The sequence below is a fragment of the Elgaria multicarinata genome, chromosome 16, assembly GCF_023053635.1.
Source record: "Elgaria multicarinata webbii isolate HBS135686 ecotype San Diego chromosome 16, rElgMul1.1.pri, whole genome shotgun sequence".
Lineage (NCBI taxonomy): Eukaryota > Metazoa > Chordata > Lepidosauria > Squamata > Anguidae > Elgaria > Elgaria multicarinata.
Genome location: NC_086186.1, coordinates 3,709,687 through 3,852,163, shown reverse-complemented (window position 1 = coordinate 3,852,163; position 142,477 = coordinate 3,709,687). Strand labels below are relative to the sequence as shown.

General features: G+C 44.7%; 6 protein-coding genes across 6 annotated transcripts; 3 read left to right on the top strand and 3 right to left on the bottom strand.

Moving 5' to 3' along the window:
- Positions 1-2,841: 2,841 nt before the first annotated feature.
- On the top strand, positions 2,842-8,493 carry SH2D7 (SH2 domain containing 7). The gene is made up of 4 exons (XM_063142610.1): positions 2,842-3,027; positions 4,379-4,603; positions 5,018-5,944; positions 8,443-8,493. The coding sequence occupies exons 1-4, from the start codon at positions 2,842-2,844 to the stop codon at positions 8,491-8,493; spliced, it is 1,389 nt and encodes a 462-aa protein (XP_062998680.1).
- Positions 8,494-21,018: 12,525 nt separating this feature from the next.
- CIB2 (calcium and integrin binding family member 2) lies at positions 21,019-49,691 on the bottom strand. The gene is made up of 6 exons (XM_063142609.1): positions 49,439-49,691; positions 43,193-43,227; positions 37,659-37,770; positions 32,786-32,933; positions 30,674-30,869; positions 21,019-21,040 (listed from the first exon to the last, which is right to left on the bottom strand). Exons 1-6 carry the CDS (start codon positions 49,487-49,489, stop codon positions 21,019-21,021), a joined length of 564 nt encoding a protein of 187 aa, XP_062998679.1. The 5' UTR covers positions 49,490-49,691.
- Positions 49,692-53,850: 4,159 nt separating this feature from the next.
- IDH3A (isocitrate dehydrogenase (NAD(+)) 3 catalytic subunit alpha) lies at positions 53,851-69,610 on the top strand. Its single transcript, XM_063142194.1, has 11 exons — positions 53,851-53,953; positions 56,645-56,707; positions 58,486-58,569; positions 60,725-60,839; positions 62,486-62,673; positions 62,916-63,049; positions 64,241-64,343; positions 64,434-64,498; positions 66,004-66,088; positions 66,749-66,901; positions 67,827-69,610. The coding sequence occupies exons 1-11, from the start codon at positions 53,927-53,929 to the stop codon at positions 67,908-67,910; spliced, it is 1,101 nt and encodes a 366-aa protein (XP_062998264.1). The 5' UTR covers positions 53,851-53,926; the 3' UTR covers positions 67,911-69,610.
- A 1,977-nt stretch (positions 69,611-71,587) lies between these two features.
- Positions 71,588-104,370, bottom strand: ACSBG1 (acyl-CoA synthetase bubblegum family member 1). Its single transcript, XM_063142616.1, has 14 exons — positions 104,290-104,370; positions 100,827-100,888; positions 97,638-97,855; positions 96,358-96,446; positions 95,806-95,926; positions 90,837-90,917; positions 87,714-87,863; positions 82,182-82,358; positions 80,340-80,521; positions 76,978-77,208; positions 76,011-76,228; positions 73,388-73,530; positions 72,652-72,898; positions 71,588-71,746 (listed from the first exon to the last, which is right to left on the bottom strand). The coding sequence occupies exons 1-14, from the start codon at positions 104,310-104,312 to the stop codon at positions 71,670-71,672; spliced, it is 2,019 nt and encodes a 672-aa protein (XP_062998686.1). The 5' UTR covers positions 104,313-104,370; the 3' UTR covers positions 71,588-71,669.
- Positions 104,371-109,939: 5,569 nt separating this feature from the next.
- On the top strand, positions 109,940-123,442 carry DNAJA4 (DnaJ heat shock protein family (Hsp40) member A4). Its single transcript, XM_063142618.1, has 8 exons — positions 109,940-110,006; positions 113,153-113,290; positions 115,230-115,410; positions 117,643-117,747; positions 119,240-119,467; positions 120,799-121,029; positions 121,758-121,858; positions 122,884-123,442. The coding sequence occupies exons 2-8, from the start codon at positions 113,159-113,161 to the stop codon at positions 123,097-123,099; spliced, it is 1,194 nt and encodes a 397-aa protein (XP_062998688.1). The 5' UTR covers positions 109,940-110,006; positions 113,153-113,158; the 3' UTR covers positions 123,100-123,442.
- Positions 123,443-130,701: 7,259 nt separating this feature from the next.
- Positions 130,702-139,902, bottom strand: SKIC8 (SKI8 subunit of superkiller complex). The gene is made up of 11 exons (XM_063142878.1): positions 139,820-139,902; positions 138,334-138,379; positions 138,215-138,242; positions 137,940-138,045; positions 136,923-137,095; positions 136,383-136,531; positions 134,862-134,955; positions 134,209-134,302; positions 132,274-132,366; positions 131,127-131,205; positions 130,702-131,030 (listed from the first exon to the last, which is right to left on the bottom strand). The coding sequence occupies exons 2-11, from the start codon at positions 138,343-138,345 to the stop codon at positions 130,941-130,943; spliced, it is 918 nt and encodes a 305-aa protein (XP_062998948.1). The 5' UTR covers positions 138,346-138,379; positions 139,820-139,902; the 3' UTR covers positions 130,702-130,940.
- Positions 139,903-142,477: the final 2,575 nt, after the last annotated feature.

The following is a 142,477-nucleotide window of genomic DNA, read 5'->3' as shown; positions in this document are numbered from 1 at the left end:
TGGAACAACTATTAGGTGGATTCACAGTTGGCTACAGAATCGGACTCAAAGAGTACTTATCAATGGAACCTTCTCAAACTGGGGAGAGGCAACGAGTGGGGTGCCGCAGGGCTCAGTCCTGGGCCCAGTGCTCTTCAACATTTTTATTAATGATTTGGACGAGGAGGTGCAGGGAACGCTGTTCAAATTTGCAGATGACACAAAATTGGGTGGGATAGCTAATACCCTGGAAGACAGAAACAAACTTCAAAGTGATCTTGATTGGCTGGAGTGCTGGGCTGAAAACAACAGAATGAAATTTATTAGGGATAAATGCCAAGTTCTACATTTAGGGAATAGAAACCAAATGCACAGTTACAAGATGGGGGACACTTGGCTCAGCAATACTACAAACGAGAAGGATCTTGGAATTGTTGTAGATCACAAGCTGAATATGAGCCAACAGTGCAATATGGCTGCAAGAAAGGCAAATGCTATTTTGGGCTGCATTAATAGAAGTATAGCTTCCAAATCACATGAGGTACTGGTTCCTCTCTTTTCGGCCCTGGTTAGGCCTCATCTAGAGTATTGTGTCCAGTTCTGGGCTCCACAATTCAAGAAGGATGCAGACAAGCTGGAGCGGGTTCAGAAGAGGGCAACCAGGATGATCAGGGGTCTAGAAACAAAGCCCTATGAAGAGAGACTGAAAGAACTGGGCATGTTTAGCCTGGAGAAGAGAAGATGGAGGGGAGACATGATAGCACACTTCAAATACTTAAAAGGTTGTCACACAGAGGAGGGCCAGGATCTCTTCTCGATCCTCCCTGAGTGCAGGACACGGAATAACGGGCTCAAGTTAAAGGAAGCCAGATTCCAGCTGGACATCAGGAAAAACTTCCTGACTGTTAGAGCAGTGCGACGGTGGAATCAGTTACCTAGGGAGGTTGTGGGCTCTCCCACACTAGAGGCATTCAAGAGGCAGCTGGACAACCATCTGTCGGGGATGCTTTAGGGTGGATTCCTGAATTGAGCAGGGTGTTGGACTCGATGGCCTTGTAGGCCCCTTCCAACTCTGCTATTCTATGATTCTATGATTCTATGTTATCAAAGGCTTCCAGACACTTGTCTGGGGGGAATAAGGATAGTTGGAAACTCCTGAACTGTACCTTGAACGATGAAAGAGAAACGTATGCAAAACCCTGGCTGGTTAATGTGTAGAAAGTCTTCAACGTGTCTCCGGGTGATGTTATTCTTATCAATGACGTTTGTTTGTGGTCAAAAGAAAAGGTTTATAATGTATGCAGTTCCTGGTGATGGCTTCTACCTCTTCTTTCTTTGTTCTCAATGCTACATGTCTGAATTCAATCCATCTACGGCAACTTGCCATGAACGCCGGACGCTGTTCATCCAAAAGGTTTGTATATTAACTAATGTTTCCAGTGCAGCTCTGTGTAAAAGAAGGAAATCAACAGCACAGGCTCTCTGGGAATTCTTCAGGAAGTTTTCTGGGACACCTTTTGGTGCTTTGGGGGCAGGCGACAGGTGTTCCTTTCATTTATTTCAAGAAGTAATGGTGGCCACCAATTTGGATGTCTTTAAAGGAGGAGTAGACAAATTCCTGGAAGAGAAGGCTATCAATGGCTGGCTGATGGTTATGTGCTACCTCCAGTATTCGAGGCAGTGTGCACCAGTTGCCAGGGAATATGGGTGGGAGAGTCCTGTTGCACTCAAGTCCTACGGGAAGCTGGTTGGCCACTCTGTGAACAGAATGCTGGACTAGATGGACCTTTGGTCTGATCCAGCACAGCTTTTCTTATGTTTTTTATTTGTACCTGTTACTTCCAGACTAGACTACTGCAATGTTCTGTATATCAGTCCGCCTTTAAAACAGTCTATTTTACTGTCATAATCAAGCTTATGCCTAGGAATATTTTAAGTAAGTAAATAAAACATTTCAGGAACTACAATTGGGCCAACATGACAGTGTGGACAGTTCTGGTTACTGCATCTCAAAAAGGATATTGTAGAGCTCAAAAGGTTACAGTTTTGGGGGCTGTTTGTTTTAGAAAACAGGAGAGTAAGGGAGGATATAATAGAAGTGTAATAAATAAATAAATAAATAAATAAATAAATAAATAAATAAATAAGTGCATAAAGTTATGCATGCTATGGGGAAAGTGGAGTGAGAAATGTTTTCTTCTTCTTCTCTCTTAATGCTAGAACCCAGTGGGATCATCCTATGAAGCTGAATGGTGGGAGACTCAGGACACTGGTTCTTTGCATACTTGCACTCCTGAACTTTGGCACCAACGTCATGCCCAAAAAACTTGATACAAACCTGTACACAACAGTCATATCAAAACTGCTTTTTTCCCCCTTTTTTGCAGTGTGGTATCAATGACCCACACATGTGTCTTGCTAATACAAATGAAATACAAATGAACAGAAGCAACTGAAAGTTATGGCAAACTACACATCCATAGCATTCCATTAAAAAAAAGGATTTAATTTTTTTAAGAATCACAGAGGATCCATCATGGATTGATTAAAAAAAAAAAGGCCAAGTAATTCAGAATCCTAAAATTGGGGATTCTGGGGAGGAATTTGTACAAGGAGAATTTTGGAAGCATCGCTATTCAAACCTTGCTCCCTATTCCTCACCATCTGGTCCTGCATTGAGCAGGGGGTTGGACTCGATGGCCTTGCAGGCCCCTTCCAACTCTGCTATTCTATGATTCTATGATTCTATGATACCTGAAGCAGCAGCCTCACTTGCATTCTGCTAAACGGAAGAGCTGGCCTTTTCTGGGTTGTTGCATGCCTAAATCTGTAGATCTCCTTCTCTGTGTAGTCCTGATCGAAATGCTTTTCTTCCATTGCAGAGGGAAAGACAGATGCCGACACTTTGTGATCAGTTGCCCCCGGAATGGGCAGTATGTCGTATCAGGGGACACCTGTACCCATCAAAGCCTCGCTGAACTCATAAGCTACTACCAGACAGCCGAAATTGAACCTTTTGGAGAGCATCTTACTACAGCCTGTTCAAAGGTGGGTCAAATATCAAACACCAGAGACTTCAATTTTTTAAAAAAAAAATCCACCATCATCAAAAATACAGCAATGGGGTCATCCCGTTGCATTTACGCAGAGCATAAGAATGTGATCTGCAAGTCAGTTCATCTAATGATGACGGTACCCAAAAACTGGCTAAGAACTACTTCATTTGCTCAAGCATTTCAGGATTTTTATAGTTGATTTATTTATTTATATTTATTTATTTATTTGTTACATTTATATACTGCCCCATAGCCGAAGCTCTCTGGGTGGTTCACAAAAGTTAAAAACAGTAAACATTAAGAGTTTACAAAATTTAAAACATAAGAACAACAGTATCCATTTAAAACAACAGTTCTGGGGGTCCATTAAAAAACCACCTTAGCATTGTTAAATGGTGTTAAATGCCTGGGAGAAGAGAAAAGTCTTGACTTTAGTTTGACAGTATTGTGCTGGCGTTTATTGGTATTCTAGAGGCTCTTTCTCTGCTTATCTTTTTGTGTAATGGGTTCTTTAGCGTAATCTTGTTATTGCTTGTACACTGCTGAAGGATGGCCTAGGAATTTTCTCAGTGAGACCTGTGAGAAAATGTTGCACTGTGGTCTGCACTCCATCCCATTCCTTCCCACTTCTGGCTTTCCGTCTATCCTTCCATCGAGATTCTTTACACACTGAGCATGCTCATTGAATCATAGAATAGTAGAGTTGGAAGGGACCTGTGAGGCCATCAAATCCAACCCCATGCAATACACACACATACACCTGCAAATCTTGGGGTCCTTCTAAGTTGCCAGTATCTTCCTCTGGACAATACCTTTCTCTTCCGGCAGGCGAATTTTAAGATGTCTGGCTGTTATTTTAATAACATATTTGTTTTATATGTTTTTAATCAGTTTTATGTATTTTATAATATTTTTGTGTTTGGTGTTGTTCTCCACTTCGATCTAGAGGGAGAGGCGGATAAGAAATAAATTAATATATTATTATTGTTATTCGTATTGGTGATGTTTTGGCTATGTAAGCAATGGCACTAACTGCCTGAAGATTGAAGATACAGGGAACTATGAACATAGGAAGCTGCTTTATTCTGAGTCAGACCCTTGAGGGCTGTCTTCACAGTGCTGAGTTGGCATTGCATTCACCCCCCAAACTCCATGGTTTCACTTACCTGGGGAGGGGAGGTGTTGGGTAATCCTGATGCCATAAAAGTTTGGGTAAGTCCCTGACTTCTTCAGTGCTCAGCTTCACAGAAAAGCCCTGCGGTGGCTGCTAATCTGCAGCTGCGTCATACAACGTTGATCTTTTTGTATTTCTTCTCCACACCCCTTTTCATCCATCTTATTAGCTGGAGGAAAAAAGCATATATGATGAAATCTCTTTGGATCAACAAACATCTTCAAAGCAAAGCTCTGCAGATACTGCCTTAATGCTGACCAGACAAGCATCCAGCAGCTCATCAAACATCAAGCCAGCAAAGGAGAACAACAGCAACCAACCCACAAATCCAAGGGGGAAACTTCAGGAACAACAGAAGTCCTTATCAAAGGAGAGGCAACATCTGAGCCAAGAGGTAGGTTTTGCAGAGGCAGAGGAAGGTCTAAGCCAGGCATCTTTCCTTCCTGGTGCCCTCCAGATGTGCTGAGGGAAGTGTGTGTGTGAATCGTGTATGTGAATCGTGTGTGTGTGTGTGTGTGTGTAAAAGTATAATACATTTAGGCACCATTATTCAGAGGCACTATGCCTCTAAGTAACAACTCCTGGAGATCAACAATAGAGGAGTACTCCCTCCTTCTGGGGGTACCATGGACATCTTGGTTGGCCCTATGACATGCAGGATGTTAGACGAGGTGGAACTTTGGTCTAGTCCAGCAGGGCTCTTATACCAGATCAATGTACTGCTTCACCTTGAAATCTTCATTCAAGAGCTGGCCATTACTCTCAGCAGCTCTCTTTCTTTCCTTCCTTCCTCTATCTACCACATCAGGACCCTGATGAAGCTCCACCAATACCAGATAGGAGCAGGTTGCTGACATCAGAGCAATCTGAGGAGGACACTGGTGATGAAGGAAACTTGGTTTATTCAGTACTTAAGAAACACCATTTAGACAACAGGAGTCTGGAGGTGCCAATACACATGAGCAAAGGTTATATGGACAACTCACAGAAAACTGAAGAGCTTGTCCAAGCTAGCTCATCTTCCAGCAAAACAAGGACAAGTGCAGTATTTGCATTAGCTAAGCAGTCTGAGAGATTATGCAGCAAAAAATTAAATCTGATAGAACCTCCTGTCCCTGAAACAATTTATTCTGAAATTAGCGTAGACCAAGGCAAAAGCCATCGGACACTCCCCGAGTCTCACAGTGGTCCATCCTCTTTTACTCCATCAAAGAAAGCAACTCTAAGCTCTCCTACTTCAACTCCTCCAAAGTTGTCTCCTAAATTACCTAATAAACCAAAGGCCTCGACAGAGCTCCAAGGCTCCCAGCTTCCAGTTACAATGTATGCAACCTCTCTTGTGGTTGTAGAAGAACATCGAAAACCAAACCAAACCAAGGCTTTGCCTGATTTGAAAAAGGGAACGAAATCCCATCCATCTACAGTGTCTGGCTGTGATGATACAACTTATGAACAGATTCCTTTTGGGTGGTTGAAGAGTATCACCCACAAGCATGATTCAGAAATGCTTTCCAAGTCATCACCAATGAAACCCAAAGAGACTTATGACCAAATCTCTACCAAAACGGGACGATCTTCCAAGACACAGGTCTATACTGAGAATCCATACGAAAAGATCCCTGATCATTTCTCCAAAGGGTCAGCATCAGCAAGGCATGTACCTACAGCAGAGAATACCTATGAGAAGATCAGCTTTGGCCTTGCAAAGGGAACAGAGGCAACGCCAAACCAAAAGGTATGGTAACGTTAATGCTCAACGCATATTAATAAACACATGGCATATGGATCATATTCTTAGAAGCAGTGCATAACACATACCACACTGGACAAAGAATTGGGTTGGGGATGAATGAGCCAATGGTTAAGCATTTTAAGCCCCATTTTTCCCCAACAGAACAGAGAAATTGATTGGCTTGCAAGTAGGTTATTGTTGGCTGGATCATGGCCAAAGATATTCATCTAAAAAAGAGAAATGGGGAGGGGGTGAGTCAAGGATCTACTCTTAATATCCGAATCTCAACTGAGGGTGTCCTCTTGCCCCTTGAACTATTGCCAGGGATATAATTCACAGTACAGTTGGCTGAGATGTTCTCCTGCACAGCTCCCTTTATTTATTTATTTATTTATTTATTTATTTATTAAACTTATATACCACTCCCATCTAGGCGGTTTACAGAAATTCTAAAATTGAGGTAAAAACAAGTATACAAAATTTAAAACTCTAAAACACAGAACATACACACATAAAGCATTAAAAACCGATTAAAAACTAAACATGTGGGTAATTAGGATATGCCGCCATATGCCTGGGCAAAGAGGAAAGTCGGAAAGATAGCAGCGTTGGCGCCAGGCGAGCCTCATCAGGGAGATCATTCCACAGTCTGGGGGCCACCACCGAAAAGTCCCTATCCCTTGTTGCCACACTCCGAGCCTCTCTCGGAGTAGGCATCCAGAGGAGGACCTTAGATGTTGAACGTAGTGACCGGGTATATTCACGTCGGGAGAGGCGTTCCATCAGGTATTGTGGTCCCAAGCCGTGTAAAGCTTTATAGGTCAAAACCCGCACCTTGAATTGGGCTCAGAAACATACAGGCAGCCAGTGCAAGCAGACCAGAGCAGGTGTTATATGGTCGAACCTTCTGGTTCCCGAAATCAATCTGGCTGCTGCATTTTGCACGAGCTGCAGCTTCCGAACCGTCTTCAAAGGCAGCCCTACGTAGAGCGCATTGCAGTAATCTAATGTGGAGGTTATCAGAGCATGGACAACTGAAGCCAGGTTATCCCTGTCTAGATAGGGGCGTAGCTGGGCCACCAACCGGAGTTTGTAGAAGGCACTCCGTGCCACTGAGGTCACCTGAGCCTCAAGTGACAATGATGGGTCTAAAACAACCCCCAAGCTATGAACCTGCTCCTTCAGGGTGAGTGCAATCCCATCCAGAACCAGTAGAACACCCCCCATCCTGTCAGCGGAATCACCTACTAACAGCATCTCAGTCTTGTCTGGATTGAGTCTCAGTTTATTAGCCCTCATCCAGTCCATTGTCGCAGCCAGGCACCGGTTCAACACATCCACAGCCTCTCCTGCTGAAGATGAAAAGGAGAAATAGAGCTGTGTGTCATCAGCATACCGATGACAGCGCACTCCAAAGCTCCGGATGACCGCACCCAGCGGCTTCATGTAAATGTTAAACAACATGGGGGACAAAACCGACCCCTGCGGGACCCCATACTTGAGAGTCCACGGGGCCGAGTAATGTTCCCCAAGCACCACCTTCTGTAACCGACCCGCCAAATAAGAGCAGAACCACTGCAGAGCAGTACCTCCCACTCCCAGCTCAGCGAGTCGTCCCAGAAGGATACCATGGTCAATGGTATCGAAAGCCGCTGAAAGCCATTGAACTAGATCAGAAATTAAATTTGCTTCCAGAAGTTCAGTAGGTGGCTTCAGGCAAGGCAAAATTTCAGCTCCCCATAGCAATATGTGTATATTGGATAAGACTGGAAAATAATGCCGTCACTCCCCTGCAGAATTGTTGTAAGGATCGCTAATGCATTTGAAGCACTTTTAGGACACGATCCTATGAATGTTTAGACAGACAGCTGAACCAGCCGTGAAGCATAGTCAGGAACTGAGATATCGAGCCCGGTGTAATTAGTTTTAAGGGAGTGACACTGGCTATTTAACCTTGGGCCTTATAATTGGAGTCAGCCCTTTTTTATACCTACACAGGAGCTCTGCTTATTTAGGGGTCACTGAAGAAGACGCCTCTGTCGAAACGCGTTTGACCTGTTTTTAACTATTTTGTTTTAAAATATTTGGTGTATACTTGCACGTCACTCATTAGTTTTTATGTGCTATTTCTGCATTTTCAATTTGTACCAATGTTCATTATAGCCATCAAGCATTGGTGATAGTATTTAGTAAATACAACCATTTTCCTTAACTCTTGTCTTGTCGATATTAGCCTGTTTTGTTAAGGACAATACCCTTTTTTCTATTCTATACTAGACAGACAAAAGGCCTACAACTCCCAGTATTCTCCAGCCAGCAGTGCTAGCTAAAGAATATTTCCAAGCCAGGAAAGTTCAGTGGCACCCAGTCATAACAATAATAGTAATGATCATAACAATAACTTCAACAAGACTTGTGCAGAACGCTCCAGTGGGTTGTCTGGGAATCCTTTCTCTCCCTTTCTTCAGAAATAAATCTTATTGTGATTTATTTCCCAACAGAGTGATAAACCTAGAAAGTTCCTCTTTGCGGAGAAGAAGACTAAATTCTGAGTGAGGCATTTTAAAGGTTGCTCTGAACTGAAGTCTGTCCTGAAGATCACCAAATGAGAACCCGACGCAAGAGAAATGTCTTCCTCTGTGTTACAAAACATCACATTCCCAAACAAAATCCACAGTTGGACAATACCTTCATTAGGTTCAACCAAAATGCCACCATCTTTTTATGGCAGTTTTGATTTCTGGATTTGTTTAATCATTGCTCTTCTTCTTCTTCTTCTTCTTCTTCTTCTTCTTCTTCTTCTTCTTCTTCTACTACTACTACTACTACTACTACTACTACTACTACTCCTACTACTACTATTACTACTACTACTACTATTACTACTACTACTACTACTACTACAGCCAGCACTTAATCTGCTAAGCCAAAGTGCTGGGTAAATTGCAGCTCTTTCTCCAGGAAGCATAGTTACCAGCCAACCACATTGCTGTAGGGGGTGGCAGCACCAACAGTGTCATGATCAGGGCTGGTGCCAAGACTAGGCATGCTTGGGTCCACAGCCCAGCAGGGGCCCACCTACAAATACCTCCTGGAGTTACTCTTGCTCTTCACCACTACAACCTGCTTTGTTACCTTCCTCTCACTCTGGCCCAGACAATGGTGGTGGTGAGGAGGAGGAGATGCCCTTGCCTTCTGGCTCTCTGACTGTCAAGCAAGCAATGGGTAATGAGGAGGAGGAGGAGGAGAGCAAGAGCACGTGGTGACAAGGATGATGGAAGAAGAACATTGAGTTATTGAGGGAGCGGGGCTCCTTGAAGGTGTCTTGCCCAAGTACCCTTCAAAACCTGAAGCCAGCACGGGCCATTTTCAGAAACTGCTGGGTGGTGCTTGTAACTAGGGCTGTGCATGGACCCCCCCCCCCCCCGATCTGCTCTGCAACCGATCTGCAAATTCTGGATCGGGCCCACTCCGCCCCCTGTCGATCTGCCTATGGTCCGCTCCACTGTGGAGCTCCGAATCAGAGCTCTGCGGCAGCGCCAGGTAAGGCCTCCTCCCTCCTCCCCCTTTACCTGCGTCCATCGCATTCCAGCAGCGGCTTCACCTGAGGCCGAGGCTCAAAGCAGAAGGGCGGGCCGCGGTTGCGGCCTGGTCTTCTGGTTTGAGTCCTCGGGCTCAGGTGAAGCCACTGCTGGAATGCAACGGACTCAGGTAAGACCATTCCCCCCTGCCGCCTTACCTGGCTCTGCCGCCATCGCCGCACGGACTGTGGTGGCGGTGCCAGGTAAGGCCCCCTCCCTCCTCTGCCCTTACTTGTATCCTTCGTGTTCCGGCAGCAGCTTCACCTGAGGCTCAAAGCAGAAGGGCAGGCTTCAGTTGTGACCTGGTCTTCCAGTTTGAGCCTCAGTCTCAGTTGAAGCCGCCGCCGGACCTGACAGAGGCAGGTAAGCCCCCCTCCCCTCTGCCCCCTTACCTGGCTCTGCCGCCATTTCCACACGAACTGCGTCAGCGCCAAGTAAGCCCCCACTTACCTTTTTTTTCGGAGCTCTGGATCGAGGCGAAGGATCCGCTTGGTCTTGATCCACTTCGCCTCAATCCACAGCCCCCCTGACCCACTTCATCTCCGTCTTTGTTGGAGGCGAATCAGGCTGCCTCACTATTGCTTCTACGCTCCAAAGCGAAGCGGAGCACAGCCCTACTTGTAACATCATTATCAGGCAATGCATCTCAAACTGTGTCATGACCCACAGGTCCACCCTCCTGACATGTTGCACCATGAAGGCTTTCTTTTTTTCCCCCCTCCTCATTTCCAGAGGGATTTTTTCCTTCACTAGGTCAAGAGTTCTATATTATTGTCGTGTAGCTGCTTTAGGAGGAAAACTCAGCCGTGTCCTCCCTCCCTCCCTGAATGTCACGCATAAATTCTATTCAAATATGTATTACCTGTTGATACATAATCTAAGTTAACATTAAGCATGAAAAATAAAGTGTGATAACTGTTGTTGTGATGTTCTAGTATTTTTGTGGTGGTTGTTGTAATTATAAAGAGGAATAGAAGGTTCAAAAGGTGGTGTTAGTTTATAGATGGGTCCCAAAAGCTGAATAGGTCTTCAGGCGGGTCACACTTCAAAACATTTGACAAGGGGCTTCTTTAAACGAGTGATTTATAGCACACTCATGACTGTCCACCCATGGGTCATTTTGACGATGACATCAGCCTCCTGCATGTCTCCCACGCCTTTGCTTGGTTGTTCCGTTTAAAAATAGACCTTGGAAAACGCAATTTTTCTGAAAGATGTTGGGATTTCCTACCGTGTGCAGTCGAAGTTGTGCTATAAAATGCCTGCTAGAGGGCACTGTCCTATTGAACTATATGGGCTGGGAGGTTTAAAATTTTAAAATTACAGGCCACATGATCTCTGCTGTCTTCCCGTGTAATTCAGTGCATTTGAAATGTGGAAGAGAAGCAGGAAGGAGAGAAACGGTAAGGAGACGCTTCAAGCACTCTAGTTTCAAGCACTCAGAAGAGCCAACCATAGACCTATCTAGTCCACCCGATGCCCCAATGGAAGCCCACAAGTATTGCACTTGGGTACAATAGCACCCTCCCTCTCATGTTCCCCAGCAAGCGCTATAGAGAGTCATGCCGCCGCTGGTGAGCATAGAGCCGTTGGTAGGCTGACCATAACCTCCGGAAAATTCCGGAAACCTCCGGGGGGGGCCTGGGGGTCCGGAGCAACTGGAGTTAGGGCCCAAAATACCGGGGTTGTGGTTACTGGGCCCGCAGCAACCACAACTCCAACTTACCGGGCCTAAATTTCTCCCGTGAGTGGCGGCGGCCATCTTGAATCTCGCCCGAACTCACGCGAGATCTCGGCAGCTGGCTAGGAACTCTGTGAGACCCAGCCAACAGCCGAGATCTCACATGAGTTTGGGCGAGATTCAAGATGGCCGCCTCGTGGGGTGGACGATGAGAGCAAGGTGAGGGGTTGGGGGCTGCGTGCAACAACGCAGCCTCCAGCACCCCACCCCCCAGCTCAGAAGAAGCAGAAGCAGCAGCAAGAAGAAGCAAGCAGGAGGAGGAGAAGATAGAGGAGGAGGCAAGACTGAGGTTTGTGTGAGAGAGAGAATGTGGGGGTGCATGGGGTCTTGGAGTGAATGCACGTGTGCATGCATGTGTGTTTTTGGAGTGAGTGATGCTGAGTGTGTGTATGTGTGTGCATGCACACGTGTGTTGACAGTGTGAGTGTATTGATGTCTGAATGGGATGCCTGGTTGTTTGACTGAATGAATGCATGTTTGTAGTGGGGGTGGCTGTAGTTTTCTGTGACTTGGGGGGATGATTTGGAGACAGAAAAAGTCCTACAGCTCCCAGCATGTCCCAGCCAGCATGTTTACTTCTGAGGAGACATGCATGGGGTTGCACAGGGCTCTTTTTAGGGTTAAGGTTAGAACTAGGTCTGAGAGAAGTCAGCTTGAGTTAGGGTGCAATCCTATAGACAGAAAAAGTCCTACAGCTCCCAGCATGTCCCAGCCAGCATAGATGGCTTGGGCATTCTGGAAGTTGTAGGACTTTTTTTCTGTCTGAACAGGCAGAGAATTGAGCCCAAGGATGGTAACAATATATCATAGAATCATAGACTAGCAGAGTTGGAAGGGGCCTACAAGGCCATCGAGTCCAACCCCCTGCTCAATGCAGGAATCCACCCTAAAGCATCCCCCACAGATGCTTGTCCAGCTGCCTCTTGAATGCCTCTAGTGTGTTAAGGTTCCTATGGACAAATAAAAGAGGATGTATTAAAAAATGGAAGAGTGGCATGAAGATTGCAACCCTAGTTGCTTTTTATATATGTATATAGCCTGTATAGGTTGGTCTCAAGGTGGCTTACGTCTGCACAAAAGCAAAACATAGAATATCAGAGTGGAATTGGCACTAAAGTTACCAAAAAAAGCACCAAAATACAGAGTCCAGTCAGGGGATAAAGTCTCATTGAAATTGGTTGGGCTTTCTTCTGAGGAAGCAGGTGTAGGATCACTCTATAAGTCTTTGCAGTGCAATCCTGGAGTTGTCCAGTAATCATTGATTTCAGTGAGACTTAATCCCAGGTAAATGCGTATAGGGTGTTCCATGTTGCCATCATGACTAGTAGCTGTTCACAGATTCCTTCTCTTCCATAACTATATTGAATTCCTTTTTAAAGCCATCTAAGCTACTGTACTTATCACTCACTCCCAATATCTAACTATTTTTGCCTTTTTCATACTCTTTCTCTTCGTCGTCATCTTTCACTTAACCCCCCCCACCTAAATAATTAACCAGTTGTGGGGGGGATGACCCATCAGTTGAAGATGAGTGGAGGCAAAGGACTGAGCAATTTAAAATTATTTTAAAATAAATTTAGCTGTTTTAAGTTTTGTGCTTCTTATTTTTTCTACAAAACAACTGTTCTTAAAAATCGAAGTGGGCAGTTTTGGGTGTGTGTGTGTGCAAGTAGCTCACCTTGCCTAGGGCGCAAAATAGTCTGGCACCAGCCCTGCAGCAGTTCATTGATTGCACTATGGTGCTGATTCTCTAATGGTGTATTTTTGCTGAATGAAAATATTAGCTCAGTGTTGAACTCTTCTTTATTTTTACTGTTTCGGTGAGCAAGGATGGTGTAATGCTTTAAATCTGGCCTCCAGTATACATTTAGTGGCCTCTGCTATTGGTTGACTGGCAGACTACAGGAGTAACCTTAGCCTGCATGCATAAGGCCTGTCAATTGTTGTCACATCGGGTGTCAGTGGCAGCTTGTCTGATGCTGGCTTGCTTTACGCCTTGATGTCTCCACCCATTAGATATGGTCAGCTCCACTTTTGGATGTGTGTGCATGCATGTTTATTTGTCATTAGAGGTGCTTCTTTCATTGGTAGAAGTTGAGAATTGGATATGTTAGGGCGTATCTACATCAGCAGGTGTGTGCTTCTTGGTGGGATGCCACATTAACATTGGGTACAGTGTATTGATGTCTGAATGGGGTGCATGGAGTATTTGAATGAATGGATGTGTGCATGCGTGTATTTTTGGAGTCGGTGATCTGAGTGTGTGGGTGGGAGTGCACGTGTGGGGGGTGCTGGCAGTGTGTGTATTGATGTCTGAATGGGGTGCATGGGGTGTTTGAATGCATGTGCATGTTTGCAGTGTGTGGTGGAGGAGGGCTGTAGTTTTCTGTGTGTGAGTTGCGGGGGATGAGCTGGAGGTGATATTCCTATTAAATAATGCATTTTGACTCATAGACCTTCCTCTCCAATTTGTTTGCTATAATTGGCATGACGTATATTTTGTAACAATGGCTGTTAATTGTTCATCCTTCTTTAAAATCTTTTTTTAAAAGTTACAGGGTAACCATTACTATTATTATCATCATCATCTATCTCTCTTTTCTTGCTCGTGGTGGTTTTTCTAGATGAGCATGATGGGCTTCGCCAAGTCATGCTGTCTTTTATTGATTCAGAAATTTCCTGACTATTGAACATGTTTCAAGTAAGATTGCTTTCTGGATGTTGGTGTGCATGTAGGTTTTCTCTAAAAATAATAATAATGAAGTGATGCTGGTGAGTGATGTGATTAATGAAATAATTGTAATTTTTTCCTCTTGCCAAAGTTCTTTAACTTCCATAGCCAGTGGTGTATATTTTCCTCTCTTTTCCTCTTCCCTTTCTGCAACATTTTTATCATTAGGTATTGCTATGTCAATGAGGTAGGTGTGTTTTTCTTGGTTGTTTTTGACTGTTATGTCTGGTTGAAGCTGAAACAAGCTAAGAGATGCTAGCCTTTAGTCCATTTTGTTCCATGGCTAATGTTTGCAGGGTAATAGTAGTTTATACTATTTCTGAATGCTTCGTTGCTTGTTCGTTGTACTAGATTTTTCTGTACTTGTCAACTACTTCATTTGTCCAGTGGTAGCAGTATGCTGAATGTTTGACAATGGATATGAGAAAGGTGATGGGGAAAGAGTGTTAGATGTTAGGAAAGGTTAGACTATGGTCATCCAGTGAAGGACTTGCAGTCAGAAAAGATATTTGAGGGAAGAGGAGACTGTATCACACAGAGTACAGCACCATGTACATTGATGGTGCTATATAAATAAATAAATAAATAAATAAATAAATAATAATAATAATACAAAAGTAGAAATGAGTGAAGTTAATTTCAGATATGTTGAATGTCTCACTTGTTCTTTATTCCAGTGATTTTAGCATTAAGATGTTATGTAGAACAGGTTTGTTTTAATTGTGCGATGTGAAATCAGACCTGTGACAAAGGCCATGTTTGTGTGGGCACGCCCCCTTGGAGGCTGGGCATGTTGGTGAGCACGCCCCTTTGGGGGCTGGACATGTTGGTGGGCACGCCCCCTTGGGGCGGCCATGTTGTCCTCCTTTTTGGTTTCCAAAATATGGTCACCCTAGATTTGCTGCCTATGTAAATGGTTATGGGGGAGAGAAATGCAAGAGAAGCAGGGCTCTGTGCTTGCATTTACATGCATATATGCATCAATCCAGAGTCACACCACTCCACTTCTAATAAAAAAACAGGGGTTGTGGGGTGAAGGCAGAAGTAATCTCATGCAATCTTGTATGTACACACTAACTTTTATTTAAAATAATAATAATAATAATAACAACAACAACAACTACCTCTCCCCAGAAGACCAAAATAGAGACAGTGATTTATCAGGTATGGAATGCAAGGTTAGATAGACAAATGTTTAGACCCAGTATCAGGGAGCTTCCTGTCGTTAGGAACAGTTTGGATCTATGGCTTAAAGAACAATCCTATTGGGAGGAGGAGGAATACGAAAGAAAATTATTTGCTTTGAAAAGAAAATTATATAGAAACGTCATGAAAAATCATTATCAGGCAGTAAGGTCTTCCCACCCACTGGCTTTGAAACCTCTAATTTTTGTTTAACTCCTGAGACTGACTGTCTCAGCAGTCCTGGAGGTGATTAGAGGTCCTCTGAGGAGCCACAATAAATCTAAGGATGCCTGTTTGAAGTTTGTCCTTGACTCGGTTCTGCCCTGGCCAATTTATCCTCACACACCCCTCCCATGTGACTTGAAATAGAGATTCATTTGAAACAAAACAAAACAAAAACCCAATCAGGAAGAGTCACTTATGGGGTGTTTTTTTTTTCTTTTCCATAAAGATTGTATTCATTTCCTCAGCTTCAGGAGCTAATTCAGAAATTCTGGTCTTGCTGCTGTTGTGAAATCCTCCATCGCTTGGTGCAAGGCTGACGTTCTAAGCATCATACCTGAAAGCATGCCTAAATTGGCCAATTTACCCCCCAAGTAAATGCCTTTAGGTCTGGGCTACTAATTTGCAGCCAATATCCCCACCAATGGGAACCAAGTAACTCATTGGGAAGCCCCATTCCTGTATCATGAGAGCATGAAACCTAAATCTTCCAGGATCAGAATATTAGAGAGGGAGCAATGTGTCTGTTTTTGTTTTCTCCAACATTCATTTTTTCTTTTAAACTCAAGTTCTTTCTGTCCTATTGATGAAGAAATCTGGAAATGTCAGGAAGTTCTTATCAAACAAACAACTTAGCAAAATTCCCACCCATCTATACTGACCAAATTCAATAGGTACAGCTTTTCTCAGCACGTAGAGAACCATGTTGTTCCTGTAGGTAATATGTGAGTAGTGTGATGAGCGCGCGGACAGGAGTTGCGATAAACAGTCTCTTAAGACATATGGTCAAGGTAAAAAAGAAAATAATAATAGCTTTATTCTAAGATATAGGATATAGATTGTCACTTCTACTACTAGAGATAAAAATGCACAAAACTTCATTGCAGAAAGAGATAAGAAAAGGGCGGAGCAGAAAGCCAGAGTAGAAGGGGAGTGGTCAAGATATAGGAGCAGAAGGAAGGGCAGAACCAATTAAGCTAATTAAGCCAAATAAAGGAAGATTAATTAAGTAAACCCTTTCCAAACAACCAACAGGCGTTGTTGGCCATTTCTAACAGCCTGCCATACAGCTGTTAAAGATCATAGAATCATAGACTAGCAGAGTTGGAAGGGGCCTATAAGGCCATTGAGTCCACCCTCTGCTCAATGCAGGAATCCACATTTAAAGCATCCCTGGCAGATGGTTGTCCAGCTGCCTCTTGAAGGTCTCTAGGGTGGGAGAGCCCACAACCTCCCTAGGTAACTGGGGAGAAGCCTATCAGGAAAAAAGGAGGTGGCCACCCCAATTCTGCACTGCATGGTTGCGTACACAGGGCTTCAAGTGTAGATTTTTAAAAGCTGTGTGCTCAAAGCCTTCAACCTGGGCAGGATCTACACTACTGCTTTAAAACGGTTTATAACAGTAGTGACAACTGTTGAGGCCCAGGACACACACCATATACAGTTGTCAAAACATTTTCAAAGTGTCATAGCCTGCTTGGTGTAGATCTGGCCCTGGTGCCTCCACCTTCAGAGGTGGCAAAATGTGTTGCCTGTTGTGGCAACCAGGCTTCTGAACACCATCTCCAGCTATGTTCTTCAGCTGCCTCCATCAGCAATATGAGAAGATCCCTGGAGGATCAGACACTTTTAATTCCTGGGCCAGCTCTACACCAAGCAGGATATAACACTTTGAAAGCAGTTTGAAAATGGTATATGGAACATGTCAATGGCCCCAACAGTTGTCAATGCTGTTATAAACTGTTATAAAGGCCTAGTGTAGATCCTGCCCAGACTTCACAGATAGGTAGCCAGTTGTGGCCATTGATCTTCACAAACGCTGGCCACTCACATAGTGGGAACTGAATTCAGACAGCAGAAAAGCAAGCCTTTGCTTAGTCTCACTCTGCCCTTCACGTCTGCCCCAGCCACACATTTCGGAGGACAACAACCAGCTACCTTTGCATTGTAATGCTTTTCTCACCTCGTTCTCAACTTTAATTTCCCCCCATCTGCCGTGGGCTGACTGTACTCAGAGGCTCCTAGTTCTATGATCCTGCTGATTTCTGCGCAATTGATTCATGGCAGTTTCCCTAAATCTGACGAGTTCAATCGCTCAATTCCGCTGATAAAGCTGTTATCACCCCTCCACTTTCCTTTGTACTCTGGCCACAGGATGCCGAGTGGGAACAAATTCTGCTCAGTTGTGGCCTTGCATTGCTGGTTTCTTTAGTTCTTGCACCTGATTGCCTCGCTCTTATCAGGTACTGCGGCGATTCAAACTCTTACCAAAATCACTTCAGGAGCCACAATAAGGATGCGCTTAGACCAGGGGGCGCAGAAACTAAGGTTCCAGGTCCAGAATTAATTTTAATAATTATCCTCGTTAAACCAGAATTTGGAGGAACCCCCAGGACTTGACAGAGAATGGAACTACACAACTTGGGACCAAGCTACCTAGCAGACCGCCTTCCCTTATATATTCCCGGATGATATTTACGATCCTCAGAGGAGGCCTTAGTGGCCATTCCAAGACGAACAGAATGCCGCCATGAAGAACCTCAGTGGCAGGGCCTTCTCTGTGGCAGCCCCCACCCTCTGGAGGACCCTCCCACGTGCAGTTCAGGAGGCGGAAAATGCCTCCTGAAGACATACCTCTTTGCATGGGTTTTCCCTGGTCTTTAATGTAGCTGGTTTTATATTGCATTTTAAACTTTTAATGTTTTAAATTTATACTTGTATTTTATCGTTTTTAATTGTGCACTGCCCAGAGAGCTTCGGCTGATGGGCAGTATAAGACTGTAACAAATAAATTAAAAAATAAGATATGTGGCTGCCACTGAAAACAGCAGCCCTGCGTCTCCCCTCTTTCTCCCTCCCTTGCTTGTTTCATGATACACACAGCCTTTTAAAAACATACATCTGGCTTTAGCATCATTCCCACAGCGCTCCCGAATTCTCATCTAGAGTATTGTGTCCAGTTCTGGGCTCCACAGTTCAAGAAGACACAGACAAGCTGGAGCGTGTTCAGAGGAGGGCAACCAGGATGATCAGGGGGTCTGGAAACAAAACCCTGTAAGGAGAGACTAAAAGAACTGGGCATGTTTAGCCTGGATAAAAAAAGACTGAGGGGAGACATGATAGCACTCTTCAAATACTTAAAAGGTCGTCACACAGAGGAGGGCCAGGATCTCTTCCCGATCCTCCCAGAGTGCAGGACACGGAATGACGGGCTCAAGTTAAAGGAAGCCAGATTTCAGCTGGACATCAGGAAAAACTTCCTGACTGTTAGAGCAGTACGACAATGGAACCAGTTCCCTAGGGAGGTTGTGGGCTCTCCCACACTAGAGGACTTCAAGAGGCAGCTGGATAACCATCTGTCAGGGATGCTTTAGGGTGGATTCCTGCATTGAGCAGGGGGTTGGACTCGATGGCCTTGTAGGCCCCTTCCAACTCTGCTATTCTATGATTCTTTACCTGCAGAATGGATCCATCCTGTACACAAGTGCCCTCCTCTGGCCAAAGCAGGGAACTGCAGCTAGAACAGGGAAGGTGAGTCTCCTTGAACCAATCAGCCAGATCTGGACCAATGATACTCCTCCTCCCAGACCTTTACAAAAACTTCCAGGACAGGGTTGTTTCCTGGTCAGACACCGAGGGGATGCGTTCTGGCTGGCTGAAGACCTCCCTTGCTCTCCCACCTTTGCCTCCACTATCAACTACATTGGAGCAGAGCCTAGCAGGCACAAACCCACTCATTTCAATTACGTTTAATAGCAGTTCAACAGATCAGATATTTGAACAGATCCAATATCCCTTGCCCTCTCAACCCCAATAAAGGCATTAGATTATAATATATCTGTCAAAGACAAAAGGCTCTTCGTGCACTGGTTTCAACTGAGGCCAAAAATCCAACACACATAATAAACAAGTGCTCCCAACTAGACTGCAGCAAGACACTTTATGTGGGGCTGCCCTTGAAGAGTGTTTGGAAACTACAGCTGGTGCAAAATGCTGTTACCTGCAGTACATTATATGGACCACGTTAAACCATTCTTACAAGTGCTACACTGGCTTCCAATTAGTTTCTGGAATCAATAAAGCCCTAGCTGGCTTGGGGTCAGGATAACTCTAGGACCACCATCTTCCATATGAGCCTGCCTGCACTTTGTATTCAACATTTTTATATTCAACATAAATGAGGTTAGGGTGGTTGGAACACAGGACAGGGCCTTTTCTGTGGCTGCACCCCTCCGAGGAGCTCTCCTGCCAGAAGTGAATGTGTTCTTATTTGGATTAGCTTTCCATGACTGCTAGGATCCGCGCTTTATAGCTCTGCCCTATTTACTGTATCGCTCTGCAGTGTGTGACTCTGTGTGTGTGTGTGCGTGTGTGCGCGCACCCTGGTTTAAAATTGTGTACATTTTTAATTGTATTTAGTATTTTAAACTTTTGTATTGTATACCGCCTTGAGAATCTATTGACTGAAAGTTGATATAGAAATATTTTAATTAATAAATAGATAGATAAAATCAGTGGAAGTTTTAATCATGGAAGTCTTGGATACAGAAGCCACAAATACATGTATCAGAGCCCTTCTATAAGTCTGTTCAAGAACAGTTGTGGTACATGTGTGATTGTCATCATGCTCCAGTTTTCAGCCAAGACTGGACTTAAAGAGAAATGCATAATGAAGCTGGTTTTTGAGAGAGGGGCTGCGGGAACAAAGGGAGGGCCTGGGAGTCACTTGCCATGCGTTCGATGAGGAAAATTGCATCGCTGGCTCTGGGATAAAAGCAGGATGCATCCTTTTTGTTGGTGATGTGCTTCCTGGATTTCTTCATGGGTGCATCCTTGGTTTGGTCTTTTGTTTTTGCTTTTTTGCAATCTGTCAGAATAATTGAATCAGGATATGAGAAAAAGCAAAACCCTGGAATGCCAAAGACACCGCTCAAAAGAGTCCGCTTGGAGAAGAGATGAATCGCCGATGCAAAGGATGTCTTTAGAAAAGGAAAATGGTTTCAAGTTTCATCATGGATGCGAGCATTTGTCTGACACCGGCCACTTAAGCACCTAAACCAGCCCAATGGCACATCCAGTGCACACGTCGCCATCCTCCACCCTACAGACATGGCGATGACTGCAGCCGTCCATCAATGTCAGGTGACTCCTCTGAACAGGCCTTCAGCTCTGCTATGCAACAGCGGAGATGGCTCCTTCTAAGGCCAGTGCTTATTTAGCTTTAATCCATCAACATCCAGGAGAATCAGCATCTTTTCTCGATTGCTCTTTGTTTTTGCTTGGAGGGACCAGTATATCAAATCTTTACAAATATAAAAATCACAGGGAGACACACCAAACAGCCTTCTGTCAGGATAAAAAGAAAAGAAACCCGACAACTTTACACCTACAACATTGCTGCCCAACTGTGATTATACAACCACAACCACCCCACCTCCATGGGTATTCCACAGATCTTGGGAAACAGCGGTACTTCTTCACTGTGATGGTGCAGGATTATTTTAGTCCTTTTGTGGCAGAATTCAGAGGAGAGCAACAAAAGCGCCCCCATCTTGCCTGAGAATCTGAGAGGCAGGGCAGGTGTCAAATGATTTCCAATGGCTCCACCCAGCATTTTTCAGATTCGTACATGGAAAGTGCTGCAGAGACAAGAAAAGAGACGTTAGAGGAGAAGCAGAGCCAGGCGAGACACAACAGAAGGTCCATCTAGGCTGGTCGTAGGGTTCCATTCTGTTCCACATGAGTTTCAGCCAATGCAAAAGCCCCATAAATGGCATCTTTCTATGGAAAAACAAGAAATCTCTCTTACTTTGACCAATGTTCCTGACCTTTTTAAATTAAAAAAAATATCCATTGTATCCTATCCCTTATACCAGACCTCCCCAACCTTGGTCTCTCTAGATGTTTTCAACTACAATTCACATCAACCCTGACCATTGCCAATGCTGGCTGGGGTTGATATAAGTTGTAGACTAAAACATATAGAGGCACTGAGGTTGGGGGAGGCTGCATTAAATGGGGAGACAAAGGGCCATGATCCTCAGCTTAGCTGCTGCTCCCAGACAATGTTAGTCCTCTTTAGAGCAGACCCATTGAAATGAATGAGACGTAAGTTAGTCACAACTCACTGATGTCCCCTTCATTTCAATGGATCTACTCTAAGTAGGACTAACATTGGATACTGCCTGGACACAAAACTGCAAAGTATATGCAATACGTTGATATCTACCCTCCAGTACAGAGGTAGTCATTAACTGAAATCTGAACATGGTCAAGGCTCTCCCTCAATGGAATTTAATCCATTTTGCTCAAGTTATCTTCCAGTTCATGTTTCTTTCTATTTGATCATGCCGTATCAAGGAGCAATCTTAATTCTGCTCAAGGATGCCCAATTGCATCAGGAAAGACACACTCATCTCTGAGGCTGGCTCATGATTATTCTGCCAAAGCAGGCTGGTAAAGCGTAGGACCCAGGCAGCAGAATGCACCCAGCACCCACTTGCGGAGGCTTGTGGGGGTGCAATAATCCTCATCTTTTAGCTACCTGCCTGGGGTGGGGAAAATGGAGTTGACAAACCACATATATGGCAGGGAGCTATTAAAGAGGAGGCCTTTTTGGTGGTGTCACCTCAACGTGGAATCCTCATCTCAGAGAGATTCAGCTGGCATGTACATTGTAGTCTTTTAGCCTTTGTGTTGCCTGAACAGATGCTAAAATAGAAATGATGCAATTTCCCCCTTCTTTTACATAAGAACATCAGAAGAGCCCTGTTGGATCAGAACAAAGGTCCATCTAGTCCAGCTTCTGTTCCAACGGTGGCCAACCAGCTGCCTGTGTGAAACCCACAAGCGGGACATGAGTGCCACAGCACCCTCCTGCCCATGTTCCCCAGCCACTTGTGTACACAGGCTTACTGCCTCTGGAGGTAGCATAGAGCCATCAGGACTAGTAGCCATTGGTAGCCTTCTCCTCCATGAATTTGTCCAACTCCCTTTTAAAGCCATCCAAATTGGTGGCCATCACTACATCTTCTGGTAGTGAATTCCATAGTTTAACTACGCATTATGTGAATAAATATTTCCATTTACCTGTCCTGAATCTCCCACCAATCAGCTTCATGGGATGGCCCCTTCGAGCTCTACTACTAGACCAGGTTGGTCAAGGGGCTCCCAAAGTGGTCTTCTATCACTTTGGTGCTTCAAGAGCTCCATTGGCTGCCGGTGGCTGCTAGGGTGCACTACAAGGTCTTGTTCACCATAAAGCCCTGCATTGCTTGGGTCCTGGATACCTGAGCGCTCGCCTTTCTCCTGTGTCTCACCATTGGCAGACTCGCCCTCAGGAGCAGGGTGCCCTGATGGACCCCCCCCTAAAAATTGGAATGTGCGGGGGCCAGGGCTTTTTCAGTGGCTGGCCCCCGGTTATGGAACAATGTGCCCCTGGAGATTAGACAGGCTCCCACTCTCAATTGCTTCAAACGCCTTTGTAAGGCATTTTTTATTTTCACAAGAGTTTGGGGAGGGGGTGGTTTAAATTGGGGTTGAGGGCTTTTAATGGCTTGAGGGTGAGGGCTTTAATGGAATTGTCTTAATGTGGGTTGAGAGTTTTAATGGAATTGTTTTATATGTTCTTGTAAAGCGCCTCGATGCCAAAAATGGTGAGGCGGCGCTATAAAAATGCTTTAAATAAATAAATAAATAATACTAGAAGAGAGGGAGAAAAATGTCTCCCTCTCCACTTCCTCTACACCGTCCTCTGGCCATATTGGCAAATGGTGGGCTACCAAATGAGGTGGACCATTTTGAGGATTTGAATTGGTCTGTACCAGATTCAAAATGGCTCCGAAGCATTTGGAAGCAAGGATTTTCAATGACCAATTCAAAATTATACACCATCCCTGGGGGGTGGCGGGCACACCTTGAATTGTAATTATAATTGGAAGCCTGCAAAGTTTATCTCTCAGTAGTGGAGAGGTGTGTTCTGAGCAGCCAGTATGAATCAAAAATCTGGCTACCGCATTCCGAAGCAATTAAAAATGCTTTCAAGGGCAGGCCCTGCATATAATGTATTGCAGCAATCAAGCCTAGGTGTTACCAGGGCACAGATAACTATGGCCGAGACATTCTATCTGTTTCTTTTGAGGTTGCTTGCTGCACCATCTGTACAAAACTATACAGAGCTGTTGTTTAAAGAGAGAGAGAGAGAGAGAGAGAGAGAGTTTCATCTTCCACAGTGATTTATAAAACAATTTCCTGTGGAAAACGTAACCAGTCTTGTAGAACAGAACACTTAGCCCCTGCCAGCTCAGAGTGCTAATGGTTCCATTAAAATACAAGCAGCCTCAAAATGACAGCATTTTTTTTTAAGTGAAATAATCCCGCAAGGATCAAATTTTCTGAACCAGGAACTGCCTCAGTCATTTTCAACTTATTTGTGCTTGTGGGACTCTGTCCAACGGAGACAATTTCTTCTGTCCTGGTCAGCTGTTAGAGTGGACCAATGCATTGCGGGGATGGCATTTCCCCCCCTTTCCTTCTTAAAATCTAGGAATATATATATCCCTCAACAACAGGAATGAGAATCAGACCCTGGGCTCTATTGCATGTCCAAATCTTTGACAGCAGCATAGATCTCTGCAAATCTGAGAATAAGCAGAAGCAGAGCCCTCATATCGCAGTGTGGGTGAAATGGTCAGAGACCCCGTTTAGAGAGCCACTGTGATTTATTCATTAGAGCAGAGGAGCGGCACCTTAGGCCCGGGGCCAAACTTTATTTATTTATTTAAAACATTTATATCCTGCCCTATATCATTAAGATCTCAGAGCAGCGTACAGATGAAAACATACAGTATAAAACAATAAATATACACAGCTAAAAACAAATTAAACCATGATCCAAGTTAAAACAATATATAATTTAAAAGCAGTAAAAGCAGTTAAAACCATGTGCCAGTGAGTTTAACCATCAAAGTCATTGTTAAAAAGCCATGTTTTTACTTGGCGTTGAAATGCGATCAATGTTGGCGCCAATCAGGCCTCCAAGGGGAGGGCATTCCACAGTCGGGGTGCCACCACAGAGAAAGCCCTCTCCCTTGTCCCATCACAGCGTATATGTTGCATTGGTGGGATGCGGAGAAGGGCTCCTCCAACAGATCTGAGGTCTCAGGCAGGCATATATAAGGAGAGGCGCTCCCTCAAGTATCGAGGTCCCAAGCCGTTTAGGGCTTTAAACGTCATTACCAATAGGGATGTGCTCCGCTTCTCCTTGAACCGGAGAAGCAGGAGCAGAGCAGGGGGCTTCGCCTACCCTTAAGGCGGAGGCGAAGAGGATTGGGGGACCCGCGGAGCGTTGCGGAGCGGATCGAGGTGAAGGCGGATCCTTCGCCTCGATCCGGAGCTCCGACAAAAAGGTAAGTGGGGTTTACTTGGCCCTGCCGCTGCGGCCTAGTCTTCCTGGTTGAGTCCTCGGGCTCAGTTGAAGCAGCCGCGGGACCGCAGACAGACGCAGGTAAGGGAGAGGAGGGAGGGGGGTTTACCTGGCCCTGCCGCCGCCGCCGCCCATGCAGTGGCAGCAGAGCCAGGTAAGGGACCAAGGGGGAGGGGAGTCTTACCTGAGTCCGTCGCGGCCCATCCCAGCTTCACTAGAGCCCGCGGCTCAACCAGGGGCCTACAGTTCCGGGTTGAGCCGCGGGCTCTAGTGAAGCTGGGATGGGCCGCGACGGACACAGGTAAGGGGGAGGAGGGAGGGGGGCCTTACCTGACGCCACTCCCCACCACTGCGGAGCTCCGATTCGGAGCCGGAGCTCCGCAGCGGAGCAGAGTGGCCCCCAGGCGGATCGAGGCGGGGTGGAGCGGGCCTGATCCACAATCTGCGGATCGGCCGCGAAGAGGATCGGGGGCTCCGTGCACACCCCTAATTACCAACACCTTGAAGTCCGACCGGAAGCGTATAGGCAGCCAGTGCAGCTCCTTTAAGACCAGTGTTATGTGGGCTCTGTATGATGCACCCGCCAGCAGTCTAGCTGCTGCATTTTGCACTAGCTGCAACTTCTGCATCGTCTTCAAGGGCAGCCCCACGTAGAGTGCATTGCAGTAGTCTAAGTGGGAAGTTACCAGTGCATGCTAGGTAACTGTGGCTGTGGCTAGGTTGTCCCTGTCCAGGAAAGGCCGTAGCTGGCGGATCAGCCGAAGCTGACCCCAAGTACTCCGTGCCACAGAGTCCACCTGGACATCCAGTGACAATGATGGGTCTAGGAGTCCTCCCAAGCTACGCACCTGCTCCTTCAGAGGGAGCGCCACCTCACCCAGAACAGGCCACTTACCCAATTCCCAGACTCGGGAACCACCAACCCACAGAGCTTCAGTCTTATCAGGATTCAGCTTCAGTCTATTGGCCCTCATCCAGCCCATTACAGCCTCCAGGCACTGGTCCAGCACCTTCACAGCCCCAGCTCTGACAACAAGGAGATGTAGAGCTGAGTATCATCAGCATACCGATGGCACCCAACCCCAAAACCCCTAATGACCTCACCCAATGGCTTCCTATAGGAGTTGAACAGCATGGGGCACAGAATAGAACCCTGTGGCACCCCACAGCTTAATTGCCATGGGGTGGAACAGGAATCCCCCAATACCACTCTCTGGGATCAGTCCCGCAAGTAGGAGCGGAACCACTGTAACACTGTGCCTCCTACTTCCGTCTCGCAGAGCCAACCCAGTAAGATACCATGATAAATGGTATCAAAAGCCGCCTTGGCCTGCCTGGAGTCCCAATCCAGTTCTGTGGGGTTCCACAGATGGAATTGCTCCTTTAGATTGCTCCTTTACAGTTCTGACTAGGTTCTGTCCAAAACCCGGATTGGATTCACCACCCCACTGACATCAGTGCCACCAGCCTCCACTGGTTTACTCCATTGTACAGACGTGCTCAAGGGACCTGGGAGCAAAGAAGAAATTAAGCCCTGGTCCCTCTGCAGTGTAAACAGAGACAGCCGAAATCTGCCAAGATGGAGCAGTCTGGCGTTACAAAGAGTAATGGAAGTAACAGTATACAGAGGCATCAGGACAGTAACTCCAAGACACAGGGTAGGTCTGACGCCAGACCTTCCTCTTTGATGGAGTAAATGAAACCCCTCTGGGATGAGAGTTCTTCTCACAGATTGCAAGTGCTGAGAAACAAACGAAAAAGTAATAAAGGCCAGTGCAATATTTTGGATGCAGAAAACCAAGGCTCTAGGCTTACTTTCTACCTGAGTTGCTGTCCAGGGTGCTGATGCTGGCTCATTGATTTTTCTCCCTGTCACCACCAAAAGGCCTAATCCTCACAAACAGATGGCAAAGTTGTACGTTTGTGCCTGGACTCTACCATTTCAGAGTGTAGAAGGCAGAAGTGGGGTGACTCCATGTCTGAATGCTCGTCCACACCATTTAAAAAAATTATTTATTTATTTATTACATTTTTATACCGCCCAATAGCCGAAGCTCTCTATTAAAATAAATCCCTGCACATAGACAATGAGCATCTCAGAGGGAAGAGTAGATTAGAACTAGGGCTGTGCTCCACTCCGATTCGGATCGTGAATCCGGAGTGAACTGACCTGATCCACCTCCGCCAAAGGAGGATCCAGATCGTGTCGGGGGAGCTGCGGATTGAGGCGAAGCGGTTCACCTCCATCCAGAGCTCCGAACACAAGTAAAGGGGGAAGGGGGCTTACCTGGCAGCAGCACGGCTGCCGCAGTCCATGCGGCGATGGCGATGGAGCCAGGTAAGGGGGCAGGGGGGCTTACTTGCCTCTAGTCATGGTCCAGCGCCGGCTTCAACTGAGGGCCAGGCCTCTGGCCTTCAGTTGAAGCCAGCGCTGGGCCGTGATGGAGGCAGGTAAGTGGTGATGGGGGAGGGGGCTTACCTGGCTCCACTGCTGCAGTCCGTGTGGCGACGGTGGTAGAGCCAGGTAAGGGGGAGGGGGCTTATTCGGCCCCCATTTCCCCCCCTTCTCCACTTACCTGCTTCTGCTATCCGCCATGGAGGCAAGTAAGTAGGGAAGGGGGGCAAAATCTGCGGAGCAGAGCAGAGGAGGGTCGGATCAACCCGAAGCAGATCAGCCCGATCCGAAAGTTGCGGATCAGGCCACGACAGGGTTGGGGGGGTCCATGTACAGCCCTAATTAGAACCCTTTCCCCTGATATGTCAGTTATCTATGTATAAAGATATTTTCTTTTCTTTACACATAGATATTTTCTTTTCTTTCCATCACTCATATGTAGAATCCTTGGGACCCAAATGAAGCTACCATGTTTTTCATTAGCAATTTCAACTAAGGCTGGTGCCCCAAATTTCAGTGGGGCGGTGAATCCATTCTGGGCTTCAGTCAGAACCACTCAGAACTCTAAAGAATCTCTCCACCGAAATCAAAGCCACCGGTATCCACTGTGTAATGTATGTATGTATTTGTAATACTTACATAATGCTTAATATAATAAAGAGGTTTGGGGTTCATTGGGAGAAAGTCATAAGAATTAAACCAGATGAAATGTATAATGTCAATATGCAACTACTTCCTCATTTAGTAATGCCACTAGTTTACCATTTGGCAGCAAAGCGAAATCAATTCTAAGAGGGAACTTTAAAAAACAAAACAATCACTTGCAATACAGGAAAGAGCACCGTAATCAGGCTTGGCGACTCTGCTGAATTATATAGCTATAACCATCAGCTTTTATTTTGTTGGGTTTTAATGGGCATTCAGGGCATGTTCAATAACTCCCAAAATAGGTGCCCTCCCCTGTTCTGGGAAGGCTTGCCTCCATAGAATCATAGAATCATAGAATAGTAGAGTTGGAAGGGGCCTACAAGGCCATCGAGTCCAACCCCCTGCTCAATGCAGGAATCCACCCTAAAGCATCCCTGACAGATGGTTGTCCAGCTGCCTCTTGAAGGCCTCTAGTGTGGGAGAGCCCACAACCTCCCTAGGTAACTGATTCCATTGTCGTACTGCTCTAACAGTCAGGAAGTTTTTCCTGACGTCCAGCCGGAATCTGGCTTCCTTTAACTTGAGGCCGTTATTCCGTGTCCTGCACTCTGGGAGGATCAAGAAGAGATCCTGGCCCTCCTCTGTGTGACAGCCTTTCAAGTATTTGAAGAGTGCTCTCATGTCTCCATTTCAAGTCTCCATTTCAAACTCTCAGGCTGCGAGTGTCAGTCCTTAGGTCACCAAAATGGCGCCACGGATGCATGAACGGAGAGAATCGGCAGGACACGAGGCCAGGGCCAACTCCAGGTGGGGGGGGGCTTTGGGCAAGATACCCTCTCTCTCCCTCCCTCCCTCCCTCCCTCCCTCCCTCCCTCCCTGACTCTACCTTCCCACCACCTTTGTCACCAGCTGCTCTTGCTTCTCCTCCTCTTCCTCCTTCTTGCTACCGCCTGCTTGCTTGACAGGCAGAGAGCCAGGGAGCCAGTGGACACCTGACGCTTCTCCTCCCCACCACCACCGTTGCCTGGGTCAGAGCGAGAGGTGGGCGAACAAGCAGGCTGCAAGGGGGAAGAGAGGGGCAACTCCAGAGAGCTCTGGTCAGCCAGCCCCCACTCAGATGTGAGCCCTTGGCAGGCGCCTGACCAGCAAAGGGTGGGGGGGATCTACACTACTGCCTTTAAAGCGCTTTAAAGCACATTGAAAACATTTTGAAAACTGTACATGCAGTGTGTCCTGGGCCCCAACAGTTGTCAAAACTGTTATAAAGCGCTCGGAAGCAATAGTATAGATCCCTCCAGACCTACCCTTGATGCAGGGATCCCAAGTTTGCAGAAGTTCAAAACAAAGCTGAAGGGGTGAGAGCCTTCCCCAAGCAGCCCAATGAGGTCGAAGCTACTCTATGATCCCAGAATGCTGTCTGGCTGCTGGCAGCAGTGGAGGCTGGTGACTCCCATTTTGGTAGGGCAAAATGGGAGCCACTGGCTGCGTCCTAAAATTGGAGCCACCAGCTGGGTCCTAATGCCCCTTCTTTCCATGCCTTGTTCTCCTTTTCATTACATCTGCAGACAACCATAGATTGCCAAAGCTTGTAAGTATTACAAATAACAAAGTGAGGCACTATTCTATTTAATTCTACTTGTAAATTAAAATGTTGTAAAATGAATTGGAATTTATACCAAAAAAAATGCTGTAGTTACAACTTCAAATCTCACGTGGGAGAGGCCACGGATCAGGAGTAGAGAGACCTGCTCTACATGCAGAGGATACCCGGTTCAACCCCCCAACATCTCCAGGTACAGCTGGAAAAGATTCCTGCCTGAAATCCTGGGGAGCCATGGCTGCCAGCCAGTGTCGACAATATTGGGCTAGATAGACCAGTGATATAGCTCAGCACTGTCTGGTTGGATGACTTTCATTTACTGGAGTCTGGGGAAGTGGACAAGATGGTTGGTGGAGTCCAGCCAGCCACTTTATTCAGCAAATAAACATCTCTTCAAACTTGAAAAGAGATGAGCCTGGGTCTGTTTTTATAGGCTCATAGTCATAGAATCATAGAATAGCAGAGTTGGAAGGGGCCTACGAGGCCATCGAGTCCAACCCCCTGCTCAGTGCAGGAATCCACCCTAAAGCATCCCTGACAGATGGTTGTCCAGCTGCCTCTTGAATGTCTTTTAAAGTTGTTATAGCAGTTTTAAATGCATGTGTATATTGTATGTTTTTATTTATTTTATTTATTTATTTATTTATCATATTTATACCCCACTCCTCAGCCAAAAAAGGCTCTCGGAGCGGCTTACACTTAGCAAAAAAGACAGTCCCTGCCCTCAGGCTTACAGTCTAATAAAGACATGACACACAAGGAAAAGGAGTTCAGGAGGGAAGAGGTAAAGAGAGAGAGAAATTAAGTGGACTGGGGAAAGGGCTGATGGGATTGTCCTGCTCCCGAAGGAGGGGAGTCCAGCTGGAGCAGGCCCTGATGTTTCCTCGGCCTGCTCCTGTCCCCTCGGTCCTTCTTCTTCCCCACAGGGCCAAGATGGCAGTTTGCCCTGTGGGGGTGGGGGAAGAGTCCAACAGGAGCAGGCCCCGATGTTTCTTCGGCCTGCTCCTGTCCCCTTGGTCCTTCTTATGTTTTTGTGGTTTTTAATTTTTGTATGCTATTTTTAAATGTCTTAATCTTATGTAAACCACCCAGAGAGCTTTGGCTATGGGGCAGTATACAAACACAATAAATAATAAGTAATATGTACCAATGCCCTCATGCCACCGCACAAAGGTTTGATGGTGGGGAAGTGTGAATTCACCTACCTGAGAAAATCTGGCGCTTTGGAAATCATGTTCTCAAAATCTGAATAGCCAAGTTTCCCGTCAGCATCCATATCGGCTTCATCGATGACTTTTTCACAAACCAGGCTGACTTCTTCTTCCGTGAGCTCTTCTTTTGTCAACTTGTTGAGGGTTTGTTCCAGATCAGATTTACAAATGAAGTTGTCAGTGTTAAAATCTACGTGTGCAAAGATGGGGAGGGGGGAGAGAAAGAGAGGGTCAACAGGCTGCTTCCTCAATGTCATAAGAACATCAGAAGAGCCCTGATGCTGGATCAGACCAAAGACCAAAGACTCTGGTCACACCGGGGCCAATGAGCTGTTGACCAGGAAACCACAAGCAGGACACAGGTGCAACAGCACCTTCCCATCCATGTTCCCCAGCAACTGGTGTACATAGGCTTACTGCCTTTGATTCTAGAGGTAGCACAGAACCATCAGGGGTAGTAGCCAAAAAGCAAACATAGGTGGTAGCTAGCAAAGATGCTTTAGTGCACCTTTGTTTGGGATGCATATGAATGTGTGCACGCTATTCATAGAATCATAGACTAGCAGAGTTGGAAGGGGCCTATAAGGCCATCGAGTCCACCCCCCTGCTCAATGCAGGAATCCACCCTAAAGCATACCTGACATGGTTGTCCAGCTGCCTCTTGAATACCAGTTTGAGAACAAGAGCACTGCTGGATCAGACCAGAGGGGTCATTCATCCAACATCCCCCAGTGGTCAACCAACTACAACGTGCCTGGGTTTCTTGTCCTGCCACTCTTGCCTTGAGCTGCACCCCCTCTTGCCTTTGAAATAGACTTCAGCCCTCAGGGTGAAGGAAGTCCAACTGCCTTGCTGGAGACAACAGGCTCTCTGCAAAGATAGGGCCATTTTTGGTTTGATTCCTAAGCACAATCAACGGCCATTGCAGCTCTACCCAGTTCCAGTTTGCAAAACAGCTGGTGAAGGTGGCTTCTCCATCGCCACCACTTCCACACCAGGTGCTTGGTGATTAATCCTGACAATATATAATAGGATGGCAATTAAAAGGCCATTGTGCAAGCATCCGTTTTATTGTCCTTGGCCCGAGAAGCAAGATTAGCATCGTCCCTATTTAATTAGAAAGCTGTGAGATGACATTTAGCAGGTCGGGTAATCGTCAGTAAAATAGTCATTGTGGATTTATTTGCAAAAGCTTGGGCATCTGGCTGGTCCTTCTGCAATAAAGAAAATATATCTGGGGATTAAAAAAAAGAAAGGTTTTGATCCTGATATACTTGCCCCGAAATGCTTTGGTGAAATGTGGAAGCAGCTGTTAGGCTAAATCAATTATATTTTTGGTGAATGTTCTGCTGATGGCCTTTTTGTGACACTCATAAAGGGCTTCTGAGAAGCAATTGAGATGAAAAATAGATTTTCATTTGTCCCATAAGGCAGCTGTGCAGCTACCAGGGCTGGATGGAACAGTTCCGGCTTTACAGGATCCATCATGAGGCTGATAAAAACTGGCACCATTCTGTACAACTTGGGAGGGGAACCTTTGGCCCAAGGGTCAAATCTGGCCTGCGGAGGTTCTTTAATCAGCCTGTGGGCCTTCATGGAGTTGTACATTGGTGTTCAGACTCGGTCACGGTGTCCTCGCTGCAACCTGGCATCAAGTCATCCAGGAACCAAATTGAATCAGGAGGCTGGGCTGTGCCCCTAGACATCATTTGCCCCACAGAGGGTTGGGTTGGGGGGTCATTCCCTCCTCCCCCCAATTCATTTCCCCAGCCCTGCCCTTACATTGTAGGACAATTGGCATGCAATGCACTCTGATGCGTATGTAGACCTTCTCATACGCAGAGTAGACCATACTGAACTAGATGGGCCAATGCTGCAACTTGAGTCCAACTCAACTTTGTATGTTGCCCAGACTCCCAGCCTGGTCTCATAGCTGAGAGCAAGTCCCTGCGTACAACCAATGATAGATTTCCAAGCATTTTATTCTAGAGTAACCCAGCATTTATTCTAGAATAACCCAGAATGTTGCAATAAGGATGCTTTGGTTGGTTGCTTATCATCACAATGCCAGTCGCTTTAGCGATCTGATGGCGTTCCACCTCTTACCGTAGACTTTAAAGGCATAGACTGCTTTTAGCTCCCGGGGAGCCGTTTCGCTGAGTGCGGAGAACATATCAACAAAGTCATTAAAGCTGAGGTTCCCTTCGTCATCCTCTGAAAAAGAGTGGACAATCCTCTCCTTGAAGGGGTTCTCCTGCAGGAAGACAGAACTCGTGAGCTCCTTGCAGTTTTATTTATTTGTAAACAACAGCAAACATCGCTTTAGCTAAGGCACTTATCCTTTCAATCAGGGGCGTTGAACATCTTTCAGGCCGAGGACAGAATTCATTGTCAGAGAGACTCTCAGGGACTGCGTTCCAGGGCTGGGCAGGGTCAAAGGCAAGGGGACAGAGCTGGAGCATCTTCCCTATGGGGGAAGGTTAAAACAGCCAGGAATGTTCAGGAGGCGAAGGGGAGACATGACCGAGGTGTACAAAATTAGGCATGGTGTGGAGAATCTGGAGAGGGACAGCCATTGGGGTGGTTGCATGATCAACCTCTGCCTGTGTACATGGCTGAGTGAAATGACGGAAACAGCTTCCTGCACTAAGGAGAGGAGTAGAGAATGTCCCGTTCTCCTGGGTGGGAATGTGAGCAGGAGCCCTCTGAAAAGTGACCGTATCTGTGCATAGACACAGCATCCATGGAATAGACTATCTGGGGCTTCAGCAGTTTCTCTTCTTTCTGTGCTTTTGCATTGCTACCATTTGGTTTCCCTTACCAGAGAGTACATTACCACTGGATCCAGTTACTGTGACGGCAGTTTGCGAACGGACGGATGAAAGACTTTCAGAAGCAGGCAATGAACCTGGATTGCACATAACTGCAGCAGCATGCTTATGCCAGGGGCAGTCGGGGGCCCAGGGCACGTCCGATCAGTGAACCAATGTGATCTGTCCACTGGTGACCCTATTCACTTTTAATAGAGGTGTGCTTTTAATGTTTCATTTGGAAGGAAAATAAAATGTTTGTTTGTTATATTTGTGTCTTGCTTTTTTCCTCCAAGGATCCCAAAGCCGTGTACACGAGTGCCCTTTGCCTCTCTATTTTATTCTCTCAACAACCCTGTGAGGGAGCTTAGGCTGAGAGCCAGTGGCTGGTGCAAAGTCACCCATGGCTGAGATGGGACTAGAACACGGGCCTCCTCAGTCCCAGTCCAGCTCTCTGACCATTACATCACACTGGCTCTCAAGCTTTGGAAAAAGTTGGCGCTATTCCACACTTCAACCTCTTTGTGTTTTTGTATGCAAGCTCCCAACTAATGGCTACTGAGATGGCTGATTCATACAGTTCCACTCCAGCTACGTGGAACTGCCCAGGGCTCTCCCTTGACCATGAACCCCTGCTAGAACCTCCACATGGCTGTGACTACCCCCTGGAAGAGAGGTAGGTCACCGATGGGCTCCTGACCTAGCCAGAATTGGATAGAGATGGAGGTGGACACATGGTGGACACTGTGATATGCAGTCACATCCCTTTTTTTTCAACTGGCCATTATGACATACATTGGGCAGCTCTGGGTTCACCTTCCAGGTGGAGGCATTTGTTCATGCAATCAGCACCTCCATGAAAGAACTGCTTGGTCAAGAGTCCTCCATTAGGTTCTCTGGATACCTTCATATAATGCTCTCCCATTTTGCTATTTGATAAATGGGTATCTCTTTCCCCTTTCTCCTTCCCTTTGTTCCATACTGACCATATATATGTGAGAGAGAGAGAGAGAGAGAGAGAGAGAGAGAGAGAGAGAGAGAGAGAGAATATCTACACTACAAAACTATACCAAGGCAAGAATTCCACACACACACACACACACACACACACACAAACATATACACCTGCCCTCAGTCAATGTACTGCTTACATCACACCCATGCCAGTACAATCCCTAATTCATCCGGGAGCAAAAGACCGGTATCATCTTCATCCCAGAGCTTCCTGGAAATGTTAGCATTAAAATTAACTCATCCGTTGCCCATGTCATCTGTTGACTCAGTCAAAGAATTTAGACTGTCCTGGGTTGCTGATCACCCTGTGAATATATGAAGTTACAAGGCCATAGATATGATGTAAAGTAATCCTCAGGGTTGCGAACAGGTCAAAGCAGCCAAGCTGCAGTGGTTTGTGAAACGGCATGAAGCCAGGCATTGGCTTGGGAATTTATTGTCAGTGTGTAAGAGGGGAGGGGCACCCATACAGCAATACAGATAACGGAATTAGGATGACCTTGAAAAGCTTACAGAAAAGTGTTTCAATGTAAATAAAAAACAGCTACTCCATTGAAAAGTAGATGTCAACGTGTATTTTGAGCAAACTGATAAAAAGATGAGTCCAATAACAATCATGAACATAACCGCGTAAATTCACTTTGTGTTCTGTCACAGATATTCAAGGTCTTTTATTACTGAAAACAACATCTAGTGCTGATTCTTTCGAAAAGCATTTGGTTGGAAAGACGTGTTCCATGGCGAGCTCATGTTTCGAAATTCAGCTGCTGCTTCCCCTCAACTACACTGAGGTTTAGAGATTTGCAGGGTGGATCAGCAACAGGGGGGAGGGGTGCATAACCCTTCCCCTGCCCACTGAAACACCTTCAAACAACTACTTTCTTGAGCTAGTTATGGTAGGAACTCAAAAGACGAAGACCCCAGAGATATGGCAGGAATGTAAGGTGAGTGTCAAAACTCAAAATGCCAACAAAGTTGACCTAAACCCTGACTAAAGGTTTGCACCACTGTACCATTCTGAAACATCAAAGCCAACTCCAACTCTACAATATATTTTCTGGGATGGGGTGACCAGAACTGTACACAGATCTATTACACAAGGGAACCGAGTCTAATTTTGGCATGAACTTTGCTAACTTTGGCACAAAATTGGGGTGAAACACAAGCAGTGCAGAGAAATTTGGGGTGGGGGAGTCAAGATACACCTATACTCCTAGGACCCCTCAAACCCTACAACACTGTGACTGTCAAGGACAAACATTTACTGCTCAGGGACCCTCTACTGAGTAAATCTCAAGCTATAGAAGTTTACAATACGATGGCAAACTAACCATTCAACAATGCGTCCTTAGCATAACGAATTTTGCTCATCATGGAAGAGCAATGTCCTCGGTGTGTCGCTAAAAGGTTTATAGGTAAGCCGTAAACCTTTCATTGCCCTCATTTCATTTCCACTTCCCTTCATCACAGTCTCATACACCACGGTGGCAAAGGGCTCCATTAGTTCTGAAGATCCATTGTGCCTCTGGCCTTCAAGGAGATGGCAACTAATTTTCCATTAGGCAGAAACCAAAGTGAAATATAGGTTCGAGGCACAGAGCCTGAGCTGAACCACATCTTACATTACGGCCAAGTCAGATAGGAACTTGGGAAGCTGTCCTATATCAGGTCAGACTGTTTTTTGAACTGTCCCAGGATGTTCAGCAGGCAGGAAGAGCTTTTCCCTATCGCCTCCTACTTTTAACTGGGGATGCCAGAGATTGAAACTTGGACCTTCTCTCCCCACCCACCCCGGCTGTATATTATAGCCCCCTCACCCCCATGTAGTAACTCTGAAAAACACTTCTGCATTGTGGAGCTGTGTTATGGGGATCCTGCAAGGCACAGGATCTCTGCCAGCCTGGGATTCCAGTTACTGGATCTTAAGAACATAAGAACATAACAAGGGCTATGCTGGATCAGACCAAGGGTCCATCTAGCCCAGCATTTTGTTCACACAGTGGCCAACACCCGTCAGCCAGGGACCAACAAGCAGGACATGGTGCAACAGCACCCTCCCACCCATGTTCCCCAGCAACTGGTGCACACAGGCTTACTGCTTCGGATATTGGAGATAGCACACAACCATCTGGGCTAGTAGCCATTGGTAGCCTTCACCTCCAGGAATTTGTCCAACCCTCTTTTAAATCTTATTCATCTTATTCTCATTCCATGCTGTCACTGCCTGAAGAGGGAGTGCTGGTCTAGTGTGCACTAACGCGCCAGAAGGGGGCACTGCAGCAACTAATTCAGCAGCTGTCAGGTGACACAAGGGACCAATGGCATTCGATCTGGCCTTATAAAGCCTCAGACTTGGACCCAGTTTCTCATTCTGAGCAACTTGAGCCCTCACTCAAGTCTAAGATGCTCTTGGGTTGTGCTTGCTTGGCCTCCTACCCCCTTGCATGCCCACCTATTGTTGGAAACCCTCCACCCTGAGCTTTGACTCTGGTTCAGAGGAGGAAGGCTGGCCAGCATGTAAGACGAGGTGCTGGAAACCAAGCCAGGTCTCAGCATCATAACTGGGGCCTGTCTGACCTGTGGGTTTGCTGTGCGCTGGCTTTCCCTGAGTCATACAGATTCCACAGACTTACAGAATGTTTTGTTTTTTATTTTCTGGAATTTTATGCAAATTTAGTCATAGAAAAATACGTAAAAGAAAAGAAAAACCACTGGCCAAAAATGTGCACTTCCCCCATAGCATCAAAGTGCACATTTTGGGGTAGTTGTACATTTTGGTTGGATTTCATAAAATCATAGAATAGTAGAGTTGGAAGGGGCCTATAAGGCCATCAAGTCCAACCCCCTGCTCAATGCAGGAATCCACCCCTAAAGCATCTCTGACAGATGGTTGTCCAGCTGCCTCTTGAAGGCCTCTAGTGTGGGAGAGCCCACAACCTCCCTAGGTAACTGATTCCATTGTCAGTCAGGAAAGACATTGACGTAGGACATTTTTTCTGTCTAAACATGCATAGGATTGCACCCTTCAGCTTTATTCTAAACCTTGCTCTCTAAAGAGGAATGAGTAGGTGGCAGTTTCTCAGGGCCCAATCCAATCCCCCAGTCAAAGAATGGGGAGAGGGCAGAATGGTTACATTAATCTGGAAAAGCAATACCTGTAGCTCTGGCATGTTTACTATGAGCTGCATAGGTAGTTTAACATCTGGATTCTTGGTATAGTCCATGGGTACCATGTTTGGTGCCAATTCGTGGTAGCGCCCGTGCAACCTGTAAACAAGCACACACACACATACACACACAAGAGAGTCTGTAAGTAACTGGTTCCATTATTCAGTACAGAGCCGCTTTTCCTGACTCGGTGCTGACCAGACGTTTTAGACTATCATCCCAGACCATTGGCCATGATAGCAATTGTTGTCTAAAATATCCAGAGGGAGACAGGTTGAGGAAGCCTGGTGTAGACAGGTGGATTTGCCACTCTGAACTATTCAGATGTTGATTGCAAGCCAAACAATCTGTGGGTTTAGCCGGTCGTTAAAGTCATTTAAGCTTGGCCCCAGAACCTGCCATGGAAGTTATACTGAAGATCTGTGTTTAAGGGCTGACTATGCAAAATTAGAGAAACCTTCTCAAGCATTTCTTGTACTTAGAGAAATATTCTCCAGCTGTTCTTCTGATTACAGAAACATTCTAATAGCACCTCTTTCTGCACCCAAACCAGAAATGGGACATCAATCAATTACAACATCTGGTTGAAGGGCATCAAGCACTCCCTGTTCAGAAAACAGAGCTGAGTTTATTTTTCTCCACTCAGTCAAGCACACGGATGCAAGTGGTACAAGCATCGTGGGGGGGGGGGGGGAGCGGCATAATCTATTTAACAGCACTGGCATCCAGTGTCCATTGGCTTTCAGCCAAACTCTTCCACAACTCTACGGAGGCAATTGCAAGTAGACAAAATTACTCCAGGACTTCTTTGGGGCCTCACAGCCTTTGTCACGTCCACATCTGTACCTTTCCCCTGTCCCAGGTGGACTGTTGTACAAGGCTGCTTTGCTCAACTAAAATCAATGGCATGCTCCCACCTTTTCAGATGCACACTTTAGCCCAAGTGTGTGCATTTGGGAGCAGAAGAGCAGAAGCCATTTAAGAAGTGGAATAAAATTTCTTAAGTCTATTTCCTGTAACGTCGAGGTAGAGAGGCCATTTTCTTATTAGCCTGTGGGCCATATTGCCAGGTTTACATGATACTGTTGTCTGCGCATAACAGTGCCCATGGGCGCACATTTCTATAATTTGTGGTACACACCTATCAACTTCATACACAAGTCTGTCTTCATTCCTCTATCCACAACACACACACATACACACATGGGATGGGGAAGGAGAAAGAGGGGTCAAACTACATTTTATGTTAATAATTACGCAGTCTGCAACTGAACTCTTATTATTTATTTATTTAGCACCAACAATGTACTTGGTGCTGTACAAAATATACAAATAAAACAGCAACACCCTGCCTAAAGGCTTACAATCTAAAATCACATTAAAACTTATGAAGGGGGGAAGGGGTTCAACCCTCTCATTTCTTCCTCTACAGTAAGAGTGTGTGACTTTAATCTGGATTGGGACCACCATGTGCTGGGAGGGGGCTTTTAGACCTACTCCTCCAACAAGAATAGGAGGAGCAGTTGGTGGAGATGGGGCAAATATTTCCTCCCAGTTTATAATGGTTATAGGTCGTTTTGGCCTCAGGCATAAGGCAAAGCCAAAAGTTGTATTGATCACCCACTGAAATGCCGCCCCTAGTTCAGACCAGAAAATGAGCCCTTTCTTTCTCTCTCTCTGTCTCTAGGTTGGTCCCCATCACCCTCTGCTGGGCTGTGATACCACGTTATAGCCAGCTGCATAGTGCTATACTGCACTGCCTTTGTAATGAGAACACCCCTACACACACACAGAGAGAGAGAGAGACAGCACACAACTGCTGAAAACAAAAGATAAAAGCTGGTAATGGCTCATTGATTAGGAAGACTTGAGTGGCCATTAGACCATGAGATGCACTAAACATCTCATTAAATCCTCGACAATGCCCACAATAGTGCCAGTCAATCCCGGGGTGCCAAGAAGAGACTGAAAAACATTTATTCAACAACGTGCATGCCTTCACGCTTTGGGGAGGGGGGGCAGAATACATTCCTTGCCCTTTCCAAACCCTCAAATTTGTGGAGGGGCCTCGCATCCCCCCCCCACAACGCACACAAAAGAGAAGGGAACCCCAAATTGCCAAGGGAAAATATTCTTCTGTGGGCAGGGAGAACCTGCAGCCATGTCAGTGTATCCTTTCGCCTGCTTCAAGGGTATGTTTCTTTGCCTTGAGAAAGGGAAGGGGGGATTGAGGCAGCAATGGCCACACAATAGAATGGTCCCTTCCCAAGTGCCTTGTTTACTCGGAGCACTCACCGAGTTCTCAAACCCAAAGCAAGCACAAGGACGCTTGTGCATCCTAAAGATGGAGCCATGATCTGACTCAATATGAGTCGAAAGCACCCACCCGTTCCTGTGTTGTATGGGTGGGAGGGGTCACTTTTCTAAAAATTAAAGACCAGGACCCCTGTGGCCAAGGCCCAGTGTGTTCCTCATGGCCACATCCTGTGTGGCTACATCAAAACAGTCTCTCTCATTTATCAAATGCTCTCAAGCTGACATCTGCTAAGCTTCTCTGAAGGTCTGCTTTTTATCTCCATTTATTACCCAGTGACTCCTGGGTTATTGCTAATGTGATATTAGATCATATTCACTTTATTTATTTATTTTTGCTGTGGATGAGCATAAATCATTCCCTCTTGGATTGCTTTCTGCAAATTAGTATAAAAAAAATAAGAAACGAGACATCCTGGTTTCCATGGAATCAATTAGCTAGGATAAACTTTACTGATTGTTATTTTTTTCAGTCTGCATGTGCATTTTTAGTGAGGATCAGGTGGGGCAAAACCACGTAGACTGTCCTAAGATCCTGAAGGAAAGGGCAGGAGCATCAGTGTCTACTTGGTATTGTGGCTACAGGCAGTGGAAGCTGCTGAATCTGTGAATGGGGTAGTGAATCCACTCTGGGTTTCAATCGGAACTCTAAAGCCTGTTTGCTTTCTCTTCCCCTCCTTATTGTTTTATAATGGTTTTATTAGAATGTAAGCCTATGTGGCAGGGTCTCACTATTTACTGTTTTACTCTGTACAGCACCATGTACATTGATGGTGCTATATAAATAAATAAATAAATAAATAAATAAATAATAATAATGCAACCAACCAAGGAACATTTTAATTTTTAATTATTATTTTTTACTTTCCAGAATTTTACACAAATTGAATCATAGAAAAATACATAACATAAAAAAACCACTGGACAAATATGCACATTTCCACCAAAGGCTGAACCATGAAAACGCACATCAAGGAAAGCGATTTGCAGATTTGGGTGTGTGTGTGCAGATTTGTACAAATTCAGGAAATTGGGGGAAAAATCTGATTCTGTCAATGAGCAGAGAATGGAATAAAAGGCACCTGACAAACCTCAAAACGGATTTTACAAAACCCCGTACATCCTTAGTGACATGGATTGACTAATCATCAGAAATATGCAGAACAGTTGACAATACTTGTCCATAAGGCAGGAGATTACTCCCACGGCACAGACCACATGTGGGACTTACACTGCAGTTTGACCACACATAACTGAAATTAGGTGCAAAAATGCATTTTCATATTATTATTTTGTGGGAAAGTTTTAAACAATAGGGTGTGTACATGTGCACGCACGTAAGCATGCGTGTTGTGCAAAGCTGGAAGATTGGTTGAGCCGTGCACAACTGCAGGACACCCAGCAGCCAGAAAAGGCTGGATTCTCACAAGGGAGTGATTTGTGTGGGAGCGCGTGCATGGCGGAGTATCAATGAACCCCTCTGAATAGTCTGTATCCATCAGCGCCTTCCCCCCTGCTCCACCCTCCAGTGGTTGTGTGACACATTCTGTTCTCCTGCAAATCCATGTTCTTCGATGGAACTAAAAGTCCTGCAGCCTTGGCTGGGCTGAGAATTATCATTCACTTTTATTTTACCTTTTGGGTACACTGCACACAGAATGGACTGCTCTGTTTTGGCTAAAATGAAACATATCGTTCCCAGAGAGGGTGTGCACTAGAAAACATGTTGTCAAAGCATTGTTTCATTCATTCATTTGCTTTATTTAGATAAATTAAGCCTCATTAGCTTTGAGGAGATATTGGGTTGGCTCTCATGTCACAACCACCCCAGGGTTTGGGTTTTCAGTTTGGTTTTTTAAACCCTGGTTTGTTGTGGACGTAGCAGGTGCCCACTGCCTGATTGCTCCTGATGCAAGCAGAGGCAGTGAAAAGAACCCGGGTTCAATCCCCTGCAGCCGCTCCATGTAAGGCTGGAATAATTCCTGCCTGAAACACCGGAGAGCCATGGCTGCCAGCCAGTGTCGACAGTACTGGGCTAGATGGACCAATGATCTGATTCAGTATAAGGCATCTTATACTACGTTCTTATGCCTTCCTCTGATATATACAATTATACAATTCCAGAAGAACATTTCAACTATTTCAATTTGGGCAGAGGTCTATAAAGGATATTTGCTCATAGATGAGTTCAAACAACTCCTTTAAAAGGAAGGAAGGAAGGAAGGAAGGAAGGAAGGAAGGAAGGAAGGTTGTTTGTTCTGAGTCTAATTGTTTGTTTGTTTGTTTGTTTCATGAATGGGCTCATCACAATGTTTTTTTTCCTGCCCAGAAACTAACGGGTGATCAGGGACTTAACAAACAGTGTCTAATTGTCCTTCATAGTCTAGAAACTTTCACCCGACTTTGGGATGTGAACCTATCAAAGTTTCAAGGATTGATTTGGGCCAGATCTACACCTTGTGTCAAATCATTATGGATATAGAATAAAAAGCAGGAAATAACACTATGAAAGCAGTACATGGAATGTGGATTGCACCCCAAAAGTTCTCAGTGCACTTCAATTCCGCTATTAAGCAGTAGTGCAGATCTAGCCAGAGACATAAGGATCCATTCTGAATATGTAGTTGGAATTTGGAGAGAAGAGAAAAAACTGCAAGTCGGAACTTGATGATTGGAGACCACCTCCTCCCTCTTAAAGCAAAATTATATAGGACACATTGGGGTGGGATCTATGGGTCCATGCATGTCTCAGCAAACAGAACATTGCATAGTTGACAAGCATGTCCTTTTCTCCAAAGCAGGAATGTTGAACCTCGTACATCAAGAACTCTGAACTCCATGTTGGAGAAGCCCTTGAGGGCCACACTACAAAGGTGGGTGGAGTCAATGGAAAAAGTGGGCTAGGCAGATGCAAAAAGGGGCAGAACCAAAACACCAGTATATTTTAGTTTGGCGCTGTTGCTGCCTGTAGCTATGGCTGAAGAGAGGCCGTTCAACCTTTGAGAATGGGAGGAAAACATGCAAACGTTCAGCAGTTGGGGAAAAGAGGAACTGGCTATCTTGGGGAACTCAGTGGGACAGATTTGGCCCACAGGGGCCAAGGTTCAACACTCCTACTCTAAAGGAATGTATGCTTCCCAGATGCCTTCCACTTGAACAGGAAGTGACCCTTCTTGTATAAAGTATTAGGTGAGAATGGAGTGCTTACCGAAGGATCTCCTTTCGTGTGAAGAAGGTACAATCCTGTAAATAAAACAAAAGGAAAGAAAATGAGCGTTTAAATGTAAAGATGTTGGTGGCAGTACAGAAACCATTACTGTCTTTCTCTAAGCCTATCACTCCAAATTTAGTGCTGGTTGAGATGAATGTATGACCTCACCCTCCTAAAGTGGTAAATTTGTGTTTGGTCTAAATAGCTAGATCAGCCTTACCCTGCTGGCTGAGAACAATGGGAGTTGTGCTCCATCAAATCCGAAGGGCGCCACGTTGGGGAAGGCTAGAAGTTAAACAAAGTGGGGTGGGGAAGCTGGCTGACGTTGAAGCCAGGAGGGTGGTCTTCATTTCATGAAAGTCTTAAGATGGAATTTAGGAAAAGATAGCAGATACCATGGCTTCAACATCAGTCTGCTTCTCCTCCCTCTTCCCCACCTATCCCTGGGACTTTGTTTAACATCTAACCCAATGAATAGTTCTGGAAAACTTGAAAGCTTGCCCACTATTCCATGATATTTTGGTTGCCTCAATCAAAGTATTACCCTACTGTGAGTTTTAAAATGGATTCACGGGGCACCAAATGGATAACAACATTGGCACCAGGTGAGTCCCTTGGAAGGGAATTCCACAAATGAGGTGCCACAACCAAGAAGTCCCTCTCTCTAAGTGCAACCCACCTTCCCTTGGATGTTGGGGACACCTGGGGAACAGCCTCCAAAGATAACCCCAATACAAAGGATGGCTGATACAGGAGAAGACATTCTGAATTAATCAGCCAAACAGCAAGATGACTGAATGAATGAATGACTACCATGTTCTCCAGCCTCAATCCCTCCCCCTCTGGCTCAGAGGAGGACTCAAAGGGGGAGCAGACACCCTCCAGTAACCCTTTGTCTGCTACTCCAGGGCCTTCCAGACTGAAGGACGTGGCCTTACCAGACACCTTGGACTCTGAGGTCACCCTTCTGATGCAATCCTCACTGTCTCCACACTGTGAAGCAGGTACCTCTTCAAAAGGGGTGGAGTTGACAGCAGGTCCACACCTCCCAACCTTCAGATGGCCTCTGTATGTTGTTGAGACAGCTACTCATCAGAGGTGAGCTTCAACCAATAATCTGTCCAGGGTCCTGAAAGGCCTGGCCTGGCCTCTTGGAACCTGCTTTGCCTAACCTGACATGTCCATGCCAGATGTGAGCCAGCCTTTCCAGGCAGTACCACCACTGCAACCCAATTTCCCCCAGGGACCCAATGCCAAGCTCGGACAGGACGCCAACCCAAACCGTTCTAATCATTTGCCAGCCCTACTTAACAACTGAACCCCCAGGGCTGGTCAGTATGAATTGGTTTGGGTTTCAAGGTCCTCTCTCGTGCCTACTTGAGCATCAATTATTAAGCCCTCTTCGTTCTCCACCTACGAAGTGACAGGGGAGTGAGGCTCTTCTCCTTGGGCGTATTGTGTGGCCGAATAGGGTTACAGAGGCACAATGGGAGGGGTATTTGGGAGACGCGGGTGGTGATGTCACATTGCCTGAATCGGCACAAAGGGAAATAGGAGCCCAGAGGTTAAGCCTGCATTCATTCCGGAACGAGCAAACACCTCACTTTTTGAAGCTATCACTTAAGGGTGCTCTGTTTACCAGCCAGAGGCCAGTACAGAGTAACAAAGAGAAGTGGGTTAACTCTCGCAGAAGCAATCTGCCGTGTAACCGTATCAGCCGAGATAAGCAGCCAAGGCCGTTACTTAACGAGAAAGCTCAGTACAGGGCCTGGGAGCAGAATGTAATCAAAACTTCCAAGTTAGCAAGTAAGAACAGGAGCGACGCCGTGCTCGATGGGAGAAACAGGCCATCCGGCCTAACATTCTGTTTCTGACAGTGGTCAGCCTCTGAGCAACCTCTGAGCATTCTGAAGCAAGGGATGAAGGAGATGGCCTTTCCATAGGAGGTGTATTGCCTCTGAATGAAGAGGCTCTGTTTATCCTCCCTGCTTGAAGAGTGGGGTATAAATACCTAAATATATAAGCAAGTGATCATGAAATAATTATTCTCTAACAGGCCGGGGTGGGTGGGTGTCGAATCTCTTTCAGGGATAGGACCAACCTCAATTTCAGAGAAACACTTAGGGGCTCCATTCCTGTGGACGGCAGGGCAAAATATAAAAGGCCAAAATACCGAAAATGCCAGCGCAATGTATTTATTTTATTACATTATATGTATATCCTGCCTTTTTCCCCCCTGTAAGGTGGGAGGATCTTGTCATGAGCCAAATGCTGAGTTTCATGTTTTAAAACATCTTTCATGCCCCCACTTCATGTCCTGAGTGATATGAAATTCAAAGGGGGGTCTTTTAATTTTAGAATGGAAGCTTCTTGGGACAGGGACCTGTTTTCTTGTGTCATGTAAAGCATCGTGAACACAGGCGGGTGTTGTTGTTGTTGTTACTGTTATTGTTACTACTACATTTCCTTGAAAGGAGAGAGTGCTCAAATCTGCATATTTTTTCATAATTTTTGTTTATTTATAAATACACAAAGTGAGCACAGAGAAGCAAGCAAACACCCAGCCAAGCATCAGTTCCCCAAAAGCCAACAGCATGCTTTTGGAACTCACATAAAGCCGCGTGCACGCACGCACACACGCACACACACACACACCAGCTCCTTCTCGACAGCTAGCTGCAAATAAAATATCAGACTTCTTTCTCTATCACTGCCTCTATTCCAAGTGCTTCCCTCCTGCTGTTACCCAGGTAGGTGGGCTATGTTCAGCAGCTAGTAGCCACCAGACGCCAAAAGCAATTGATGCTCATTTAAGTGTCATCTAGCCATCACTATTCATTGAGGAATTGTCTTTAGCTATTAGCTAAACTCATAGAAAGAAGCCATCTCTCATGTTCAGTGAAGTTGCCTGCCTGCAATAATTTAGAAATGTCCACCTTGCTGGAGGCTACGTGCCTTCCATATTCTTCCTCCAGATGTTTGCATAGAATGTGGTCAGTGATGTGGATCTTATGAGTTCTGTCCCTTAGCAGTGCCAGATTCTAAGGCTGAGGAGGCAGCATCTAGAAAGTCATGCATCCCAAGGGAAGCAGTAGCCCTCACACACACACACACGCGCGCGCACACACACGCACGCGCGCGCGCGCACACACACACACACACACACACACACACACACAACAACTTCCAATACCCTTTATGGGAGATAAGCTGCTGCTGGACCTGCATCCTGAAAACTAAACCTCAGAGCACCCTAACCTTTGGGACAACGACTCCCTATTGCCATGAATGGAGCAACAGAAAGCCCAGGGCAACTCCTTTTTGTGTTTTTTCAACATTGCCTATCAAGTGTTTTTGTTTTTGCATAACAATATCAGAACACGGTGTGCTTGCTTTAAAGGTGTGCTTGCTTTAAATTATATCACCGTTAGGCCCAACGTGGTGAACGCGATGCTGCTGACTGGGTGAAGTAAGCATCTGGTAGGTACACCCTGGACAACTCATGCTTTAAATAAAAGCAAAAATAGAAAGCTCTTAAAGGTCAGTTTCATTTTGCAAATTGTCTCTCTTCCTACGCTGAGAGCTGCAGCTTCGGATCCAGCTACAGCATGTTTTCCACAGCAGAGAGGCGGCCAGCCCCTCCTCCTACTCCTACAAGACATCTGTCCAGCTCTGATCTAAAACACACCTTTATGTCTCCAAATGTATCATATAGGGATGTTGGAATTGCCATAGCATAGACTCATAAACTTGAACTACGGGTTTGGAATGGAGGAAGGGAGCTTTTCTGGTGGCACAGAGCGGGTGCTCCTCCTGCGAAGTCCTGTTTTGCACACAGAAGAGCTCGTTCTGCATTCACCTGTATGATGATCTTGGAATTTTCTTTTATTATAACGTTTCATTTGTGATTGTCTGCATATATTGGTGCTAGTTGATTTAAAAGAAGTCCACCAAAACACCATCTTTGAGCCTAACATGGTCTCCAAGTCTTTCTCTCCCTCTCTCCCCCTCATATATGTCTAAAGTTCCATCCAGACTGACCTGGTGCCCTTTATAATAGAGGTAATTAACTGTCTGATGATGGGGCATGGATGCATTTGTAGGTTAAGTGTCACATATCCAAAGGAATTGTCCCTCCTTCATTTACAAATCTCTCTCCATCGCACTGGGTCAGTGATGTTCACCAGCTCCACTTAGTTGTAATGTGATCAAGATTTAGCCAACATTTTACAATTTCTGCCCCATTTAACATCACATCTTAACTACTATCTCCTGAAATCAGAAACCATTTCTACAAAATGAGCCCTGCAACAAAGCGTTGCAGTATGGAATGCCCTCTATTCAGGATCCCAGCTACTCCATTCTATGGCTACGGAGCTCTCTGGGCTGCCCCCCACCCCTGTGGGTTTCTTCTTCTAAAGATTTCTCTTGTACTTCTGAAAACCTTAAGGTTCCCCCCACCCTACAGATACCTCCCTGTTGTATGTGGGTGGTGCCATTTTGGTTACATAAACAACAGCACTCCCTGCCTGGACTTCGCAAATAGAGGGAATGAGAGACGGGAGGAGAGATGCAGAACCTCTTTCAGTCGGGGCCCAAATTCAATTTTTTTGGGGGGTGCATTCCAATGTTGGGCAGGGCCGAAAGAAAAGTGGGACGGAGCTGAAACCATTAAAAATGCCAGAAACAACACCTTGGGAGATGGAAATCACCCTTTCAGAATGGGAGATAGGGGAAATTGCACAAAAGTGAGGAAACCAGCAAACGGTTGTTGGGGGGAAGTGTGGGGCAAGGGAATGGAGCATGGCCATCTGGGGAATGCTGGCAGGGCAGGCTGGGACCCATGCTGGCCAGATGTGGCCGCTGGGCCTGACATTCTGCAGCCCTGCAGTAGACCCATCTATGGACGCAATAACAGCCTTTCTGGATTAGACCAAATGTCCTCTTAGCCCAGCACACTGTTTCCAAGAGTGGACAGCCGGGTCAGACACCAGAGCCCTGCACCTCAAGCTATTTTGACAGTCTTGGTGGAAGTTTCCTGCCCTTTCCACCTCCTCCAAAGTGTTTCAACAAATGCATGCAGAAAAGGGGGTGTAATTAGATAAAACACACAGGCCTCGAGAGCTAAATGACAAAGGAAATGTTATTTCCTTTCTGCCCCCCAAGATTTTTTAAAATTATTATTAGCTTGCAAAGCCCAGGATCTTGCAGTCCTGGGAAGGTGCCTGTCCATCCTATTGGGCTGGGCCGGCCCTATTGAACACACTTACTGGCACGTACGTCCCACTAATATTGGTGGAATTCTCTTACATGCAGCCTCCCCCAAATATATGCTCATGAGAACATCACCAGTCTTTCGTTTTTTAATTTTCTCTTTATTTTATTTTGTTACTGGAGACACACCATCATGTTTTCTTTTTTGGAAAGCTCAGGGCCTTTCCTGGTCTTTCAGGTGGAACCCTTCCCATAAATTCCCTCTTCTCAGGAGGCAAACTAGGACTGGAATCACTACTTCTACAAAGAACGGGAGACCATGAGCTGTAGAGGGAGGAGGAGAGACAGAGTGCTTTGAGGACCCCTGAAATAGGACTGTGTTGAAACACCACAAATCCCCGAGCATCATGTGAGCCGCATCCCAGGGAAGAAGCAATGCTGTTCACCCGAAGCTAAGTGGACAGTCGTGGGAAGCGTCTTCAGACCATTAGCCCTTCCAGCCCAATATTCTGCACTCCGAACAGTGGCAGCTTTCTAAAGGCACCCACCCCCAACCTGGATTACAACTCCCATTGGGAATGATAGACACTGTAGCCCAACACATCAGGTTAGATCTTTCCCAGCAGAAGATTCTTTCAACTGGAGGCATCACAGGTGGAACCTGGGACCTTCTGCATGCAAAAAGCATGTGCCCGGTCATTCAGCTAAGGGCCTCTTTCGAAATCATTGGCTCTCTTAATGCACTGGATTTATAAACAAGCATAAAACCAAGGCCAGCACATTTTTAGGCAAGGTGAACAATTCAGCAGTTAGATTCTGTGCTCCATCGCTAAAAGACTGGCAGGTAGAAAATCAAATTTTCGTTTGTTTGTTTGCCCCCCTGGGGGTAGGGCACCCTCTGGATTTTCTGCCTCTGGCACTAAAATGCTTTGGGCCATGTTGGCATAAGCCGTGTAAGCGAAGCGACGTGCCCACACCTGTTCGTATGCATGCACATTGCCGCCTCCCTGCCATGCAGACGCTGCTTACCTGATAGGCATCTAGCTGTTCATCTGTAAATATCGTCTGCTTATTACCCATCTTAAAGGAGGAATCCCCTCAGCGTGGCAAGGCATCCCATGGCAAGGCTCAGGAGTTCTCCGTCCTGCAGGCATTTAGAGCATGCATGCAGCTTGGCTGAGCTGAAGAGGGTCTCCACGCCTGCATTGAAAGGCTGGGAGATGCTGTTTCTGCCTGGGTAGAGCGAAGCCGGAGGGTTAAAATCCCATGCCAATATCACCCGCAGAAGCTGCTCCCTTCGACTCCCCGGTGTGTTCCTAGGCTGTAATGGAAGGGTTTCTCCAGAGGCTGAAAATCAGACGAGAAGCATACAGGGTCTGGAGGAACCATCTCTGCAGCCTCTGATCTCCAACGCACACCGAGAAATAGTATCTGTCATGACCCTCCTCTTTGCACCGTCCATAATGCCGTAAAGGATCTCAACCACACGGTGGCAGTAAAAATCTCTCTTTTTCTTTCTTTTTTTAAGCTGAACAGGAACAGCAGCAGATGTATAATATATACTTTTATTTATTCAGATCAAAGAAGCATCACCAAGCAATGACCTAGTAAAGGACGTGGTAAGAGACATATCTCAAACATGTTATCATGACACAGTAAGCTCTTTGCAGGCTATTTTAGCCAGTTTGTGCCCATCCCAGCACAAAAGGTTAAAGTGCCATTCCTTCATCACACTATTTCAGCCAGCATATTTCCCCCGCTGTAGCTAATATCAGCTCGAGGGAGGTGATCAGGACTGGGCTTTTCAGAAATAAATTTATTTTTTAGCATCCTGAGATTATTCTCTCTTTTTGAGTAATGTGTTAGACCTGCCTCATATGCTGTGGCCCTGATCCAGATGAGGAGGAGTGTGTGGCTTTTACAAAAAATAAAATTACATTTGCAGCACCAAACACAGGGCTCTAAGCAAACACATAATTTGGTAGTGGTGCAGGTGGGCCTGTTCAGAAGACACCTTAAACCATGGCTTTAACCAGGAAAAAAGCCTTATTCACCGTGGTTAAAGCCACGGTTTAAGGTGTCTTCTGAACAGGCCTGATGTCTGTTTCAAGCTGCATTCAGCAAGCTCAGCTATAAGAAAAACAATGAGAGAGGTTTAAGAAAGCAAATCTAATTCCTGGTGTGAATTCCTAGTCAGTGGACAGAATTACAGTCTGGGGCGTTTGGAACCCTTTAAGCTTGTGATTACTTGTCCGATGAAAAGCTTGTGGCTTTGAAAACAGTGGCGTGTCCTCACTTGCTCCTGTCGTCAGGCAGGAAAAAGGCCAAGCTTGCACCAGGCGGCCCTTTAAGAATGTAGAAGGGAGGAGACAAACCCGAAGGTGACACTAGAGTTGCCCAATGAATATTTAAAAACAATAATAAAAGAGAGTCTTTCTCAGGGAGTGAAAACTCAAGCCTGGGGAATCAAATCCATCCTTCTGGAATTCCTCCGATGGCCATTTCCCCCCTTTCCCCCTGGCCTCCTGTCAGGCTTCCCAGCTTTGATACAATTTTTCTTCCCATTCTAAGGGTGCAATCCTATGCATAGGTATGAGCAGCACATTTCCTTAGGGCGTGCACTCTTGGATTTGTGGTTTTTATAAGGTGAACATTTATTGAGTACTCAATGATAAAGGACATTGTTTTTATTTCATTCATTTATTAAACACAGCATTGGCGGGGCTTTGTGATGACACTGGCTGAAGGAGCTTACAAGGCAATATTAGCCTTTGGGACCCCTCCTCCTGGCCTCTTTGAAGTGTGGCTCCTGGCAAGGAGGCTCCAGGCAGAGCGTTTCCTTTTCGCTCCTCCGGCAACGGTGCTCTCTGGGAGGCAACCGGTTTTGCCATGGCAGCGGAGCAGCTGGAGGGCAGTTGGAGGACTGTTTTGGCTGCATCTGGATCCCCCTCTGGATTCCTACTCTAAGACCCCCTCAATAAGTCATTAGGGTGTGCCTGGGCACACCCAGCACACCCCTTGAGCACACCTATAACCCTATCCATGTTTTAATGGGGGGGATTCCTACACCACCACCACCAGCATTCCCCAGCCAGCAAGATAAGTGCCCTGTATTCAATCAGCCAATTTCTGTGGGCAGAGTTCCCAGTACAAGCCTTTCATCACATGCACCACTTTTATCTTACTTCGTTTTGAACTGTTTGCAAAAGGCCCAACAGATTGCCTGAAAGTTTGTCAATGGCAAACCCCCCTTCTTCTTTTTTAATGCCTTGGATAAACATTGTTGAAAACATACAGGACTAACAACCCAGCGCCTCTCTGATCTGCAGTGAGGAGTGCAGTTATTCTGTAGTTTACGTATTTTCCTATCAGATTTGTTAGTTTACCCTACCCAGTCTGTTTACCCTACCCTGTGCCTGTTTGCTTTCTCTTCCCCTCCTTATTGTTTTATCATGGTTTTATTAGAATGTAAGCCTATGCGGCAGGGTCTCGCTATTTACTGTTTTACTCTGTACAGCACCATGTACATTGATGGTGCTATATAAATAAATAAATAAATAAATAATAATAATAATAATAATAATAATAATAATAATAGCATAAGCTGTCTGGGGAAATACTTGGACCAATTGGCCTCTCAGGACACAACAAAAGAGTATTAATATCCTGGCAGAATGTTTGACATGTGGGAACTAAATAGTTATCCAGTTGCTTCTTGATGCAGGATCTTTGGGGAAAGGGCTTCACCTGCTTTCCTCCACCTCCACAGAAGAAGGCAGAAGTTTCAAAATGCCTTTCATACCTTTCCTGACGCCTACCAGGCTTTTTGTTTCTCCTGATTTTTAGTTCTTGATTGGTTTTTTTAAGCTGGGATTAAACTGGAATGATTTTGCTCCATCACCCTTTTTATTTGGGTTCAAGAGAGCGGTTTTGATTTGGAGTTCAGCCCCCACCTCTGCCTTGTACTTAGGTTCTTGGGCAAGTTATTTTTTCTTTTACTCTCACTAATTTGTCTTTCGGGGGGGGGGGGATCTACACGTCGTACCGAAGGCGCACGCAAGCTCCTTCAGTGCGACCCCAAAGCGCGTGTGCGGATCCTGCCCTGGAAGAGGCGCAGGAAGAGGCGGAGAAGGAGGCGGCTGGGGGATCCGGCCGCATCCTTGCCGCCGCCCACCACCACCACCACCTCCCCGCCGGCCTCCTGCTGCCGGCGAAAGAGCCTCTGCTGACCCCGGCTACTCATGGTGAGGAGGGAAGAAGCTGGGATGGGTGCCGGCAGCAGGAGGCCAGCAGGGAGGTGGTGGTGGTGGGCGGCAAGGACGCAGCCGGATCCCCCAGCCGCCTCCTCCTCCTCCGCCTCCTCCGCCGCCTCTTCCAGGGCAGGATCTGCACACGCGGTTTCGGGTAGCACTGGAAGCGCCTGCGTGCGCCTTCGGTACGCCGTGTAGATTCGAGACAGGAAATGTTTTGTGACTGGCCATAAACAGCACAGCAATCATTTTATGTACAGGCTAGCTGCCCCTCACCATTTTGTGAGCACACCCATGACACTTCCTCAAAATTTCAAACCCACCCAAAAAAGCTGGGAATCCCTGAGAAGACTAAGAGCTCCATCCGACCAGCGTTTTATTGCACGCTCGTTCCTGGGCACTCACAGGTTTCTCCCAGGTCCCTCCCATGACATCGTAAGCCTCTCGTGCATCTTCCGCCCCTTCTGGCCTTCCTTGCGCCGCAAGAAAAAACAGGAAAAGTCCGGTTGCTGCTCTCTCCTGCTGTGTGTGGGAGAAGCAGTGTGATTACAATGCCCGACTGAATGGGCCTCGCGGCGTACATAATCATAGAATCATAGAATAGTAGAGTTGGAAGGGGTCTAAAAGGCCATCAAGTCCAACCCCCTGCTCAATGCAGGAAAATCCTCCTCCTTTCCATGTTACCCTCACAACAACAACCCTGTGAGGTGGGCTGGGTGGAGAAGTCTGTGACTGGCCCAAAGTCACCCAGTGGGTTTCCAATGGCCGAGGGGGGGCCTCGAACCCGGATCTCCCGACTCCCAGCCGGGCACTTTAGCCACTACACCGCACGGGCTCCGCACCGCCCTTGCAGCGATGAGCGCCGCCTGCAGACGCTTCAAGCGCCCCGCGACCGCCAGCCACGTGCTGGGCGCCGTACGAAGACGGACGTCTCTCCCCGCCACCCACGGCTCACTTGTCCAGGGCGGAGGCGGGGCCTAACGCGAGCGTCGGCGGGAGGCGTGGCTTGCTGTCAAGGCAGGGGCGGGGCTGCCCCGGCTCCCACCAATCATCTCCCAGTGCCGGCCAGGCCGACGGCTTTGATTGGCCGGCGCCGGGAGAGCGAGCGAAGCGCCCGCGAATCCGAGACGGGGACGGCGAGGAGGCCGTGGCCGCAGCTTTTCGCCTCAGCGCCCGTTGAACTGCCCGGGAAGGAAGGAAGCGAGGCAGGCAGGAAGCCACGGACGCGGGCACGCATTAAGCGAGCGGCCTTGTCTCCCTCTCCGCCATGGCTTCGTCTTGGTGGGCGCCCAAGGTGAGCGCTGAGGTGACCTTGGATGGCGGGAGGCGGCGGCGGCTCTTTCCCTTCTGCCTCTTTCCGACTCCCTCAGGAGAGGCAGGCCGCTCGTGCGCCGCGCCTGGGGGGGGGGGGGTCTCGCGAGAACTCCGCGGGGCGGGGCCGGAACCCCCACCCTCGCGTGACCTTGCCCGCCCCTCCCCCCTCCTTGGGGTGGGGGAGGGGCCCTCCTTTTGCCCCCCTCCTCCTCCTCTCCCCGTTGCCCTCCTCCAAGGGGGGAGGGAAGGAACCTGCCCTTGGATCCTCTGGCCCCTCCCCCTCTCATCCTCACAACAGCTCTGCGAGGTGGGCTAGGCTGGCAGGTGCCCACCTCCGGCCCACCTGGGGGACCTGCTCCTTCCTTCATGCATTCATTCCTTCTTCTTCCCGTTATTGTGATTCTGCCAATATCCTTTTCCCCTCATGCAAGGGTTGCGTAGTCCTCTCCTCTCCTTACCCTATTTCATTCCCACAACAGCCCTGCGAGGTGGGCTAGGCTGGCAGGTGCCCACCTCTGGCCCACCTGGGGGACCTGCTCCTTCCTTCATGCATTCATTCCTTCTTCTTCCCGTTATTGTGATTCTGCCAATATCCTTTTCCCCTCATGCAAGGGTTGCGTAGTCCTCTCCTCTCCTTCCCCTATTTCATTTCCACAACAGCCCTGCGAGGTGGGCTAGGCTGGCAGGTGCCCACCTGGGGGACCTGCTCCTTCATTCATGCATGCATTCATTCATTCCTCTTTCTGTTATTTCTGTTAACTACATTTATAGCCTGCCTTTTTTTCCCATGTGAAGAAAATCATTTCAATCTCTGATTTGCTTTTGGGTGTGTACTGATGATAATCTTTCAGAGACTTGGGGGGCGGGTGATGTTGTAGATCTACCACTGCGATCATTATCCATGTTCCTTCATTGTCTCTAGTCAAAGTAACTTTGCAGATTTTCATAGTCTTCAAAATGGACCTTGAGAAAACCAAAACCAGCTTATAGTGCAACCAGCACTTTTGAAACAGAACTATGTACATTTGTTGTGATTTTTGCAGATGCCTGTTCCACCACCACTGTGCCTAGAGTACTGCTGGAACTGTGTTTACAATATGATTATATTAGAGAAAGATCAGTACATAAGTAGATGAACATCCATTTAGTGTTTTGAAAACAAAAGCATTTTAAGGAGTGAAATCGCTTAGACAAGAATTCTAGTCTATTTCACATCTCCTTTGACACCTATGAGAGTAGAAAGAGTGGTTGGGATTAGAAAAATGGAAAATGAACCATGAGTCTCTTCCTTTCCTCTTGAACAGTTAAGCTATCAGTGCACACTTAAGACTAGTGTTACATGACTCTGGGCTAGTGGAAGGCTACATAGTAAGGTTCCCTTACTGGGATAATGTATCTTGCTTGCAATACTTAGAATATGCAGGAGAATAGAATCAGAAATAATTGTAAGCAAGCAGCCAACTGAGGGCAACCTGGGAAAATCAACCAGGACTGTGTACTTAAAACATTCTGCAGGCTCCAGGGAAGGTATTTCTCTCTTTTATGTATGTTTTCAGAGTTTGCCAGTAAGAACCATGTTGGAATAGTGAGGTCTACTATTCTACCTTGCTGAGTATATAGGAGCCCATAATCTGCAATCTCCAAACTCTTGGAAAATGGCTAAACTTCCAAACATTTTATTAATATCCCTGGTTGATTAATCATCCCTGGGTGATGGCTGGTTGGCCACTGTGTGAACAGAGTGCTGGACTAGATGGACCCTTGGTCTGATCCAGCATCAGGGCTCTTCTGATGTTCTTAATATCTTTCACTGGGTTTCTGAATTACCTTCCATGTGCCTGTTAAGCAGCCAGAATATTTGGATCTTGCTCAGAGTAATGCCGCTTTGTCAAGGTGGTGAATAGTTGAAAGGTGAATATCCAGATAAAACTGTGCCATGAGGCAAGAAACTCTTGCAGACCTGGGCACCAGTCTCACTGCTGATGCAAGATGTGTCATCCTCTTGCTTGGTGCAGTTATGCCGCCTTGGCCAGCACTTATAGTGCAAACAGCCCAAGGGGGCTACATAGAAACATAAGCCATCATAGAATCATAGAACAGTAGAGTTGGAAGGGGCCTATAAGGCCACCAAGTGCAAGATTTCCTGTAGGCATCATAGATTTCCTGGGCCCAGGATAAGAAGGGGGTCTGTTGAATCCAGGTCAAGCCACTGCTGCCAATTATGAGGCTGTTAGAAGTCCACAAACAAATCTTTGAAAATGGAATGCTTCAGTTGGGTGGCATAAACATTGCAGCATCAGTCCAGTGAGAACTTTTATGTGCACGCAAGCAATTTCATTTTCTAAAGAAGCAGTTCTCCGATATTACATTGTTAAAACTCTGAATTTTAAATAATAGGTTGCAGTCCTTCTGTTCTCAAAAAGTAAATACCTAGTCCTCGCCCATATACAAATTTCCCCTTCCTGTTTCTTTGCTCATAAGCCATAATACAATAGATTCACTGAGAATGTGTGCGCCCACAACGCTCAAATGCTTTTGCAGAGTGTAAGCTGTTACACAAATGTCTTACAATGCAGACCTGCTGGTTTCTTAATAGACTGGGGGATTCTTCCTTTTCAATTGTTTGTCTAAAGTAATAATATTTCTTTCTGGTTTTGTTACATTCCTACAGGTTTTTCGTTTACTAGGGGGTTTTAAAAGCCAAAAACAGGTGACCAGAAGTTTTGGTAGTGCTGTGAGTATACTAGTATAATTTTTTTTCTTTAAGAAGCTTCTCAAGAAAGGTGCTATCTTTGTGTCTAGTTTAATCATACTGAAAATAATCTCTGTTCTGTTACCACACACGTCAGAGATATACTACATGTGCCATACTTAACAAGTACAGTGATCTCTTGTGTGGCTGCACGCTTGGAGAAAATTCTGTTGAACCATATTTAAAGTAGCCAATAAAAGCTTTTGAAGCCAGTTTTTCTTCTTCCTTAAATCTCATTCTACAGAAGAAAATTATCTGAGGATGGCCATAAATAATTTAAATAGTATGTATTAGCCACTTGATGGTTGAAAGACCTTGAAGGGGGAAAAACGTTGAGAACCTTCTTACCTTGTGCACCATTGCTTTGAATGTTTCCTTATAGGCAATATTTATTTTTTGCTTTGAATGTTTCCTTATAGGCAATATTTATTTTTTGCTTTGAATGTTTCCTTATAGGCAATATTTATTTTTGCTATCTAGAGCAGGTTCCTCTGCTTCTTAGTTCTGATCCTTAATTTATTCTATTACAATTTTAGAACTGTCCATCAACAGTCTTCATGTTGATGTTGGGTGTTGCAGCATGTCACCCAGGCTGTTCTTTGCATAGGTAGCATTTCCTACTAGTGTCCTCCCCCACACACCGATGTGTTGGCCTACAATTCCCATCAACCCTAACCAGCATAACCAATGGTGAGAACTGATGGGAGTTGTAGGGCAAAATATCTCGAGGGCCACTAGTCACCTACCCCTATGCTAGCGGATCCCCTTTCCAAAATCTTTGCATTCCTGCAATCTGGTCCATGGCTTCCTTTTGAGCTTGTTTATCTTGTTTTCAGTCTTGCTGTAGATAAATGTTTAATGCATGTGTAATATTTTTTTTAAAAATAGGCAGAAGCAGGACCTTAAAGACGTCTCTAAAGGGAGCTTTGAATCATCCCTGGGGTTGCATAGATTGGGGCGATTTCACACATCATGTAGTGTCCGTATGTTCAAAAGGGAGTGATAGCCTGCCATTGTTCACGTGATAAATATGTATGGGGATGCACATTCACACCTTAGGTACACATTTTAAAATCGCTTAGGTGACCCAAGGATAATACTTCCTTTGTCAAGGGGAAGGAGAATTTCAGATTTTGGCTCACAGCAGCGATGTGCAGATGTGCATCAGATTCGCCTGGAGCCCAAGCCAAATTGGACCCCTTCAGAACATTCTGGTGCTTCCCAAAACAAAGCAGGTTTTCCTCCAAAGTGACCCAGACTGAAGCTGCAGCTGCACAACGTTTCCCAGAATGATTTGGGCTTCAGAAAGGTAGATGTTCAATGTCCCAAAATTGCTTCTTTTGCTTTCTTCAAACACTGATGTAGGCTGGGGATGAAGTCCTAGAATCATACAATAGTAGAGTTGGAAGGGGCCTATAAGGCCATCGAGTCCAACCCCCTGCTTATTGCAGGAATCTATCTTAGAGCATACCTGACAGATGGCTGTCCTTGGAGTGCGGTAGAGTGATTGATGGTCCACCGACTAGTCATATAGCACCTAAAAGATTCCCTGCACACAGAAAACTAGAAGGTGTGGGGATAGCTCAGAGCTATTTTTCCTGGGAAAGCAAACTTTGTGATCACAGTGATCTCGATCCGGTGTTCGTGTTTCTGGGCAATTGTTAAAGTAACTTTGCACCATGTAAGCCACGGGTGATCAGCAACTTTCTTTAAATCTATGTTTAATCATGGCATCTGGTGGATTATTATTTTACATGTAGAATCGGACAGTAACTTTGATCCCAGGAGACGGCATTGGACCAGAAATATCTGCTGCTGTCGTGGAGATTTTTCAAGCTGCTAAGGTGAGGTACTCCGTTGATAGCTGCCTGGTTTTCCCAAGCTCTTTCTGAGCCAGCTATATTTGTTTACTTATGGAATAGGTTAGTGATGGCTCCCTCTTCCACTTGAGGGGACAATGTGACTGGGAACAGCTGTTCCTCTTATTAGGGTAGAGGCTTATTAGGACTTTCAAGGCAATAGATACCTTGGCTATGATGACAATGCATAGCAGCAGGAGACTTTGGAATCATAATCTGCAGGTTGCATTTTAATGCCACAACCTTTGTTTCAAAGCTCTGGCAATTAATGGCATTGCGTTGTGTAGTTTGTCTGTGCATGAACTACTCACAGAGACCTGTTGTGCCGGTGCATAGGTGTAAATCCATGCTGTTCATTCTGTTTCTGGCATTCTGTGCTCTGGGATGTTGGATGTATGGGGAGAAGACAGTGATGTATGGAGAACCCTATGCTTTATAGCCATGAAGGCTAGAAGTCTATAGTTCTTGTCCTGTGAAATGCGCAAGAGCATTTGGGCTGTGCAGAATTGTTGCTAAAGGCTCATTTCTCCCACTCCTCCGTTATTAAGAAACATAACCTCACAGCAACGTTTCTGACACATTTCAGCTTAACCTGATATTCAAGAAGGAATAGAACGGACCAATGTACAGTATAGACTCTGAAAAAGTTATGATACCGATCCGGTGGTTTAGTAAGAAATGGTATGTGCTTGGCATGAAATACATCTTAATTTTATGCACAGGGCACTTCACAGAGTAAGCGAAAGACAGATCTCTGTTCCACAGAGCTTACTATGAATGTATTATAGCCTGCCTTTCTTCCATGATGGAGCTCATGGTGACATGAGTGGGATATCACCTGGGAATCCCATCTTGGCACAGACCAGAACCAAACCTGCTTCACTTTAGCAAGATTTCTGTGTTGTCTCCCTGAATTTAGTTGTGGGATGAAATTGGGCAGGGTGAGAGTGGAGATAGCAGTGTATGAATGCAAGTACTGCGTTTTCAGGTCTGGGTCACCATCATTGCAATCTTTTCCTGAGGTCAAAGCCAGGCCACGTGATGGTTCTTGCCAAAAGGGATATTCCCCAGGTGTATCTCAACTAAGAAAGCTGAGCAAGAATCCACCAATTGGATCACTCTTAAATATAGATAAGGAGTGCAGATGAATCTGTTCCTATCTGTCAGAAGTCTTGGATTGATTCCAAATCCCTGTGAATATTTTTTTTTTAAAATCCTGACCAGTGATGAGGGTTTTGCAGAAAACCTGGAATTGGGAAGTTTTCTGTTGAACTAACTCTATAGAGATCTGATTTGGCATGTTTTTGTTTTTAGTTATGTAAAACTAAAGAGAAGTATGTTGTGTTAATTTTACGTACAGTACAAATATATATTTAAAAAGTTTAGAAAAAGTAGTTGAATTAAAATATTTAATTAATGAAGTATGCTTGGTATGGTGTCAGTACTATAATCAAACAATTTTAAAGTTTTACTTAGAAATTATTTTTACTGGAATACGAGTAAACTGTTAACATATTAATTTTGGCTCGACTTCCTAAGGATAGTCATCTGAAAAAAGTTAGTTATAAATTTGATTTCAGATTTAGCTAGTATTGCATCATTTCCAGTTGCCCAGTTACTTTAAATCATTACCTTAATAATTTTATGAAAAAAATGCATTTCTAAAAATGAAAAATTTTCCACCTCATGTCACTGTTTCTGACATGAGCCAGCTCTAGCCAGATGCATGGAGTGTTATACCACTAATGGCAGTTAAAACTTCCTGGTTAAAACTTTCATTATTTCTGCAGGCTTACTGTAGTTCAGCCTTCCTCAACCTGGGGCGCTCCAGATGTGTTGGACTACAACTCCCAGAATGCCCCAGCCAGCTCGCTGGGGCATTCTGGGAGATGCAGTCCAACACATCTGGAGGCCCCAGGTTGAGGAAGGCTGCTGTAGTTGTTTCTGCTGGTCTATCTTTTTATGTAAAGACATCCCATTATTCAGCCTGAAAACTGCTTTAGGGCTGCTATGTCTTCCAACCCAGGGTAAGGGATTCCAAGGCTGTGGACAAAACCCCCTCAAAAACTGATGGTTCTCCCCTCCCCCCGCCCCCTGGGGCAAACTAGCTCAGAAGATAATTTGAAACAATTATATTTAGGCTCCTGTTCAGTTCGAAGAGAGGAACGTGTCTGCAATTCAAGGTCCAGGAGGAAAATGGACAATTCCACATGATGCCAAAGAATCCATGGACAAGAATAAGATAGGACTGAAAGGTATTTTGGAGTCTCCTGCTGACCAGAAAGGAGGGGGCGGGGAAAGAACGTTCTCAGCTTTGTTTCACCTTCATTTTGCGTTAACAAGATTTTGTTGCAGATACATAAGGATTCTGTAAAACACCGTCTGAAGGTCCCACTCCAGGCCCTAGTCTATCAATTGCCTTTGTGTTCTATTCCATTGTGATTTAAAAAACAAAAGCCACATTTTAAAAATAGGGGAGCAAGTGGGAGACCCTAACTAAATACTCTACCTCCTCCCTTTTCTACAACAAAGGATGCATTCTCATCCACTCTTCCCTTCTCCCCAAAGTTGCTTCTCTCTAGACTCTGTTTTCTTTATTAAGGTACTGAATTTCCTTAGTCTAATCTTCCTCATCCTACTATAGCATACTGGAGGGACAATAACTCAGAGACAGGCCACATGCCTTAACTGCAGAGGGTCCCTGGGTTCAATCCCTGGCGCCTCTAGTGAAAAGGACCGGGGAGCAGGTGATGAGGAAAACCTTTTTCTCCCTGGAGTGGAACCGCCAGTCAAAGTAGATGTAGATGTTCAGAAGCTGCAGCTTGTGCAAAATGCAGCAGCCAGATTGATAACTGGAACCAGAAGGTTGGAACATATAACACCAATTCTGGCCCGCTTGCATTGGCTGCCTATACGTTTCTGAGCCCAATTCAAGGTGCTGGTTTTAACCTATAAAGTCCTACACGGCTTGGGACGCCTGACGGAACGCCTCTCCTGACATGAACCTACCCGCTCACTGTGCTCTACATCTAAGGTCCTCCTCCGAGTGTCTACTCCGAGGGAAGCTCGGAGGATGGCAACAAGGGAGAGGGCCTTTTCAGTGGTTGCCCCCCAATTTTGGAATGATCTCCCCGATGAGGTTCACCTGGCGCCAACATTGTTATCTTTTCGGCACCAGGTCAAGACTTTTCTCTTCTCCCAGGCATTTAACAGCATTTAACAACATATGCTAAAGCTTTTTGTTGTTTTTTAATGGCCCCCAGAACAGTTATTGTTAAAAGGATACTGTTGTTTTTATATTTTTGATGGTTTAAAATTTTGTATACTTCTTAATGTTCACTGTTTTTAACTTTTGTAAACCGCCCAGAGAGCTTCAGCTATGGGGCGGTATATAAATGCAAATAAATAAATAAATAAAATTCTGTACCTGATGGGCAAGTATTCTGGCCTCCTATGAAGTAGCTTCCTGTGTTCCAAGCCCGTCCCCTGGCAGCTGGCTCTCTTATATGCGCTCTCTTTCAGTAGCTTCCAAAAACTACAGACAAACTTCCCAGAGATGGAAGTGGTAGCAAACTGCTAATTATAGAACACAGAAGGAATGTGACCCAATGGAGTATAGCAATAAAAATATTCTGAATCTCCCTTGCCTCTTGAAATATTGCAGCCAGGTTCCTCCAGAATGAAGCCCCCTTGTAAAACATTGTGTGGTGCAGGTAGTACTTGGTGGCGAGTTGTAACGAACCTGCATAAGTGAGGAAGTCCTGTCCTCCTGCTTCAAACCGAAGAGTTTAACTTGGGCGTGGCAGTGAAGAATGCCGTTGCTAGGTCACAGGCCTGCGTCTAACCTCTGTGCTTTGAACTGGAACTTTTCCACCTTGTTCTTTCCTCTTCTCGGCTTTAGGTCCTTTGAAAACTCCCATAGCTGCCGGCCACCCGTCAATGAACCTGCTGCTCCGTAAAACGTTTGACCTTTACGCCAATATCCGTCCTTGTGTGTCAATCGAAGGCTACAAAACCCCTTATACAGATGTTGACATTGTCACAATACGAGAGAACACAGAGGGCGAATACAGTGGAATTGAGCATGTGGTATGTTTACATAGTGGAAGCAGATTGCACCCTAACCTCCCCTCCCAACAAATAATACAAATTGCCTGAAATAGAAAGTAACTTTTAACCGCAATAGAAGATATATTTAATTTTGAAATAACACAGTGTTCTGCAGACTTGATGATTCGCCGAATCAACCCTGCTGGGGCTATTCCATTGTTTATTTTATTTTTAATAACTCAGCTTTTTACTCACCCACGTAACTGTTGTGTGTCTTTCAGATTGTTGATGGCGTTGTACAGAGTATCAAACTCATCACAGAAGATGCAAGCAAACGTATTGCTGACTTTGCATTTGAGTATGCTAGAAACAATCAAAGAAGCAAAGTTACAGCTGTGCATAAAGCAAATATTATGTATGTGAGCTTAACAGAGTAACACAGTTCTGATGTTCAAAATTCTTACTGCTCTTTGTGTTTTTTAATGGAGAGATATGTGTAGAACTGCTACCACTTGTCAGTGCCAGAAGTGGGTGCCGCATATATTTTTGCAGCCTGCTTTTGGTAGCCAGGGTTTGCTCAACGCTTAGACTCCATCCCCTTTTTCTATTGTTCACAATAAGCTTTCGGCTATAACCCTATGCATGTTTAGACAGAACATTTTTCTCTCTCTAAACATTCATAAGATTGTGCCTTAAGAGGTTTTGGCACATTAACCCACTAAAAAGTGATTACTCACACTTGTATGAAATTATCAGCTCTGTTTTCATTTTCAAATCCAGCGTGACTGAATACATGGTGGTGGAGGAGGAGGAGGAGGAGGCAGCAGCAGCAGCAAGAGCGTGCCGCATTATGATGGAACCCTAATTACGTTGTGTTCTTGATCACGCATGGCGGCTTTCATGGTCCTCCTCCTCTTCATTTTATTCTCCCTAGCTGAGACAGAGTCAGTGACTGCTCAAAGTCACCCAGTGAGCTTCATTGCCAGGTGGGAACAAAGACCTGGATCTCCCAGGCTCCAGTCCAACACTCTAGCCATTGCAGCATTCTGGCTCTCATTAATGCCAGCAGACCAGTGTCTGATGTAAACTAGAAAGCTTTCTTGGCTGATGAGATGTCTTCTGACTTTGGATTGTCTTCAGTGGTCTTGTCTTTTCAGTATGCTTTGAATGGAGGCTGTGAACTGCCCAGAGAGCTTCGCTATTGGGCGGTATAAAAATGTAATAAATAAAAAAATAAAATAAATGTAGGTTTTGTATGAGAAACATTTTGGCCATGCTGGATTCTGAGCTCTCTGTGCATATAATGTTTTTTTTAAAAATAGTTCATGATTTTGAAAAACAGTATAGGAAATGTACAATATATTATTGGTAAGACCCTTTTTTCCCTAAGGAATAGGATAGAAAGCTTAAAAATAACGTGACCTTCTCCTTTTGGCTACCGCTTTAAAAGTTAGTTGCTTAAGGTCACTGAAGAAGACTGCAGTTGAGGCATGGATGAATGTGACAGTGGAAGTTAACAGGTGCTCTCTCTGTACCTGGATGTAGTATTAATCCAAGATGCACATCTAGCTCCTAACCTGCTCCTTCTTCTGTTGTTAATGTGCAGGCGAATGTCTGATGGTTTGTTCCTGAAAAAATGCCGGGAAGCAGCAGAAAACTGTAAAGATATTAAGTTTAATGAAATGTATCTCGACACCGTGTGTCTGAATGTGAGTATACAGTAAACTCGTGATAAAAGGTGTTTAAGAGTTGCTGCTTCAGGTCATCTTAAAAACAGCCACATCTGTTTCCCCTCTTAGATGGTGCAGGATCCGTCACGGTTTGATGTCCTTGTTATGCCAAACTTGTATGGTGACATCTTGAGGTAGGTAAGACTTGAGCTAAGTGCAAAGGAATATATGTATCTGATGTATGTATTTACAGGATTTTTAAACCACTTTTCAACTTAAATCTCTCAAAACTGTACACAAATAATTTAAGATATCAACTTCTAAAAATCAGCAATAGCCCAAATGAAACCATAGATGGCAGAGATGCTAATTCCCCTAAAGCAGCCCTCCACTACCTGGTGCCTCCGGATGTTCATGACTTCAAGTGCCATCATCCCCAGACAGCATGGCCAATTGTTAGGAATACTGGGAGTCTAAAACACGTAGAGAGTATCAAGTTGAGGAAGGCGGCCTAATAGCAAAACAGAACTGTCTTCCCTGTCTCCAAAAAGTCTTTATATAGAGATATAAATACTCAGAAGGGTGTTCCCAGTAGGGGTGTGCTCCGTACCATTATGGATCCCCGGATCCAAAGCGGAGAGGGCCAATCCGGACCTCCGAAGCCCGGTTCCGGAGCAGATTGGGGAAGGTCCGGATTGGCCCAAAGCGGTTCAGAACGGTCCGAAGCGATTCGGACCATTCCAAAGCTTCGGAGCCAAGTAAGTAGGGAGGGGAGCTTACCTGGCTCCCCCGTCTGCTGCGGTCTGTGCGGCGACGGCGGCAGAGCCGGGGAAGGGGGAGGGGGGCTTACCTGGGTCCGTCGCGGTCCGGGCAGCGGCATCAACTGCGGCCCAGGCCTAAGGCCGGAAACAGGCCTCTGGCCTTAGGCCTGGGCCATAGTTGAAGCAGCCACCCGGACCACAACGGATGATGGAGCCAGGTAAGTGGGGGAGGGGGGCTTATTTGGCCCCCATTTTGTCCCCCCTTCCCCACTTACTTGCCTCCACCGCCCGCCGTGGAGGCAAGTAAGTGGGGAAGGGGGGCAAAATGGGGGCTGAATATCGATCCGGACCTCCGGATCTCACTTCAGATCCAGTTCCAGAGTGGATCGGGGGAAGTCCAGATCGACCCAAAGGTCCGGATCGGGTTCCAAAGAGGTTCGGGGAGGAGGTGCACAGCCCTAGTTCCCAGGCTCTACAACTACAACCAAAAAGGCCTTGCTTATTGAGGAAGCCAATTGAGGTTCTACATAAAATGGACCTTGAAGCAAGTATCCTAGAAGTTCAGGATATTTAAAAAAATGTATCAAAGTTCATGAGTTGTACTAGCCTGTCTTGGTCCTTCTCTCCACGTCCTGCAGCTTACTCAGTTTACCCAGCCCCTTCCTCTACCCCTCAAGCGATGCTTTGCAACATCTTGCTCCCCTTTGCACCCATGGACTGTAGTTGCATCCCTGTAGTCTGCTGCCAAACACTCTTCATGCTTGTGTCCTGGTTAAAGTTGTGGACTATTTTCCACCCAGCAATGCCTGTTGGCTCACTCTTTCAGCATCCCCCAACTGTTGGTATGCAGCAGCGTATATATGTCAGTATGCTCTGCCGAAGGGCCTAAATGGAGGAGGCTCTCCAGTCTTTCCCTTGTGTTTGCATTTTCCTTCCAGTGATTTGTGCGCAGGATTGATTGGGGGTCTTGGAGTAACGCCGAGTGGGAACATTGGTGCTAATGGAGTTGCAATCTTTGAATCGGTAAGGTCTCTCCTGTGAAATGAAATTTTGGGGCATGGCCCCTGCTTGAGCCCCGGGACCCTTTTGTTGGGCTTGCTGCAAAAGCAAAACCTTCTGTTTTAAGGCTTTAATAAGTTTGTTTCAGGGTTCTTAAAATACTCATAATAAAAGATATCGCCGAATAGCAGGATCTTCAAAGGCACCATTAGTTTAGGCTCTTAAAAGGGATGTGTTTCTATTTTTGAAAGGAACTAAAAATAGCAAATTCGCAGCTTAGGCTCCCATCTCATACGGAAATATTCTTCGGTCTATTGTGAAACATGTCGTTCATGCGAACAAGAACATGTTTTATGCTGGCTGTTGTTCACTCTTGGGGAAAAAATGGTACCTTGGTCGCACTTTGTTGTGATAAAGAGATGGGGTGTGACAGTGAGTTCTCAGCTGGGCACTGCCAGCCTCCTTCCTTTCCTCAGCAGCAGGAGGCAGATTTCTTATGTAGTTCCCCTTCATCTGGTCTACTCAGGAGAAAATCTCAGCCACTTGTTTCATGTGACGCCACCATTTGTGGGAGACTCAAAAATAACAACCACCAGACTTTAGCTGCTTGATGCAGGAGGGCCACCAAAAATGCTCCTATCGAAAGAAGTATGTCAGCATGATGAGAATTTCTTGTTTTTGTAGGTTCACGGAACAGCTCCAGACATCGCCGGAAAAGACTTGGCAAATCCAACGGCGCTTCTCTTGAGCGCGGTGATGATGCTGCGTCACATGGGAATGCAGGAATACGCCACCAAAATAGAAGCCGCATGCTTTGCTACAATCAAAGATGGGAAGGTGTGTCTTTTCAGGCTTCTCCTAACAGTTTTTACAGGAAGAGTAATTCAGATGCCACCAGAATGCACATCATGCCCATTTTAGAGAAACAGTTAGAAGATTATACATTGGACTTGTCTTCTACTAGGCTCTTCTACTAGGTCTAAAGCCCCAGGCCATCCCATAAATGAACTGGGTCTCCACGAGTGCCCAGTGTTTGCTGTTCTCTGCCATTTCTAGTATATAAACAGTAGGAGACTGGCATGGCGGCGGGAGGGGCAAAATCCAGGTTTTGGGGTCTAGTGACAAAGACCTACAATTGTGCCAGGGTGCCCTGCAAAGGGGCGGAGTAAGACCTTATCCCTCTGCACAAGGCCTCAAACTCTGGGCAACTTGTTTTTGTGACAACGTGTTAGGTTGGGTCCAGATTTATTATTTATTTATTTATTTATTTATTTATTTATTACATTTTTATACCGCCCAATAGCCGAAGCTCTCTGGGCGGTTCATAAAAATTAAAACCATAATAAAACAACCAACAGGTTAAAAGCACAAATACAAAATACAGTATCAAAAGCACAACCAGGATAAAACCACGCAGCAAAATTGATATAAGATTAAAATACAGAGTTAAACCAGTAAAATTTAAATTTAAGTTAAAATTAAGTGTTAAAATATTGAGTGAATAAAAAGGTTAGGGTTAGGGTTTAGTCAGACTTGGTGTACCCCCACTGAAATCACTGGGACCCCAGTTAACCCTGACTAACATAAATCTGCTTGATTGCAATGAGTCTACTCTAAATATGACTAAACCTGATTCCAACACTCTGTGTCCAGGTCTGGAATTGATTATGTGGTTGTAGCAAACCCAACTCAGCTCTTCTACTTACTGAAAAGTAACTTCTCCTTTGTCTTCCTGCTCCCCCCTCCATCTCCCCCATTTTAGGTCTTGACCAAAGATTTGGGAGGCAACTCAAAGTGCTCAGAGTTCACAGCAGAAATCTGTGGCAGAGTGAGGGCAATGGAATAAAGGCTCTTCGTATCTCAGTTGTTCCTGATGGATGCTGTTACTAAAGCGCATTTGCTGCCTGCGATTCATATCCATTCTCTAGAGGAAAGCAAACTTTTAGGCAGGGGTCCTCTTTGTTAATAAATCCAGCCCAAATGGAGATAATTATTCTTGTGCCTGCTTTTGGTGGACTTTTTCCAAGTGCTTGTTCTATTTATTTATTACATTGCACACTTTTTGTAGAAATAAATTCATTTTAGCAGGCTTTGCATGAAATGGTCCATCATAAACCCTACTTTCTGGAAACACTTGATGTTCAGCCCCCCAGATAAATGGAAGGGGGATTTTTATCACAGCAGCTTTAAAGGAGGCTCTTTTAGCTGTCTGCTATTCGTAAGCAATGCAGAAGGTTTTTCTACCTTCAAATAGCACAATATATTTTTCTAAAGCAAAAGACCTTTATTAAGCTGGCTAGAAAATTTGCCATAAAGAAGTATTTCCCCTCTGTTCCTGGCACCTGAAACCTGTCCTTCAAAAGCATGAATAAAGACTTGAAACTATGGAAAAAACTAAATAGGATCAACTATTGTATATAAATTGTAAAATATCCAACCTTTGGGGGCTGAAGGGATACTGCTAAAAGTAAAAATTGACCACACATCCCATATTACCTGCTCCAGCGTTCATCAGTGAAAATTAGTTAATTCAAATTGATTTTTGTCTGCTACAGATTGTGACAGGAATGTTGATGCAGCTTTTCTGTCTAGATAGACACCAAATATATAATTTTCAATTACTACTGTATCAGAAGGCCTTTTATATTGTGCTCAAGGTTATATTATATATAATAATCTTCAGTTTGCTGAGTGAATAATGGATTTCCAACCATTCAAATGGAAGATGAATGAGGGATTACTTAGTTAATACAGGCCAGAACTAGATGTGATGGGAGGCTCATGGCTGCCGCTGAAAACAGCAGCCCCGCAACTCCTCCCCCAGTGACCTTGAGTAACACAAAATGCACAATGAGGCACCGTTAACCTGTTTTTTCCCTGCTCCTAGAACAACAGTGTGTTGCTTTAGTGGACATCACTGGGTAAGAAAGGCGGACAAGATGCAGAGAGGCTGTATTTGGTGGCACCAGGGTCAGGCCCAGCTCCAGCCTTCACAAAAGGAAAGGTAGAGTAATTGAGGCTTTGCCAGAAAGGTGTCGAAGGTCATAATTTGTTCCCCTCGCGTATTCCGTTGTGGGCACAAGTGGCACAAACTCCTGGAATGTCTTGGAATTGTTCTGTGCCCGGATCCCCTCCATCGTGAGTGGTGCACACCCTGTCTTTATCCAAGGTGCTGATCTGGGAGGGGTGACAGTGCCTGCAGCTACTCAATGCCTGCCTGCCTGGCTCATTTACTTCACCCACGTTAAATCCAAGCCATGCAGGATGGCTTCGCCTTGGCGCTACTATTTTCTTTTCATCGTCTGAACGACAAGAAGTAGTAACGAGACAATGACGTTTGAGCAGCTATTCTTTATTTTGTGTTTGCTTCCGCGCTGAGAGGTATTTTGTACTGTAAGGTAACTTTCATCTGTCAGTATGGGCTTCTTGGAGAACTTGGGAACAGTGCTCTTGCTTGAATGGAATGTGTTTATTTTTACTGCTGCTTCTGTCTGCCTCTTGGATTGTATTAAATAACTGGGGTTATAATTTGCGCACAAAGTGAGGGGGGGAAATAAAGACCTCCCAAAGAGACACGGTTTTGTTTTTGTTCTTGCAATAGAGAGCTGGTCTTGAATGCGTTGAGCAGTCCAGCCTACAAGGGGGCTCACCTGCCTTTGCTGTAGCCCATATTGAGCGGGCTTCCCGGCAAGCAGGTTGGCTCCGGAAAGGGCAGCTCTGGAGGAGTAAATCAGTTTGCTGGATCACTTTTGCTAGAACCGTACACTTTGGTTCATTTAAAAAAAATATATTGGGCTAAATAGTGTAGAGATGAAAACAATACGAGCCTGAGATGTTAAGGAGTGAGTGCACAGTGGCCCAATTATAGAGGGTAGAATATACATATACGGCCCTCTCTTCTTCCAGTGCACTTGGGGTGGACTTCGTGCTCCTCAGCCATTCATTATATCCTTGTGACACCTCTGTGAGGGGTCTTAGGGCTGTGAGGGGATCGCTGGCCCACAGTCACCTATTCAGATTCCAGAGCATGAAGTCTTTGAAGTGCCGCAAGACTCTCTATGTTGACCAGGGATTTCAACCATCCCCATTCCAGCATCCGAGGCAGTAAACCTACATGCGCTAGTTGCTGGGGAACATGGGCGGGAGGGTGCTGTTGCACCATGTCCTGCTTTGTTAGTCCTTGGTCGACAGCTGGTTGGCCACTGTGTGAACAGAGTGCTGGACTAGATGGACCCTTGGTCTGATCCAGCATCAGGGCACTTCTGATGTTCTTAATCTATATCTGGCACTCCCGCCTCTGCACTGAAAGCGCAATCCTAGTGATGTTGACTTGGAAGTAAGCCATATTAAGGACAAGGGGACTCACTCCCAGACAGTGTGCTTAGCAGCCTCCCCCCACCTGGTCCTAGGCCATCCTGGCTGAGAATCAAGGGAGCGACAGCCTTAACACATCTGTCAGGAGAGAGGCTTGGGAAGGCAACATTTAGGGGTTCAACCTAGGGAGCTTTAAGAATGAGGTCTGTGTTGTCTTGGCCCCTGTCTCTACAATCAAATCAACCTACACTCAAAAGTGTACATTGCATCACCAAACAAACCTTTATCTGGGGGCCCCAAAATTCAATTTCATCATCCTTTGCATGTGGAAGATCTCTGGTTCAAGTCTCCAGCTAAAAGAACCTTGGATATCATCACCAGAAAGGGCCCCGACATGAAGGAATCAGCAGGCAGTTGCATAAAAAGCACTGGGCTGAATAGACGAATGGTTTTGACTCCATTTACAGCAGCTTCTGTTACCCCTGTTTACATGCTACATCCCCTATTATAAAATTTGAGTCTTTTCCTTCTGGTGTGATTGATGTAATTTTATTATTTTTTTCATACCCGACATAAATTCAAACCATGTATGCAATAAAAACCGTCCCACTGTATTCAGCATAAATTTGTGTGTTCCATTTCATTTGCTTAAAAAAAAGCTTTTTTTTTAAACTCAATACACTTGATCTTAGCCAAAAGGCCAAGAAGCGTAACAAACGTGTTAAAGTAGTAAAGACTGCTGCCTCTTGCAGAACTAAGGCCTCATCTACACCAAGCAGGATATTCCACTATGAAAGTGGTATGAAAGTAGTATATAAAAGGCAGGAGCCACACGACTGTTTATATAGTGGTACTGAAGTGCACTGACAACTGTTGGGGCCCATTGACACAGACCATATACTGCTTTCATACCACTATATCCTGCATGGTGTGGCGCCAGCCTTTTATATACCACTTTCATAGTCCTGCTTGGTGTAGACGAGGCCTTAAGACTTTCATTCCATTTCCAGCATTTATAGACCAGATCAGAATCTAATTGCCTAGAATGTATATTGGTGTTGCAACTGGCTCCCTTCTGTTGCTATAGCCAAATTAACCACGTTCAGAAGTGATGCACTAGAGACTGAAGAGTGCTGTTAGCATCGTTTTCAACAATAGTTAATGCTCATCTCCAAAATGGGGGCTGGCATAGGAACAATCAACTCCCCCAGAAAGATCTCTTTCATATTCTACAGAGTAATCTTTGTTTCATACTCTAGTGAAATTCGAAGAGTATCCCGTGTTGCCAACTTTAATTGTTGTAGAATGAATCGATTTCATCTTTGTACTTCTCAACCACAGTTTGCCGCTTTAATTTCATGGTTGGGCCTGAAAGTGAAGGGAATTCACGTTAGCAGGTTGTTGTAGGGGAGATGTCCATGTATTCATTCAAACATGAAAAAGAAACATATATTGGAAATGTGACATCTGTGCCAGCAGATGTTCTCAGCAAATGATCAAATCCCAGTTGCAGCTTGGATGCCGCATTCTTTGACAACAATCCCCAATTAGTTGATGAAGGAGTCAATAGGTCATTGGGAAAGTTTAAGCTTTGCATAAGAGAAGATTCCAGGTTCAATCGCTTGGCATCATCAGGAAAACGGTCCACCATGCTGGAAGAAGCTGATGGGAGCCTTAGGCCGCTACTAGTCAGTGTAGACCAGCCTTACCCAACCTGCAGCGCTCTGGATTTTCTCTATTTATTTACAAAATCCAAGGATTTTGGAGCGGTGAACAAGAGATAGAATAAAAGAATAAAAAGACATAATTAAAATTACTATTTTGAAAAAGAACAGAGTTCTGATAAAAACCCAATGTTTTGGACTTAAATGACCATTAGCCCCAGCCAGCATGGCCAATGGTCAGGAATGCTGGGTGTAGTCGTTCAAACATCAGGAAGGCTGGAGTAGGTCATCCTGGGATAGGCATGGTGGCTCCCTGGTAAAGCAGAAGGTCCCGGGTTCAATTCCCGGCATCTCCAGGTAGGGCTGGGGACAGGGGGAGAAATCCTGAACAGTCATGGTCAACAATAATGGCAAGATGGACCAATGGTCGGAGCCTGTATAAGGCAGCTTCCTATGTGGATCAAAGGTCTGACTCGGTATAAGCCAGTTTCACATGTTTCTCAGAGAGAAGTTTGGCTTAAGCCACGACCTTGCTTGTGACCTTCTCAGCTAAAGATGCCAAGACACTCCTCCCTCTTCTCATGAAATTTCAGCCTGTGGAAAACTTACCAAATTCTCCACCAGAAATGGAAAAGTCTTTTCCGAGGAGCGCCCATTTTTGAATGCGCTGAGCGTTGGTGACTGCACACGCATTGACCCGGTCTATGCCATCTTGGACGGCCTGATAAACAGCCTCATCTCTCGTCCTCACAATCTCGGACACTCCAACGGCTTTGCTGCCAAGTTTCTTGCAGAAGTCTCTGGCTTCTTCGGTCAGACTGTCCGTAGGCTCTGACGTATCGGGATCCACTGAACACTGAAAGAAAACACAAAGCCATTTCGTCTTTACGAGCTTGGTGGAATAAATCACGTTCACATATGTATTTACGTTACACCAGCACCCTCCAAGGTGGTGCCTTCCAGATGTGTTGGACTGTAATTCCCATCCTTCCCCAGGGGAAAATACACTCAGCCTTCATGCACTGGCCAAATGAACAAGAGCCACTCAAGCAGGAACTCCAGCAAGGGAAGATTATTCCAGTCTGCACTGCTTATAAATGCCTCCTTAACATTCATCATTTTGTTCTGGCCTTGAAAAAATGACCTCCCTCTGCTTCCTTTTCCCTCCACTCCCCTTTCCCCTGTTTATCGTTTTAGTTTTTAAGCTTGACGGCAGGGCCTCTCTCTCTCTTTTTAACTGATGTGAGCAGCTTTGGGAGACAATAATTCTCTGAAAAGCCAGATAAAATGCAGTCAGTAAAGAAACCAGTCTTAAACGTTTACTCATGCTCGCAACCCGGAGTACCTTTAAAGTCAGCAACATGGACAAGAACTTCTTCTGGTCTCCAACCAGCATGGCATTGCTCACGAGTGCTGGCAGCTCCTTTTTGACAGCGTCCTCGAGGGGGACCGGAGGGACATTTTCCCCTCCAGCTGTAATGATGAGCTCTAGGTACAGGAAACACTTATTGTAGTCTACATACATACATGCGAGAGGCAGTTCTCAAGACGGTGCCAAGCTGGACCATGTCTTGCTTTTGTGCTCAGAAAACATAGTCCACCAGCAGTCCCCGAGAGAAGCTAGATTTGATGTTAGAAGCATCTTTGCAATTACCATGGAAATGGCCACATTGGGGCAGGGGCTGAAAATGATTGGGATCACAGCAGATAAGGACGGGGAGATTACCCTGGTCTTCCCCTGCTGCAGTCCTAGCCAAAATCACTGCTTTTAAAATGCCATCCTCCATTGGTGCTAACTGGAGCTTTCATTCCAATGCAAATAGCAGCTTCAGAGGGGTGATATATTCATCAGGACTAGAGTAAGGAAGGAAAGGGTTAAACTCCCCCTCCCCAGCCACTGCAAGCCCAATATTTCTCTCTCTCTCTCTCTCTCTCTCTCTCTCTCTCTCTCTCTCTCACACACACACACACACACACACACACACACACACACATATATAGTGGCTGCTATTTGCATTTTTTTAAAAAATGTGCACGTTAAACGCAAAGATGGTATTGACATCAAGTCCAGCTTGGCCCTGTGCAAGCAAAACTCCCATTCACACCCATACAGTTCAACAAACCTTACTTTTATATATATATAACAGACCCTGGTAAATTACTGTACCAAATTTTGACTCTATTTCTGCCCTTTGGGAGAATGGTATTTATTTATTTACTATGTGAGCTGGTTAGAGTTCTCATTCTTCAGGTCCAGGGTTTAGCCCCTTCTCCGGGTTCACTCGCACTCATGCGCAGCTGCATCGCGTCTCCAGTACACATGCACTTAAATGTGTGCGTATGAGTGCTAAGGCACCTTTTCAGATACACTGCAAATGCTGAGGTCCCATGGCAAAAGCGCTAATCTATGCACTTCCTTGCACCTGCACTCAAGTGGGACAGTTTTGCCAGGGCCGTCCAGAGTCTTAAGCAGAGAAAGATATTTTTCATCACTATCCAACTGTTCTTTTTTAATGGAAGGCGCCACAGATTGAACCTCGGACATCCAGATGACAAGCAGCGCAGGTCCTCTGCGTGAGGAGTTACGCCTCTTCCCGTTGGGTAAGCTGGGCTTCAAAGAGCAAAGGACTCCATGTAACTGGGGAGGTAAATCCATTCTGTCTGCACATTGTGGATTGTCAGGTGCCTTTCCTTCCATGCTCCGCTCATTGACACAATCAGATTTTCTCCAGTTTCCTGAATTCGCACAAATTCACACTTGCACAAATACCCAAATGCTCACAAAATGCTCCAATCCCTCCCCAAATGCACATCTTCATACTTTAGGATATGGGTGCAATGCACATTTTTTGCTGGATGATGATGATGATGATGATGATGATTTTACGTATTTTCCTACAAATAAATTTGTGCAAATACGGGAAAGTAAAGAAACCAGTCTGCAAATCTACAGAATCCATGTGACTCAGGGGAAGCCGGTCCAGTGGAGTCCATGGGTCAGATCCATAAAAATCCGACTTCCCTACATGTAACGTTCTAGAGATTGCGATGGTAAAGTGCCATCTGCAAAAGCACCAACAGGGGGCAGGCCTGGAGAACTCACCAGATTTTCGGCAGGGATGATAACGGAGCTGACCATAGAACCAAAAAGGCAAAGATGGTAACAAGGGGAGAAAAGAAAGGGAAACACCTGGGGGAAAAGACTTTAAAAAAATTCCTACTTTAATTCAAAGATTGCCTGCAAATACATTCATCTGTCAGGTATGCTTTAAGGTAGATTCCTGCAACGAGCAGGGAGGTGGACTCAATGGCCTTGTAGGCCCCTTCCAATTCTACTATTCTATGATTCTATGAACTTTAAAACAACTTCCTTCCCCTTTCCATCCCACATTTCCAAGCACAGGAACGGCACCAATGCTTCTGTTAGCTGAAGCATGCGTCTTGTTTGGGACAGCAGGCTGTGTGGCTTGCCGTCTTCTCCAGGAATTATCCACACTGACTGGCAAGAGTTCCCCAAGGCTTAGAGAGAGAAAGGACTTTTTTTAATCTCCTGCCACCTGAATTCCCTTTTTGTTGTTGTTGGAAAAGTCAGAGACTAAAGCTTGGACTTTCTGCATGCAAAGCATGTGTTCTACTACAGAAATACAGTCCCTGCTGATGCATTTGATGCTCAAGGTACAATAAAACCAGTTTTCTCACTACTAGAGTGGAGGGGTGCAGCCTAGCCACTACTAATCTGAAGTGGAATAGAAAGATCCTCCCCAGCCCAGGACTTAAAATCTACAGATATGGACTTGGTTGATAAAGGCAATGTGCTGACACAGATTTTGACCAGCATTCAGTCGTTACACTAGATATGTAATCCATACATTTTTTAGCCTTAAACAACGTCTTGGGGTTTGGGGATTTGTTTCAAAAGCCCTATTATAGGAGTGAGCCCTCTGAAGCCTCACGAAGGAGCATTTCACCTTTAATTCTCCCAGTGACATAAACAAACCCATCCGGGTCTATCTTTCCAAGGTCTCCAGAATGCAGCCAGCCGTCTTCATCAATCGCTTCTCGGGTCTTGTCCTCCATGTTCAGGTAGCCCATGAAAACGGTCCGTCCCCAGAAGCAAAGCTCCCCGTTGCCATCTTCGTCCTTGTTCATTAGCTTCACTTTGCAACCGGGGACTGGCTTGCCACAGCTGGAAGGGAAGCAGTTACAAATGGTCCCAGCAAGGGAGGTATCAGTGGGTAGATGTCAGTGGTGGGAGGGGGTGACTGACAGCACCTTGCCCCCACAACCCTGGAGCTCACATCTGTCTCCACTGCTTGTAAACTAATACACATTATTACAGAAAGCTGGGGGGTGTTGGAATGGGAAGGAAACTGATTGGCAGTGACCCCCTACTGGAGAGCTGGGCTCAGCAGAGACCCAACAACACCAATGCTTGGTACAAGCAACGTTGTCCCATGCATAGTCGTGCGCAAGGGGTGTGCCGGGTGTGCCCAGGCACACCCTAATGCCTCAAGCAATATGTGCCGAATTGAGGGGGCCATTGAGTAGGAATCCAGAGGGGGATCCAGACACAGTGGGAACAGCCCTCTGGCTACTCCGACGCCATGCCAAAAAACCTCTGCCTCCGAGAAAGCACCATTGCTGGGGCTTGAAGAACATCTCCTCATTCCCCTCCCTGCAACGGCCCTCCCACAGTCAAGCAAACAGTAGGGCATCTGTGTCTACGGTGTTTAATAAATAAATGAATAAAAGTAATGCCCTTTATGACTGAGTATTGAATAAATGTTCATTTTTTTTTAAAAAAAATAATCCCTGGGTGCACACCCTAATGAAATGTGCCGCGCACACTTATGGTCCTGTGCGGCTTCATTTGCCCATCTTGATGGCAAGGTTGCTGCAGCCAGCCTGCTAGAGCAACCCTTGCAGAGCTTTTACCTGTAACGCCGGTAAACATACGGCCCGGACATGCAGTGGGGGCCGGTGGTCTCACTCATCCCATACGCCTCATACAAGGGGATGTTCAGGCCGAGGAAGAACTGCAGGGCGTCCGTAGAAAGAGGCGCAGCTCCGCAGAAGTGCTTCTGGCAGTGGGAGAAGCCCAAAGCGTGGCGGATTTTAGCAAGCACCAAGGCGTCTGCCAGTCTCATTCGAAAGGGCTTCAAATCACTAAAGAACGCAAAAGAGCAGGGGCCTGTATATTCCAGGCAGGAATTCAGGGGATAAAACAAAAGTGTCTAAGATACAGAAAAAGAGGCAGAACGTGACGCAACGTCAGTTGGAGATGGAGAAGAGAGCATGGTGCCGAACGACCACATGGGAAAGACCACGCTTCACTGGAAGCTGCCTAGAAGACTGTTTGTCCATCTAGCTCAGCATTGTCAACTCTGACTGGCAGTAGTGCTCCTGGCAAGTGCTCCTGGTATCACCTGCTACTTGATTCTTTTTACCAGAGTTGCTTGTCATGTTCTCCAGCCTCAATCCCACCCCCTCTGGATCAGAGGAAAATTCAGAGGCTTCATCCAGTAGCCCATCGCCTGCTATTCTGGGACTGTCCGTGCTGGAAGTTGTGGCATTACCAGACTGGCTCTGACTGGTGGATCTCAGGTTTCTAGCGAGCATCAACAATGGTAACAAACCTATTTAGAGTTCAACACCTTGGATAGTTCCTTTAGAGTTCTGTCTGTTTCTGACCGGAACCCAGAACAGATTCACAGCCCCACCAGAATTGGACCCACCAGCCTCCAGTACACACAGCTCTCCTTGCCTGGATTAGGAATGGGAGTCTATGATCCCTGGAAAGCAGAGCAGGCCCAGTTTTGCTCATATAAACAGAGGAGAAGGAAAGGAACCTTTCGTGCAAGCACTGAGTCATTACTGACTCTTGGAAGGACGCCTGCTTTCGCTGATGTTTTCTTGGCAGGCCTTATAGCGGGGTGGTTTGTCGTTGCCTTCCCCGGCCATTATTACCTTTCCCCCAGCTAAGTGGGTACTCATTTTACCGACTTCGGGAGAATGGAAGGCTGGGTCGACCTGAGCCGGCTGCCTGAAACCAGCTGCCACTGGGATCGAACTCAGGCCGTGGGGAGAGTTTCAGCTGCAGAGGATGCCCACTCTCGCCAGTCCTGTTTGTATTGGTGATGGAATTGTTGGCAAATGCAATAAGAGAAGATGGGGAGATAGAGGGGATAGGTAGTAGAAAGAAAATTAAGTTGAATATGTTTGCAGATGATACATTGATGACTATCAGAGATCCGATAAGCAAAATGGAAAGAATTAGACAGCAGTTAAAAGAATTTGAAGAAGTTACGGGGTTAAGAATAAATTGGGCAAAATCCGAGTTGATGTTATTTAATTACACTAAAAAGGAAGAGAAGGAATGGGAAGGGAAGGCTTCAGTTTTGAATAGTAAAGAAAAAATTAAATATTTGGGTATTAAGATTACTAAAAATTTAGAAGATTTGGAAAGTGAAAATTTAAATGGATTGAAAAAAGAGGTAATAGAAAAGCTAAAGAAGTATAAGAAACTGAATCTTTCTTGGTTTGGAAGAATAGCTCTAATAAAGATGAAAATTTTGCCAAAGATCAATTTTATTTTCAGGATGTTACCAATAAGAATTTCAGATTTAGAGTTAAAAAGTTGGCAGAATCTTATAAATAATTATTGCAATGCGGAGAAGAAAGCAAGAATTAACAAAAGTAAATGGTATATAAATCAAAAGAAGGGTGGATTGGGTCTCCCGAACCTTGAGTACTATTATATAGCAAACAGGTTAAGGCACATTGCTGAAGCAATTTTAGGGGTAGGGGACTTAGAATGGATGGAAGAAAATACATTAGATAATATTGAGCTAAATTTGCAGAATGTATTTTTTAAGGAAAAAGGGAAGGGTAATTGGCTTAACGAAATAGATAATTACTTTTTGAAGTTCCATTGGGAACTTTGGAATAAATATAAAAAGGAATTGCTTTCAATTAATTCCCCTTTAACACCAGTGATAATGCTAAAGAAATTTCCTGAAAATTTAAAGAATAGATTAGGTAAAGTTTTAAAGGAGAAAAATAAAATGAGATTAAGTGAATGGTTAAAGGGGATGAATACAAGAGAGAGGTTGGAAGATGTTTTAAAAGATTTGAAATTATCATGGTTAAACTATGGGCAATTGGAACAATGGACTAAAAATTGGGTAAAAGAAAATAGAGAGTGTGGAGAGAAGACGAAATTTGAGGAATTAATTGAAAAAAAAGGAATTGATAAGGGACAAAATATAGGGATAAAAGGGTTAATGAGTCAACTATACAATATATTAATTGAGAAAGGAGTGTGGGATAGCAGTGGGAAAGTGGTTTGGGAGACTGATTTGAAGATACAGATAGGACAGCAGAGATGGGAGGGATTATGGAGACAGAGAGTGTTGAGAAATATGTCAGTAAGAATAAAGGAGAATTACTACAAACTGGTATGGAGGTGGTATTTAACTCCGGTCAGATTAAATAAGATTAATAATCAGCTTTCAGCAGATTGTTGGAGGGGATGTGGTGAAAAAGGAACGTATTTACATATGTGGTGGGACTGTAAACATGTGCAAAAGTTGTGGAAGATGGTTTTTTATGAGATTGAGCAGATAGTGGGATTTAAAGTAGAAGTCACACCAAGGATTGCACTACTTTCACCGCAAAAAGAACTTAAATGTAATAAAGAAACGAAAGAGCTAATAACGAATCTGTTGACGGCTGGGAGACTGATTGTAGCCAGGAACTGGAAGATGCAAGGAGACTATTGTATTGAAGAATGGTATAAAGAAGTGTGGGACATTGCTATAAATGATAAATTGACATGTAATATTAAAATGAAAAAAGGTATAGCAAAAACAAATGATTTTGAGGGTATATGGAAAAAGTTCCTGGAGTTTGTATTTTCTAAAGGCAGTGGGAAACCACCAACAGAAGAAACTATGAGTTTTTGGAAACAGGAATGAGATCCCGAGGGGGGGGGGGGAGCACTGTTATGTTTAGCATAAATATGTTTAATAGGCAAAATTTGAATATTTGATATTAAGGTAATTTTATGTATATGTAACAAGTTTTTTTTATTTGATGTTTTGTTGTTGTTATATGTTGTTTAATAAAAAATTTAAAAAAAATTAAAAAAAAAAAAGAGTTTCAGCTGCAGAAACTGCTGCTTTACTGCTCTGTGGCACACGAGGCTCATATAAACAGAGAACAAACCCTCATTATCAATGGTGTTGCTTGGGGTGTTAACCCAGCAAAGCCTTGCTTTTCCATTTTGAAATGCATACCTATTTGAGCAGTTGAGGTTTCGTTCCAAACTGACCGCCATGGCCCAGGAGAGCATTTTCTTCTTCACGTATCCAGACTGAGAAGACACGTCTTTGATCTTCTCCATTATCTTCTCCCACACCCGGGGAACTCCCATGTGGGAGGTGGGCAGCGCCTCTTTCAGGATGTTGACCAGGCCTCCCTGTGAAGGCCAAGGACAGATTCCAAAATGCACCCAGTGGCATCATCCCACGGAGCTGAGCAGAGGAAGACTTAAGGCAGACAAAGGGAAGCACTTCTTCATACTAGCGGAGGCTGGCGGCTTTGATTTCGGTGAGACTGAGAATCCGTTCTGGGTTATAGTCAAAAGCAGCCACAGCTTGGGGGGAAAAAAAGCTACCTCCAAAATAGGTTCAGCAGCTTGGATACCTCTTTTAGATTTCTGACTGGTTCTGACTAAAACCCAGAATGAATTCATAGCCCCACCGAAATTGGAGCCACCAGCCTCCACTATTTCATACGGATCGCAGTTAAATGAGGGAACTCACTGCTACAAGAAGTAGTGTAAGCCACTAGTTTGAACTGCTTTAAAATGGGATTAGATAAATTCAGAGAGGATGAGAGTATCAATGGCTACTAGAAACAAAGCCCTATGAAGAGAGACTGAAAGAACTGGGCATGTTTAGCCTGGAGAAGAGAAGATGGAGGGGAGACATGATAGCACTCTTCAAATACTTAAAAGGTTGTCACACAGAGGAGGGCCAGGATCTCTTCTTGATCCTCCCAGAGTGCAGGACACAGAATAACGGGCCCAAGTTAAAGGAAGCCAGATTCCAGCTGGACATCAGGAAAAACTTCCTGACTGTTAGAGCAGTGCGACGGTGGAATCAGTTACCTAGGGAGGTTGTGGGCTCTCCCACACTAGAGGCATTCAAGAGGCAGCTGGACAACCATCTGTCAGGGATGCTTTAGGGTGGATTCCTGCATTGAGCAGGGGGTTGGACTCGATGGCCTTGTAGGCCCCTTCCAACTCTGCTATTCTATGATTCTATGATTCTATGATAGTCATGACGGCTACGGACTGTCTCCAGGATCAGAGGCAGAGTGCCTCTGAATACCAGAGCTTTATCACACCAGCGTTATACTGTGCAATCACTGCAAATTGCGTGCAAAGGACTCCAAAGTTTTCCAGTTTATAATCTGCTTTTATTGTGAAGTACTCCCATGCATCCTGCTTTAATTGTGCTATAAAGGGAAAAGAATCGAGGTATTTTGCTAGTAGTTTTCGAGTGAATCATTTGTTGTTTTCCGAGTGGCCACTGGGGGCGCAGGAGCAGGATTTGATATGTTTAAAGAAAAATTAAACAATGCTTACATCTGCATAAGCTTTAAAGATAAAGACATCAAAATTGGCACAGTAATAGATATTAAGGAGAGCTTTAAGCATACCAAATTTGAATTGGATCGGGTCATCCATTGATTTTTTAATGATTTTTTTTTTTTTACATTTCCCCCCTTAAACCCTTTGCAAAGGATCTTAGGAGCGCTGCCGCCTGGTGTGTGATTTAGCAACAACAACAACAACAACAACGCCAGCTTAGGGCTTTAGGGGATAATTTGAGGGAAACAGGTACGTGGGATGAAGCTACCAGTCACTGGGGAACAGCAGTAGTTGGGCTCTTGATAGGGATGGATGAATACATCCATTACCGTTTCTTTCAATTTCTCACTTTTCCCCCATTCTTAACTTTGGTTCACCCCATTTCCACGTCAATTTCAGATGTTTTTTTTTTTTTTTTTTTAAAGAAGAAGTTTGCACCAAAATCCAAAGGCATTTCCTCCAACTCCCGGCATTTTTGTACCTTCAAGGCATCCGGCTCTGCAAAGTAAACCCTCTCCCCCCACTTGATCCCTGTCCAGAGGTCGTATATTTGGGCAGCGATGTGGCTGAGCGGGAGGTAACTGACGATCGTCTCCTGCTGCATTTCGGCGGGCTGCATGTCACCGGCTCGGCTGGCGTGAGTTGACGTCCAGGTGATCTGCCCAAGAAATACAGAGAAGTTATATAGGTTCCAGAGCTGACCGGGGGAGGTGCGGATTGGTTCAGAGCAGTTCGGAATGATCCAAAACAATTCAGACCATTCCGAAGCTCCAGACCCAGGTAAGTGGGGGAGGGGGGCTTACCTGGCTTCGCCATCTGCTGCCGCCACGGTCTGTGCAGCGGCAGACGGCGAAGGCAGATAAGGGGGCAGAAGGACCTATTTGGCCCCCATTTCCCCCCCCCTTCCCCACTTACCTGCCTCCATCATCTGCTGCGGAGGCAAGTAAGTGGGGAAGAGGGGGCAAAATGGGGTCCGGATCTCGATCTTGCCCTCCGGATCTCGCTCCAGATCCGGTTCCGGAGCAGATCAGCGGATTGACCCCAACTGATTCGGGGTGGTGGTGAACAGCCATAATAATCTATATAAATAAAAATGAAAAAGACCGTTCGTTACTGTCGTTATATCTCCGAAAGTTCTTCACCGATTGCTTTGAAATTTTGACACAGCGTTGCGTTCGAATACGCGAGCGTTGTTATGTAACTATGTTCTCTATGGGGTCAAAGGTTTGTCTTAAAATCGAAGAAATAGGCCTCCTCAAAACCAGTCCTGCTGATCATTGTGACATCACCAACCAGTAGGCCAATCCGCTGCCTCTGCCTCCTCTCCTATTTGCATGTACTCTCGCAATTGGCTGAGTGAATATAGATGTCACACCTGTGACAGTTACATGTTCTGAAGAAAGGTAACTGCCAGGAGTTTCCAGTAACCTCCTCACCGTAAAAACATGCTTTTATATCTCCGAAAGTTCTTCACCGATTGCTTTGAAATTTTGACACAGCGTTGCGTTCGAATACACGAGCGTTGTTATGTAACTATGTTCTCTATGGGGTCAAAAGTTTGTCTTAAAATCGAAGAAATAGGCCTCCTCAAAACCAGTCCTGCTGATCATTGTGACATCGCCAACCAGTAGGCCAATCCGCTGCCTCTGCCTCCTCTCCTATTTGCATATTCTCTCACAATTGGCTGAGTGAATATAGATGTCACACCTGTGACAGTTACACGTTCAGAAGAAAGGTAACTGCCAGGAGTTTCCACTAACCTCCTCACCGTAAAAACATCCTTTTATATCTCCGAAAGTTCTTCACCGATTGCTTTGAAATTTTGACACAGCGTTGCGTTCGAATACGCGAGCGTTGTTATGTAACTATGTTCTCTATGGGGTCAAAGGTTTGTCTTAAAATCGAAGAAATAGGTCTCCTCAAAACCAGTCCTGCTGATCATTGTGACATCACCAACCAGTAGGGTAATCCACTGCCTCTGCCTCCTCTCCTATTTGCATGTTCTCTCCTATTTGCTCTTATAGGTCATTGTGACATCGCCAACCAGTAGACCAATCCACTGCCTCTGCCTTCTCTCCTATTTGCATGTTCTCTCCTATTTGCTCTTATAAAGTAGGCCAATCCACTGCCTCTGCCTTCTCTCCTATTTGCATGTTCTCTCCTATTTGCTCTTATAAGTCATTGTGATATCGCCAACCAGTAGGCCAATCCACTGCCTCTGCCTCCTCTCCTATTTGCATATTCTCTCACAATTGGCTGAGTGAATATAGATGTCACACCTGTGACAGTTACACGTTCTGAAGAAAGGTAACTGCCAGGAGTTTCCACTAACCTCCTCACCGTAAAAAACATCCTTTTTTAAAAACCAAACAATCTGCTTTACTTCATCCAAATAATGCCTCACAGAAGATCACACTTAGGTTGTCGTACTCGCAGAGCGGAAGCACTGCGACGAGAAATTGCAAATCAAACTGAGGAAGAACGGGCATCAGCAAACGAGAAAAAAAGAAAAAGAATGCCTCAAATACGTGCCAAGGAACCAGCCAAGCAACGTTCAGCCAGACTTGAGGATGCACGGTTGCGAGCACAGCAATCGCATTCTACAGCTTCAGATCTGCTTTGTTCTCAACAGAATGAACGCGACAGGCTGAGAGTGGCTGAAAGACGTCAACGAGAAACAGCACATCAGCGTCAAACACGACTCCGTGGTAAACAATCACACGATTACAATCGCCTTGCATTCCGGTACAACCCAGCTGATGATTATAGTTTGAGGTGGCATGTTCTCATCGGCACTATGACTGAAGTGTGTCCTTATTGCAAGGCTCTTAAATTTAATGGAGAAACAAAAGGAATGTGTTGCGCTGCTGGAAAAATTAAACTGCCTCAACTTGGAGAACCACCAGAGCCATTACAAACTTTGCTTGCCGGATATACCGCAGAATCAAAGCATTTCCTATCTAACATCAGGAAATACAACTCATGCTTCCAAATGACGTCGTTCAGCGCAGAAATCATCACAGCTCCATTTATGCCAACTTTCAAAGTCAAAGGACAAATTTATCATAAAGCCGGCTCCTTCCTTCCGTTTCAAGATAGTCAACATAAATTCCTACAAATGTATTTCATTGGTGATGGCAATGATGAATTGAATGCACGCTGCGGAATTTATACCGGCATAAAAAGGTCCATCGTTTCAAAACTGCAACAGCTACTTCACGAAAAAAACAATTTAGTACATTTGTTCAAAACAGCAATTGACATGATGCCATCTGATACACACAAGATTGTTATTCATGCTAACAAAACGCCTACTGGAGAACATGTGCGAAGATTCAATGCTCCAACTATAGACGAAGTGGCAATTGTTATAGTCGGAGATCAATCTTGACAGGACCTTTCAAAGGTGAAGATGTCCTCATTCCTCGCATTCCTATGATTCCAACAGATATGCCATTTCAATTTAAGAGATTGCAATTCCCCATTCGATTGGCGTTTGCAGTCACCATCAACAAAGCTCAGGGCCAATCTTTAGAATTGTGCGGTTTAGATCTAGACACAGATTGCTTCTCACATGGACAATTATATGTTGTGTGTTCTAGAGTCGGCAAACCAGACAATCTCTATATCTACACAGACAATGGAACAACTAAAAATATTGTATATCCACAAGCATTGTGAAATTAAACATATTAGAAACATCCGCTTTGTCTTTTTTTTCTTTTCAATTTAACCAGACTGAGCCACAGCAACGCGTGGCAGGGTACATTTAGTAATAATAATAATAATAATAATAATAATAATAATAATAATAATAATAATTGTTACCCACTTCTCCCTCCGGATTGAGGCAGGGTACAACATAAATGTAAATGCCATAAAATACATATAATTAAAACATTTAAAACTAATACATCATTAAAAGCAGCATATTATTAAAAGGCATCTTGAAATTCCACTGGGTAGGCCTGCCAGAAGAGATCAGTCTTTATGGCTTTCTTAAAATCCGGAAGACTGTCCCACTTGGCTGCACAAGAGGGAAACGGGAGACAGCGATGTCCCCTCCATGGGCCTGGCTAGAGCCAAGTGCCTTTTGGCGTCTTCCCTCCCAGAATTGCCTCCCTCCGTGACCATCCCATTTGCCTGCAACTGAGGGAGAGGTGAGATGGCACAGCATCCTTTCCAGATGAAGTGATCAGGACTTTATACCGTATTCCAAAGGGGACCATGGAGCCTGCCACCCACAAGGATTTTTTTTAATGAACACATATGAAATGCATATCTATGAAAATACAACTCTCTAGCAATTATACATAAGCTTCAACAAAAGCGGGCCAGATATCCAAATCAGTATCCATCGGAAGGTGGTGTCTGTGTGCCACCCATTCAAACGTTGAAAGCATGGTAATGTCTTATGGAAGGTGAATGTTCATCCTTCCAATGTTGTAGTATCAGTCTTTTAGCATGGAGAATCCATTTACGCAGACCATTTGTGAATTTCCATGAAGCAGGTAAGTCATTTAAAAGAGTGTGTACAGCACAGAATATTAAAGTACAAAATGTAGCTGTTTAATAACCGCCTCCCAAAAAGAAGCAATTACTGGACAATGCCAAAACGTATGTTTAAAAGAAACATGAGCTGCGTTGCACTGTCAGCAATTAGCCAAATCAGCCTATCCCCATATTAAAGAGACATTGTGGTATCCAGTATACAGGAAACAATAGGGGGTTTTTTCTGAATAAGATGCAGCATAGGATCCATAGACATGGCAGGTGAATCTGAAAGTATCCTTAAGGAGAATGGAATTTGCCCCAGAGCAGGAAAGAAGGTGCTAATCCTGTGATTTTTCCCAAGCACGTGTGGTCAGACGCTGTGGCTGGTTGCTGTTGACTCCACCACAGTCAAAATCTCCCTAGACTGGGATTAGGATTTATATGTTTACATGGGAAACATCAGCCTGAACAGCATTGCGGAGGACTGGAAATCTAACTGCATCCCAAGAATTAAAGGGTAGCATATTAAACTATAGGATTTTGCATTTTTAAATAAATTAACTTGGATTATTAGAGCTAGCCAGGGAAGGAGAACAGGAGCTACATTTGAGCAACTATGGAAGTAGCTTAAATAATTCTGGAACAATTACAACGACTGGCAACCTATTTTTGTTTTGTATGTTCATCTGGCTGTTTAGTACGATGTTGCCTTTCAAAAGTTAAAATGTATATTTTTAAATCAATACAAAAATGTAAAAAGAATAAATATATAGGATGCTTTGAAGCTTTGTGGCATAACAAGACACGAGAGAATAGTCAGAAGCCAAGGTCAAGTGGGGAGAACCAGCTGTAGGTCGGCACCGGGGGCTCTGCTGTCTCCGGAACATCTAAATATGCCTCCCTGCATCATGAGTCAGGCAGAGGAGTGGATTAAAGCCTGCCACAACTCAGAAGTTGATCACAGACAGAGGGGAACACCTTTTAATAAAGGCCTCGTCACACATATGGGCAAAGGATAGTTTCCACAGTGAGACTGGTGTTAAAAATAGCCTCTCTGCAAACAGTAGTCAAGAATAGCTTGGCCAAACAGAATAGAAAATAAAGAGGAGTAACTCACATTGCATTCATCATCCACCGCCCATTATTAAGAACTTAGTTAGGAAGGCTCCTTCCACCAAGTTTGTTAAATGGTTAGCTCAATATTGCCCGCTCTGACTGGCAGCATCTTTTTGGTGTCAGGCAAAGGGGTTTTCCCATCACCAGTTACCTGTTCCTTTGGCCCTGTCCACCTTTGGAATATGGGGTGTGCAGGACCAGAGAGTTTCTCCAAACTTCTCCAGCTGAAAGAGTTTCAACACCCCTGATTTCGCTCTCATACCCTAATTTTCCCTTTCCTGCCATGTCTATCACTTGCGCCTATCCACATGACCAGATCCTGTGTATTTAAAAGAACAAGGATAAAATGCCCTCCTCTGCCAGAGGCTTCCTCGGAGGGGCGTGCCCGGGGGGTTCCACGTACGTTGTCATGGCTCAGCATCACCCCTTTCGGCTTTCCGGTCGTGCCAGAAGTGTAGATCAGGACACAACACTGGTTGGGCTTTTGGGAGCCGATGACAGCATCGAGCTCTTCATCTGGTACCTCGTTGCCCAACTCCATAAATTCATCCATCTACAGAAGAAGAGAATTGTGAGAGAAATTAGGCTTCCAGCTGACATAGCAGGCTAGTATCACAACGTGTTAGTCTTCATTCGTGTGCTTCTTTTCAAAACTCGTCTCCCACCTTTCAACAGAATATTGAAGGCAGATTACAATACAAGATGAATAAACCCAATACCCAATCATCGCTCCTTCTAACAGTAAACTCGGGTGGTGAGTGCCAATGGGATTGTACCCAAAATTAGGGTGACCCTATGAAAAGGAGGACCGGGGTCCTGTATCTTTAACAGTTGCATAGAAAGGGGAATTTCTGCAAGTGTCATTTGTGTATATGAAGAACCTGGTGAAATTCCCTCTTCATCACAACATTTAAAGCTGCAGGAGCTATACTAGTGACCAGATTTAAAAGAAGGCAGGGCTCCTGCAGCTTTAACTGTTGTGATGAAGAGGGAACTTCACCAGGTTCTCCATATATACAAATGACACCTGCTGAAATTCCCTTTTCAATACAACTGTTAAAGATATAGGAGCCCGGTCCTCCTTTCCATATGGTCACCCTACCCAAAATAGGGCCCACTGAGAAACAAGAGTGAAGTATCAGTATGTTTGGGCAGGACTCTGAGGACAGGACAACTGCAAAAAAAAAATCTTTAGAAAAGAAAACTGGGGTGGGGGGGAATACACCCAAATGTTTTAAAGTCTGAAGTGCAGTTATATGATGCTGGATTTATGGAAGTTTAAACTAAAGATCCTCAAGAGGTGTTCCTTGTTATGGGTGACTATATTTATCAACGTGAGCTGGCGTCCTTCCCTGCCCTCTGCACTCACTGGCGGGATCTTCTTCCTCTGGTCATGCATAAAGGATTTGTTCCCCTACATGTTGACGCTTCATATTCCCTGACCGAACTGGTGCTGTTATTCAACGAGGTGTTAATCCATTTGCTCCCTGTTGCCTGAGTGCTGTTTTCTTGGCCAGCTCCTGCATCAGAATAAAGTTTCCAGTTCCACAGGCATGGAATGCTGCTATTCTAAAATGCTGGTCCAGATCCAAAGAGCCAAGAGTGAAAAGAAAATGGGCCCTGATGCTGATCTGCAAATGCTTCCATAAGGCCTCTCACAAGCATCTCTGAAGTGCAATGTAGGCATGTGCTATAGCTGCTCCGGCATTTTCCCTTATGCAAACTATAGTGCAGGGTGTTGAACCTCTTTTAGACTGAGAGCTGAATTCTGTTTCAGAGAAGCTTCAGAGGCCGCATTCCAGTGGTGGGTGGGGCTAAAGGCAAATCGTGGGCCAAAGGCAAAGAGCATCTCTACACCTGTGATATATGACATGTTAATAACTGCCCACTCATGGAAGTTTGCAGGTCCTTTAGATGATGTCACCAACCTCCAGGACATCTCCCGATCCTTCCTCTGGAAATCACGCTCTAAAAAAACCCTGAGATATTTGAAATAGCACGGGCTTTCCCAGCTTCTAAAGTGGAAGTTGCGCTATAAAGCAGGCACTAGATGGCGTTGTCCCATTCAAAGCTATGAGCACCAAAAGGAGGGGAAGTTTTCAACTACAAACCACATGATCGGCAATTCAAACCACATGGTTATTCCCATCCGCCCATGTAATGAAGCCCATCCTAATCACACAAAGGAGAAGCCCCAGTAAGGCAGCATGATTTCCCCCTAATGTAGAGACACACAGAAATAACAAAAAGATCAACATATTTTTTGCTTAAAGCTCTTGTCGCCAGTAATTAAGCTTTTGTGTAGTTTTTCCGATTCTCACAGGCTGAAATGCCTTTCCTAAAGTTGTTTATATTTTATGTTTAAAATGTGTTGCACACCACCCAGAGAACTTGGGCTATTAGGCAGTTTAAAAGTACAGGAAGGGGGGGAGGGAAAGGAAGGAAGGAAGGAAGGAAGGAAGGCTCCTTTGGTTCTAGTCCATTATGTCTCATTTCTGGCACTGCTAATTGCTATAGTATCCTTTAATGTAGGGCTACATTAAAGGCTTAAATGATCTACTTTCTGTTATATGAGGACCCCAAGCTCCACTAACTGGACTTGGGCATAAAATAGTGGCAAGGAAGGGTGACACAGAACAAAGGGATGAGAGTGCATATATCAGAAGGAAAGGAAAGGAAAGGAAAGGAACCTCTCGTGCAAGCACTTGAGTCATTGCTGACTCCTAGAAGGACGCCTGCTTTCGCTGATGTTTTCTTGGCAGACTTTGTAGCGGGGTAGTTTGCCATTGCCTTCCCCAGTCGCAGTTCCCTTTCCCCCAGCTAGCTGGGTACTCATTTTACCGACCTCAGAAGGATGGAAGGCTGAGTCGACCTGAGCCGGCTGCCTGAGAACCAGCTTCCGCTGGAATCGAACTCAGGCCATGGGGAGAGTTTCAGCTGCACTAACTGCCGCTTACCACTGTGCGCCATATATCAGAAGTGTGTATTAAATAAAGGGTCCCTCTGAGCACATGCTCAGACCAGGAATTTGTTTTCTGTACCAGAACTGAGTTCATGGTCCTTCTGCACAAACCTACATTAGGAAGAGTGGACCCTTTTTAATTATTGTTGTTGTTGCTTTTCAGGAAATAAGAAATACATGCCACTCTACTGCAAATCATCTACATTTGGGAGTCACAAATATGTGCCAAATCTACTGTAAAATATCCAGAAAGCTATCAGTGGAACCTAATCTACATTCTGTCAAATTCTGGGATAAGGTATCTTTTTTTTATTTCTTGGATATTGTAAAGTTCTACAAAAATAGAATAACTGGATAGCATAAAATTCTATATAAAACACAAGAGGCTAAAACTTTTCCCACCGCTCTCTCTTTCACTCTCTCTGTTCTCAGTTTTTATCACCTCCTCTTGAAACCATTTTTATCTGTTTTCAGACATTCCAGTGACAGCAAAAAAAAGACAAAAATGGATCAAATCAAGAGCAACATGAATAATTTGCACAGTTTGTGGTTACTTGTACCTACCGCATACAAATTGGGAGATTTCGAAAGCAAGGGTTCCTTGTACATCACAACAGCTTTCAAGTGCGGTAAACGATTCCAGATCTGTGTCGTTTTTAAGGAACAAAAGCAAACCTGGAGTTGCATAATTTCACTGACTTAAAAAATTCAATCTTTATAGGTAAGACAACTTTCACTGCCCATGAGCGTGACATTTTGAAGCAAAACACACCGATTTAGAAAGGTGAAGTCAGCATGAATGTGAAATCAAAGTTTCAGAACAATGCATTTGGACCTTCTAAGGGCAAGTCTGCAGTACAAATTTACCTCGGTATTATCAAATCAAATTTTATTAAGGCAACCCAGCATGGGTTTTAGCCAGATACAAGAGTCATGATATAAAAACATTACATTACATTACAGCATTGTATTAAACATCAAATATTGAACTTTTACATATAAAACGTCATATATAGTGCTGGCATTTTTACTAGCAAACTTAGTTATCATCAGGGGACACTAAGGGCGTTACTAGACGAGGCTCTAGCGCGCGTTACCTTCCGCAGTCACGTCGAGGCTTCCAGATGACGTTCACGAGGATCCGCCGTTATCCCGCGGTGAAGCCTCTTTCTCCCGACTTTAAAAAAGTGAGTTTTAGGGCGCCTTTTCCTGCTGTCCCGCGGTAATTCGGAGTACGTGTGGGAGGATGTGAGGTCACTGCGGTCCGCACTGGGCAGGAAAAGGCGTGCTAAGGGGGAGTGGTCAGCGGCTTCGGTCAAGCCGCCTCCGCCATTTGCGCGCAGTCCGCCAGCTGGGGCAGCGCGGCGGAGCGGCTTTTTTTTTTTATTTCCCCAGTGACAGTTTGCGCAGGAACGGAGGACCGGAAAAGTGGCTGGTGACTCCTTGCGGTGGGCAGCTACCGTGGCCGCATAATGGCGGTGCTGTACGCTGCCTGTTAGTGTGGGTACCAGGCTGGCAGAGGGCAGAGCTGTTTGTGGGCTGCTGCCATGGCTACGGCCAGATGTGGGTTGGCTCCTTGGGATGGGGCACAGGGCACAGAGGCGGTCATCGCCGCCGACACCTCAGAGGCATGATGGGAGATGTAGGCACAGAGTGGCCATGCAGACGATTGACCTCGGGTCATATGACACCCGCCACGACCCCCATCAGGAAGTGAGCGCATCAATGTTGACCCTCAACAGCACCAGCAGCACTTCGGCTGGCACTGGCACTGCCGCCGCTGCCGCCGCCAGGGCCGGCGGCGGCATCGCTGACGGCTGCGCAAGTTTGCGGTCTTTCGGACGTGCGCAAACCGTGCAGCGAGCGAAAAAAAAAGCCTCGGCAATCAGGCCGGTGTGGCTGCGCAACCGTTCTCGCGGCGGCAGCAGCACAACCGGCACAAACTTCCGCCACAAATCGAAGGCAGGTGTGGATGATGAGGCGTCACGGCTGAACGGGAAAAGCCGCTTTCACCGCTCCTCAACGACGGAACACCCGGTACGTCTAGCAACGCCCTAAGTCTTTCCTAATTTTTGCCGCTTTCACTGCAAAGCAAGCCAGGTTTAACAAGATGGATTTCGCAGTGTTTGTAAATAAGTAGCCAATTTTTTCCAGATCTGTATAATTAGTAATTGAAGCCAGAAATCTCGCTAGATGTTTATCCCTAGGGGTGTTGTATAATTTACAGTATAGAACATAATGAACTGTATCCTCTACTGCTTGGTCACCACAAATACATAAACGTTGTTCTCTGGGGATGTTTTTGAATCTCCCCTCTCTAAAGTTGGATGGCATTGTCTGGAATCGCAGGCTAGTAAGCGCCTTGCCAAGACCAGGGGTGGTAATTTCTGTCAGATATTTTTCTTCCCCATGGGTTAATTTTATGAGCCGAAAGCTATCGGAAAATCTAGAGACTTCAATTGCAGCCATGTCTATTTTACAAAAATAGCTCTGCAGTGCTTGTCTTATTGCATCACGTTGATGTTGTACGTCTCCACCCGAAATTACTTTAGGATCGAGGCCAAAGTTTCGTAATCTGATTTCGCATCGGTCTATCCAATTATTTCTGAAGGGAGAAATTCTCTGTTCATTTACACAGAGGCTTACTAATTTATTTATCGGATGTTGTATTCTAAGATAATAGAAAAACATAGTCTTCCAAACATAGTATGCTATAGGCAATACCCCAAGTTCCGCCCTTGTATAGCAGGTGGGAGTTCCTGGTGGGAGACCTAGCAGTGTCCTTAAGAAGTTATTTTGGACAACGTCAAGTGGGCGTACATTCGTGCCCCCCCCCACATATTTCAGCACCGTATGTTATTTGGGGTACCACTTTCTCTATAAATACTCTACTAGCTGGGGCTACCAGCTGACCACCTCTAACCTTAGCAAATCTTAACACAGTATGTGTTGATTTTTGTGCTTTCAGCTTTGTTGCCGCCAAATGACTGGACCACAAGCCATTTTGCTTGAAGCAAATACCTAGATAATTAAATTGGATGGTTTGTTCCAGAGGATGGCCGTTTAGCATCCATTTATGTTTTGGGGGACGAGCTCCGAATACCATTACTTTAGTTTTTAAATAGTTTATACACAGATGTTCCTTCCTGCAGGCCTCTCCAAAAGCTTTAAGCATTCTTCTCATTCCTATTAAATTTTGTGATAATAACACCATATCATCCGCATACATCAGTATGTTCAGTTTTCCCGAACCAACGGCTACAGGAAAGTTTGAATTATCAAACAAATAACCAATAATATCGTTTACGTATATATTGAACAGGATAGGTGCTAATAGGCAACCCTGTCTAACCCCTATGGATGTTTTAACTTCCTTTGACAGTTGTCCTCCCCTTCCAGCTCTAACTTGGATGGTCGTATTTGTATATAGTTTTTTTTATCAAAATCAGAAGATGCCTATCCATCCCAAGATGCCATAACTTGTACCATAATCTTTCCCTATTAATCCTATCAAAAGCTGAGGTTAGGTCTACAAATGTGGCATATAGATGTTTTTTTGGGTGCCCAGAGTATTTCTCTCTAAGATGGTTTAGAATGAAACACTGGTCTATTGTCGATTTGCCACGACAAAAGCCGGCTTGTTCATCTCCTATGATGTTATTTTGAGCAACCCAGTCTTCAACTTTTATTAAGAGTAGCTTAGTATATAGTTTGGAGGCCACATCTAGCGGACTAATGGGTCGTAATTGGCCGGTGATGATTTGCCGCCCTTCTTATAAATTGGTACAACTATACTTTGGGCCCAACCGTTGGGAAATTTACCATGTTGGTTGATAAAAGTAAACATTTTAGCCAGAATAGGGGCCCACCAAAGCTCATTTTCTAGAAAAATCTCTGGGGGTAACATATCTTCCCCTGGTGCTTTCCTTCTTTTTAAACTAGAGATTAACCTTTTAACCTCACTAGTGGTAACATCTGGCCATGGGTCTGTCTCTAGAATGTTGGGGAGTACTATCTGTGTCAAGTAGGTTGTTCCCTCCAGATTATACATTTTTTCAAAATATCCCTCCCATTGCTTGATCATAATTGGCGCCGACAGCTCATAGATGGGTTCCTTTAATTTACAGGCAACCAATTGCCAAAATTTAGTTGAATCCCGATCTCTGGAGGCTTGTTCGATATCGGCCCATAATTGGGTGAGAAAAGCGTTTTGTTTATGTTTAAGGAGCTTCCTATACATTCGCCGATTTGTCACCAAGTCATGCAGGGCGTGGGCCTGAGCCCCGTACTTGGCCTGTCTGCTCAAGGAGCAGAGGACACTCCTAGCGTCTCTGCACTCTTGATCGAACCAACCCTCCGGATGGGGTCTTAACTTAGGGGGGAAGTGGTTGAACATATAGAGCCCAATTGCTGTGTCATGTTATGAAATAGGGACAGAAGGTCATATTGGTCTGTTTTCAAAAAGCTGGTTCTTAGGGCTAGCCACTCCCAACTGAACAAGACATCCCATGTCTTCTCCTGTAGATTAATGTCCCATCTTAATCTCCGTTTACCTTGTTGGGTGTATGACATTTTTGGGGGTGTTTCATTGCTTATTCCCTGCATTCCAAAGAGTTCCAGAAGCACCGGCTGGTGGTCGCTCGCAGGTTGAGTCCCTATCGCGAAGTTTTTTACATTCGGGGCAATTATTGAATCTATCAGGAAATAGTCGATAACACTTCCCCCTTTCCGGGAGGCAAAGGTGAAATTTGCCGTTGTATCGTCTGAGCCCGTGCCGTTTAGGATAAACATGTTAAATTTATACATAAGTTTAAACAGGTTGGCGCCAGCTTCGTTGAATGCACGGTCTCTAGATTTCCTTGTGGGGAGGTGGGCCAAATCGTCCTTGGTTAATGCAAATTTCTGTTGTGCAATAGTATATCCATCACCCATCCTTGCATTGAAATCCCCCATCACTATCATCGCGCGGTGGGGGGGGGGGGGTTGTTGACTAATTGTGTCCATAAGGGATTACCTCGGTATTATCATTCTCTCTAATTCCCACGTTCAGGTGTGAGGGTTGTTGCTTATGTAGCCAAAACTGGATGATCCATACACCCAAGAAGGAGGATGCCAAAAGGCTCAGTGGGAAATTCCGAGGTTTGCAGAAATACCACCAAAAAAAAATTCTTTAGGACAAAAGCATTGAGGTGGGGTGGGAAATGGGTGTGGGGCTGAGAGAGGGGGAGGGGGATGTAATATCCTAGAAGGGAGGACATGGCTGACCAACTGGAACGGTGAACAGGAGCAAGCAGCAGCTGCAAAGACAGAAGGGCCCACAGAGTTCCCAAACAAAAGCCGTTGTGCAGGTTTTGCATCTTTTCCTCCTTATCACATCTTTTGGGGCCGGGGAGGAAGACAAAGAAGCAACCGGAAAACATGAGGGGGAGGTTACAAATGAAAGACCACATCTGGACCGCCTGTAAAATTCAGCACATGGGGCAGGGCGATGGCACAATAAAAGCCTCATCTGGAAGCACTCAAAGTCTCCTACCTGCATGATTTTGTCCAGTTGTTTCTGGTTTTCTACTACAATGATGTTGGCTCTGCAGTCATGAGCAATGTAGTGACAGGCCTCAGGGGAATTGGTTGTGTAGATCCCGGTCACAATGCCACTGATGGGGGGGAAATAACACTTAAAAAATATATATGAAAACACCCCAATATGTCAACATAACAATATGTGAACAGCCGTGCTGGACCAGACCAAGCGTCCATCTAGTCCAGCACTCTGTTCACACAGTGGCCAACCAACCAGCTGCCCACAGGAAACCCACAAGCAGGACATGAAAGTAACAGCACCCTCCTGCCCATGTTCCCCAGCAACTGGTGTACACAGGCATACTGCCTCTTGGAGGCAGCATATAGCCATCAGGGCTAGGAGCCATTGATAGCTTTCTCTTCCATGTATTTGTCCACCCTTCCAAATTGGTGGCCGTCACTACATCTTGTGGTAGCAAATTCCACAGCTGCTAAAGAGGGCCGGCCAGACTCCAATTCACAACAGCACTGGAAATAAACGTCGCACACCTCCTCCAAGCCTTACCCAGCGAAGATAGTGCCTACTGCCAAAATGAACCATTCTGCAGAATTGAATCCAAGAATCGCAACACTGTGGAATCGTTCAAGGCCAAGCTTTTGAAAAAAAAAAATGGATAAAAAAAGAGAAGTCTGAATACAGGTGGACCTTCAAACAAACAAGAGCAGATTTGGGGTTTCTTGCTAGGAGGTGAACTCTGGGCATGTCTTCACCAGCCATTTATCCCGGGATCGTCCCGGGATCATCCCTGTGCATGCGAATGACACACAGGAGATCCCGGGAGCAGGCACGGACGATCCTTCCATTTTCCTGGGACAATCCTTAGGTGCAGAAAGGGCCTCTGTTTCCCCATCATCTCTCTTGTCATGACACAGCTTCCAAATCTAGCATTGCCATGTTTCAGGCTGGTTCTCTACTTTGGGGTGGTTGTTTCCCCCCCCCCCCCCCAGCACCATTCATGCTTGTCTGCTCAACATTTATTGGGTGCTTTAGTGCGTGTGTGTGTATTTACACCTTCCTTTAAACTTTTAAAACTGAAAAGGAGGAGGCGGCCTCATGACTAACCCAGGGCCAACAAATCAGTGTTTTGCTCAGCCTTGCTCCAAAGAAGGGGGAGACGTGTGTGTGCATGTGTCTATGTCTGGTATTGGCAAGAGAGCCAGCCAATCATCCCTTTGCAACTGCAGTTTCTGCCGAACGCCAGAAGTATAGGTTTCCCCTGAGTTTGAAGCTGAGGAAAAGACGACACGTGGACATGTGTAGAGTACGTGTGCCCAAAACGTGGAGCACTTGCTTCCACAACAGGCTCACGGCTAAAATGTTGTGCAACTGTATGCTCCCTAAAACAGGAGTGGCAAGATTTCAAGCTTCTGGAATTTACTTGTTACATAAGAACATCAGAAGTGCCCTGAGGCTGGATCAGACCAAGGGCCCATCTAGTCCAGCACTCTGTTCACACAGCGGCCAACCAGCTGTTGACCAGGGACCCACAAGCAGGACATGGTGCAACATCACCCTCCCACCCATGTTCCCCAGCAACTGATACACACAGGCTTGTTGTTTTTTGCTAGAACTCTTGAGATCCACCAATCAGACCCAAGTGCAAAATAGTGGCTCAGGTGGGCAGACATATGAAGGAGCAGTGTGCTTCTGAGCACACGCTCAGCCCACAGACACACACTCTTGCACAACCCTCATCACAAATAAGTAGGAACTGAACAAGAGCCAGAAGAGGAGACCATATAGGACTTCCTACCTCGGGCACCAAACATTTTCCCAACCTTTACCTTCAAGAAACTTTTGGCTGCTTTCCGGGAAAGACTGTAATACTCAGAGAAAGTAATCTTTTCCCATTTCCCATCCTTTCTGCTGGCCATTGCATAGAGAGATGCATATTTCTCTAGAGATTCTTGGAACATTTGATGAACTGTTATTGGAGTTTGCGAGCACGTGGAGTCCATCCTCAGTTTAACGAGCCCGTTGGCAGATGAGGTCCAGAGAGATGCTGTTAAACAAGAGACGATTATGATGCAGCATCTGTACATCATCCACACGCATGCAAACTTCAGGCCATCTAAGCCCGCATCCTGCTCCCCACGGTGACCAACCCGTGAGCTGGATGCCTGTGAGCAGGGTATGCAGGCAAGAGACTCTCTTCTACTGCTGCCTCCCAGCAACTACAACCCAGAGGTCTGCTGCGTTTCAAGATACACACAGGTTTTATTTTATACTTGCACTAGCACGTGCCAATGTGATTCAATACAGAAACTGACTTATAGAGGCAGGGTGGGTGGGGGTTGGATGATCATGGCACCAAAGTGGGATGGTGGGCATTGCAGGAGGCTGGGCACTACCCTACCTACATAAAATGACAGGCTGCCAGTTTAGACAGATAGATGGAGAGAGAGAGAAGAGACAGACAGACAGACAGAATGGTTCAACTTGCCGGACATCAGGAAGCAGTACGACAATGGAACCAAAGACCTAGGGAGGTCGTGGGCTCTCCCACACTCAAGAGACGTTCAAGAGGCAGCTGGACAGCCATTTGTCAGGGATGCTTTAGGGTGGATTCCTGCAGTAAGACTCGATGGCCTTATAGGCCCCTTCTAACTCTACTATTCTGTGATTGTATGCTTGGCCTAATGATACGTCCTTTATTTCTCAAGTGGAGAAATTGTAAGAACCTTATAACTGGTGCCTGAGTTTTCTTATTTGTTTTTCTTTTCATAAGAATCTAAGAACACCAGAAGAGCCCTGAGGCTGGATCAGACCACGGGTCCATCTAGTCCAGCACTCTGTTCACACAGGGGCCAACCGGCTGTCGACCAGGCACCCACAAGAAGGACATGGGTGCAACAGCACCCTCCCACCCATGTTCCCCAGCACTGGTGTATATATGGTTACTGCCCCGATACTGAACGTAGCACATAAGCCATCAGGGCTAGTAGCCATTGATGGCCTTCTCCAGGAATTTATCCAACCCTTTTTTAAAGGCATCCAAATTGGTGGCCATCACTACATCTTGTGGCAGGGAATCCCATTGTTTAGGTGCTGTGTGGAAAAGCACTTCCTTTTGTCTGTCCTGAATCTCCCACTAATCCATTTCATGGGATGATGCCATTGGGTTCTAGTATTTTAGGAGAGTATTTTCCCTCCCCACCTTTATTCCTTTTGTATTCTCTCTTATTTTTGACTTGTACGTTTGAGGGCAGGGACCCTAACCCTTATCTGGACAGAGATAGCCTAGCTACAGTTATCCATGCTCTGATAACCTCTCGTTTGGATTACTGCAATGCGTTATATGTGGGGCTGCCTTTGAAAACGGTCCGGAAGCTTCAGCTGGTACAAAACAGGGCAGCCCGTTTACTGACAGGGACTGGCCGGCGAGATCACATTACGCCAGTCCTTTTACAACTTCATTGGCTGCCAGTCCAGGTCCGGGCCCAATTCAAAGTGCTGGTATTGACATTTAAAGTCCTAAATGGTTTGGGGCCAGGTTATTTGAAAGAACACCTCCTCCCATATGTACCTGCCCGGACCTTAAGATCATCTACAGGGGCCCTTCTCCGTGAGCCCCTGCCAAAGGAAGTGAGGCAGGTGGCTACTAGGAGGAGGGCTTTCTCCGCTGTGGCACCCCGGTTGTGGAATGAGCTCCCCAGAGAGGTCTGCCTGGCGCCTACACTGTACTCTTTCTGTCATCAGCTGAAGACCTTTTTATTCTCTCAGTATTTTAACACTTAATTTTAACCTAAATTTAAATTTTATTGTTTTAACTCTGTATTTTAATTTTATATCAATTTTGCTGTGTGGTTTTTATCCTGGTTGTGCTTTTTATACTGTATTTTGTATTTGTGCTTTTAAGCTGTTGGTTGTTTTATTATGGTTTTAATTTTTGTGAACCGCCCAGAAAACTTCAGCTATTGGGCGGTATAAAAATGTAATAAATAAATAAATAGATAAATAAATAGACTTTCCCCTTTTTTAATGACCTGTAAGCCACCCTAGGAGCCTTTCTGCCCAAAAAGTGGGGTATGAATGCTTTAGATGAAGAAATAACCATAAACCGTAGTCTGAAAAGTGGGAATTGTTTTCATTCCAACCCATAAAGAAAAGTGCTACTTGCACATCAATCTGGAGGTAAAGAGAAAAGAGTGTTTGCAAATCAGTCCGGAATGCATTCTGGTTCCAGCAAGGAGAACGGAGGCAAAGGTCAGTTTGCCAAGGGAGAAAACAAATCCCCCAAAGGAAGTCAGACAATGTTTGGATTTTTCTATTAAGCAATTCAAGGAAAGGGAGGGGTTGGGGAGAGAACTGAAAATAGGGAAGTGGGAATTTCAGGCCACTTTTCTCCTCTGCCCTTGTTAAAAGTCCCTCTTCTCCATGGCTCTGAAAGATACAGGAGTCAGGTCACCTTTTGCTCCTTGCCTCTACCTGGGACAGTTGCATTTCACTGAGCACAGTTTTTCCCGCCACAGTTGCTGCAGGGAGAGAAGCAGCACCTGGCAGAATTTTCCCTTCTCTGCTTCTCAAATAGAAATATTGAACAAATGAAGGTATATCCTATGAGAGGGGGATTTTGTGGGGGAGATCATGGAATTTGTGGCAAAAGCATGTTCTGGGTAATAAATGCATGGTCAGAGATTATTACTTTGAAAAAAGGGAGGGGTGAGGGATGAGTCTATTCTGAACAAGGAATTTCATTTTGCATTTCAAGTATTGGCATTTTAAAGAGGTATAAATAGTTGGCCATGCTCACCCATGTGGAAGTCACCCATGGGACTAAAAAGAGGGTTTGATACTCAGTTGTTTCATCCCACCCCAGGTATGGAACTTGCCCCTTTTATGCCCCCCATTCTTATTTATTCTTTTTTTGGTTCTAACGTTGCACAGAAAGTCAAAAGTGAAGCGCCCCCCTGCCACTGTGCAGTCATGCACTCCTGGGGGTTGGAGGTGGGTCCTTCCTAATATTTCTTTACCTGAGGGATCTTCTTGACCAGTCCCAGAGTCTTTCAAGATGTTCTCTGCTCCTGATGAGTTTCTGAGGAAGAGAAAGGAAATGCCATCTTTCAAAAGCCAACAGAGTGCTTTTCATAGATCCAGAGTTCTCAGAAATGGTGTTGATGTGAGACAATTTGATTCCTGAGACCAAAAATCCAAAATGAGCGCGCCACCACCAGCAATTTCATCATGAAGCACTTCAATGAGCCTCTTGGACTTCAATGGGCCTCATGGGAATTACAACACCCCACTGGTCAGGTGTGCCAGCCGCTCTCTTTGGCTTTAATAGCACCCCAACATTTGGCAGCGGAAGCAGGGCCACCTCTACTCAAACCGTGTGGTGAGCCTTCTCTTAAACTTCTTTCTGAAAAGACACCAAAGAAAGGAACCACCCATGGCAAGGTGTTGTGATACTTTGGGGGCAACCACGGAAAAGGCCCTGTCTCTTGCAAAATCCAATCCGTGGACACTTTGCCCAGGCTACCCTCAAATTTAGAGCTGGTCCTATTGACAGCCCAGTGATCTAGACCAGTGGTTCCCAAACTTTTTCAGGTCACCGCCCCCTTGGTTCCACAAACTCATGCCCAGCGCCCCCCTACCCTACACTATAAAAATCATTATTCAAATTAGTGGTTTTCAACGACCCACCAAGGAAGATAATAACTATAAAATTCAAAACAGTAACAATTAATTGAATACTTTATTCAAAATCCAGTTGGTGTGCCCTGCCATGCCGGCTGCGAACTGAGGCGTTCGCTCTCTTTTCCCTCCCTCCCTCGGCAAGCCTGGGGCGGGTGCTTCCCATTTAGAGGGGATTCTAGGAGTTGAAGGATTTTTTTCTGACTAAACATGCATAAAATTGTGCCTTTAAGTTATCATGTCACACTAGCATGAATACAGGAATCAAATAGGATTTCCTTCTTCAGTGGAACACACTTACTTAGGAGTAAGCACCATTTTGTTATAGGAAAGGATAATGTATTTTAATTAAAATTTTAAAATAATTATCTGCCACCCGGTACAGAGTTTTCCTATGGAAAATCTGGCTGGGACTGAAGTAGAGGGGCACTAATTTTACTGTACTACTAATTATTATCTTTAAATATGGTTAAATATCCCACAGTTACCTTGCTATTTTATTTCTACAATTCATTTTCGCCTGTCTTTTCTTCACCCTCTCTTCGTTTTCAGGCTGAAACCTATGCACATTTACCTCAGAGTAAGTTCTACTGATCTCAGTGGGGCTTACTTCTGAGTAGACATACTTAGGATTGTGTTGCAGCTTTGTTTTTATGGTGACACAAGATACACACATACCATGTTTACCAAAAGAACGCTTGAAAAAAGAGGGCTGGACACCCTGAAATAAGCAAGGGCAGATAGGAATTGTTTCAGCAAGCATTCTGGAAAAAGGTGCGGCTGAATCTTCTTTAGCCAGGAAGGACCTGGGGAATTGCAATTCTCTCTCCCTCCCCCTTTTCTTTTCTCTCCCAATTCTGTTGTAGTCCAGATTTGTTGGGGGGCGAGAGCACACACACAGACACAAAGCATCTCTCTCTCTCTCCAACCCCCCTCCCTCCAAGCCTCACAATAGCTGCAGGGCTGATTACGACAGGAGGGCAGCAGCTCAGAGGGGAGATGGCCCCAATCTGCAACTCCTGACAGGGGAAGGGAGCCTAGTGATACCTTGCAGCAGCACAAGCAGTCCTGCTCCCCACCCAGCCTGCCAGCTGACTGCTGTTCTTGGCAGCTGCTCTGCTGCCCACCATCCTCCACATGCTCCTTCCTCTCTGCCACATGGCTGCTGCTCCTGCCTTGCGCAGCAACTATCGCGAGAGGTCTGCCAGGGTAGCTTGTAGGAGGGAGCAGCTCTGGCCGGGGGAGCGAGCGAGCAGGCGGCGGTGACTCCAGCAGGAAAGAAGCCCTTGGGCCCTCCTAGGCAGGAGAAGAGTGAGCAGAGCAGCTGAATTCGCCGCTGTTTCCTGCTCTGCTGCCTCCTGTGGGCGTTTCCCTCACCCCCTACTTCAGGTGGGGCCTCTGTGGGCTTGAGATAGGAGGAGAGAGCGGCTGCGTGAGTGAGAAAGTCCTTCCTGAGCAGGAGCGGTGTGGGGAGAGCAGCTGAATTGGCCGCTCCTTCCTCCTCGATCCCTGGGTTTTAGGACCTTCTAGAGAGACCACCTCGAGCACCCCCCCGCCACCCCTTTGCCTGTTAGCGCCCCCTGCCAGCGCCCCCCTGCCATCCCTTTGCCTCTTAACGCCCCCTTATGCAATCCCACTGCCCCCAAGGGGGCAATACCGCCCACTTTGGGAACCACTGATCTAGACTATACAAAGATCTGGACTGCAAGCCACCAAACCATGGACAACAGTGCTCAGCCATCCAGTGGTGACCAGGCATGTGTCTGAACTCATCTTCAGCTGATGCTGGAAAGGATGGGAGAGACTCTGAGGAAGGCTCTCACATTCTTCTATATATACCCTAGATAGACCACCATCATCACCCCAAACCACCATGAACACAGTGGAATCGGGTTGAGTAAGAAGAACATTGGGAATTGCCTTGTATGGTACATACCAGGTCATCTGAAGAGTAACGTTTTGGAGAAAATATTAACGACTGCATTGTTAAGGGCTGAGAAGAATAAATTCTACCATTAACCTGAGAGGGGGGATTAATAAAATGAAATTATCAGTGGTCAGTGTGAATAACAAGGAACAGACAATAAATTCTACCACACAAATCATCTCATTCCATCAACAGCAAAGTTTATGTCTTCTTCTTCTTCTTCTTCTTCTTCTTCTTCTTCTTCTTCTTCTTCTTCCTCTTCCTCTTCCTCTTCTTGTTTGTTGCCTGCACCCTTATGACGGCTTTATTCCTGACAAAACCGCTCTTGTTCTTCATGTTGGAATTCAGATTACTATATTCCCCCCCCCCCCGCCCGCTCCATGCTCTGCTGCTTTAATTCTTTTGTTGCATGTAGAAAACAAAATCCTATGCTACTAAATCCAGTGATTAAGTTTTAGAAACAGAAACGACAAGGTGCAAAGTAGCCATTTTTGAAGGAGAAAACTCCCTTTTCCAAGTCTGTGTCAGCAAACGAGATACAGTGCCAGAACTTCAGTGTGCTTCCCTTGAGGAGAAACCTATTGCCAGGTTTTGTGCATTATATAAGAAGACCCATTTTAAAGGAGGCTGCTATCCTAAGTGTGGTGGCTTAGAAGGACATACCAATTTGAAATCAATGCCACTTACTTTTAAGTAGATGCTTTTAGGAATGAGATGGAGGGCACTCATTTTCTGGTGCAGAAACAGAATCAGGTCCCTATGGACAGAAAAGCAATCCTGCACAAGTTCACCCAATAGGGCTTACCCTTGGTAAATGTGCATACGATTGCAGCCACAGTTTCTGAAACAACAGATTTCTCCAGAAATTATTTTACCTGGTTTCATTGCTTTCTGTCATCTTCTCTCCACTTAAGACTCTTCCTTTGGGATGGTGCAGATGTCACTTCTTCGGTAGACAAGCCGATCCAGGCTGGCTTCAAATATGCTGAAGTTTTGTGTGGCCAGGCACAAATAAGCTGCTGATATGACTGAAGAAGCCAACAGCAAATGGATATTGGCTTAGACCAAGACGTAACGCAATAGGAGGAGACTCAAAAAGCCCCCAAAGCGATTTCTCACAGCTTTTGGCCATGCTCGGAATGCCTGAATAGCTGGATGGTGTTCAACTGTTAAAACTTTTCTTTCATTCAGCTTTCTTTAATTACCCATGAGAAGAATGTCAATGAGACCGTGACTCATTAATATGCAAATTCTCCTCTCTCTCTCTCTCTCTCTCTCTCTCTCTCTCTGCTAGAATATCTACTAACCCATCCACTCAATCTTCTGTTCAAATAATCTCAATTCTTTATTTAAATGTAAGTTTGTAGGAAAGTACATACGGTGGAAAAGGGCCCAGCTCTGAACCAGAGTTGCTTCGGTAGTTGCTAAAGAAATGTTGCAAAATGTCTAACAGAAGCCATTCTTCAGATAAGCAAAATCTCTTAAAGAACAATGAGTACCTATCTCTTTATGTTGATGCTTGCCAAAAGAACAGGCCATGTATTCTCTTTTCAGCTAGAAATTTCCTGTTGGATGGTGCCTACATATATGACACCAGAGAAGATAGTGTATAAAACCCAGCTACGTCTCTTGCGAGGTAGGCAGATGCTTTGGGAGCAATTAGCTCTTGTGTCTCTTTATTCTGCAGAATAAACGTTGTTTGACCCATATTTCATCTCCTCTCCTCGTGTGCTGAATTGGACTTGGTACACCAGGGAACGAGCCATTTTTGCGACACACACACATACATATATGGGATCTCAGTCACTCATTCATGCTTAAAGTACTTCCCCAACAGACAGAAAGTAGAAATGTGACACATGCCATTCAAGACATCAGACTACTGCCAGTGAGTCTAAAACCAGGAATGTTTTACATCTATTTTGCAAAATTCATGGCATTAAGTCATCCAAAAGGTGTTTGGTTTTTTTTACACGTAATGTATTTGTTCAGATCCTTAACTTACCTTGTTTTAACATTTATTGTAAAAGGGGGGAAAGGACTTTTACACCAACAGTTTCTTTGTGTGAAGAAGAGTACCCGTCACTTACTTACTTTATTTATTTATTTGTAAGATTTATATCCCAACCACCAACATAGATTACAAAAGCCCTCAAGGGAGCTTACACTTCATAATATCCTATAAACTAACAGCAAACTCTTTGACTGGGTTCACACAACATGCTAACGCATGCTCAGTGATTAAGTGTGGATTGTTTTTGAACTGTGAGTTAGCGTGTTGTCTGAACTCAGGACATTTTTCACAGGGTGGCTTGTGAACCACGCTGTGTGCCTTATTTTTCTTGAACAAGCCACCTTGAGAACTCTTTGTACACTGTCTCGTACTTAGGTTCTTGGACAAGATACTTTTCTTTTAGTCCCACCAGTTTGCCTTGCTTTCTCTTCCTCCCTTTGACGGCTGATTATGAGGAGGTTCAGGAACAGGAAGGAGAACTGGGCACCCTAACATTTTTCAATGTTTTTAAATATATATTTGAAGAGGCCAGGGAGCGAAGACCTGTTCCGGCATCATTGGAGGTGTTTCCGTGGGTAATGTATTGTGCACCTCTGTTCTAAAGGTGCACATCCCTTTCTGTGGCCTAAATCTAACCTCTCTCTCTCTCTCTCTCTCTCTCTTTCTCAGTTGCATTGGCATTTTTAGGGTTGAAGCAGGTTTAGTAAATCATAAACTGCACGGCTATATAAAATGACACTCCACTCTTTTAAAGATTGTACATGTCCACCCACAACCAAGTCATTAAGACATCCTGCAAAGTGATATGAAGATGAGAAGGGCACACAGGAAGGTAAAACTGTTCCTAAGCAACAATAGAGGCCACAGGGAGAAACATTCTATTAGCCCCATTTGGCAGTTGGCCGGAGGGAAGGTGGGCGACCATATCGCCAGACCCTCACTGGAAGGATGACCTGTTTTTCCCTCCATTTCCCCCCGAAGCAATCTATCATATATACCTGCGATTGCTGAATCTTTCAATTTCATTTTTTGGCCCAGATGTCTTCTAGCATCTCATTTATTAGATGAATTCGCATTACAAATACAGGTACGTTCTGCGCACCCCTCCCTACAGAAATGGCAATTAAATGATTGTTATAGCAATTAGCATTCAATTAATTTAATGAAACTTTTAGTCATTTTTAAAGACATTCCTAATACCACAAGCCCTCTGATTCAAAACACCCCATGTTTTGTAATGATCTGAGAATTTCTTTTTGACTTTGTATAGTATAGTATTGTCTATTCTATATATTATATTATCCTCCTTTATGTGGCTTAAAATGTTTTTTGCGCCTATCGCTAGTGCCACCCTCGCTAGCATTTACACAAAGGCTCATTTATAATAACAGTATTATTTTGCTTTGTTTCTGATAATTTCTGGGTGCTTTCCTTGCTTTTATTCAGTAAATATAAACAAAGTTACCACAAATGGAGTCCAAAGAGAATAAAAAACCAACTGGACAGTCCACAGAGGATAAAAAACGTATTGGACAATCCACAGAAGAAAAAAAAACTAGTGGGAATTCCACAGAAGACAAAAAAACTAGTGGGAATTCCACGGAAGACAAAAAAACTAGTGGGAATTCCACGGAAGACAAAAAAACTAGTGGGAATTCCACGGAAGACAAACAAGCTGAAGGACAATCCACTGAGGACAAGCAAGCTGACAGCAGTGCGGTAAGCAGAACTCATTTTGTTTCATGTATATTTTCCCCTTTAAGTCAGAGATCTCAGAGGACGGTCTTCTGTTTGAAAGTGTCCTCTCTTTGAAGGACTGTCCTTTCTGCGTCCATTTTAAAGATAAAGAAACCTAAGGGCTGTTGTACATCAACAGCACCTGGACAGCAGCCTGTTCATCAGCAAAGAGGCCACCTGGCCACTGTCTGCCCTATTATGCTGAGATGGATTGTATTTCTGTTTAAGTAATAGTAATTACAGTAATTATTTCTACATTTTCAGCTATTCCTATACATTAGCACATGCAAATTTTTGTGCAAACCCATGCCCTATTTTGTCCTCTCTTTTGGTGATGCATTTCGTGTTTTTTTGGTAATGCCATCCCAAGACCATGGCAAAAGTGAAACTGGTGGCCATTTTGGATCGAACATGGAGGCCTCATCATACTGTGGCATTCCTAGATATGAAAAATATCATACTGGAAGAATGCGTGCCAAATTTAATTCCTTCCCAGCATCATATTCCTTGCTATCTGCTTTTCATTTTCAACAAAAACACGTCACTATTTGGTTTATATGGAATTTCTATGGTGAAGGACCTGAAATATAGCCTTAACGCCCACTTGAGCTCAGCGTGCCCAAAACATAGAAAAAGGCCTCCTCCCCTAGAATGTATCTGCTAAATCTCTGCTTCAATATGCCTGAAAATATAATTCCAGCAATGGTGGTTCCTCCTCTACATGTAGGGGCAAATTGCTTTAGTTGGCAACACAGTGCCAAGTTCTGGGAATGGAAAAGGTGCATCACCCCAGGGGTGGGTGAGTTATATGATGCTGGAGGTTTCCTGGAAGCAAACGTGTGCTATTATGGAGGATTCCTGGAGGCAAACAGGTGTGCTTATAGGTGTATAAAGAGGCGGTGGAGCTTTGACCGGAGCTGCTGTGTGGAGACTCGTCAACTTGACAGTCTGTTAGCATTCAAGAAAGCTATCAAGACTTATCTCTTCCGGCAGGCCTATCCAGGGGGATTTTAGGATGTTTTTAGGATGTTTTAACAATGTATTATTATGTTCTTAATTCAGTTTTATGTATAAAATGTATTTTATATTTACTGTTGTTCTCCGCCTTGATCAAAATGGAGAGGCGGGTAAGAAATAAATTATTATTATTATTATTATTATTATTATTATTATTATTATTATTGGTCTTGGAGAGAGGGTGGAGTATGAGATCTGTTGGCCATTACATGTTTACGCCATCCTTCTTTCAAAGAGCTCAAGGTTCTTCTCTCCTGTCAACATAAATGTTGACAGTTCTACTCAGAATAGTTGGTATAAATAAATTTTAACTTGGTATTTTAAATTTGTAATTTTGCATTGCTGCTGTTTTTATATGGTTGAGCTTTTATATTGTATTTTATATTATGGTTTTATACTGTTGTTTTATACTTTGAATGTTTTTAATTTTTGTGAACCGCCCAGAGAGCTCCAGCTATTGGGTGGTATAGAAATATAATAAATAAATAAATAAATAAATAAGGCTGAGTGTGACCAGCCCAAAGCACAGGTCTCTGCTCTGTCCTGCAGGCTGGGAATCATGAAGCATATGGAAAGGAAAGGAACCTCTCGTGCAAGCACTGAGTCATTACTGACTCTTGGAGGGACGCCAGCTTTCGCTGAGGTTTTCTTGGCAGGCCTTATAGTGGGGTGGTTTGCTGTTGCCTTCCCCGGCCGTTATTACCTTTCCCCCTGCTAACTGGGTACTCATTTTACCAACCTCGGGAGGATGGAAGGCTCACTCGACCCGAGCCGGCTGCCTGAAACCAGCTTCCGCTGGGATCGAACTCAGGCCACGGGGAGAGTTTCAGCTGCAGAAACTTACCGCTCTGCGCCACATGATGCATATACTCAGAAGTAAAACCATCCTGCATTCACTAGGACCCAGGTTTAATATGGGTATAGGATGGCAGCCATGGGGCCTGATCCTGTTCAGGTCATTCAGCTTTAAGCCCATTTAACTCAGTGAGGCTTACTTCCAAGTAACAGCATGCACGGGATTTTTGTTTGGTTTTTTAACCATTTTAGGACACAGTCCTATGTATGTTTAGACAAAAAAGAGCGGCGTTTACTGAACTCCAATAGGCTTCCTCCAAAGTACGCGCATGGGGTTGCACAAAAAAAAAGCAGCATTGCATTCTTTATTACTTCTAAAACAAGTTTGCAAAACAAACTTGTTTTACACCACCTTGGTTTTTTAAATGATGCGTGGGGAAAATCAATTATTTCGCATCATGAAAGAACAAGACTGCAGTGTATGAATTAAATATATTGGCTGGTTCCAGCCAGAGGGCGCGAGTCTCAGTTGCAGTCACTTGACAGGCGGTAAATTTTTGGCATTGCAGGCTGTCCTCCGGCGGCGGCTGTTGCCAGGGGCGCCTAAGGACGCGAGAGGGCGGGGGAGAAGGCAGAGAGATAGGGAAAGGGGCGCGCGCGCAACTGGCTGCCTCCGTACAAAGTCTAAAACTCCGCCCACTCGATTGCGGCGGCCGTTGCTCAGCAACGGCGGGCGACCTGGGCGGGCTCACCGGGCGGCAGTGGAGGAGGAGCCTGGTTCACCCAGCCCCGCCTTCGTCCTTCCGCTCCGCGCGCTGATTGGCTCCGTCGCGCCGCCGCCAGCCAGCCAGGCCGAGTCCAGATCCTTCTAGAGCCCGCCGTGACGTCACGGCGGCGGCGTTCCAGAAAGTTCGTGGCGGCTCCTATAAAAGCGTCGGAGCGCCAATAGCGCTCAGGTTGTGCCGGCGGAGAGTCTGAGTGGGAAACGTGGGTGTTGTTGGAGGAAGGGGCCAGCAGGGGGCGCCTCAGGTGGGGCTTTTTTTCTCCTCAGTCGGGGGCAGAAAGGAGGGTCGCCCCTCCCCCCCTCAGGCTCAGCCCAGGATTGCTGTGAAGGCAGGCAGGCTCTCTAAATAAGGGTCTCAAATGGCACAAACGGCGACAGGGACGCAAGTTCTAGTCAGATTAGTTGGGAATATTCTGTTTTAGTGAAAGAAAAACTGGCCTGGAAGCTCGTTTCCGTCTCCTCAGAGAGAGAGAAAGAGATGCTTCTCAGCTCACGAATCATGGCTCTTAATGGTCCTTTTATATCATGGTATTCATGGCACAAACGCAAGTTCCAGGCAGGGTTGTTTTGGGGGGGAAAGACGACGAGAAAAGGGCATTTTCCTCTACAGAAAGCGAGAAAACCTCTCAAATCAGCGGAGGATGGCAATTAATAGTCACTATATATTATGGTATTAGTGGCATAAGTGTTGACGGGGACGCAAGTTCTGCTCAGAATATTTGGTAGTTTTTTGTGGGGGGGGTTGGTAGTATTTTTTTTAAGGAAAATACTGGCAGGGAAGGTAATTTCCTTTTCAGAGAGGGAAAAACTTCTCAATTAGCTAATTAATTGCTGTTAATAGTCACTATATATAATGGTATTAATGGCATAAATGTTGACAGAGATGCAAGTTCTGCTCAGAATAGTTGGTAGTATTTTTTTTTAAGAAAAATACTGGCATGGAAGGTAATTTCCTTTTCAGAGAGGGAAAAACTTCTCAATTAGCGAACTAATTGCTGTTAATAGTCACTATATATAATGGTATTAATAGCATAAATTTAAACAGTTCTACTCAGAATAGTTGGTAATATTTTTTTTAGTAAAAGAAATACTGGTATGGAAGGTAATTTCTTTTTCAGAGAGAAAGAGAAACTTCTCAATTAGTGAATTATTGCTGTTAATAGTCATTTCATTGTTATTATTATTATTTATTTATATAGCACCATCAATGTACATGGTGCTGTACAGAGTAAAACAGTAAATAGCAAGACCTTGCCGCATAGGCTTACAATTTAATAAAATCATAGTAAAACAATAAGGAGGGGAAGAGAATGCCAACAGGTACAGGGTAGGGTAAGTTAATACTAATATAATAATAATCAGTTAATGGTAATTATAATGACAAAAATGTTAAGTTCTATTCAGTGTTATTTTTAGGAAGAAAAATAACAATGAAGATAAAGTTTCCTTTCAGAGAGAAAGAGAAACTTCACAACTAATGGATTATTACTGTTAATAATCATTATATATCGGTATTAATGGCATAATTACAAGTTCTATTCAATATAGTTGATAATATTTTTTTGTGCTAAAACAAATATTGATGCAGAAGGTTGTTTCCTTTTCATAGACACTTAGTTAACATTATTGCTGTTAATTGTAATTATATAGTAGTATTAATGACATAAAAGTTAACAAGGGTACAAGTTCTATTCAGTGCTATTCTTTAGGAAGAAAAATACTGATGAAGATAGTTCCCTTTCAGGGAGAGAGAAACAAATTATTATTAACTGTGATTTTATAATATTAATGGCACATATGTTAACAACAGTACAAGTTCTATTTTGTATAATTAGTGAATAATGTTCTTAGTAAAACTATAAAGGTTGTTTCAGAAAGCGAGAAACTTCTCAGTTAATGAATTGGTAATTGTATAAAAGCATTAGTGGCAAAAATGTTACCGATACAAATCCCATTCAGGTTAGTCAGTAAACCTCTAGTAAAACAAGTATTGAAGACTAAGGTTGTTTCCTTTTCAGAAAAAGATATTTCTCCATTAATGAATTAGTATTGTTAATAGGAATTATCAGAGCATTATAATGTGTTTCAGATGGTGGTGGGGCTAAAGGAAAAGTAACTGAGCTAATCTTGGTATTATGTTACACATCATTTTAGATCATCGAAAGTGTTTGTAATCTTTACAACAGCCCAGTAAGGTAGAGCAATATTGCAGTTAAGGGGGGCAGTGAATTTGTGACTGGAAGCAAAGTTCAAACTGGGCATCTTCTGTTTTTAATTTGGTGACTCGATGGTCTATTGACTGTAGGGTCAGTAGACTATTCAATAGGCTGAGAATAATCAGCCTGATTCAAAGTGCTTAGTTCGTTACCTTGTAATATTTAATTTATGTTACTTTGAGTTGCCTTGTAATCTCATATGCAAGCTAGGCTAGCAAGTGTGTGTGTGTGGTCAGAGTCTGAAAACAGCTTTCAGAGGAACTCCTGGCTGAGACATGGAACACAGGAAACTGCCTTAAACCACGTCAGACTATTGGTCCTTCCAGCAGCTTTAATAAATTAATCAACAAGCACTCATACAATTAATCCACAGATACTTTAATGGAGTAAAAATAATTATTATTTCAAGCCATACTTGTTCTGCCAGCTGAATAGTGTGTATTTCTTTTACCATATTTAGAAGTTGGGGTAGGGGTGGAGAATTGCAGCACTGAAAAGTTATTCAATTATTATGTTACACTTCATTCCTAAAAATGTGTGTGTGGGAATTCCACAGAAAAATAAAGCAGGGGAAACATTTCACACATCAAACAACATGTCTGGGTGCTGATTGGTTTAACTGAGAGTCTCCACTTGAGAGGGTGAACAAGTTTCTTTTGTTCCTGACATAGGGTGGACCCAATGAAAGAAATATTTTGGGATTAATTACTTGAGGGTTCACTGATTGGCTAATTTATTAAAGCTGCCTGCACTTTCATAAAATGAATAACATAGTAGTTCTGAAGGGGGGGAAAGTTCTGTTGTTTGTTTATTTTTCTATACTGCCGAATAGCCAAAGCTATTGGGCAGTTAGATAACGGACATCTATATCTAGAAAGCATTAGCTTGGAAGCAGACCCTTCTATGTGTGTGTGGAAGAGAAGGGGGAATGCTTAAAATAATTAAGATTTAAAAACAAGATGTGCTTGACTAATTTGGGGTACAATTTCCATGAAAAGGTTTAACTGCTTGATTGGCTGAGCGTAGTAGCCCTGGTTTCTATTATATAAAACTTCAGCATAGCTTTGATGGGAAATTCTTTAGCTGTTGGAAGGGGGTGGAAGGTGAGAGATATGATGAAGAAAAATGTGTGACATGATCTCTATTTTATTTTATTTCCTCTCTTATCCTCTCAGTCCACCATGGTGAAGGAGACAGGCTACTATGACACCCTGGGGGTGAAGCCCAGCGCCTCCTCGGACGAAATCAAACGTGCCTACCGCAAGTTGGCCCTGAAGTTCCATCCTGACAAGAACCCCAGCGAGGGCGAGCGGGTATGGGCTGAGTTTGGGCTGGGGTTCTAGGGAGGCTCTGCCTGTGAGTAGGGCAGCGCAGCCCAAAGAGCCGCGGTTGAACCATTCTGCGTGTGCCATCTCTTATTTTGTCAAGTGTTTGTGGGGACTAAGCAATATACATCCCCAAACGCACGTGCTATTCCTTTTATTTGTGAATTTTAAAGTGTAAGTCACAATTGTATGTGTATAGCAGACAAATCAGACCCGTAAGTGATGCACTTGCAGTTTAATATCCATAATCAGTTTATGTTGTTACTGTTTAGATGCCCAAGGCCAGCTTGCAATACTTGGAGAGCTGTAATCTGGATTCTACTCCCCAGAAAGAGAATCCAGATTACAGCCCTCACTTGAAGTAGCTAACATGGGACAGTCCATCAGGAAGATCTCCTTGCTGCTGTGTATTTGAGGGAGGGCAACTTGTGATCCTCCAGTTTCTTTGGCCTACGTCTCCAATCATATGCTGGCAAGGGGGGCTGATGGGAGTTGTAGGCCAAGACAACTGGAGGGCCACAGGTTCCCCGCCCTTCATGTACGTCCACAGTTTCTCTCTATTTCAGTGGGGCTTGCACAGGAAAACTTTCTGATTGTTTGGATCCTATGAGTCAGAACTGCCTTGTCCCCCAACTACTTTTTAGAACATGCAAAATCTGCTGTCTTACCTTAACTTGAATGCAAGATCGCCTTCTGAACATGTTTCAGTGACCCAGATTGTACAGATCCAAAATGAGCCTAATTTCCGTTTATTCAGTATTAGAGAAGGTGCAAAAATCAACAGACTATCATATGATGCCCTTACGTAAGTTAGTTGGGATTTGAAAATCGGCTGGCCCAACGGTTCAGAAGAGGGCTGGAAATTTGAAAGGAACAGACAAGGATGATCATAAATTCACGGAATGGGGCTTGAGGGTAGAACTAGGCCTAGAAAAGGCAACATGCTTTTGTGGGAGGAAATTAAGCGCTGCCCATAAGCACTGTCCACCCCCAGATTTCCCTGCAGTATAGATGACCTCCCTTGCCAATCGAGTGGTACTTTGTTAGTCAGTTCCTGGGTTCCAGCTCCTTAGCATCACCAAAACGCAACATCTCAGGAAGGTAACGCACACGCAGGAATGGGCTGGGTCCTCTGTGGTTCCCATTACGTTCCGAAACTCAGAGCGTACTGAAGTTGGCAAGAACTGTTAGGGAAAAGAGCAGAACGGCTTCTCACATTCCAAACTGAGGCCGCAAAGCGCTTGTTAAATCTTCACGCAAATTGCGATAGGTTATTTTCCTCCCCTACAAGGGAACAGCGAAAGTAAAATCTTGCAATTTTGAGGTGTCATTATGATGGAGGCAAACATGGAGGACCACCATCTGTCAGGGATGCTTTAAGGTGGATTGTTTGAGCAGTACGACAATGGAATCAGTTACCTAGGGAGGTTGTGGTCTTTTGCACACTAGAGGCCTTCAAGAGGCAGCTGGACAACCATCTGTCAGGGATGCTTTAGGGTGGATTCCTGCATTGAGCAGGGGGTTGGACTCGATGGCCTTAGAGTCCCCTTCCAACTCTGTTATTCTATGATTCTATGTTCCCTGTTGGTTGACTTCCATGAAAAGGGCCTGTGGATCTGCAGTGTGTGGCCATGCACATTTTCTTTAATGAAAAGCATTCATTTGTTCTGTATCCGTTTATCTTCTGTGGTATAAAGTAAACAGTGCTCTCATCATGCTGGTAGAAATGTTGCTAGTAACTGATAGTTTCCTTTAAAGCATTCATTTTGGGTCGCTCTTGCATTAACCTCTGCAAAAACAAAACAGGTTCTAATTTTATGCTATATTTTAGTGATGTACTCCTAAGTCTCTTAGCTAATGTTCAGAAGTTTTCTTAATTATCGTTATCTCCTAGCCAGTTATTCAGAGGGTCTCTTTCTCTTTTTAGTTTAAGCTCATATCCCAGGCTTATGAAGTTCTGTCAGACCCAAAGAAAAGGGAACTCTATGACCAGGGCGGGGAACAAGCTATTAAAGAAGGAGGCTTAAGTGGCGGCAATTTCTCTTCACCCATGGACATCTTTGACATGTTCTTTGGTGGTGGAGGCCGAATGAATAGAGAGAGAAGAGGTATGCATGTGTCTCTTTCTAAAAAGTTGCGTAATTTCAATTCTAGTGATTGAGTCCCAAATGTGGAGTGTTATAGAGTTGTGTCCAGTGTGTCAAGTATATAGTTGCCTTTGGCAGCTATAATTGAAGTTTTCAATCAAGTGTGGACTGAAGATGACTCTCTTAACACAGTGCTTACTATTATTAATGAGTGAGTGACTGGCCTTTTTCTCAGCCCTCAATTATGTTCTGCTGCATATATTGGTTCCATTGTGGGAATAACATGGCAACACTGTCGCAGAGCATAGTATTAATGGAATAGTTACCCTGGGGTACTACTGAAGCACTGTTACTCAATGCTATCTTTGGCAATACTCAGGTCCGGGTGATGGATCTGGGAGCCAAATAATTAGAAAAAATAAACCTAAAAATATCCAAGCCAAATAACAGAAGTTCACAATATTTATTTAAGTGTAGATAGCCTGCCGTTCTGGTACAAAACCTCCCTTCAAGATGCCTGACAACATTTGAGAGTTATTGGGTTCTGCTGGGTGTTTTTTGGGACCGGGGTGTTTTGCTATTAGAATTGTGTTTCAAGTATAGATGTGTTTCAAGTAATTATGAATGCCACATGTTTGAAAAGTGGCAGGTCTAGTTTTGGGGGGTGCTTTTTTTTATTTCTGCACTACACAAAGTGTTGTGGCTGACCATGTGAATAGATATAGAATAAGCGCTGACTTCATTCTAGTCCATAGCTTAGCTTCAGGCCAGTAAATCCCATTCATGCATTAATGGGATTATAATCAGGTCTCAAAAATAGCCTCACCGTCGTAAGTATGGTGCTGCCCTCTGGCGAGCATGATGAGCAACAGCTTTCCTCCCAGTTTTAGTGCTGCAAGGGGAGCTAAGGATTGTTTGGACAGTTGTTTGGCAATCCCCATCACCTCCACAGCTCTATGGTTGGGATTGTTTGGCAGCTGTTTGGTCAAGGTGGCGAGGGTTTCTTGGCCACACAGGATCAAGCAGAACCCCCACCTCTCTGGGTCAGCCATTCCTGCTCTAGAGCAGAACGCCATTGCCTGAGGGCACTTGCTGTGCCTTTCGGCAGTGGGCCCCAAGAATGCATGCACCCTGCTCAACCTTTTTTGAGAAGAAGGCAAGGGCTGGGGGAGCGCTGGTGGCTACAGTTTTTGGCTTGGTCCATCAAAATTTGTAGATCCCTGGCTATAATCATTGGGCAAACTGGGAGTTAACCATATCTTAATTGATACTTTGCTTTGGTTGCTGTCCTGCCTGGTTTGCAAGAAAATAGCCCTTAAGTAGAGCTTAGACTTCACATGTCAAAGCTCCTAGGTTTGTCCTTCAGCATCTCCAGGACGGGCAGGAAAAACTCCTGCCTGAAACGCAGAAAGCTGCTGCCAGTCAGTGGGCTGGAACAGTGGTTCCCAAACTTTTTCAGGTCACCGCCCCCTTGATTCCACAAACTCATGCCCAGTGCCCACTACCCTATAAAAATCATTCAGAATAGCGGTTTTCAGCGACCCACTAAAAAAGATAATAACAATAAAATTCAAAACAGTAACAATTGATTGAATATTTATTCAAAATCCGAAGCACCCGCCGCAGGCTTGCCGAGGGAGGGAGAGAAAAGAGAGCGAACACCTCTGTTTTGCAGCCGGCATGGTGGGGCACACCAAGCAGGGTATGTCTCTTCATTAGCATTTTGGTGCTTTTGAAACATTTCAATTCACCATTAAAAGGACTCTTCTTAAACGGTATTAATACATGTGTGGATTCTTCCCCTATATGGCTTGGGACCAAAGTACCTTCTCCCATTAAAATGTCCAGAAGGTTTTAAGACCTTCTGGAGAGGCGCTTCTCGGAAAAGACCACCTCGAGCGCCCTCCTGCCACTCCCTTTCCTCTTAATGCCTCCCTATGCAATCCCACCCCCCCCAAGGGGGCAATACCGCCCACTTTGGGAACCACTGGGCTAGAAGGACCGACCGTTTGGCTCAGTATTAGGCCGCTTCTTATGTTCCTAACTGCTGTAGCATGCCTATTTGCCTAAGAAAAGGCTACATGATATAGTACAGTCATGTTCTATAAGCAGTTTTCTCTTAGAAACTGTCATATACTACTGCAGGGTGGAGTGTGGCTTGTTTAGTTTGAAAGTAGGTAGGCTGAAAAACTTAAGAGTGTACCTTGGAAACGGTGGGCTTGAATTAAGTATCTGAACTTCTCTTTTATTAAGGTAAGAATGTTGTCCATCAGTTGAGTATATCCCTTGAAGACTTGTACAATGGAGCCACAAGAAAGTTGGCACTTCAGAAGAATGTAATTTGTGACAAGTGCAAAGGTAACGACTGATTAGGTATTCATTAGGATTTGAATATAGGTGTCCAAAAAGTGTACTTACACTTCATCTAATAACCAGGTTGTGTCATTAAAAAAAAAGATTATTTATTTATTTATTACATTTTTATACCGCCCAATAGCCGAAGCTCTCTGGGCGGTTCACAAAAATTAAAACCATAATAAAACTACCAACAGGTTAAAAACACAAATACAAAATACAGTATCAAAAGCACAACCAAGATAAAACCACGTAGCAAAATTGATATAAGACTAAAATACAGAGTTAGAACAGTAAAATTTAAATTTAAGTTAAAATTAAGTGTTAAAATACTGAGAGAATAAAAAGGTCTTCAGCTGGCGACGAAAAGAGTACAGTGTAGGCGCCAGGCAGACTTCTCTGGGGAGCTCATTCCACAGCCGGGGTGCCACAGCGGAGAAAGATTAGTATAAAGAAAATGAACCCTTGGCGAAAGTAGGCCAATAATAATAATAATAATAATAATAATAATAATAATAATAATACATATTCCTCAAGTTTATGACATGGATCAACAGTTGATTATACTATAGTGTCATCTGATGGAAGGATTCCCACTAATCTCCTACCTCTTGGGCTAGTTGTTCAAATATTGAGCAGTTGTATTAAAAGCCAGGTTGAAGTAAACTGATAGCTGTGGTCAAAATCTAGAGTGAATGAGCTAGAACCTGATAGGCCAGCCTGCGAGTGCTTGGCAGCTTAGACAAAATAAGTTTTTTTGCTCTTTCCTAAACTCTTATTTAAAATTATGAATAGGAGTATTATGAATTATGGATGCTGCTGGTATACCGCCCACCCTGCTGCCCGGCATCCTCCTTGACTGAGCTGGCGGAGGCAGTCTCGAGTGTGGTGTTGGAGGAACCCAGGACAGTGGTTCTGGGCGACTTCAACTTTCATGCTGAGGCTGTCTCTGGGGCTCCGGCTCGGGACTTTATGGCCTCCATGACAACCATTGGGCTGTCTCAGTTTGTCATTGGCCCAACACATAAAGCAGGGCATACCCTTGATTTGGTTTTTGCTCCAAGCTGTGAGATGGGTAGTCTGAAGATTGGGGGGTCCAAGTAACCCCATTGTCATGGTCAGACCATTTCTTGGTGAGATTTGAACTCACGGCGTTACAACCCTCCTGCAAGGGTGAGGGACCCATTTGGATGGTCCGCCCCAGGAGACTGATGGAATCCAATTTTTCAATGAGGAGCGGTATATAAATATTCTAAATAAATAAATAATAAATAATGAATTGGAGTAACAACTCTGCAGACCCAAACTTAGATACAGTACAGTTTGGCACTTGATGGATAAAGGGTAGGTAGTCAGAGTTCTGTTCACACAGTGTAGTCTAATGTGAGTGCCATACATTGATGTTGAGATTAGCAGTCTGAACTTTGTGGGCCACTGTCTGCCATCAGCTGATATCATGAATTCATGTATGTGTGTATTTGTATTTCCTCCAAAGGCTACGGTGGAAAGAAAGGAGCTGTAGAAAAGTGCTCTACGTGCAAAGGACGAGGAGTGCAAGTGCTTGTTCAACAGATTGGGCCTGGCATGGTGCAGCAAATTCAAACGGTCTGTCCAGACTGTAAAGGCCAAGGCGAACGGATAAATCCCAAAGACAGGTGTACCACCTGCAGTGGCAATAAGGTGGTTAGAGAGAAAAAGATCATAGAAATTCACATTGACAAAGGTAAGAATCCCAACCAGCAGGCTGTGAGGGAAGCTTTTCTCTGCCCAGATGATGTTCATGATGACTGGGCTTCATTGCCACAAGACACTAAGGAGTCCCCATGATCTTCCAAGACTGAAAGAACTGGGCATGTTTAGCCTGGAGAAGAGAAGATTGAGGGGAGACATGAGAGCACTCTTCAAATACTTCAAAGGTTGTCACACACAGGAGGGCCAGGATCTCTTCTCGATCCTCCCAGAGTGCAGGACACGGAATAACGGGCTCAAGTTAAAGGAAGCCAGATTCCAGCTGGACAGCAGGAAAAACTTCCTGACTGTTAGAGCAGTACGACAATGGAATCAGTTACCTAGGGAGGTTGTGGGCTCTCCCACACTAGAGGCATTCAAGAGGCAGCTGGACAACCCTCTGTCAGGGATGCTGTAGGGTGGATTCCTGCACTGAGCAGGGGGTTGGACATGATGGCCTTGTAGGTCCCTTCCAACTCTGCTATTCTATGATTCTATGACTGGGAGTTTTGTTTTCAAGTAACTACATGGTAAAAGGCAATTTGAGAGACTATAGAAATGTATTCATTTTTATCTCACTATTGGTCCCTAGGAGAAAGACACAGCAGCTTTAAAATAAAACCATGAAACAGAATATTAATTCTTAATGTTTCAGTATTGTCCAAATTTGAATTTCAATGTCACACAGGAATTGCATGTGTGTTCCTGAGTATTGGTAGAACACAGTGCAGAACAGATTTTGATTTGCTCATCCATAGGATCATATCAAGTTCCGTCTTTTTGTAGTGTTTCCATCAGTACATATTATGTAAACTGCACTCTATATAATTTGAAAATTAAAATACAAAGCAGTGGAGAATATTTGATGCATCAGTACTACTTTGGAAAGTAGTACTACACCAGATAATTTGGAACTCCTAAACCTTAGGAGAAATTTGGCTGAGGAGTGTTTTGGAAGCATCCCCACTAACTACCTTAGGATGTCTTATGATCAGTTTGTCACTGTAAAATATGAGTATTAATTGGTTGCTTTTGACCAGTTTTTTGTGCAGCACTGTTGGCCACGTCAAGAGTTTTGTATTAGAATCTCAGATCTGCAGGAACTCAGATGTACATTTGTACATTCAGTGTATGGTTTAAGGCAGCCTTCCTCAACCTGGGGCGCTCCAGATGTGTTGGACTGCATCTCCCAGTGGCATTCTGGGAGTTGTAGTCCAACACATCTGGAGCACCCCAGGTTGAGGAAGGCTGGTTTAAGGAGTGCAATAGAAGTTACAGGATGTATTGTCTGATCTATCCAGTACTATAACTTACTTGTCTTCTTAGGGATGAAAGATGGTCAGAAATTAGTATTTCATGGAGAAGGTGACCAAGAACCTGACTTGGAGCCTGGAGATGTCATTATTGTGCTAGATCAAAAGGACCACCCAGTGTTTCAGAGAAGAGGCAATGACCTAATTATGAAAATGAAAATTCAGCTGACAGAGGCATTGTGTGGATTCAAAAAGACCATTAATACACTGGATGACAGAGTCCTTGTAATAACTTCAAAATCAGGTAGGTTTTGCAGTCATAGAGGCAGGGTGTAAATGTTTTTACTTAGGTGGGGATAGCAGAAGTCAGGAGGCTCTTTTGCATTGGTAACTAGTTAAAGAATAGGAATAAGGGGCAACTTTTACATGATGGTGGTTTATAAATTTATGCATGGTGTTAAGTGTTTAAGGATAAGTTTTTCTCCTCTCATACTAGTAGAACCTGGGGTCATCCAGGAAGCTGTACAGTAGATTTAGAGAAGACAAGTAAGTAAGTACTTCGCACAGAGCATAGTTAAACCGTGAAATTTGCTACCAGAAGATGTAGTGATGCTCACCAGCTTTGATGTGTTTAAAAAGGATCTACATTCATAGAAGGCTGTACTACTATATGCTACCTATGGGTTCAGAGGCCACATGCCTGTGTGTGTATACTAGTTGCTCGGGGACATGGGTGGGTGGGGGTGCTGTTGCACTCATGTCCTGCTTGTGGGTTTCCCATGGGTAGCTGGTTGGCCAGTGTGGGAATAGGATGCTCGCCTAGATGGACCCTTGGTCTGGTCTAGCATGAGTTTGCTAGAGGCCTCTGGTTGGCACGCTGAAACCAGGATGCTGGACTAAATAGGCCTCTGGTTTGATCCAGCAAAGTTCTTCTTACATTAAGCTACATGAAGTCTTCTCCAAGGAAATAAGATTTTTGGGGAAAGCCTCTTCTTATGGTTACTTAACTGTATGCAATCACTCTTCAAACAGGTGAAGTAATAAAGCACGGAGACATCAAATGCATCTTAAATGAAGGAATGCCAATTTATAGATCTCCATTGGAAAGAGGTTCCTTAATCATACAGTTTTTGGTAAGTAAGCCAAGTTGCTTAAAAGGGATAATTAAGAGAGAACGCTTGCTAGTGTGGTGAACAATGGCTTGTTTCTAGCTATCTGTCAACTGCACGAATTGTGTGTCCAACTGATCAAGGCTTGTAGAACCACCAAAGTGGGCGGTGCTGTCTAATTACCACACAAGACGGCACAAGGCAAGGCTTCATCACGATCCCTCACCTCCCCCCACCACAGACACACAGTGAACAGCAACAAAGCGGATCCTTTATTTTCCTGTGTCGTTTATGCTTGGGAGAGGGAGTAGCTGAGGTGCATAATAATAAACAGGATCTACAAAAGCCTCATGCCATTCACAGTGGGCAGGGTACCACAGTTTTGTGGTAACACCCACATGAAGGAATTCCTTCCCCAGGAGTACGTGCCTGGTGCCTTCATTGATTAAAATGCGAAGCAAAGTGCGAAGCAAAGTCCATCCTGTTCTCTCATGTTTATAGTGGTATCGAAGATGCTTTTCAATTGCCTTTTATCAGGGTTTTCACCTGCTGGCTCTGCATATAATCTGCTATCTTACTGTGTTTGGGAGAGGTATTTATTGTACTGCTTTATATCAGGGATAGACCAAAAGCTCTGGAGGACTACATCTCCCATAGCCAGTAGTGAGGGATGATGGGAGTTGGCTTGCCACATGTTGCCCACCCATTTTATATTCTAAGCTGCTTTGAAGCCACCCTAATGAAAGCACAGGCTCTTTGCCTGTGTGCCAGCTTAGTGTAAAGCAACTGAGGCAGAAAACCATGGGATGGTCCCTCGATACCAGCTGCCATGTGGGCCCCTGGGCCTCTGGTTGCCTACTCCCTACTGTAAACCTATGCCAAAGCTTGAAAGAAAACAATTGCAGGAAGATAGATTCATGATGATCCACCAGCCTTTATTTTATAGCAAAAGGCATCGTAGGTAAAATGTCTAGCTTCTACTGTTCCAAATGCTGAGTGTGGCCTTTGCTCAGAGCTTGCCACTTAAAATTCGGCCTTTCTGTTTGCAGGTTGCATTCCCAGAGCATCACTGGCTTTCCAAGGACCAGCTACCTCTTTTAGAAGCTCTGCTTCCCCCACGGGAAGAAGTCGTAATTTCAGAAGACATGGATCAAGTTGATCTCCTTGAATTTGATCCAAAAGAGCGGCCTTATCGTAATCACGGGGAGGCCTATGAAGAGGATGAAGAAGGCCCCAGAACTGGTGTGCAGTGCCAGACATCTTGAACTGGGGTGTAATGGACTTACGCAGTGATAACTTCAAGAATTAACGACAAGGCTTTTAAAAGTTGATTGTCATGTTCAGTACAATGAGTTGCTGTATTTTCATTTTTGTAACTATTTCATATTTAAGTATTTATTTACAAATAGATCTGTAACTTAAGCCCTGAGTATGCTGCAGATCCACTGAATACATTTGGTTACTTTAAAGATACACAACTTTCAAGAAAGTAGAGAATCACTTTTCTAGCATTGCTTACATGAAACACCAGTACCACTTCAACTTAATGGGGTGTTCTCTAAAGTTCTCAAACTGTCTAACAGAGATATTTCTTCAAATAAAATATAAGGACCATTCTGTGTGGTGTGAATGTCATTGCAATGGGATTTAGATTTTGTTGTTTTTTCATCCTAGAACAACTCATGTAAAGACATTGAACTGATAATCTTTGACCTCCAATGTTTTAAAAGAAGGTCTTCATTATCAGCTTAAAAGGGCTCTTGAAGAATAAAGTAAGACATACATATACCTTTTGTGGGGTGGGGGTGGAATTGAGAAAATAAAAGCTCTGGCTAGTATTAACGCCATGCCCACCTGTTTATGAAAAGCCAAAGGAAGGAGAGAAATGTAAACTGGAATTATAAGGGCTATTCATCTTGTACAGAAGCCTCAATGCTACCTGCTGCCCAGCTCTGCACACAACACCCTGCCTTTGCTACTTTCCCACATGTGTTGGAATGAGGGGCAGTAAGTATGAGAGAGAACTCTTCACTACATTATTGAGGACTTCCTGTTCCGGCCTGAGGAGGGAGGACACCTTGCTCCGAGATCTCGGAACTACCAACAATTATTTTAGTATTCTTTTTTTTAACTCGACCGATTTTAGCTCTCTTTTTTTGTACAAGCCTTGAACATTTTATCTTGTATTTTTTTAAAAAAAACAAAAACAAAACTGGCAGCCTCTCAGAAGGAGGAAGGCTGTGTGGTATTTTGACCTCTGTTTCTATATTGCAGAGTTGTTGTTTTTAACTTTTTAATGTTTTACTTGCTGCTGTGGAGCCGTGGAATTTTAATCTTCTGTACCTGAAGCTGGGCTGTTCTCTAACAAGTAAGGAGCGGCAAGTAGAGGGTTCCCTGGCTGTTTTGACTCCCTTGGATATCTCTAGAGAAGCTCCTCTGCATACCAAACCTCTCAGGTTGTATCGAGGAGGCAGAAGAACCAAACAAGAATCAAAGAATTAAACATGAAATAAGAGAGACAGGAACTTGGAATTAAAAGAAGTAAGACATCAAAGAACCAAAGAATTAAGAAACAAAGAAGGAAGGAAGGAAACAGATAAAAAGGCAGAAGCAAAACAAAACAAAATATATGATTACCAGTAACTACGCTATGCATAAATCCTTGTTGTAAGTGATCCCACTCTCTAGAAGCTGATTCCCCCAGGTGTGTTTAATGGCAGGACGTCAAGTCCAATTAGGAGCTAAGTATTGGGAGGTTCTGAAGCATTAAAGTTGTTAATCATCATCTAATCACTAACTCTTAAAGTTAGTTAACTGCCCTCATCTGCTTACAGGGAGACTGCTCTGTCTGTTAGTAAGCCAGTTTATCTGCAACTTGGACTGTTTCTTCCTGCTGCCCTTAGAGCTACCGCCACTCAGACGTAACAAAAGGAATCGCCGAAAATACATTGGCCATCAGTTACTGGATATCACTTCTTGTGCCTCACTGGGCTCTTTCCAGCTCCCTGACTGTGTGCAACACGATAAGGAGCACAATGGTCCTCACCAGGGATGGATATAAACAACTAGGTCTGGTCCCAGTGACTGAAGATGTGATCTCCTATACTAAAGCCCATAAACAATTAAAAATTACTAACTTTTTTGCCACCAACTCTGAGGAAAATCCCAATCCAACACCTGAGACAAAGACTCCTGATTTGGAGGTCTTAGACTGGTCCCTGGATCCTCAGAGTATAATGAGGGTTATGGAGTGGGAAAACCCAGAGGAACGTAGATGCAGTTTAGCCGCAGAACTTGCATCTGTGGGGGCTCCCCTTGAAGAGACTAGACATACGTCTCACGCATCTGAAACTCCTCAAGGCAGTTCTACAAGTCCTGTCATACCAATCGGCCGGGATGCCTTCTCGGACAAGAAACTCGATTCTTTACCTTCATATCGAAACACTCACTCTATCTCTTCTGAAGACAAAGACCTCCACGAAGTAGTCAATTTGCTTAACAGCCAACATGAGCTGACCAAGGAACTGTTTCTGAATTGGGCTGACAATATATCTTTGATAAAGAAGTTTCTATCAGAATGCAAGGAGCTTCTGACTACTTTAACAGTCTTGCGCTTGGCAGATCTAAAGAAGGAATCCAGGGCAAGTCAAGTGAAACTGAAATGAAGACTTCTGGAAAAAAATCGACACCAACCTCCAACGTCACATATGTCAGTCTCTGCCGTCACTCTCTGCCAAAGATCATCCAAATAGGGAGGTTAATAAAAACACTCACAATACGAAGAGTGATGATGAAGCTGATGTTGATGAAAGTAAAGATGATAACAAAACAGTCAAGTTCAGCGGCAAACGTAAACTCAAAACTTCAAAGGTCCCAATTTGTAACACAAATAAATCAAAAAATATAAAAACCCTTCCTAGTTCGAGAAGCTTACCCAAAATGCAATTTGATAGATTATTTAAGCTATTGGAAGAAAACGAGAATGGAAGGGACAGGAACCCACAGGGAAGCCCCTCGAGATCATGTAAAAAAATTTAAAAAGCAAATAAGGACTCTGCCAATAGGGCCTGCCTGGAACAGAAACCAAATGCTCTTTGCCTTCAAACCCCTGTTTCCACCAAAGATGTGACCCAGGATCCCTGGTCAATCTCACATCTCCCCAAAAAGGTAATACCTATTACCTCGGCAGTACTGGAGTTCAATCCAAACTCGAACTATAACTTAGCTAACAAACCATGGCAACTTCAGCTTCTGAAACAGAATCTAGTTTTTTCCAATTACCCGAAGCCCAAGGGGTGCTTAGCACAATCAGAACGTATAATACACCTTATACAGGTTATAACAGCTTGCACCTCACTACAGCTTAACTCAGACTCGGTCCTTAAAGTAGAATATATCTTTTATAACTACCACTCAGCTCGAGCCATTGTAACATTTGTGTCACCCAATATAGCTTCCAGAATCTACAAGGCTAAAGAAACATTCCAAAGGATTGGCATGAGGGTGAGCAGGCATTTTGAGGACGTATCCCAAGTTTTCTCTTTCCCCAGACTTGCTAACCATGTTCCACTGGTAGGGGAACTGATTGATCTAAATATGTCTGATGATTATCCCCCTACTCTCTGCCAATCATTCGAAATTAACCATAGTGTAGGCTTCCCAAATGACAATAACAAAATCGACTGCATTAAGAAAATTACACCAGACAGTACCAACTTTGTCAACAAGGACCTCTCACCCGAAGAAATTCAGCTAATTGACAGCTATGACGCCCTACCGGTGCAAGAGCAGCATAAGATTTTACTGAGACTTTCCAACCTTAGAAAGAGGATCACTGTGATACGTATGAGGGTGCGCATCGAACATGCGATCTGCAGCAACCGTATTCCAAGGGAGGCGTGGCCTTGAGCCCCAAGATTGTGATATCAAAATCCTGCAATCTACACCAAAACACAGCACTTGGCAGTGTGGGCAATAGGGAGCCCTTAGCTGATCCACACAGGTGTACTAAAAACGACCCTAAAAGTAAAATCTTAAGTTCAAATCACTTATCTTGGTCTAACTCGAAACAGCCAGAACCCCATGAAGGTGTTTCCTCAGATCCTATCAAATCATGCAAGCTAACCAGGGATCTACCCAGCCCCCAAGTAAACTTTCTCAACGGCTGTATCCTGGAAAACCTGGAAGGAATCCTGGACACAATCCCCGAGCAAGACTGACAAGGAAAGGGGAAAATAACTCCTCCCCTAAAACTCCTCTCCTGGAATATCGCTGGGTGGAACTCTAAAAGTGGGAACCAAAGTATTCTCGACTATCTGACAGACTTTGATATTGTCCTGCTACAAGAGACTTGGTGTTGCGAGCATATACATGTGAATGGATTTGTATCCTCTTGTCTTCCTGCACTTCCCAATAAAGGTAAGGGCAGAGCAAGCAAGGGGCTGAGTCTCCTGATTTCATCCTCCCTCGATGCCAAAACAACAGAGCTGCCTAGCTGTGACTCCTCTGTGCTGGCCCTGATCCTGGAAATGAGGGCCTTTAATTTGACCCTACTTTTATTTAATGTCTATTTTGCTCCAGCAACTTGCAAGGAGGAGGCAATGGCTTCCTGGCTTAAAACCGATTGCTTCTATCTGGAAATGATAGCCAAATATCCGCACGCCTACCCCATCATTGCAGGTGATTTAAATGCAAGAACAGGAACTTACCTAGTGGACCCTGCCAACCGCGGTGATAGCTTGATCGCAAGCAAGGAGCAACTTAGAGCCAACGTACGTCATTCTAAGGACTCATTTGTAAACCCTGCTAGGCAATGTTTGCTCCAATTTGTCTCAAAAAACACTCTGCTTATCTTGAACGGCTGCTGCACAGATGATAACTGGGGTGAATTCACATTCATCTCCAGGGGGGCCAGTGTGGTCGACTACATTTTAGTCCATAAGGACCTGAAAACCCTGGGGTGTAACCTCCAAGTTGCGGAACGTTTTGACAGTGACCATTTGCCCGTAGAGCTTTCTCTCCATATTCCAGGGCCTATTAGGATGGAAGCAAAACATTTTCCACTCTCCAGCCCACCCTTTGCTGTGTGTGCTAAAACGCTCAAATGGACAGACAAAACGGCACAGGCTTTTGATCGGCTAGTCCTCTCTCCCAGCTATAGGAATACTATCGCACGGATTTTAGTAGACGCGCCCCCTGAGTTGGGAATCTTAGCCTACGAGGAGCTAATGCAGGACTTGTACTCCTCCCTCCTAAACAATCTCAGCAACCCCAAATGCAAGAGAGCTCGTACTAATAAATGGTTTGATTGGGACTGTGTAAACCTTAAAAGAAAAATTCAGCTCACCTACCGCTCCTACCGTGAGAACAATGAACGCCAACTACCACGCACATACTATGAGTTAAAGAAAAAATACAAGCTCCTGCAACACAAAAAAAGTGAGGCAGACAGGGAAACCTGGCAACTACTGATAGGGGCTTCCATTTCCAACAATTGTAAAACCTTTTGGCAGATAGTATCAGGTGCCCTAGGTAACAGCAATGGCAGCATGGAATGCCATATACCGGCTGAAATCTGGGAGAATCATCTCCATATCGCCTTTAGTGACAGCCACATATCAAATTCTGATCCGAGACTGCCACCTGACTCCCCTAACTGGCCCAATGTCAATATCAGCACTGTAGAGGACTTAATACTACAGTTAAAGTCAGGTAAGGCTCCTGGACCAGATGGCATCTCCTCAGAGATGCTGAAAAGCAACATCAGCTGGTGGACTGCCCTGTTAGCGCCTCTTTTCTCCTTAATAAATAAAACTGGGTTAATTCCCGCAACTTGGCTAAAAGCCATTGTCATTCCAATATATAAAAAAGGACCCAAAGATGATCCATCCAACTATCGACCCATTAGCCTCTTATCTGTAGTTTGTAAGGTCTATGCCAGTTTCTTGGCCTTGAAACTAAAAACATGGATCCTTGATAACAATATCTTGGGAGAAGAACAGACTGGCTTTAAAGCAGGCTGCTCTACTCTTGACTATTGCCTGGTACTGGCTCACCTGGTTCATAAATATTCTACACCCAGTGGAGGCAAATTATTCACCGCTTTTATTGATCTCAAATCTGCCTTCGATTCAATATGCCGAGCCCATCTTTGGAGCAAACTGGAACAGCTTTCTATCGAAAGCAGGCTTCTGTTCCTGATTCAATCTCTGCATCATAAAACATCTGCCCAGGTTCATTGCAGTAGACAAGGACATCTCACAAATGAGATTGTCACTTCACTTGGTGTCAGACAAGGATGTGTTCTCGCCCCCATCTTGTTCAACCTTTATCTGGCAGACCTCCCTGTCTGGTTGGCGTCATTACCATCGCATGCACCCAAGATTGGTTCAACAAAAGTTTTCGTTCTTCTCTATGCTGACGATGCCGTTTTGATCTCCCAGACTCGACTGGGCCTCAAGAGACTACTAAATGGTTTTGCCAAATACTGCGAGAAAAATCTGCTGACAATTAACTATTCAAAAACCAAAGTGGTAGTCTTTGCCAGGAGGAAGGTAAGATTCCCCTGGTCCATGGGGGGAAACAGAATCAACCAAACTGACGCATATAAATACCTGGGCATATGGTTTCATGAAGCTCAAAACTGGAGGGCACATGGCAAACACACCAAGAGCAAAGCTGAACAAACTATTGGTGCGTTATCCTGATTCTTCTTTGCGAAAGGTGGGAAATATCTACCAGCAGCCATCCGGGTTTACAAAGCTAAAATAGTGTCTCAGACTCTGTTTGGAGCTCCAATATGGTTCCCACACTTCAAAAGTTCTCTTGAAGGAGTGCAACATCTCTACCTCAGGCTTATATTCGAAGTCCCTAGATGTGTTTCCGGTGCTGCCCTCAACTTGGAGGTTGGACTAAGTACCAAGCTTGGATATTCACCATACATTACTGGCTCCGCTGTCACCTAACGCTCACTCCCAACTCCTTGGTTACCAAAGTCCTGTTAGAACCCTCCGAATCTCACTGGTCTAGGGCGGTGGTGCAAAAAGTAACCTCAATAGGGCTATCCCCTTTTTTCCTGCTATCTCTGGACTTGGACAGCGCTAAACAGATCACCAAACAGAGACTACTGGATATAGACCACCAAGAGCTCCGGGGAACTGCCTGGGGACCATGTTCCCCCCAATCATTGGGTCTCCTAGTCCCTTCTTGCAAAGATGGAATGCCATACCTGGGTTGGTTAACCATTCCCAAATACAGGAAAGCATTCACCCTAGCAAGATTTAACGTCCTCCCCTCCAAGTTGCTGGAGGGCAGATATAAGAAAATTCCATCCAAAAACAGATACTGCCCATGTAATAACATCGAGGTGGAATCCATTCTGCATGTGCTCTTCCATTGCAATTTTTACCAACAGGCAAGAAAAGACCTATTATGTCCTATTATGCAACGTCTCCCTGGATGATCCCCTGAGTCACTCCTGATTAGTCTACTTCAGGGCTCCAGTAAATCTACCACTGAGCAGGTGGCCAAATTCCTGAATTTGGCCATCTGCACCAGATCGCTTATGGATGTTGATTGTGCTTAAATCCACAGATTAGCAATTTTATTATTTATATATTCCTCCCTTTTTCACTATGCTAGGCCCCAATAACCCAATTCTGTTCCCTTTTCAGAAACCAACAAATAACAATCTAGTATCTTTAGTGATTTTGTAACACTCCTTCTTTTTTATCCCTACTCTGTATTGTTTTATATAATGGTGTATCTTCTTGTTTTATATTGGTCTGTTGACTGTAAATAAAGAAATACAATACAATACACTACATTATTTGTGATTAATAATGTGCACAAAAATATCTCTAGAAAGGTAATATTACAATATCCTATTGGCAATTAAGTAATTTATTTTCTTTTAAAATAACATACATATATAAACCAAATGACAAAATTCATATAAATGCAGTTATATTTTGATTATTCTATTTTCTTTTGTCAAAATCTAAAGATTTTCTTGACAAAAAAAAATTGAATTATCAAAATACAGAAACACTTGTTATCAGGCTATACACATAGACTTTGAAAGCAACCCAGACTGAGTGAGGGGCATTTAAATTGGACAGTCATAAATATGGATTTCTTGGTCGTCACCAACTGAAACAATTTTTGAGCCATTTCCGTTGTATTGCACACCCCAGACCTGTGTATGAAAAACAAGAAAACAATCAAGGAGATTAGTAGAAGAATAGGTCAACAGGTATATGCTGACAAAACAGCTGCAGAATTCTCAATATACCTGGTCTTGATGATCAAAGAAGGTATGAGCACAAGTCCTTGATGGTACATCCCAAACTTTCACAGTTTTGTCTGACGAACTGGAAAATACGTTAAAATACCATTAACTAATATTTTTGTTGCATTCCTGTGAATATTAAATACCTGCTGCTAACAAATAATTGGTTGTGTAAGTGGTGTCCTTGCTTCTGTGGTGTAAAGCAAAATCATGAGCTTGACCCCTTCCTTTTAGCGAACTAAAACAGCAAGTTTCACCTCTTGGTAAGTTCTCAAGTGTTAAACTATTTCTCATTATTCTATTACTTATACTTAACACGTTTCTATACTGTCCAACGGCCGAAGCTCTCCGGGCGTGTCAAAAAAAAATAAAGCCATAAAATACAGCATAATATTAATATTATTTAAAACATTTGTATCCCACCCTATATTGCTAGGAGCTCATGGCAGCATACAGATAAAATCATTTATTTATTTATTACACTTATATACCGCTCCCATAGCCAGGGCTCTCTGGGCGGTTTACAGAAATTCTAAAATTGAGGTAAAAACAAGTATACAAAATTTAAAACTCTAAAACACAGAACATACACACGCAAAGCAATTAAAAACCGATTAAAAACTAAACGTGGGTAATTAGGATGTAAATACAATGTAAAACATACAATGTAAAACAATATACACAGCTAAAAACAAACCATTAATCAAATTAAACCATTAATAGCTTGAAACTACAGTACAAAAGTGCAACCAGAATAAAATCTAGCAATAATGCAGAGATTTAAAATGCAGTAGCACAATTTAAAACAACAGAGCTAAACTGGAATGTTAAAAACAACCCAGAGTTTTAACCAAACAACAAACCAAGGCTCAAGTGTCACAGCGAACAACCCAACAACGGGGCATTTAGCAAAGTGGAAGCAGGTGGAGTTGGCAATGCTCACTCTCTTCTGAGTGGTCACAACTACCAGTGGTTTAAACAACCTTTGGGTAGTTGTAATGTACAAGCCAGGTCTTGGTCTGATCTGACAGGGCTTCTAGTTTGTACATGCCTGCTCAACACTTAAAGAGTGTGCCACCACAGACAGAACATCCATATCACATGAACACACAGTGCTTTTCCATGGAGTCAGTTCACACATTCTACATACCTGGAAACAAAATGGGTGTCATCAGGACAAAAGGCTACATTTAACACCCAAGATGCGTGGCCGCTAAGTGTGCCTGCCAGGTTCGCATGCTGCCTGTGGAATTCAAAGAACAGGTCCAGGTTTAGACAAACACCTTACTGTAGTCGAACTATATTCCCAGGAATTCTCAAAAGTTCATTAGTACAGAATGAAAAGGTGCAGAGAAGGAGAAACAAAATGATCGAGGGACTGGAGCAGCTCACCTGTAAAGAAAAGCTGCAATGCTTGGAAAGAAAGAATGTGGAAAACACGACGGAGGAGTATGCCATTATGCATGGTGTTGAGAAAGTGAACAAGGAGAGCTTTGCCATTAGAGATCTTCCCCTGCAATGTAGGGGATACTCAGAGCACACTTCACTGGAGGTCCAAGAGGCCAGCCCCTAGCCTTATTAAGAACTGCATGTCCTATACTGCAACCCAAACTTTTCTGCCGTTCATTTGAGAACTACAAGTTCAACCGCAGCTTTTAAAGCTCAACTAAAAACTTTTCTTTTTCCTAAAGCTTTTAAAACTTGATGTTGTGCAGACTTCTACTGTTACTTTCTACTGTTAGTTTTACCCTACCCTGTGCCTGCTTACCCTGTACCTGTTGGCATTCTCTTCCCCTCCTTATTGTTTTACTATGATTTTATTAGATTGTAAACCTATGCGGCAGGGTCTTGCTATTTACTGTTTTACTCTGTACAGCACCATGTACATTGATGGTGCTATATAAATAAATAATAATAATAAAAAAAGAGGTTCTCATGGCAAACAGCACTCCCTGAGTGAGGAAGTTTGAAAGCCACCTAACGAGATGAAAATGTATCATTCATCATTACTTTATTATTATTATTATTTATTTATTTATATAGCACCATCAATGTACATGGTGCTGTACAGAGTGCTGTACATGGTGCTGTACAGAGTAAAACAGTAAATAGCAAGACCCTGCCGCATAGGCTTACATTCTAATAAAATCATAATAAAACAATAAGGAGGGGAAGAAAATGCAAACAGGCACAGGGTAGGGTAAACAGGCACTGGGTAGGGTAAAAATAAACAAACAACCTTGTCAGTCACATTGATGGCAGACTTCGACTGAGATAGGAAAGAACAGACAACCCCAAAAGATGCTTCCACGCAGAAGCCGAATGGACGAAGGTCAAGAGCGTTATAGTACAACATTTGGCTTCAGATGTGTCGGACTAAACTCCAACACATCAAAGGCACCAGGTTGGGGAAGGCTGAGTATGACAGAGAAACAGTCTGACATGGGATGAGGCCCTATGTGATAATGGGCATTAGCTTAGGTAGCTTCAAAGGGGGATTAGACAAATTCATGGAGGAGGAGGAGGAGGTCTTATCAGCAATTCTCAGCCATGACAGCTACATAGAACTTCCATGTTCACAAGCGGAATGCCACAGGGCATGGGATTCCCGGAAGCATCCAGTTTGCCCCCGTGGCAAACGGGCTAGATTCTGATCTGATCCAGTAGGAGAGGGGTGGGCAACTTGGTGCCCTCCAATGTTTTGGACTACAACTCCCATCATCCCTCACCACTGGCTATTAGGGTTGAAGGGAGTTGTAGGCCAAAACATCTGGAGGGCCACAATTTGCCGAACCCTGCAATAGGATGTTCTCAACGAACACTGCAGGTAAACAGAATGTCTCCTTGTGGGGATTCAGATAACCCCGAGCCGGGAAGAGATGCAAAGGAGAGAGAAGGTACACAGAACGAAGTGGAATGCTGTGTTGGTACCAGAGCAATTGGGAGCACCCAAAAAAGGATGGGATTTTAGAATGACACCACATCTAAATAAATAATAATAAATAATAAATAATAATAATCTGTGATGAGATTAGCTTTACAATTGTGTTACCTTTTTCTCTGTAGAGAAAGGATTTATACCTACACATCATAAATCTTGATGTAGCCATCGTCTGAAGCCGTGACGAGCAACTGGGAGTCCGGGGAAAATGTCAAGGAACGGATAGGCATAGCATGGCCTAAAATGCAAGCGAAGGGCCAGTTTTATCTATGACGACTTTCATATAGTCACATCTACTTGTCCCCACCTCTGCAAATCCGTTTGACCACCTTTCCTCCTGAACCGTTTTCCCAGTGTGGGCAGGCAGAGTTATTGTAGGAAACCAAAGGATAAGTTACTCCCTGCCACCATTGGAAACGCCAGTAAGAGAGCGGAACACAGTGGTGGCCCCCAGACTATGGAACGATCTCCCTGATGAGGCTCGCCTGGCACCAATGCTGCTAACTTTCCGGCGCCAGGTTAAGACTTTCCTCTTTACCCAGGCATATGGCGGCACATATCTTAATCACCCATATGTTTAGTTTTTTAACGGTTTTTAATGCTTTATGTGTGTATGTTCTGTGTTTTAGAATTTTAAATTGTGTATACTCGTTTTTAATCTCAATTTTAGAATTTCTGTAAACCGCCCAGAGAGCTCTGGCTATGGGGGCGGTATAGAAGTGTAAAAAATAAATAAATAATAAAAGGAGGCAGGCTGGACTGGGGTAACAATTTACAGCTGACATTCAGAGCCTTACCTTCCAACGTATGCAGAAGTTTTCCAGTCGCAATGTCAAAAATATTGATAATGCCATCTATAGCTCCACTGGCTAGATATTTTCCATCTGGGCTCTGCAAACACCACAGGTCAATGTTAAAACAACAGCCCTCTTCCCTCCACACAAGTTCAAGTAGTGGCAAAAGTACTGCAGGGCAGAAGCCGGAAAATGTGAACTACGCCTAAGCTTTTTCTACATCAGCAGATTTCCTTCTAGGGGGGGGAGGAGGAGGAGGAGAACGCTCGCCGCCCTTGTAACCTGCATGACTGGGGTGGGCAACTTGTGGACCCTCCAGATGTTCTGGCCTACAACTCTCGTAATTGCTCACCATTGGCTATCTATGATGTGTAGGCCAAAACATCTGGAGGGCTACACCACTGCCCACCCCAGCTGTACTGCAAAGGGCAGTAGAGGAACAGCAGATCCACTGATGGGGAAGCCTTCAGGTTGCTGCTCGATGAAGCAGGGTGAGGCTCCTACTCACAAGTCGTACTGCTTGTCACTAACCTGCGAGCAGGGCACAAGCTTGCAAAGCACAATGTTCCGGCTGGACATCAGGAAAAACTTCCTGACTGTTAGAGCAGTGCAACAATGGAACCAGTTACCTAGGGAGGTTGTGGGCTCTCCCACACTAGAGGCCTTCAAGAGGCAGCTGGACAACCATCTGTCAGGGATGCTTTAGGGTGGATTCCTGCCTTGAGAAGGGGGTTGGACTCGGTGGCCTTGTAGGCCCCTTCCAACTCTGCTATTTTATGATTCTATGAGTACTTGTGAAACCTCTCTGCACGTCGTGAGGAACTTTTAGGGAATGAGAGGCCTTAGCTAGACCTAAGGTTTATCCCGGGATTGTCCCAGGGTCATCCCTGCCTGCTCCCGGGATATCCTGTGTGTCATTTACATAAACAGGGACAACCCTGGGATGATCCCGGGATAAACTTTAGGTCTAGCTAAGGCCTTAGTCTCACTTCGATGAAGTTCTGACTACCCTGTAAGAGAAGCCAGACATGGAATCATAATCAAGGGCACCACTTGAATAGAGGCCCAAGACACACCAGCTGCTGACCCAAGATATGCCAGAAACACACGAAAATGATGATGGTGATGGAATTGATGATTGATGAGCACATTGTCACATTCTCACCACATTCATTTTATCTGGGCTTAACTGCATTTGAACATCTCTGGACACCCACGCCATTGATTTCCTTCTGTGGGTTCCAAAGAGTGCCAGAGCACACAATTTCATCTACCTTAATATACATCCTTGTGAACAAAATAAAAAAGGGGAGGTTTGTTTAAAAAGTATTCTTGCTGATCAGTATTTTTACTTGGCTGATGCTACAGCAGAGTGGAGTTCTCAGGCTTGATCATCTCTTGCCTTGGTATGCATGCATAAATAAGCTTTTAAAACTATCGTAATTTACTGCAGGGTGCTTAGGATGTTGTGGCAGAGATTGCACCAAACACTTCTTAGCAGACCAACAAATACGGGAATCTTACATATGCAATACTCAGGATGAATTTCCCTCTAGTGTCCAGGGAATACTCTTTTTTTCCAGTCTCGACACCAAAAATGTTGACTTTCCCTATGTGACTTCCCGTTGCAACGTACTGAGAATCTGGGGAAAAGGCCAATGACCAGGCATCAACTGTGTCAAAGGAAAGAGGAAAACTGCTAGATTAGACATCTGATACCTATTATACAGTCACTTATTTATACAGAGCGATATTAACGCATGACAGCTGCGCAAGAAAGCGAATGAACGTGAAGATCCATCCTGATCAAAGCAATGGAGCGTTCATAAAATATCCTCACGCACATACAATTGCAATTAGTCAGGAACTAACTTTAGCTGGATCGGAGTCATTCTACAGCTTGTTCACCACCTAAATTTTAATTCACTTCACGAGTCAGACCGAGACCTTAGTTTAGTCAAATAGCTGGTAAGTACATACCGCTTTAATTAGCCTACCGATTAAACCACGCACTCCAAAATTAAACAAAGTTTTCACAGCAGACAAAGAATTGTAAGATTTTACCTGGTCCTGCATCTATTGACTTGATCTGTTTGCCCGTGTCTAAGTCCCAAATACGTATATGAGCATCTAAAGAACTGGACGCCGCAATGGTACCCGTGTGACTAATATCCACTGACACCACTCCCAGCTGATGACCTTCTAAAGTCCACTTGAGGTCCAGCTTTTCCTCATTCCTTTGCAAAAGAGAAGGAAAACTTTAATTAATAAATAAGAAAAAGGAGAAGGAGGCACCATGGTACTCCTATCACATTCTGAAATTCAATTTGTCATATTTCTCCAGCTCCAAATTTTGCCTTCCCCTACTTAAACGCACATCTCACAGAGCTGAAATTTTAAAAAGGAGATTGTTACACACCAGCACATCCCACATAGGACAATGGGAAGGGCCTTGGTTCAGTGGTAAAGGCCCAAAATTCACTCCCTGGCATCTCCAGGTACAGTTGTTAGAAGATTCAGGAGAGCTAAACAAGATGGACCAATTGCCGGACTTAGTAAAAGGCAGCTTCCAATGTCCCCTATTACTTGTAAGCAAATCCCTGTGAGCAGGACTGTGGACAAATCACGAGTCACTGACAAGGCAATGAAAACAATCATCTGCACGGCTTCCTTGGTTAAAACAAGGGCATGGCTTACAAACCCAGATGATTAGCTGCATCATATACGGGAATTTTACTGCATGTATACGACAGAGTAAACCAGTGGTCTTCAACTGGTCCAGACCTGAAACCCACCTCGGAGTCCCAACCTGCAACAGGGGACCTACTTTCACAATTGTCCAACATGGCGGCAACAGGTTTGCCGTGAACCATCTGGATAGATCTCGCGACCCACTTTTGGGACTCGACCCACTGGTTGAAGACCACTATCACAGCTTTAAAAAAAGGGTTAAACAAGTTTGCAGAAAAGAGATATATCAACAACTACGACTTATGAGGCCAACAGATAGAAGTTTACACTGTGTTCCTGACTTCTACAGAATTCAGCTTAACAAAAATAAAATATATTATTTCCCCCTACCATTTCCAGACTTTCACCAGGTCATCCAGAGAGCCTGAGATTACAGTCTCTGAGCCATCATTTCTATTTTTTCCCCAAGCGACCGACCAAATGGCATCATCATGTGCTGGGAAAGAAAACAAGTGAATTGACTGCACAATCCTACACATGCCTACTCAGAAGTAAGTGCCATTCAGTTCAATTGCGCTAACACCCAGCCTGAAAAACATGGGTATATTGTTATTTCTTGAGTATTTCTTGGTTAGAACAAAGCCTTGAGTAGTTCCATCTCTTACCTTGTTCTTGCTTAAAGAGAATGCTGTACTGAAAAGGAAAATAAATAAATAAATGGCTGTTATAAAGAAAAGAAAAGTTAAATGAGAAAATGAAGTTATTATGACTCTAATGCACTTACCTGAGTAGTCATTTCTTCATGCAAGCTGAAAATGTATGGAAATGGTCTGCAGAGAAAGAGGAGACATTGGGTTTAGAGGTCACATCAAAAGGCAAGGTGAACACATTCTCGGCAAACGCAAAAATATGAAGATCAGGAAATATAAATAGTAAAGCATCCAATGAACAAATGAGAAGTGGCAAGGAATTTACCTATTTAAAAATTCCTTACTAGGAAGGAATGAGAACATAGGGGGCAACAGAACAACCTTCAAATCACTAGTAAGGACATAGAAAGAGCCCTGCTGAACCAGACCAAAGGCTTATCTAGTCAACCGGTGGTCTGTGGGAAGCCCCCAAGCAGGGCCTGAGTGCAACTGCAAAACCCTGCTTGCATTTCCCAGCAACTGACATGGGAGAGACATGGTGGTGGTGGTGGTGGTATTATGGTACTTTTATCCCGCCCTTTAGCCAAACAGGCTCTCAAGGCGGTATTCAAAAATATTTAAGACAATCCCTGCCCCCACAGGCTTACTACCTCTGAAATACACAGCCACGAGCTAATGAATGAAAATGAAAACGCCTGTAATAAATAGAAGTAAGTAAAAGAAAAGAAATAAAGTTAAACCAGTAAATAAATAAAAGAGAAGGGAGGATGGAGAAAGCAAGGATGCCTACAAGTACAGAAAAGGTACAGGTTTATTATCAATTTAGCACCATCAGAAATAATTTTTGTTTATCTTTATTTGTTTTAACTGTACATGTTTTAATTTGTAAAGCTGCCTTGAGTCCCAGTATTGGGGAAAAGTGGGATATAAATAAACATAATAATAATAATGATGATGATGATGATGGGTGACCCTATGAAAAGGACCCTACTCTGTACAGCACCATGTGCATTGATGGTGCTATATAAATAAATTATAATAATAATAATAATAAGGAGGACCGGGCTCCTGTATCTTTAGCAGTTGAACTGAAAAGGGAATTTCAGCAGGTGCCATTTGTATATATGGGGAACCTGGTGACATTTCCTCTTCATCACCACAGTTAAAGCTGCAGGAGCCCTGCCCTCTTTTAAATCTGGTCACTCTAGTATAGCTCCTGCACTTTAACTGTTGTGATGAAGAGGGGATTTCACCAGGCTCTTCATAGATACCAATGACGCCTGCTGGAATCCCTTTTTCTATGCAACTGTGAAAGATGCAGGAGCCCTGTCCTCCTTTCCATAGGGTCACCCTAAATAACAACAACAACGTGAACAGAACACTTTGGGTGGGATCCAGGCTTAAGGCCCGCTCCTCTGCAGCCGCTCTTCGCTGCCTCCCTCCAGGCCACTTCTGACACCAGAGAAGCAGGTGCACAGGTGGGGCTGAGGCCGTTGCCATGGAGACGCGGCCTAGCTGGGCCTTCCGGGCCCAACTCCCACTTCTTCCCTCCCCGCCCCAAATCCAGGGAGCCTCGCCTCGCCTCGCCTCCCCTCCCCTCCCCTCCCCTCCCCTCCTCACCGGCCTCTCCTCCGCGCCCCTCATCCAGCACCCAACAACACTCAGGCGCCGCGGCTTCCCCTTCTGTCCGCACAACCGGCGCCTCTTGATGACGACACGCCTCACCGCAGAGGCGACGGCCAGAGCGCCCTCGCGTCGTCTCGGCCGAGGGAGACCATAGAGGAAAGAACTCTCTGGAGCTCCTTGCGAAAGTGCTCTCTACCGTCACCTGGTGGCCGGGAGGGAGGTTGCAGGCGCACCCTTGCGCAGAGCGAGTCCCTGTTTACAAGCTGCAGAATTACCGTTGCTGGAGGGTTGGGGGTGGGGGTGCTTAGCGTTACTTAGGGTGACCCTATGGAAAGTAGGACAGGGCTCCTGTATCTTTCACAGTTGCATAGAAAAGGGGATTTCAGCAGGTGTCATTTGTATATATGGGGAACCTAGTGAAATTCCCTCTTCATCACCACAGTGAAAGCTGCAGGAGCTATACTAGAGTGACCAGATTTAAAAGAGGGCAGGGCTCCTGCAGCTTTAAGTGTTGTGATGAAGAGGAAATTTCCCCAGATTCCCCATATATACAAATCTGCTGAAATTCCCTTTTCAATACAACTGCTAAAGATACAGGAGCCCGGTCCTCCTTTTCATAGGGTCACCCTAGGGTTACTGCTACTGCTTTAAAGCGCTTTATAACAGTTTTGACAACTGTCTACGGAGCGTGTCCTGGGCCCCAACAGTTGCCAAAACTGTTATAAAGCGCTTTAAAGCAGTAGTGTAGATCCTGCCCTGGTGCTTGTTTGTTGCAGGATCCCAGCTTCTCCCATCTTTTGGTCGATCTTTTGGCTGCTCCGCTTTCACTTTTCTTTTATAGTGTGCATCCACTGATTCTGCATTTTATTATTATTATTATTCTGGATTACCAAATCCAGATCAAGTTACAGATCTTCTGGTTCTTTATTCCGGATCACTAAACCCAGTTTTTGTTTTAATTTTATTTACTTAAAAATACATTTAGGCCGCCTTTAAGAGCAAAAGCCCTCTCGAGGATAAACCTGATTTGATGTGATAAAAACCCTATACAATAAAAAATAACAAGAATAAATACCATCAGGCTACAACCCTATGCATGTGTCTGGTCACTGCCTGGCTTTGCTCTCTCCAGAGGTGGCTGCCAGCCTGCTGCCACCCATCTTTGCTCGGCGCTTGGTTTCCCCTTATGGAAACTTTAGCCTGTCGGCAAAAAGAACACCCATCATTGTGTTTTGGGAGGTGCTGAGTGAGATCAGCGGCCGGTTCCTACATCTTTTATGATGCAGGTCATATTTCGGAGCTCATGACTAGCTGGACTTAATTTGAGCCCAGGCAGGAGTTCACCAGGGCTCAAGGCACAGACGCTTTCTTTAGCACAATGCCTCAGGACTAGAGCACATGCAATCAGGACGAAGAAGAGGGTGCCTCTGAGTCTATGCAGAGTCCTTTCTCTTGCCCCTGTGTAACCACAGTCTGCACCCGTATGATCAGGTGGCAACCGCAAAATGGCTTCCCCAGGTTAGACAGCCCTCACGATCCTCGCTGGCTTCAGCTCCAGACCCTTATTAATTAATTTATTACATTTCTATACACTCAACCAAAGCTCTAATTTTAGGAAATATTGGTTTGTTTATTTATGGGTTGTGTCTACATCGGGGGTGTTGATCCAGTTGGCTTGGGGTCTCACTGTCCCTCCCTTGGGGGGGTCCCCCCATACACACACACACACACACACACACACACACACACACTTCTGCATTCCGTAAGGTTCCTCTGGGCCTTCCAATGTGTCCCTCTTGTGCGTGGGTGGTGTCATTTTGGCTACAGACGGACTGGCACCTGGAGAACTGAGTTTGCTGTCAGTCTATATATTCTCTGGGTTTCACAGGCTGGACCAACTTCGAGATAACTTTCCTCTCCGAAACAAATGTCTCCATATTCGAACAACAACACTCATGAGACGAGACTCGCTAAGCCCAGGGAGGGAGTCCTTCACTCTCAGAGGGTCTTATTTGCCCCCGGGACAACCGTGGCCACTGCAGGAGGAGCTGTCACCCTGCCGAAAAGCCAGGCGACCGTTTAGCACCGCTTTGCCGGGTCATTTCCGCAATGCTTTGTCGTCATGTCCACAGAAGGCCCAGCTGGAAACTGGGGGAAGCAATACTCGCGATTCCCTCAACAACATGTCCCAAGTTAAGAGACTTAAGTGAGGGGAAAGAGAGCTCAGTGGTAAGAGAGCAGCTACTTTCTATGCAGAAGGTCGCAGGTTTGATCTCCGGCATCTCCAGGTAGGGCTGGAAAAACTCCTGCCTGGAACCCTGGAGAGCCACTGCTGCCAGTCAGTGCCAGCAATACTGGGCTAGATAGAACCAGGGTCGGACTCAGCATGAAGCAGCTTCCTATGTTCCTACAACAAAAGTTGGGGTATGGCTCTCAACAGCTGGCCATAACAACAGCTAAGGAAATGGCCAGAGACTGTTCTGGAGGGTTATTTTGGAGCACGGGGGTGTTTTCTTCCCCCTCTTTTAGCATGGGACGAGGTCTTCAAGGCCTGTGTGTGCCTGTCTGTGCCTGTGTGTGCTCGTGTGCTTGTGTGTGTGTGTGTGTGTGTACCCAAGGCAGAAATTCCTTTACCCCAACAAGGCCAATTGA

What these genes read in the sequence shown, in the direction of transcription:
- SH2D7 (XM_063142610.1), top strand. Translation starts at nt 2,842, where the DNA reads ATGCTTTTCTTCCATTGCAGAGGGAAAGACAGATGCCGACACTTTGTG. An exon ending in GGCAACATCTGAGCCAAGAG is followed by an intron (nt 4,604 to 5,017) that starts GTAGGTTTTGCA and finishes CTACCACATCAG; the next exon opens with GACCCTGATGAAGCTCCACC. An exon ending in AGGCAACGCCAAACCAAAAG is followed by an intron (nt 5,945 to 8,442) that starts GTATGGTAACGT and finishes ATTTCCCAACAG; the next exon opens with AGTGATAAACCTAGAAAGTT.
- CIB2 (XM_063142609.1), bottom strand. Translation starts at nt 49,489, where the DNA reads ATGGGTAATAAGCAGACGATATTTACAGATGAACAGCTAGATGCCTAT. An exon ending in AACAGCTAGATGCCTATCAG is followed by an intron (nt 43,228 to 49,438) that starts GTAAGCAGCGTC and finishes TTTTATTTACAG; the next exon opens with GATTGTACCTTCTTCACACG. An exon ending in CTATGCCTTTAAAGTCTACG is followed by an intron (nt 30,870 to 32,785) that starts GTAAGAGGTGGA and finishes TTGCACACGTAG; the next exon opens with ATTTTAACACTGACAACTTC.
- IDH3A (XM_063142194.1), top strand. Translation starts at nt 53,927, where the DNA reads ATGGCTTCGTCTTGGTGGGCGCCCAAG. An exon ending in TCGACACCGTGTGTCTGAAT is followed by an intron (nt 64,344 to 64,433) that starts GTGAGTATACAG and finishes TTCCCCTCTTAG; the next exon opens with ATGGTGCAGGATCCGTCACG. An exon ending in GAGTTGCAATCTTTGAATCG is followed by an intron (nt 66,089 to 66,748) that starts GTAAGGTCTCTC and finishes TTGTTTTTGTAG; the next exon opens with GTTCACGGAACAGCTCCAGA.
- ACSBG1 (XM_063142616.1), bottom strand. Translation starts at nt 104,312, where the DNA reads ATGACAGAAAGCAATGAAACCAG. An exon ending in AACTGGACAAAATCATGCAG is followed by an intron (nt 90,918 to 95,805) that starts GTAGGAGACTTT and finishes AAAACGACACAG; the next exon opens with ATCTGGAATCGTTTACCGCA. An exon ending in CATTTCTGGTGGAGAATTTG is followed by an intron (nt 71,747 to 72,651) that starts GTAAGTTTTCCA and finishes CTTCACTTTCAG; the next exon opens with GCCCAACCATGAAATTAAAG.
- DNAJA4 (XM_063142618.1), top strand. Translation starts at nt 113,159, where the DNA reads ATGGTGAAGGAGACAGGCTACTATGACACCCTGGGGGTGAAGCCCAGC. An exon ending in AATTTGTGACAAGTGCAAAG is followed by an intron (nt 117,748 to 119,239) that starts GTAACGACTGAT and finishes TTTCCTCCAAAG; the next exon opens with GCTACGGTGGAAAGAAAGGA. An exon ending in AGAAATTCACATTGACAAAG is followed by an intron (nt 119,468 to 120,798) that starts GTAAGAATCCCA and finishes TTGTCTTCTTAG; the next exon opens with GGATGAAAGATGGTCAGAAA.
- SKIC8 (XM_063142878.1), bottom strand. An exon ending in GTCAATAGATGCAGGACCAG is followed by an intron (nt 136,532 to 136,922) that starts GTAAAATCTTAC and finishes CCTTTGACACAG; the next exon opens with TTGATGCCTGGTCATTGGCC. An exon ending in TCTTTGATCATCAAGACCAG is followed by an intron (nt 131,031 to 131,126) that starts GTATATTGAGAA and finishes TTTCATACACAG; the next exon opens with GTCTGGGGTGTGCAATACAA.